The sequence below is a fragment of the Pezoporus occidentalis genome, unplaced genomic scaffold (assembly GCF_034315485.1).
Source record: "Pezoporus occidentalis ecotype Australia unplaced genomic scaffold, CSIRO_AGI_Poc_V1 ctg38, whole genome shotgun sequence".
Classification (NCBI taxonomy): domain Eukaryota; kingdom Metazoa; phylum Chordata; class Aves; order Psittaciformes; family Psittacidae; genus Pezoporus; species Pezoporus occidentalis.
The window spans coordinates 345270-486025 of record NW_026915702.1 but is presented as its reverse complement, the minus strand read 5'-3'; the positions used below and the strand labels follow the sequence as shown (position 1 = coordinate 486025).

At 45.1% G+C, this 140756-nt stretch overlaps 4 protein-coding genes and 5 long non-coding RNA genes across 18 annotated transcripts; 5 read left to right on the top strand and 4 right to left on the bottom strand.

Moving 5' to 3' along the window:
- The first annotated feature begins 1341 nt into the window (after nucleotides 1–1341).
- Nucleotides 1342–5473, top strand: LOC134170524 (uncharacterized). The gene is made up of 3 exons (XR_009967288.1): nucleotides 1342–1574; nucleotides 3082–3159; nucleotides 5250–5473. It is a non-coding gene; the product is annotated as an uncharacterized LOC134170524 (long non-coding RNA).
- Nucleotides 5474–8072: 2599 nt separating this feature from the next.
- On the top strand, nucleotides 8073–20456 carry PHYH (phytanoyl-CoA 2-hydroxylase). The gene is made up of 9 exons (XM_062631879.1): nucleotides 8073–8242; nucleotides 11119–11174; nucleotides 11706–11816; nucleotides 11935–12100; nucleotides 12752–12833; nucleotides 14584–14762; nucleotides 15483–15632; nucleotides 17273–17404; nucleotides 19473–20456. The coding sequence occupies exons 1-9, from the start codon at nucleotides 8156–8158 to the stop codon at nucleotides 19524–19526; spliced, it is 1017 nt and encodes a 338-aa protein (XP_062487863.1). The 5' UTR covers nucleotides 8073–8155; the 3' UTR covers nucleotides 19527–20456.
- A 4089-nt stretch (nucleotides 20457–24545) lies between these two features.
- Nucleotides 24546–27245, top strand: LOC134170522 (uncharacterized). The gene is made up of 2 exons (XR_009967286.1): nucleotides 24546–26205; nucleotides 26928–27245. It is a non-coding gene; the product is annotated as an uncharacterized LOC134170522 (long non-coding RNA).
- MCM10 (minichromosome maintenance 10 replication initiation factor) lies at nucleotides 26694–46592 on the bottom strand. The gene is made up of 20 exons (XM_062631906.1): nucleotides 46527–46592; nucleotides 44924–44976; nucleotides 43826–44149; nucleotides 42956–43060; nucleotides 42227–42352; nucleotides 41548–41719; nucleotides 40599–40764; nucleotides 39579–39746; nucleotides 38084–38200; nucleotides 36524–36723; nucleotides 35644–35744; nucleotides 34533–34634; nucleotides 34313–34430; nucleotides 33222–33441; nucleotides 31120–31279; nucleotides 30398–30516; nucleotides 29573–29686; nucleotides 28678–28823; nucleotides 28433–28475; nucleotides 26694–28080 (listed from the first exon to the last, which is right to left on the bottom strand). The coding sequence occupies exons 2-20, from the start codon at nucleotides 44928–44930 to the stop codon at nucleotides 27997–27999; spliced, it is 2592 nt and encodes an 863-aa protein (XP_062487890.1). The 5' UTR covers nucleotides 44931–44976; nucleotides 46527–46592; the 3' UTR covers nucleotides 26694–27996.
- Nucleotides 46593–51029: 4437 nt separating this feature from the next.
- On the bottom strand, nucleotides 51030–71918 carry OPTN (optineurin). 7 transcript variants are annotated; one of them, XM_062631915.1, is made up of 14 exons: nucleotides 71824–71918; nucleotides 70846–71025; nucleotides 68913–69115; nucleotides 66137–66295; nucleotides 64697–64773; nucleotides 61620–61754; nucleotides 60432–60513; nucleotides 56703–56818; nucleotides 55914–56063; nucleotides 54783–54876; nucleotides 54301–54474; nucleotides 53479–53609; nucleotides 52478–52557; nucleotides 51030–52239 (listed from the first exon to the last, which is right to left on the bottom strand). In XM_062631915.1, the coding sequence occupies exons 2-14, from the start codon at nucleotides 71009–71011 to the stop codon at nucleotides 52118–52120; spliced, it is 1689 nt and encodes a 562-aa protein (XP_062487899.1). In that variant the 5' UTR covers nucleotides 71012–71025; nucleotides 71824–71918; the 3' UTR covers nucleotides 51030–52117. The 7 variants fall into 7 exon arrangements, with proteins under 7 accessions (XP_062487899.1, XP_062487900.1, XP_062487894.1 ...); XM_062631916.1 differs by having other exon boundaries at nucleotides 70846–71022; nucleotides 71824–71876; XM_062631910.1 differs by lacking the exon at nucleotides 71824–71918 and adding an exon at nucleotides 71565–71763.
- Nucleotides 71919–72008: 90 nt separating this feature from the next.
- On the top strand, nucleotides 72009–77590 carry LOC134170499 (uncharacterized). The gene is made up of 3 exons (XR_009967278.1): nucleotides 72009–72054; nucleotides 76462–76615; nucleotides 76737–77590. It is a non-coding gene; the product is annotated as an uncharacterized LOC134170499 (long non-coding RNA).
- A 1893-nt stretch (nucleotides 77591–79483) lies between these two features.
- LOC134170500 (uncharacterized) lies at nucleotides 79484–84202 on the bottom strand. Its single transcript, XR_009967279.1, has 2 exons — nucleotides 81796–84202; nucleotides 79484–80842 (listed from the first exon to the last, which is right to left on the bottom strand). It is a non-coding gene; the product is annotated as an uncharacterized LOC134170500 (long non-coding RNA).
- A 66-nt stretch (nucleotides 84203–84268) lies between these two features.
- On the bottom strand, nucleotides 84269–99490 carry LOC134170521 (uncharacterized). Of its 4 annotated transcripts, XR_009967284.1 has the most exons (5): nucleotides 99061–99290; nucleotides 97029–97137; nucleotides 89915–90020; nucleotides 87633–87999; nucleotides 84269–84927 (listed from the first exon to the last, which is right to left on the bottom strand). It is a non-coding gene; the product is annotated as an uncharacterized LOC134170521 (long non-coding RNA). The 4 variants fall into 4 exon arrangements; XR_009967282.1 differs by having other exon boundaries at nucleotides 87633–90020; XR_009967283.1 differs by lacking the exon at nucleotides 87633–87999.
- A 28-nt stretch (nucleotides 99491–99518) lies between these two features.
- CCDC3 (coiled-coil domain containing 3) lies at nucleotides 99519–139084 on the top strand. The gene is made up of 3 exons (XM_062631932.1): nucleotides 99519–100312; nucleotides 101570–101744; nucleotides 136706–139084. The coding sequence occupies exons 1-3, from the start codon at nucleotides 99912–99914 to the stop codon at nucleotides 136979–136981; spliced, it is 852 nt and encodes a 283-aa protein (XP_062487916.1). The 5' UTR covers nucleotides 99519–99911; the 3' UTR covers nucleotides 136982–139084.
- The last annotated feature ends 1672 nt before the right edge of the window (nucleotides 139085–140756 follow it).

The following is a 140756-nucleotide window of genomic DNA, read 5'->3' as shown; positions in this document are numbered from 1 at the left end:
AGTTATAAGGGCTTCTGTCTGTGAAAAGTGAGTCACTAGAGATGAGCCAGTCCAGACATTGAGCAAGGTTCCCAGCTCCAGTCTTGCTCCTGTGACAACTGGCAAACATGGCTCATCTCTCTTCCACTAGTTGTGTTCTCAGCAGGTATCCCTTGCAAAACTAGATTTCATTTTATTCTTCCCCTACTTTGTGAGTAGCCTAAACCACACAGAGCCTCGTGCTCCTGAAGAAGACAACTGAGAGTTACGTATTCCCAAAACCTCAAAGCAGTAACTGAGTTTTTGGCTTTGCTTTGGAGAAAGTTTTTTCACAGTAGTTCTGAAAATAAAGCCTCACAAACCAGTTGTCTGTGCAAAAGATACTGATTTTAATACCTTTTTTCTCCCATTTTTTGAAGTGTGTTCTGTATCATGATACGAAATAGTGGAGCTGGCTTCTGTTTGTTTTCTTTGTGGTCAAGATTGCTAGTACACAGGTAATTTTATTAGATTAAAAAAGCAGAACAGTTGGGTACTTACGTGTGAAAGTGCTTGTTACAAACCTGTTGTATTTTAAACTGGTGCTAGCTGCAAGTTCACCCTCAGCAGAAAATCATACTAGTTGGTGGATATTGGTGTTTTTTCTCATGTATCTTGCTTAGTTTATCACCCAGGTGTGAAACCAACACTGCTCCTTCCCCAGATGGGCCTTGATTAGTGGAAGGTTCATCGCTGGGAGGAAGGAAGGCTGCTTTTTCAACAAGGTGAAATGAAATTCACAGCCTTGGCACCAACCTTTCTAGCAGGAGCTGTTTGGACTTCCAGAGGAACACTTCCATTTGCAGTGGCTGGAGTCAGCCATGAGCAAAACCCCTCTCAGGTGAGCGGATGGCGGAAGCCTCTCCTGATGTTTCCTGATGACTGGAATTTACATCCCAAAGTGCTTCCTGGCTTGGCAGGCTGGTGATAATTGAGTTGGGAAGCCCTGTTAGCATCACATCAGCTGTTCAGGAGTGTGGTCATTTGTATAAGCGATTTATGATTTTGCTAAGTAAGAGATGTAGATAAAGCATAAACTGTAGGAAGGCACAACTTGGGCTAGCAGGTATGAACATTTGTATGCATGTGGGAAACTTTCTGGAAAATGATGTAATATGCTCAGTGACCATATAAGGATGACCTGTATAGCAATTCAGGGGGACACGTTAGGAGGAGCTATCCCCCATGTCTCCCGGCGCTGCAATAAAGAATACCTGCTTGTCAACTTGAAACTCTGTTGGCGAGTTTGTCCCTGGAGTTTTCGCCGAATCAAAGTGCGGATCTTAAAGATCTCCTTTTAAACAGTTATTTAAGATTCTGGCATCAAAAAGCCATAAGAAAGCAGCAGTGAAGAGTTGTTTGACCTCTCTTCAGTCATTGACATAAATGTCATGTACTGTTGTTTGCTCACACAGGTACCTCTGCATGCATCAGCTTCTATCCCTCAGTATGAGGAGACTGCTTGCAAAACTGCATCGAAGTTGTGAGGAGAGTGGAGATTAAAGACTTGTAACAATTGGAATATCCACCAGCCTAATCAACAAGTTTAATAAGTAGTAGATGTTCTTGAAAAGCCGGTATCTGTTCTAATCTGATCTAGTTGAAGATGTCCCTGCCCACTGAACGGGGGGGGGGGGGGGGGTTGGACTTGAAGGTCTCTTCCAACCCAAACAATTCTATGATTCAAATATGGTGGTTTCCTCAGCCTTTTGCTTCTCCCCTTGCATCAGGAAGGAATAACACTTTATCTGTGGCAGTATATAAAGTCCAAGGAGTTTTAGCCTTTCCTTTTTAGATGTTATTTTGAGCTCATGTTTGGCTACAAATTCAGGACTGACCTTTTTCTTCTTAATGATACAAAAACTACTGTGAATGCTGCAATGAGAGGGCAACAAACCTGAGTGGGTGAGGGGGGGACAGATGGGCACCATGGCCAACCTGTGCTGTACTGATTTGTTACTGAATGTCTGGTAAACAGGCAGGAAGAGACCTTGGCGTGCATCTGCACGCTGACCACAGGATGTGATTGGGAACCTCTGTGGCTGGTGCTTGAAGAGGAAAAAGGTAACAAAACACCTTCTTACTTGGCTTTTGGACAGGAATTTTTCCAAGGCTGGTGGTCAGGAGGGGGAATACCTAAAGGGGGCCTATGAGAAACCTGGAGAGGGACTTTTTGCAAGGGCAGGTAGTGACAGGACAAGGGGGAATGGCTTTAAACTGAAAGAGAGGAGACTTAAATTAGATATTAAGAAGCAGCTCTTCCCTGTGAGGTTGGTGAGGGGCTGGCACAGGGTGCCCAGAGAAGCTGTGGCTGCCCCATCCCTGGCAGTGTTCAAGGCCAGGTTGGACACCGGGGCTGGGAGCAACCTGCTCTAGTGGAAGGTGTCCCTGCCCATGGCAGGGGGCTGCAACTGGATGAGCTTTAAGGTCCCTTCCAGTCCAAACCAGTCTGTGATTCTATGAGAAGGGAATCCCTTCTGGGAGCCTCAGGACCTCAACAAAGCAACATCTCTGTGAAGGAGACTTCCACACATTAGGTCTCTAAGCTGGCATTGCAAGACCAAACCACTAAGGAAAAACTTCGGTATTTTTAAGCTTTTGATGCTCAGAGCTGGCTATGATGGCTCCAGCCATCTCTGGCACTTGTGAAGCTGTCTGTCCATAGGAGTATGTTGGACCCACAGATCAGAGGTGAGGGACCACTGTAGCCCTAAGACCCCATTTCCCATGCTGGGGAGAGGGAAGCCAGGTTGCAGCATCTCAGGAGCTGCACAGGGGTTGCCCAAACCCTGAGATTTGGGAGAGGCCAGGAGCTAGAGGTAGGACTTCGCTTTCGTGAAAGGCAGTGCTGCTCGACTTGTCTCTTAACACATCACGTATCCTCTGCTTGCAATGTCTCAACTGGCTTTAATCAGGCTTGCTCTGCTTCCAGCATTTAGACTTCAGCACAGGCTTTGCTGCTCCAGACATATTTAAGCTAATGCTGATATTACAACCAGTGCTGTTTTGTGCCTTTGCTTGCAATGTTGACATATTTTCTGTTGTGTCTTTCTAAGGCACGAGAAAGCTGCTGCCCCACATCTCCAACCATCAGAGAAGGCAAAATCGTAACAACAGAAGAATGGTCTTGAGACTCCCAAGGTAAAAATAGATTTGTCTTCAGGTGCATGTTCCCTATGTAGTAGGTCACCTGGGGGATGCTCCTACCACCGTAACTGAACTCACAGAACAATTTGACTTAGAACTGATGTCTTGCAGTCTCCTGGTCCAAAGCAGGGACAATCCTGAAGTGAAATTAGGTTGCTCAGGCCTGTGTGCTGTCAGGCTTTGAATACCTCCAAAGACACGGATTTCAGTCTCTCTGAACCCCTTGTTTCAATGCTGGCCTTCCCATCCCTGCAGGATTTATATCTAACAGGGTATTTTCTTACTGCAGTTTGTGCCCATTGTCTCTCAATTTTGCTGTAAGCTTTCAAGAAGACTGTGGCTATCTTCTGTTTCTCCCCATCAGGTACTAGCAGGTAGCTGTAGGATCTCCCTGGAGCCTCCTCTTCAAGCTGAACTATTTTCTCAGCCTTTCCTTGAGTACCATGTGCTTCAGCCCCCTCATTTTAGTGGCTCTCCACTGAACTCACTCTAGGATGTCAGCGTCTGTGCTGGGGAGCCCCAGACTAGACCAGATGTAATTGCACAAACTGCCTTATAGGAGGGAAGAACCACTTCCCTTGACACTGTGGCCACACTCTTGTCCATGCAGCCCAACACACAGCCAGCCCTTTTCATCACAAGCACACACCACTTGCTCATTTTCAACTTGTCCATCGAGTACTTTCTTGCAAAACAGCTTTGGAGGCAGGCAAGACCCAGCTTGTCCTGCAGCATAGAGCTGTTCCACGCCAGGTAAAGCACTCTGCTGAACTTTCAGGGGGTTCTGCTGAGGTCCCTCCAGCCATCAGGATGGCTCCCCCAGCTTCCTGAGGATTCATTCTTGTCCAGGTCAGTAACAGAGATGTAAACCAGCATCAGTTCTGCTACTGAATGCTGAGAGATGCAACTAGTAACCAAGTGCACTTCATACTGCTCATCACAGCCCTTTCTGTCCCAAGAAGTCTTCCCAAGGTCAAGATGCAGGCTGCTTGTTGCTCTACTCTAATCCACAGTCATTCCATCACAGAAGGTGAGGAGACTGGCCAGGCCCAATTTGCTTTGGTAAATCTGTGCTGGCTGTTCCAAATCATGTTGTCCTTGGTAAACGTAGACACAGTAAATCCAGGAGGGTTTACTGGACTGTCTTCTAGGAGACAGGTTGAGAAAGATCCTTCTTTTAACCCCCTTGTGAAAACAGGTATGACATTTGCCTCTTCCCAGTCATTAGACACCTTTCCTGGTACCAGGGAAGACAGAGCAGCTTTGCAGTCACGTTGCCTCCTACAGATAAAGTCCACATGGTCCCATGGGCTTGAGAATGCCCAGCCTGCTTCAGTGGTCTCTAGCTTAGTCTGCTGTAGTGTGGGTGATGCTCTGTGGCCCCAAATCCTACTGCTCAGCACAGGGAAGCCAAATAACAGACCAGGCCAGCACAGCCCAAGGCAGAGAAGCCATGGAGACCATTGACCTTTTCCATGTCCTTTGTCCCGACATCCCCCTATTTTGTTCTTCATTGTGTCTGCACTTTCCTTTGCCTCTTCTTAGCTACTAATGTATCTGTAGAAGTCCTTCTTGAATCTTCTGGTGATGAGAAGTGAACCTGTGCATTGGTGGTGGATTTTGTTGTTATTGTCTCATCTACATCTGTTTTTACTGGCATCTGAGTTGAAAAAGCTAATTTTGCTGGGTTGGAGCAGCTGCCACTTCCCACCACAGTAAATTAAGCTTTCCAAAGGCCTCATCTTTGGAATTACAGTTCTGATCATAATGTGGGTTTTAACAGTCAATTGAGATGCTTATTAAATTATAACACTGTGCATTAGGACCATTCCTGTACTGCTGGAGAAATCTCAATCATTTAGGTTTTATTAGTTTTGTGATTTAATGAACAGAAAACATTAAAAGCCAAATGCAAAACAGCTGTACAAAAACGTTCCATAAAATTCAGGAAACCAACAGACATAGCTGTAAAAGTACTTTGCAGAGGCACAGCCCCTCTTCAATGCCATTAATTTTAATAAAAGGATGAATGCCACCATCAGTTTTCATAATGAAGAAAATCTCTCCCTTGTTTCTTTTCCTAGGTTCATGAGATTCAGTCTGTACTTGAGTGAAGCTTACCAATGGACTGGAAAAATTGCTCTGGACTGGTTTGGGTCCACATGCTTCTCTGTTTAGAGTACATGGCTACACCACGACCAGCCGTCGTGCTGCTGATGCTACTGTGTGGTTCTTAGCGCTGCAGCCTTGAGTGATGCCAGCAAGACCTGACATCAGTCTTTTATTGTATTGAAGTCTGATCATGGTCTTTACGCCAAGGTGGAGGAGGTATCCTGTATTATTTAGCAGTTTGATGTGACACGGTGGTCCAGTGACACTGCACAAGCCAGTATTACCAGGTCTTACCAGCAGTATTATCAAGATTACCAGAGCAGCAGTAAGTAAAAAGGAATAATTGTATTCAGTGCACAGAGAGATTAGCTTTTTGAGGCTGCTCTTGTTGGAAAATGTATATATATGTCTATGTAAATATGTATTATGTATGTATAAAAAGCATCTTAGTTCTCAAACTCCTAAATCAAGACAGCAGTCACTAAGCACTTCTTATTTATTTTTCCCAGGTATCAAAGACACCTTTGCATAAGATGCTGTCAAACATGTACCAGTGGAAGAAATATCTACATTGCAAACAGGTCGGTGTCAGAACTGGTGTGTGTAACATTGTTCTGCTTTATCTTTTGAATGGAAATCTCACCTGGCTTTTGAAACAGATGAAGATTTATTGAGGTTTCTCTTTTAGTTTGGATTGTGAAGCCAATTGCAGCATATATCTGAATTACAAAGAGACCTTTCAGTGCAGTTCTAATTAGGACTTTGGTAATAAAACTGTTGTTCTGGTTGCTCCCCCCCTCACTTGCATTTGACTTGACTTTTAATAACTTTGTTTACCTGTAACTAAGAGTTTTCCTATAGCTCTGGAGTCAAAGGTCTGATTTCGTTGGCAATAAAGGGCTGGTCCTGCCACTGCTGCTACTTCTGAGTACACAGAATGGTTTTGAGAGGTTTTTGTCTGGGTTCCTTACCTTGTTTGTCCCACTCTTGTGAACAGACCACGTTTTGTTGTAGCCCCCAAGGATGAGACTCCACTGAGCATGCATGGAACTGCTGCCTATGGGAGCCATAAATATCGATGTACCCCAGGTCCAGGCAGCTGCCACAAATAGAGTAGGTAAACGTGCTCTGGTACATCTTTACTTAAATCATTGGGAGCTTTGCCACTGAGTTTTAAAGGAAATCAACTTTTAAGATACAGGTTAAGTTCAGAAGCACTTCCTATCCATGCCTTGGCTTCTGTTTATCTGTAGCACCAACACAAAGCTTAGTATATTGACAGCTGACATCAACATGTCGCCTTGGGTTCCAGAAAAACCTGCTGCAAAATGCAGTTAAGCTTCCTGAAGTATCTGTGATGTAAAGATCTGGTGCACACCCTGTAATCATCAGACTGCCTGGAGCAACAGGGGATTTGCTCTTTGTGGTGCATCTTTGGGAGCAGGGCCTGGCTGGATCACTCAGGAGCAAGCAGTTTATGAATAAACCATGAGGATCTATGTGCATATAGTGGGTTGGCAAAATAATGCAGATTCTCAGCATAACTCACCTCCAGTCCTGATGCTGCTCTCCAGCTTATTATAGGGTATTTGTTACTGGGTTTGCTGCCCTCAGTTTACCACTACTCTCTCATCCAGATCCCCAACTTCTCCATCTCCTGGGAGAGCGCCTGCAAGGCTGGACGTGGAGCAGGCAGCACAATGTCTTCCTCCCATCTTCACCCTCCTCAGAGCTGTTACCTCTGTCCCCACCTCCGTGCTCATCCTCAGAGATGAATCCCCTTGGCCAGGACAGCAGATTCCATCAGGGAATACCTGATCTTCAGCAACATCTGCTTTGCACAGGGCTGGAGGGGATGAATTGACCATCACACCAATGGCACAAGCCAGTCTGAGCCATGACACAGGGGGCCTGAAGTCCACTTTGCAGAAGGTGTGAGGCTCTGTGGTGCAGCGGCAACAGGGACACATGCGGAGATGATGCAAACCATTTTCGTAACTGTGCTGCAGGCCCTGGACTGTGTTCAGTTCCTTAATATCCTTCTCTTCACGTGTCAGTCAATGCACTCATGGAGTTAATTAAAGCAGATGAGAGTGTGCTAAAGACAGTGTATGCTGAATATGGCACTTGTAAGTGTATTCCAGCTTCAGAGGAATACCAAGCCGCTATAAAGTTTGTTCTTTCCAATGCCTGTTTGTAGCTCCACATTTTTTATGCTGCTTCCCATTCTCCTTACACCAGGTTTTCCACCCCTGAGTGTTTTTTTTTTCTTCCTCCCCAGTGCACTGTGACTCCTGAGTCCTTTTGCTCCTTCTCTTCTCACTGGAAAGCACCAGAGCTGTCCCAGAAGGCTGGACAGAAATGCCACCCAGCACAACACCCTGTATGTGGATTTAATTCCAGATCTCCATCAATGCAAAACACACTCTGCCACCCTATCAGGGTGACAGCGGGGCCATAAAGAACGCCCCAAAGTGATTAATGGAGAGATGAGGCAAGCTCTGACAGTCTCCTTAGAGACAGGAGATAAAGAGATACGGGATGTGAGCCTCAGCCGTGCTCTGTGCTCATGGGAGCGCCTTCCCGCAGGGCTGATGGAAGTCCCCCACGACAGGCACTGCTGTCAGAGAGGGGGAACCCGCGGGCAGGGGCTGGGCGGTGCTAGGCCATGCGCTGAGCCTTCCCCACGTAGCCCCAGCCTCCGCCAGCCCTCCCGCCCGCAACCCCGCCAGCCCCTCCTGGCTTCCCGTGGCGCTCTGAGCATGCGCAGCTCCCGGCGCATGTGCAGCAGGGGCTAAAGGCGCCGACGGGGCTCTGCTGCTGCCCGGCTGCGCTCCTGAGGTGAGGCTGGGCCCCGAGCGGGGGCAGCCCCGGCGCGATGGAACAGGTCCGGAGGCGGTCGGCGGCTCGGCTGGATGCCATCCTCCGGCACCTCAACCCGCGGGTGGGAGCAGCCCCTGCTCCTGTATCCTTTATGATGTGGGAGCGGGGCGGGGGCATGGTGGGCCTGTGGCGGTCAGGGCTGTACGTCCACAGCCCCAGTGACTCCCAGCACCTTGCCTGTGTGTGCGGGGAGGGGTTCTGTGGTGGTGTGTCCTTCAAGGACAGCCTGCCCGGGAAGGAGGCGCCACTTATCCCTACGGTTATAGGGTGGTGACTTGCGGGGGGGGGCATGTCCCACACAGCCTCTCAGCAAGCAGGGATGCACTAGGGCAGCGCTTCCCCATCACCCCTGACAGGTGCTTTGGGTTCAGCACCCATCCCACCCCAAAAGCCTCCTCTTTCTCTCTGACCTTCAGCCCTGCAACCGGCTGGGTGCTGGGAATTGCATCTGATGAACCCCCCGTGGCACATATCTGCCAGCACGGAGCAGGGGGGTTTCCTGCAGAGGATTCTTCTGGAGGTTTGGGGGTGATAGACTCTGCAAGGCTTAGCAGCTGAACAGCAAGCCTCAGCCTCTGTTGGCAGGTACGGGCTCGACTGGTAGCCCAGCAGCAGGAGAAACATCAGGGTTTGCTTTGTGAGTGGGAAATGGGGTGGAAGTGTTGGAGACTGGCAGCTTTATGATAGACCACAGAAAGGAAACCAGGGCAGAAACAAGTTTTCATGTTGATCTGTCCCATGTGTCCACAAGTTAAATGAGGGCTGTGTGCGGGTGGTGTTTTTAAAGTTATTGCCTTAAATGTTGCTTTTTTAAAACATAAAAAATGTTTAAATGCTGCTGATTCTCAGTGAGAACTGGGTGCTGACAAGTTTCATGTGAATTACACTAAATTGGCAAAAAGGATGGGATCAAACAGAATGTAGGAGTCTTCAGATCTATTGAAAACTAAGATGGATGGCAGTGACTCACGCTGCTGTAAGGCAAAGGTGCAAGTGGGAGCATAACATTGGAAATAAATGAAGGAATATGTTATGGTTTAACCCCAGCTGGGAACTAAGTACCAGACAGCCTTGCTGTAAAGAAGGAGAAGCACTGCCCAAGGTGTTTTGGCTTTAAATCCAGCTGCAGTGGTCCTGATGTAAAGAGATTTGGACAAAAACAGAACTAAACTGGGCTGGAGCAAGAAAGGCATGTGGATAAAGTAAATGGCAGAATCTAATAATATGTTTATTTGATATAACTTAAACAGGGGAAGTTTAGATTGGATATAAGGAGGAAGCTCTTTACTGTGAGGGTGGTGAGGCACTGGAATGGGTTGCCTAATGAAGCTGTGAATGCTCCATGCCTGGTGGTGTTCAAGGCCAGGTTGGACAGAGCCTTGGGTGACATGGTTTAGTGTGAGGTGTCCCTGCCCATGGCAAGGGGGTTGGAACTGGATGATCTTAAGGTCCTTTCCAACCTTAACTATTCTATGATTCTGTGATACATGTTACATCAGGGCACTGGTTTTGTCTTTACCAAAATGAGCTACCAGAGATGGCAGCTCCTTCCCAGTCTGTGTACCTCTTGTTTTCAGTTGTCCAAGCAACCCAAACTTATCCTTTGAGTGTTGTAAGTTGGCAAGAGCAAAAACAGTGAGAGGAAGAGGTGCTGCAAAGCCCAGGAGGAAGGTGTTCAATGGAGCCCAGCCCTTCGTGGGATTGTCTGTTATATCCCTCTTTGAGGACATGGAAGTTGAACCACAGCTGGGGTTCAGCCAGTGCCTGTGTCTCCATCCGCTGCCTGTGGACGTTCAGGAGTCTGAATCCCATGAGTCCCAGGCCAGGCCAGAAGTTCCATCTGCACTGAAATTGGACCTGAAATATGGTGTGTGGAGCAGCAGTGCCCTCAGTTGGGGAATCCCTTGCTTTGAGACTTGCTGTGGTGGTTTCCACCTTGTCTCCCCATGTCCTCTTCCTTCCCACTCTCTTCCATCTAGTTGTCAGCAGTTTTTCCTCCCTCTAGCTCATCATTTTTGCTACACGTGTTGTGTTTCTTCTCACTGTGTGTGACTCCGGACCAGCCAACATTTAAGCTTCCTGGGGTAGGAACCACAGATGCAACTGTTGCGATGAAACCTATTCCAGAAGCATGCCTGATTTATGGCACGTTTAAAAGGTAGGGGTAAGCAGTAGAGGAAAGTCTTTGGTTTACATAAAACCCGAAGCACAGGGGTCTCCAAACGTGCATGCCTGAAGATGCTCTTTTTTGACCTCGTACCTGAGTGATGCTTCAACCCCATGCACAAACCTCTTGTGAGGCTCCATTAACAAGTGGGATTTAATTGCTCTGTCAAGGAGAACACCTCTCTTTGCATAGGAGAACACAATTGTGTGTATTTAAAACCTGTTGAAATTAATTGAGGGGGATGACAAGCCCATAGCTCTCCTCTTGGTGCTGTCCATGTCAAGTCTGGGAGGGACCTAATCTCTGCAGTAAGTGAATGTGAGGTTTTGTACCACCCCATAGGAATTTGAAGTTCCAAGTTCACCCCACGTGGCTTCTGGCTCTGATTTTAGGAGGGCAGAGGCAGGCAGTGCAGGTTTTGGGTAGGTCTGGCTGCTCTCTGGAGCATAGGGAGGGGAACTGGGCAAGTAAACATCTCCACTGAGCATCTCATTGGGTGTCTTGACATTCTGAGTGATGAGTCAAAGCATGTGGAGTACTCTGGAGTCTCAGGCATTTTATACTGACTTTTCTTTATGTGTGGACAAGACTTCTATGCTGTTACTTTATGCTTCTCTGCCAGACCTGCTACTCCAAAGGTGGGAAAGACTGTTAGAAGCAAAATAGACAAGAGCATGAATTTCATGTCCAGCACAGCACTCGTCTTAACACACTGCAGGATTCAGGATGCATGTGTAGCTGTTTTTCTGCTCTGTAGTGCTTGAATATATATTCCTTAATTTCCATCCCAGACAAGTGTTCCTACTTCAGCCCAAGTGAGTGCAGTTACTGAACCAGGGAGGTTTTGGTAAGCTGAATCTTTCTTTGTAGAGATTAAAAAGAAATATGACCTGCAGAACTCAGTCCTTTTTTCCATGCCAGCACATGTGTTGATCACCAGACATTGTGTAGTCTTTTGTATCTTGCAAGGGTATAATCTCCTTTGTTTAATAAAGAAGCTCAACCATTCGTCTTGAAAATGTCTGCATGGACAGTGTGTCTCCAGAGGCTGTTCCCATGTGCTTCAGAATCTCTGTTGAGAGTAAAGGCTGCTGAGGACTGAGCCCAGCTTTGGGACGGCGCACAGGGGATGCTTTGAATCCTGTCGCAGACATGGTGGGAGGCTTTGTGCAGAGGTGCTGCACAGCCATGGACACACCATGCTAGAGCATGGGGAATGCTGCAGGCCTGAAGAGCTGAGGTCGACATGGAGATGTGAAGAATTTCCCACTGATTCTCCCCAGCAGCTTCTAATCCCCCACGTCACCATCTTCCTGCCAGGTCTCACCAACGTTGCTCCTGTTCTGCGCTACTAATGTGTTTCTCCTCTGTGTCTCAGCTATACCCTGGACAATGATGTCCTCACCACAGAGCAGAGGCAGTTCTATGAAGACAGTGGGTATCTGCTCATTAAGAAGCTTGTTTCTGATGAAGACATTGAGCGCTTCAGGTATGGGGTACTCACTGAAGGCACTGCAGGTTCCTGAGTGCAGCAGCATCCGGAGGGAGCTCTGGGAATCTGAAAGAAGCTGGACTCTCCCATCATGGACATTCCCTCTGCTTTGCAGGAAGGAGTTCATGAGGATTTGTAGAAGGGAGGTGAATCCACCAGGAGCTATGATTATGAAAGATGAGTCCTTGAGATCCCAGTATGGTCAGTCTGAAAAAGTGGTTAATAAAGTGCAGGACTTCCAGGAGGATGAAGAGTTGTTCAGATACTGTACTCTGCCAGAGGTAAAACTAAGAAGTAACCACAAAAAGGGGGATGATGGTGGAAGAGCCTATATGGATGTATCTATGTTCTAATGCCTGTGTGAAGAAGCTGATTTTTGGTTCCGCTAAAGCTATATCCTTTATCCCTTAGAGCCCCTTTATGTCACTCCTGAGGAAGGAATATCATTCCATCTTTTAAGAGTGTTCTGCATGAGCATGGCATGGGTGGACTTTGGTCAGGGCATATGTAAAGCAGTGCTCCTCAGTTCATACATTGCAGAGACAGTCAGGAATGTGAGAGCCCAAACCATGCTGGTCTATGGACAGAACAGCAGTGCTTTCTGAATGTCTTTTATCCAGGCAGTTCACCGGCTCCCTGGGCAGGTCCAGCTTTGCAGCCAATGCTCATGTTGTGGCAGACAGCCACAGTAGCTTTGTGGAAGTATGACCCTCCCCGTCTCTTCAAGCCCCCACCCAGCAGCCTGCTGCACCATCTCCTACCACCATGCCCATTCATGTGCTATGCCTGATTCTGCCTCCTGTCCTGCATCCCCCTATCCCAACCTCCTCCTGTGCCCTAGTAAACATCCAGGTCCCAGTGCTTCCTGAGCAATCTTTCCTCTTGTCTTCATGCTTCTAATATCTATATTATTAATGTTTTCTTCCCTGTAGGTCCTCAAATATGTTGAGTGCTTCACAGGACCAAACATCATGGCAATGCACACCATGCTGATAAATAAACTTCCAGATTCTGGTAAGGAAAACTTGGATAAGAGGAAAATAGAGATACTACTGTGCTGTCTACCCGGCTAAGATTTAACTTAGTGGTTTAGAAAAGCTGTTTGAAAAAATAAATGAGACAAATCAAAACCAAGTAACTGAATATTTATGAAGCCACTTTGTTAACTGTTTTCTTTTGACCATGGCTAAATGCGATGAAGTGTCTTGTCTTTCAATGTTTAGTGGATGTTTGCAGAAGATGGTGGTTGTCTTGGATGTCTTTGAACACTCACATGTTCAAAGTGAGCAAGCAAGCTCTCTGTTGTTCTTTATGTAAGCACAGCTGGCTCAGGGTTTAAAACATGGCGTGGTTTTAAGCTTATGAACTTATTATCATTGACTTTTCATTAACATTTTCAAATGTGTTGAAAATGAGAGCTCCTGTGGACCTTGGTGAATAGAGATAACTACAGAGATCATCCGTTGCTTGGAGTTTGTATGCTCCTGATCTCACTGACAGTGGGTGCAAGCTCAGCACTTTGATAGGAAGATACCTGAATAGGTGCCAAACAAAGGAACTTGAAGCCAAGCTTGTGCTGCTGAAAACAGATCAACATTCGTGCAGGGGTGGTGGGCAGGGAGAGGAAGAGAACTGGACTGACCATGTTACAGTTCTTCAAACAAGCTTTGACTCTGCATAAGCTGCTTTGGTTTAGCAAAATTGAGACCTGAGCCTCAGGTTATTACTTTTAAGGTGTTTCTTCTCATGTGTGCAGCTTCTGAGCAGGTACATAACACTTGAGTTATTGAAACACTGACTTGTTCACGTCATCTCCACTTGGCATCTTAAATGCCTCACAGAAAGCTGTCATTCTGGCTTGGAAATTCAACAAAAGACTGTGGATTTTTAACGTAAATCCAAAAAATTAATGGACAAGAGAAGGGAGGCTGCTCTGTATTTGCAACGTCCCCATCCAGTATCTTTGAGGAGTACTTTAGGAGAGGTGCAGATCTCAGGAGAGTTTTTGAGGCAAGTAAGGCCAGTGGAAACATCCTCACTATATCTATTTGAGCAGCAAACTCAATGGCAAAATAAATAATAGCTATAAAAGGCTGTTTTGGTGTGGATGATGTTTCCATTTCCATAGAGGGAAAAGAAGTAACAGAAAGACTTTCACAAATATTTATGCTTGTTTAGACTTTAGGGAACAAAGCCTCTAGAGCAAAGGCTAATGGATTGCTGATAGACTGTCTGGGGAGGCTGCAGTCCATAAATTGAGATTTATTTTCTTAAATGAAGGCTAAATAAATATGTGTTGGGTGCAGCAAAGACTGGGCTGGTGCCGCTTGCAACACAGCCATAGATCAAGTGACTGCAGACAGCAACGGCTCTTTGGAAGTCCTTGTGCTGGAAAGGTTTGTGCAATGCTGTGCTGGTTAAAGTTCACATAGCTGGGGAGCAGCCAAAGGGAATGGTGAAAACTTGGCAGGGGATGGCAGTGATGGCCAGCAAAAGGAGTCTTCTGTGGGATCATGCAGCCTTCTGGTATTCACTGTGTCCTCATTGCTGTCCCAAGAGTTGCTACCATGCTCCTTGTCCTTAGGATAGGTTTAAGCTAACCCATTTGGCTTCCATGGTGTACTGGTGTAGACCCTGAGTACATAAAATCTCTCCAATGTGTCAAGCAGCAGCTTCTTAGGACACATTACAACAATGGTTTTAATGGGAAGGAAAAGGCTGTGTCATGTTTGATGAGGTTAAAGGTTTTGAACCTGTGTTGCAGATAAACAGACTTTTCTCCACCCTATGCATCAGGACTTGCACTACTTCCCCTTCCGGCCCGCGGCCCGCATCGTGTGCTCCTGGACCGCCATGGAGAGGGCAGACCAGAGCAATGGCTGCCTGGTCGTGCAGCCAGGGACACATAAGATGCCCCTGAAGCCTCATGGCTATCCAAAGCAGGTAGAGCAGCACAGGGGGCTTGGGGAAGGTGTGCATGAGGGGATGGGAGAGCTCACCATGGAGGGGTGATGGTCAAAGCTGGGGTTTTCAGTGATGGATCCTCTCTTTATGCAAACACTGACTTGAAGCTTTGGGTGTGAGTTGCTTGGCTGGCATCGCTCCATGTAACCTGGGTAGATTTGCATCTGCTCCCACCTTTGTGTGTATCACGGCATAATGGCATAGACACACAAGTCTGAGGACTCTGTCCTCCTGTGAACTGCTGCCTGGTAGCGTGTGCATGATCCTAAAGAGGAGAAATTGGGTAGTGAACAACTGGATGCAATTACATACAAGGCAGCATCTTGATTCTTTGCAGCTATTCTATGATTCTATGATCTTCCTCCTAAGAATGGGTGTTTCCTGAGCTGACCTGGTGTTGGTGATAATTATACTGGAAGCAGAAGGCTGGAGCCCAGCGGTGGCATCAGGTCACACTTAAGGGATTCTTCTCTGTTCTCTCCAGCCAAGAAATGCTCTTAGTTGCCTGAATCCAGCTTCAGAACATAGAGAAGTTGTTGCTGTAGCTCAGGCTTGAAGTAGGAAGACTTGTAAACAAGTTGGCAGGCTCTTAGGTGGGCACTGCCCTGAGGAAGGCAGAACAGTGGCTACCCCTTGCACTCAGAACTGGCACTCACTGTGATCTTAACTGAGTGATTTCAACTCAGCCTTCTTTTCTAGGGTGCAGGCAACAAACTTTTCCATGGGCTGCTTGATGAGGATGAGAAGATTCCCAGGGTTCACCTTGTCATGGAGAAGGGAGACACGGTGTTCTTCCACCCCCTGCTCATCCATGGCTCCGGGATAAACAAGACAACAGGTTTCCGAAAGGTAGGAAAACATCTCGATAGAACTCGGGATATTTCTGATTTTTAATAAGCTCATGAGTATGTGGATAATTTTCAGATGAGTTTTTATCTTACTGATACACTTTTACACACTCTATGTTTAAACATCTTTGTCTTTTGGGATAAGCACATGATGCGGTGCTGCTTGAGAAAAACAGGACAGGAGTAGAAATTGGATGTAGAATCTGTGTTTGAAGCCTGGCTGCCTATATTTGCTTTTCCAATAGTTCCCTTTTAGTTGTCCCAAATATCAGAACTTCTCTGACTTTATTCCCCCTGCCTGCTTGGTATCTCCTCTCTGGATAGGAGGATCCTCCATCATTCAATATATAATACTGATTTCTATGATAACACAATCCATTTTCCTATTTAAGATTTGATCCCGCACCATCTATTTATATTACATCATGATCATTTAACTGAAACAGGCAAAAGTGCCCTCCTTTGGAGGCCAGATCCTTCATCAGAAGTGGATTCATCCAGGCACGTTAGGGAAGTGTAGCCTCTACTGCAGCCACTAGTAACAATGCAGACATTTCCCCCCCAACCCCAGAACTGCAGCATGGGCTGCTCTATTTTTTGGTTTTGCCTGCATTGACTGCTTAGACGGCCCATTCCTTTAGCTCCTGTAGAAGTTTGCTGGTGTGGAATTCCTTCCTTCGGCAATACTGCAAGCAGAGAGAGCATCAGGTACAGAGTCTCATCTGCTGGCTCTTTCCCGGCCAGTGGAGCAATAGTCCTGTTTAATATCCTGCAGAAACACAAGAGCTTCCTTGTAACTGTGCCAGATCCCAGCATTTGTCTGTTTTTGGGGCAAATCAGTGACTATCCTGGAGCTCTCTGAGCCAGGTTATGGTCCAGCTCCCTCTGAGGTCTGGCATGATCTCACCTGCAGCTGGCACAGCTCATGTAATGAGAGCTTTTCCAGTGGGGCATTTCTGTTTATTTCCTCTGGACTCTGCTTAAGCAAGAGCTGATTGCAAAATGAAGTGGTTGATGTGATTGTCTGGGTGCAGAAAGTAAGCACTCTCACTGGGCACACACAGGTCTGTTCCGGCCCTGACTCTGGTTGCTGATAACTCGCAGAATCCCAGACTGCTTTGGGTTGGAAGGGACCTTAAAGCTCACCCAGTTCCAACCCCCTGCCATGGGCCGGGACACCTTCCACTAGAGCAGGTTGCTCCAAGCCCCGTCCAACCTGGCCTCGAACACTGCCAGGGATGGGGCAGCTGCAGCTTCTCTGGGCACCCTGTGCCAGTGCCTCAACACCCTCACAGGGAAAATCTTCTGCCTGATACCTAATCTCAATCTCCCCTTTGTCAATTTAAAGCCATTCCCCCATGTCCTATCAGTGCACACCCTTGGATCAAGTAGTGCAGTTCATGCTGGAGGAATGTTTGGGAGAGAAGGAAAGGAAGAAGAGCATGTCAGTAAGCGGGATTATTTCCCAACAAGAGTATTTCTCCAAGGGAAAACGCTCAGGAGAGTAGGAGTGCTCAGAAAGGAGGAATTCACTGACATGATAAGGGGTGAGGTGTCCATGACCTGGGATGCATGAGGTTTGCTTCCACCAGTCATTCACAACTGATGTGGTATTGAGTGATGCCCAGTTTTCTCACACAGAGCATAAGCTGCCACTTCGCCAGCTCCGAGTGCTACTACATTGATGTCAAGAACACAACCCAAGAGCACCTGGAGAAAGAACTGGCAGAAATGGTTCGCAAGAAGTACAACATGACTTCTGTGGAGCTCAGGGTAAGACTTGGCTTTATGTCCTTTGTTTTTTAGGTCCATTCCCTTTCCTAAGGGAGAATCCCTTGTGTGACAGATTTGTGCTTTTTACTATGCCCACTTTGCACATCAAGCTGTTTGATGCAGAGGGGGTTGGCAGAACTAAAGACCTGATGTTCACAGGATAACCACTAGGCTTTCTGGAGGCCTTTCTGCTCATAAGGCTGCTTCTCACTGTGATGGAGAAGTGGCCTTGCTCTCTGGGCAGCTCCTTCACATCCGTTGAGCTCTAGAAGTTCCTCCTCCAGCTCTGTTTGTCACAGTGGGGTTTATGAGCATGCCTGGATCCCTTCCAGTACTGGCTGAGCTGGTGGAGTTGAGATCAGCACTTTGTTATGTGGCTGAGACTGATGTTGCAGCATAAGCGAGGAGGAGCTGCAGACCGCTCTTGTGATGGCTCAGCTCTGATGCTCCTCAGGTGCCCTTCTTAGAGCATTGGAGGGGGTCTGGCTTTCTCCCTGTGCAATGGGGTGGGCTAAAATGGCAAGGCAGGAATAGGGTGAAGTCCATGCAAGCTTTGCCCTTCACGGCATCTCCTTGTTCACAGTTGTCTGAACCAGTGCTCCTTGCAATTGTATTTGGACTGCATGATGTAAATAGGAAGATGTGGTCATCTCTTGCCCTGAAATTTCAAGTATAAGAAGGTGCAATAAACTCAGTGCTCATCCACAGCTTCTATGGCCACTGTTCTTAGAGTTTCCCTTCCAAATGGCAGATTTTCCCTTTAAATCAAGTAGCCACACCTGACTGCAATAGCAGACGAGATTTGTTTGGTTAAACATCTCCCGTCAGTTTACACTGAAGTCTACAGCAGGTATGTTGGCAGCAGCATACATCTGCCTCAAAAGAAAACTAAATGTGGGGTAATGGACTTGTGGTGAAAAACTGAAACCACTGTGTGAAATGGAGAGCAAAGCTCAATTCTTCAGGGATTTGGCGACTGAAAGAACACTAAACTTTGTTACTGGAGGGGAAATGTGCTGAATTTCTTCATCCACAGCAGTTCCCAAACACAGGCACAGCTGGGGTCGAGGCAGTGAAGTCTGGAAGTGATAGGCAGTGATTTTCGTTTTGAATGTACATATTTTACAGCTATTCCAATATCAAGAGCATTCTGGAGGAGACTCTCCTTTGGGGATTATTGTGTTTTGTTTTCCCCATGCTGTGCCTGGGTCTGATGGGGTGTCCAGCTGTGTTTTGCAATCCTGTTCTTACACATTGTCTGCAGAGTTACAGCTTGCTTGGCTTTGGATTCCTGGAGCTATTTGGGTATGCAGTGAAACTCAAAGTGAACGCAGTGAGGCTCTTGCCTTCTCATGAGTAGAAATGCCATTGTGCCCATTCAAACCTCAGATGAGTCTGTGTTCATGTAGCTTTAACCTTTTCACCACAGGTGGAGCTTTTTCCCAGAGGATTGCTCCATAGCTCTTACATTTCACCTTCAAAAGGCTAATGATGAGAAGTAATCCTCACCCAGAGAAACTGAGGTAGCAGCTTGCCCAACATTTATCACCGTGAAGCAAATAGCAGTGGTTTCTGCTTTACAGCAGTGCCTGCCCAGCACCTGACTTCTAGCTGAGGACTTGCATTCATACCCATTACTTGGTTCCTGCTGCACAAGGACTATCACTTGCTCATGGGCAGCAGTATGCAAGGTGTAGTCAGTTGGGAGCTTTCCTGACCACCCAAAGGCACACAGGGAAGGCTCTGTGACTTCTGCAAGGGTGATGTTCTTTGTGCTGCTCATGTTTCCTCTTCTGACCCCCTCCAGCATTGAACCATGGGCATCTTGTCATCCAACAGCCTTGCAAACAAGCTGTCTCTTTGGAGTGGAGATTGCACCTCTTCCTTGCTGTGTTTTTGTTCTTGATATTTAGGATTTGGAATGCTATTCAGTGAACGTTCTGGTGTGTTTCTATGGATAGGCAGCTGTATCTATATGTATCTATTTCCATGTCTGTACACTGGAATCCTGGTCATTGTTTCTGCTGGCCCTTAAGGTTTTCTGCTTTGTCCCATTTTTGTTTTAAAGGATATTTGGAACATCCGAGCACGGCTTGTGCAAGGGGAAAGAATTAATCTGTAGAACAACCCCTGAAGAGCAGGATGGAAACCATGGGCCTGAGAATGAGCTTCTCTGATCGGAGGGTGCAGACCTTGCCTGTGCTTTGTTGACCTCTGGATTGGTAACTTAGCCAAAAGCTGCATCACGAAATCATTGTATGCTAATATGAAGTAATTGCACTGAGGTTGAAGAACTGATGTCAAGGGAAACTAACCTAGAAAACTGGATTGCTGTATCTTAGAAAATCAAAGAATTAAGGTCTTGAAATAGCACCTTGATTTCCTTGATGTGTTTATTCTTGTTTTTAGAAGTTTCTCACTGACACCCCTGTGTAATGATGCTAGATTAACATAAGATTTTATGCAAGAATTTCCAACTTCCTTTTCTATGCAAAAGAAAGAAAATGAATCAGTTTCATACAAGCCCTCAGTATGAGCTCACATGGGAAGGTATTGGTACAGCTGATGGACATGGGCATATTTGTACCAGCAGAATCAACCGTGTAAGGAACTGGATAAAAGGGAAGCAGCAACCACTCACATAGAAAAATGGGATTGATGGGCTGGAGCTTGGTTGCTGGTAGGGTTCCTCAAATGTGACCTGGTGTTGGCATTGCCAACTGCCAATTGCAGTGCTGGCACAAGTGAAGAATGTGACTGACAGGGTTGGGAGTTACTGGAAGAGCAAACCAGCCTCTTGTTAGCCTTACAATGGATCCCAAGCTGTGGAAATGAGGGGGGAGTCCTTTGAGCCTGGGAGGAGGTGCCTTTTGGTGCTGCCAGGTTGTGGAGGTGGTTGTATGCTGCTCAGGATGCACTGGATTTGGGGTGGGGTAATGCACACTGACGTGATCCTCTCACCTTTTACAATGTTTTTTCTTGCTTTCTGAAAGATTCTTTTGCTTTCAGAATCTGTTTTCTGAAATACAGATTAAATCAGAGCAAACCTTGATCCAGGGCTGTATTGTGTCGTTTCTGCTGCTCAGTGGGTATGTCATTGAATACCCCAGTGCAAAATGTAAGCCCTCATCTCTTTTACACTACCCCTCCTGCCTGAAGAAGGTGCCAAAACAGCACCAATGGCTGCACTGATGGGCTCTCAAGGCTCCTTCTGTTATCCTGTGTTGGTCCTAACCCCTTGGTGATTGGGTGAGGTGTCTGGGCTGTCGTCCCCACCTGGAAACAGACACAGCCTCTCAGTAGCCTCTGGTTTGACCCCAACACTGAGAAGTCTGATGAGGGGAAGACTTTAGGACAGGCCCCCCCCTCCCAGCCCTGCTCACTGAGTGATCTTGAGTATCCTGGTTCCTGCATCCCTTGCCACACACCCTCTATATAACTGTGGGATGTACTGTGGTGCCCCTCCAGACTCAGACCTTCTCATCCTGGTCTCTGCTTGCTGCATAGGCTTAAGTGAATGATTTGCAGTGAGTTGGAATCTCCTCTGCTGCCTTTGCTGAGCTCACAGCCTAGCTGGTGCTCTCCTTGGGAGTTCTGTGAGGACTGAAGAGTATCCTGTCTGGTCCACAACACGGGGTTTGTGGAGACTTCACTGCCTGATGTTACCGGTGCAGCCGAGTTGACTGCAGAGGGAGCTGTGACCACAGAGAAGAGCTGCATGTGTCGGTCAGATGCCCAGCTTCCAGAATGCATTATGGCTGGACTTCGTGATCTCAAAGGTCTTTTCCAACCTAGTTGATTCTATGATTCTGTGATTCTCTTACTATGGCTGGGAAAGGGAAGGAAAGGAAGAACTTTACCTTTGTTTTAGAAGTTTGTGCAGCTCCGCTTATGGATTTAGGCTTAAATTTCCTCTTTCAGAAGAACAAACCCATCAAAGACCTTACAGAGCATCTAAACTCAGCAGTTGTCCCACCTGATGAGAGGCTCAAGTCCTCACTCCCTCCTATAACAACAGGTCAAGGTACTCCAGAGCCTGGAGAGGATTAAGCTTGGGCAGGCTCTTCTCAACTGTGTGCAAGGCCAGATTGATGAATCCTAGCAATGCCAAGGAGCCTGATCCCTGCTCTCTGAGATGACTGTGGGCAGAGCCAGAGCCAGCAGCTTCTTGGCTGCTTCTCAGTAAAGCCACTTGCTCATTGGTGCAGAAGTGTGTCCCCGGAAGAGCAAGGATCTACAAGCACTTCTGCACAGGACATTAGAGTAAGGGATGGAGTCCAAAGGATGCTTCATCAGTCCATGTAAATGGACATGTAAAGGATCTACCTGGGAAGTGGCTTCTTGTCCCTGTTCCCAGCCATCCCAGCCAGCAGAGATCCTGCAGTCGCAGGTTTCCAAAGCACATGTCCCACCAGTGGGAATTCACAGCTAGAAACTCATCTCAGCCTCCAGCACTTGGCTTTGCAGGCAAAAACCCAAACCACAGCTGTGTATCTCTTAGGGTTTGGTTTGCTGCAGCTCAGTGCAGGTGAGAAGTGATAAATGCTCCAGTCGTGGCGTGTTCAAGGCCAGGTTGGACAGAGCCTTGGGTGACATGGTTTAGTGTGAGGTGTCCCTGCCCATGGCAGGGGGGTTGGAACTGGATGATCTCACGGTCCTTTCCAACCCAAACCAGTCTGTGATTCTATGTCAGGCAGGTGACTGCAGAGGGAGCTGTGGCCCCAGGAAAGCTGCAAGGTCACATCAGCCTTCAGGTTCAGACTCCCTCTTTGAATTACCACCATGGCAGCAGGCAGGGGAGGAGGGGAAAAGCAATGATTCACCAGGTCGCTTTATTGTTTCTCTGCGGGGAAACCTACCCAGCGCACTGCAGCCCCGTGGAGAGCAAGTGCAGGAACCCAAAACCACTGTCCATCCGTCAGTGATTATTGCAGTCCCAAAGTATCAAGCTGTTTCCATCAGACAAGGGACTCTGTGGTGAGCATCGCTCCTATGACAGCACCTGTAGGTGGTTTGCCTGTGCTTGGTTTTTACTCTGGTTAAAACTGCTGATAGTAGGTCCACCCTCATGAGCAAGCTCTTTTTACTTGCAATGTGTTGCATAAACCACATTTTCTTTCCTATTGCTTTTTTCCTCTGCAGATCCTCAAAGCTGTTGAATGCTTCGCAGGGCCAAGCATAGTGGTCATGTAGATGATGCGGATAAATAAACTTTCAGATCCTGGTAAGCAGAGCTCCAGGAATACAGACATACAGAAGTTGTTGGTATGCCCAAGTGCTGCACACTTAACTGAAGCAGCACTTACCCTTTTAGAAAAGTTGCTTGAATTGAATCGAATGCAAATCTGAACATATCTGAAGTCATTTTGGGCACAGTATGGTTTAGTTTAGCCTTGGCTTGATGGTACACATTTCTTACTGCTTGGTTTGCAAATAGATGTTCAGGCTCACACACAGGGAGGTGCGTGTGTGCCTCCTAAACTGAAGTGCTCTTATATCAAACCACATGTTACACCTAAAACTTTCTTTACAACTAATTTAACTGTAGAATCCCAGACTGGTTTGGGTTGGAAGGGACCTTAAAGTTCATCTAGTTCCTCCCCACTGCCATGGGCAGGGACATCTCACACCAGAGCAGGTTGCGCAGGTATGTTTCTCCAGTTTAGGTCTCTGCACCATGTTAGCTCTCCCTCAAGTATTTGCTTTTTAATAAGCAGCATGCAGGTTCCAAAAATACACATGACATCATCAGCCCCCAGATTCAGCTGCTTATTTAGCACCTGCACGTGCATGAAACCCCACTGTTTAAGACACATTCTTTAGGCTTGACACTTCACATGTGTTGAAAACAAGCACTTCCTGGAGCTTATGGTAAAAGACCATAAATACAGAGGAGGTCCTTTGTTTGGAGTTTTTGTGCTGTTTTCCGGACTGATACTTCAGAGATGTCAAATCCAGGCTGACTCCTGACCTTGCTGACAGTGGTTGCAAGCTCAGCGCTTTGATGGGAAGACACTTGAATAGGTGCCAAAGGAAGGATTTTGAATCCTGGCTTTGGCTTCTGGTGCTGCAGATCAAAGTCTTAACTTCATACAAGGGGAATGGGGGGGAGGAAGTTTAATTAACCACAGTTTTTACAGGGTTGATTTGACTCTTCATCACCTTCTGCAGTTCAGCAGAGCTCAGACCTGCGCTGTTCCTACTCTGAGGTGTCCAGCTTCTGTGCAGACACAGGGTACATTGAGTTCTCATTCAGTTTATTCATGCCATTCCCAACCACTCTATAGAGCAGCTGCGACCCAAGAACCATGTTTGGGGCCTCACTATGTCATACAGTGAGATTTAAACTCATTTGGTCTCAGAACTGAGTGCCAGCAAGGAGCATGCTTAGAGCCCGTGCTTCACCTGCAGCTTTGGAGCAGCTCATGGGACACATTAGCAAGGTGATGCTCCCCAGGACAGTGCTGTACCACATCTAAAGTGCATGAAGTCTTTTCAGTGCAGCCACCCACATTCCCTGTCCTCCAGATAACCTGAGTTCTCAACACCCCATGCATCAGAACTTGCACTGATCTCCTTCTAGCATGAGGACCATATTGTGTGCTCCTGGACCACAATAGAAAGGGACAACCTGGTTGTGCAGCCAGGGATGCACAAGTTGCACCTCACAGCTATCCGAAGAGGGAGGTAGAGCAGCACAGTCTTATCCTATGCGTGTATGATACGATTGTTCAGAGAAGCTGCGGCTGCCCCATCCTTGGCAGTGTTCAAGGCCCGGTTGGATGGGGCTTGGAGCAACCTGCTCTAGTGGAAGGTGTCCCTGCCCGTGGCAGGGGGTTGGAACTGGAAGAGCTTTAAGGTCCCTTCCAACCCAAACCATTCTCTGATGCTATGAGGTGCAACTGGGGAAGCTGAGCCTTCTGTGAGATGTGCAAAGATGATCCAGGAAGCAGAGTGGATGACTCTGGTTCTTTTTAAGTGAGTCTTTACAACTGATTAGCAAGACTTGCAGGCGAACAAGCAGACTCTTTATTGGGTATGCCGAGTGTACTACCTTCATGAAAGAAAATGGGTAACCTCCTTTGCATCTCTTCTACACTCAGAAACTTTCTAATTTTACTGACCTGTTTCCACTCTTGGTTTCTGGAGTCTGGCAATCAAATTTCTCCATGGGCTGCTGGATTATGATGAGAAGAGTCCCACGGTTCACATTGTCATGGAGAAGGGAGACACTGTGTTCTTCCACTCCCTGTTTATTCATGGCTCCAGAGCAAACAAGACATCAGGTTTCCAAAAGGTAGGAGACCAGCTGCAGATATTTCTTTAGCTGCTGAACACCATCAAAGTCTTAACTAGGAACTGATTACAGAATAAGTGGCTTGATTGGACTTGATGATCTTAAAGGTCTTTTCCAACCCAGCTGATTTTATGCTGTGACTGTGTGGGTGCAGAGTAAAAATCCTAATGAACACACGGATCTGCTCTGATTGCCACTCTGGTTGCTGGTAATGGGAGGTCAAGGAAGTATCGCTTTAGGTCACATGTGTCCACGATCTTGATGCATGAGCTTTTTCCTACCAGACAGTTGTAATCGATGTGGTAGTGAGTGATGCCCACACAGAGTATAAGCTGTCACCTCACCAAACAGGCTTTGCAACATGGTTTTGCATTGGAGATTAGAATAAAAGGAGAAAAGTTTGGCTTGCACTCTTGTCCCACATGTACTTTGTTTTTGGAGGGAAGAAAACCGGGCAGCAAGTGGGTTGGGGAAAATGAAATGATGTGAAATGGTTGGGTGAGTGCAGCTGACCAAGAGAGTGGCATGTGATGGCCCAAGAGACCACTGCACAGGCTCTGCCCTGAACAACTGGTGGTAGTGTGCTTATTGTGAAAGGGTGTTAAGTTTTCACGGAGCTGATTTTACTTGGGCATTAATAAACCCAAACTAGTGAGTGCAGAGGGAGAAAGTGCTGAAGGTCTAATTTTTCCTTAAAGTGGTTATAAAATCCAAGGAAAGCTCGTTTGTGGCAGTGGAGCAAGATGCTCTCAATTAACATTTCAGCAGTACCTAAGAAGGAAGATGCTTAATGTAGCTAAAAACCAAACCTGACTTCCTAGATTATTATGAGAGAAGCTGGGTATCTTCCGGCCCATTTTTGTACATACACAGGGAACTTTATAGCTGGAGAAACAACCCTGCAGCCAGACGAACATTTCCTGGCTGGGGAAAAGGGCTGATTTATCATCAGCTTACTCCTCAGTTTAATCTTAAAGATGGCTCTGAGAATGCATGTTCAGCATTATATTTCCAATGTGACTTTGCTTAACTCTTCAGCAACACCTTCTTGATTCACCATCAGTGCTAACTGTGGTGGTGGAGGTTTCTGTCATGTCAATCCCGTTTAATGACTTGCACCCACTGGTAGTGTTAGGGCACTCACATCTCTCTCTTCTGGCTGCTCCTCCCTAACACAGCCTGGCATGTGGTTGGGCTTCTTTGCAAGGCTGGAGGTCTTTCTATCACGGGACAGCTTCAGTGACAGCATAGAACCAGCTGGGCCTGTCAGGTCACTCTGCTGCAAGAAAAGTCTCTCTTAAAATAGGCTGAGGCCCCTAAAACGCCCAATACATTAATGTCCCCCACTCCTGGTTTGCCCCAGGGGTTAGGGCCTTTGTTTCTTTATCCTGTTTTTGCATATAGGGATGGAGAGTATCGCTTTCATTTCTTGGCTCCCAAGGAGGCGCATACCTTCTCTACATACCACACTCCTGTGGGCCTGTGTGAAGATGAGTTATCAAAGGTAGGGTACTGCTTAAAGCTCTGCAGAAATCTTTCCATTGGCCAGGGACATAACTGGAGAAAGCCAAAAGCCTTCAACGTGCCAGCTGAAAGCTGATCCTGATGTGGAATTTCAGAGGGGTTCTGTGGATGCCAGGTGACAATCTCCTGTGGGTGTGAATATAAGGAAGAAGTTCTTTACTGTGAGGGTGGTGAGGCACTGGAATGGATTGTGCAAAGATGTGGTGTTCGAGGCCCTGGTTGGACAGAGCCTTGGGGGGCATGGTTTAGTGTGAGGTGTCCCTGCCCATGGCAGGGGGGTTGGAACTGGATGATCTTAAGGTCCTTTCCAACCCTAACCATTCTATGAATGAGAATATTGTGTGGCAGCCAGAGACACCGACTAAAACCACTTCCTTTTGGTGATTCAGCACCAAGCTCTTGGGCAAATGAAGATGTTGAGCAACTCATCCTCTTCCTCAGAGAAATGACACCATACAAACCCAGGGAGCCTTTTATTGTGCGCTCTATTTATTCTGAATGAGGAATCAACTGGAGCCATTGCCAAGCAATGTCACCTACATGTTAAGTCACCTACCAGTGATGCCCCATTTACCAAATGGTAGTGACATGAATGCAATGCACTGAGCCAAGCTGCCCAGCTAAAGCACCAGAAGAACACTGCAGAACACTGAGGTAAACCTGTCCAGTTGCTTCAAATAAAGCAACTTATTTCTCTTCCAGCTCCTGTGGAAGCAAGCAGAAGAGGTACCAACAAGGCCACTGGGACATGCGAGACTGTTGGCAGTTTCACCAAACCACTGAGGTACTAGTGTTTTTAGGCTCTAAAAAATACCCTGTGATCCTATGGGGCATGAGCTAGGGGCAGCAGAAGGATCAGGTCCAGGACAAGCTGTGGCAGCAGCCGAGGTTAACATGGCCACGACTGGAAAGACTTCAGGACAATTTAAAATGCCAAACCCCAGGTAAAAGCTATTACATGTAATTGCTTTAAAACCACTCAAACCAGTGCCAGATTCATTAAAATGCTTCTCAAAGTGGGAGATGCAAGTTTTTAGCCATGAAGATGCTGTAGTGTGGATGGTGGTGGGGGCTCACTAAGGGCTGTTAATAGGGAAAGGGGTTCCCAAAGAGCTCCCACTAGTCTGCAGTGTAACCACCACTGGCTGGTAATGCCAAGGCCAGTGGAGGGGATTTTAACACATAAACCAAGGAGACCTTTTGGGAACTATTTGGCATCTGCTCTCAAGGGTTCAAAGAGAGTAATTCTGGAGCCAGTGAAGACTGCTCTGTACCTACGACCCTCTCACACCTCTTTTTGGCCAACAGTTGAACAACCATGACAGGCTGGCATTTACACACCACACAAGCGCTTATGGAACCTGCAGTCCTCCCAGTTCCTGATGATTTGTCACTTGAAATTCTAGTGAGGGCACTCTACACCAGCCATTCAGCATAACTTGTTGGATCCCTAAGGATTTCTTAGTACAAATTCCACCCTAGATGTCTATTTTCTAGGTTAAATCTTGTGAACAAGTTATTAGTAAGAAAGAACAGGCACGATGTGTGTTTCATATGGAGCCTGATTCAGTCTGTTCTAAAAACATCAAAGCTGAATATCCATGCAGTGGCCTGGTGGAGATTTTGTGGATCTCCTCATCAGGAATTGATTCCTCAGCTCATTCATCCCTGAAAACAGAATCCTCTGAGCATTCCAGTAAAGAAGTGTATGTCTTAGGCACAGAAATCCATCTTTGTGGTGTGGAAAAAACAAACAACTCCCAACTCCAGGTCATTTCAGGCTATTGAGGAATTTTGGATGTTCCTCCCCTCGTGGCAGAAGTGTTTCTCCACCAATCTTCGGACCTTTTCTCTCCTAGAAACATGAACCATGGAGAAAAGAAGTTAAATGTGTGGTGAAATGTCTCCCACCATTTCTGTGACAGAAAGTGGTGGTAGGGCTGTATTGTGTCATTGAAACTCTAGGAACCTTGACATTCTTACAACTTTGGTCAAAAGCAAATTCCCCACAGTTAAATAAAGCAAGCTTCAAAAAGAGGAAATCCACTAAAACACAGCCTGTGGTTACCTGTATGCACCTGACAAAACACAGACCTGTCTGGTTTTGCTGGGAGCTTGTAAGGGCCCTGAAGCAAAGCATGGGGCAAAAGTACCAAGAGAAGCTGGCAGAGTGCTGAGGTGCTCAGCAACTGCTGGCTCCCACTTACCTTTAGCATCCCGTCCCGCTCCCATTTGTAGAGGCCACAGGTACTGAAAGATGAAGAGGGCATGTGAGGACCACTGTCGTGGGTTTTTGCTGCACAATATTAGGAGGACCAAAAGTAGCCCCACATTGCTTAACACAAGGGCCGATGTTCCCATCTTAGAACATGGTTATGCGATTCCCAGCATGTTACTGGTGAATGGACAGTACAAAGGTCCCTGTCACTATTTCCCAAGGCTCATTCCTTACCTGCAGGGCTTTTTTGGGAGCCTGTGAAGGGAAATAGCTCGGCTTCCACAAGGACATTTGAAAAAGCGCTTGACAGCATCATGAAAGTGGTAGTCATGGTTATCCTGGACACACGTCTCCAGAGGCTTGAAGTAGGTGTAATTACACTGTCAGGGAGGAGAGAGAGAGCTGTGAGCTTCACCAGCATGTGAGACCTGTTCTGTGGGCTGGCAACAGCTTTGAACACTGAGGAAAGCATCTCTGTCTTCTCCCACCCTGCGGAGCCCACCAGTCTGAGATCATTGCCCAGGCTTGTCACTGCTCCTCCTAACATTTCCCTCTGCCACCATCCTGCTCCCAGCACCTCATGAGGCATACAATGGCCCTCTGTGCAGTCCCAACACAGGAAAGGCAGTGAGAGGGAAAGTCCAGCAGGGGCTGAAACTCTGGGAATGGGAGGTAACTCCTCACTTCCTCTCTATTTGGGATAGTAACAAAGCTCCACTCTTCTTCCTGATGGCAAAGTCCCTGGAAATGCAGCTAGATGAATCCCACTCAGTGTTATGTTCTCACTTCACTTTGTCTTGTAATACAAGAAACTGAGGGTCCCAGTACAAAGCACTTACTTCAGGGAAGAAACTGGTATTTTCAGGACACTAACACCCAGAAAACCCACTGGCATCAACACCAAGTTGAGGTGTTCAGCACAGCTCTAAAGGCTGCCTTGCCACTGTGTCCATGTCTCAGTCAAGCAGTGCATGGCTTGTTCTCAGCAACAGGTGTAAGGAGCAGAACTGTCTCCATTTGATCTCTGCACTGGACTACAGCCAAGAGAATAACAGATGGGTGTTTGCAGGATGGTCCAGCATCATTCTGTTCCCCTCCACTACTGTCACCCTGGCTCCCCTTCACTCACGGTTTTACACGTCACAACTCGACATTTCACTTCTTTAATACTCCTCATCTTCTCTTCTAGTTCTTCCTTTTTCACCAGTGGCTCAAAGTATTGCTCCTGCAGTTCAGCCTCACCCTGTGGGGCACACACAAAAGGTTGTGGGAAGACAAAGATGGGAGAAGCTACTCTATAAACAGCATTAGGGCAAATTACTACTGGGCCTGTTTGAAGTAGACAGCAGTCTGGGAGCCAGAAAAACACCAAATGTGTCTTGCTTCCAAAAGAAACCCATATAGTGCACATGTTGTGATCACCAACCCTGAAACGAGCCACCTCTGAGATGTATGAGTGGGAGGATTTAACAACAGCTAAGCACAAACCTACAAGGACAGCGCAGGGAGAGGTCAGGTAGGCAGATGTAATAAATGAAGTTGGTTCTTAGCCAAACTATTAACCCTCAGGAGACCTTAAACCAGCTGGGACTTCATACCAATGTAATGTGTCCACTCTTCCAAACACAGCAAAAAAACCTGATGGCAGCTTGACCTTCCCATGGCTATGGCAATAATGCTGATTTGCAGCCTGTGTGCTCAGAGATCCCTGACCCTACTCATAGAATCATTGAATGGTTTGGGTTGGAAAGGACCTTCTGGTTTCAACCCCCTGCCATGGGCAGGGATGCATCACACTAGACCATGCTGCCCAAGGCTCTGTCCAACCTGGCCTTGAAGCCATCAGATTTGGTGCCTGTTACACATTTGTGTGCCTGTTTCTTGCTGAAATGGTTAGGACTGCAGAGAGCTCCCTAGTTCTGAGCTCTCAGACATGGCTGGATTGAGGCCATACCTGTTTGAGGACATCTGTGTGCTTGGACTTGGCATTCAGGATTTTCTGGAACTCTTCTGACTCCAGATAGGCCAGCTGCTCACGCCGTTTCTTTTGGGCAGGCTCCAGTTCATTCATATCTAGGGAGACAAAAAGGCTCAGTCCTGCAGAGACTGAGTTCAAACCAAGCTTGTGATCTCTAAGCATAAGCACTGCAGGAGACTTTGGAAGTCTCAGGCCTGTCAGGCAGATGTTCAGGTCAAACAGCAGGAACATGAATAGGGTTGCAGAACAAAAAGCTTTTGTATTTAATAACATTGCATCTTCTCTCAGAGCTGTACCAGGAATTTCCACATTACTTCCAGGGAGTGAGCAGCGCTGCCTCCCTGACTGATGGAGAAGCATTACAGGGAATGAAGCTGTTTGTCCAAGATCACACAGTAAATCACCAGCAGGGACCTCAAGTTCCCAAAGAAAATTCAGATACCTTCCCAGGTGGGACTGTTTAGTTTTCTTTGGTTAAGTCAGCCATGCTCAAGTGCCAGGAGACCAGAGATGAGGACAGGGAGCTATCAGAGATTACATCTCACATTCTCTCCACAGGGGTAGAGATTGTTCAGCCTTTGCAACAAACCCTTGAGGTTCTAAATAGACTTAACTTGGCCTCTCTTTGGTTTTAACTCAGCAAGTGTTCAGCAGGACATAAGCATGATTTTTCTCTCCTAGAAGCTAACATTACATACCACTCTCTGCTTCTGTACCTTGTGGCTGAGCAACGTTCTTCTCAACTCTTTCAATAATTTCTAGGACATCAGCATCATCAGCTCGTTTCCTCTTGACATTGTTTGGGTCAGTTTTAGCAAGAACCTGCCCTTTTGCTCGTAGTCGGTGTATTGCAGCCAGCTAGAAGCAAGAGAATAGCAGTGAATGTGTTGGTGAGCAGTCTGGCTCCCGTGTTCCTACTTCCAGAAGTAGCACAGGAAGTCTGTCAAATGGAGGAGTCAAAGATCCACTGGCCTGAGCACAGAGCTGGCCAGAGAGGCCCAGCAAAGTCCCCAGCTCTGCTGTACATGTAATTCACCATATACCCAATCTCTTGTGACTTCCTAAGCCATAAAATCACTTCTACAGTGGTGTTACCAGGCTTGGTAATGCTGCAGCTGTGCTTTAACTGCTTCTCACATTACTACCTTTTTCAGAGGAAAGAAATCAGCTGAGATTTCCACATAAATTGGTAATAATTTGGAACTAAGAGAAACTTGTGTACAACTATTCCTTGCCATGCTCCCAGAACACTAAGACTCATTTTTCCTTATTGGAAGAGAGAAGTTTCTCTGACAAACATGAACACATTTGTGCCAAGGAAAAAAGCAGTCTGTTCTGGCTAGCGACCAAAATTATCCAAACTCATGGCACAACACATCTGAACTAGTTTTGTTCACTGTTCCTTACCTGGCAAACAGAAAACACGATACACTGCACTAGCAATGCCAAAGGACAAACATGCAGTTTAGCTTTCCAGGGATTTTCAGCACAAATCCCATGTCCCTTCCGAGCACTTAAGAGTTTTCATGCTTGTAAAACTATCAATGGCAGCAGGCTTTGCTCTCCTTTGCTCTGACACTGTGTCAGGTCATGAAGAATGGAGTCAGTTCTGCTCAGAGAAGCTGTCAGGATGCGTGAAAAAGTGTTTCTTCAGCAAAAAGCTTAGCATCAGGTTCGTGACTTAAATCATAGAATAGTTTGGGTTGGAAAGGACCTTAAGATCATCAAGTTCCAACCCTCTGCCATGGGCGGGGACACCTCACACTAAACCATGTTACCCAAGGCTCTGGCCAGCCTGGCCTTGAACATCGCCAGGGATGGAGCATTCACAACTTCCATGGGCAACCCATTCCAGTGCCTCACCACCCCCGCAGTGAAGAACTTCTTCCTTATATCCAATATAAACTTCCCTTGTTTCAGTTTGAACCCATTACCCCTTGTCCTATCACTACAGTCCCTAATGAAGAGTCCCTCCCCAGCATCCTTATAGGTCCCCTTATAGGCCTTCTCTTCTCCAGGCTGAACAGCCCCAACTTTCTCAGCCTGTCTTCATAGAGGAGGTGCTCCAGCCCCTGATCATCCTTGTGGCCCTCCTCTGGACTTGTTCCAACAGTTCCATGTCCTTTTTATGTTGAGGACACCAGAACTGCACACAATACTCCAGGTGAGGTCTCACAAGAGCAGAGTAGAGGGGCAGGATCAGCTCCTTCGACACGATGCTGTTGAGTAGAGTTTGCTCTTGGTAGCTTTTGCAGGAGGGCTCCAATTGCCCAGGTTGTTTCCATATGTGGCCAAATGAGATGCCCTATCTCCCCATCTCTTTTTCCCCAACCCAAGAGGCTGCTCTGTCCCACATTGGCATTTGCTGAGATTACCACTTGTGTCAGTGGCTTCAGTGATGCTTGCTTTTCAGGGAAGATCAAGAGTGAGCTCAGGAGCATCACACACATGAGACAGATCATAATAACTCATTTCTGACCAATTCAGGTGGAGTTTGAACAAGCAGGAGAACCCAGCTCCAGTGGCCAAACGTCACACACAGAAGCTCCTCTTTAGCTGCTGTTTCACTGATCTGGAGGTTGACTACAGGCAAGATGGTAGCATGGACCTTGGTACTAACAGCTGTCAGGAGCGTAGGTTTCTTGTGTACTGCAGTAGGCCAGTCTGATCCCACACATCAGAAACCACTAATGTCAGAGCTGAGCTGGCCTGTATCTGATCAAAGATTCCTCTACTACCACAAACCAAACTTCCCTTAACCTCCCCTTCTTAACACTTAGAAGATTCAAAGAGCTCTTACCTTTTTGGCTTCTGCCACGCTGTCTAGCTTTGATTTTGGAGGAGGAGAAGACCCATCAAAGAAGAGGATATCTTCTCCTTCTGAGAAGCCTGTGCCTAGCTTGGGCCTCTGAGGAGTTGACATTTTGGCAGCTTTGGGAAACTCTGCCCCAGGCATTGGGGACTGTCTGGAGGAGGACAGGGAAGCAGAGCTGCCAGCTTTACTTGTGCTCTGGAGAAACCTTGTAAGACAAGAATAGTCCATTAACATAGGGACACAAGTCAGAGACAGAAAGGTTTGAGAAACAGGAATGGAAGGGATGCAGACTGTGATTTTTCACTAAAATGTCTTCTATTGCTAGTACAACATGCATCAATTTAGGCATTTGGGGGTGTGAAATAAGACTGGTAAGGAACTCACTGAAATCAAGAGTGACATGAAGTCACCAAGAGCGAACAACCAATTGCTTTCAAAACTGAAATGAGAGAAGCATCAAGTGAAGCTGGGAAGTGGGAACCAAAAGCACTTTGAAAAATGGGCTTCTTTGCAGGAAAGGTAGTAAACAGGGAGACTCCTTGTCACAGAAGTCACATAAATGACAGGTTCATGGGGGTTGTGGGGGAAATCCTTTCAAAGATACTGTTAACAGACACCACCCTGGATTGGGAAGTCCCTGAAATACACACTGTTGTAGGCTGGGAGAGAATTTAGGGGAACTATCACCATGATTGTGCCTAGTCTTACTCTGCTTCAGGTTCTGTTTTGGCTCCTTCTGAGGTTACATCAATCTCAGTCTCACCCAGGGTGGCTCTTTCTGAGGTGGTTCTTAGGTTTCTTAACGAGATCTGCACAAAACCCTTGGCAAATCTTGAGGTGCAGAAGACCCTTGCAAGCTGGCAAGGAACAGAACCAGGACTCCTGAGCCCAGTTTCCTACTCTAATCAGCTTCTTCCCATCATGCTGGACATTATGCTGGAGCATTTGGTTCTCCACTGAATATTGGGGTATTTCTATTTCAATGAAGTTTTCCTTAAAACACCAAAACACCTCCCACAGTTATAGTAGGGCCACAGTAACAGAACCCTTCCTGTGCAGGTCAGTGTGCATTTTACCTCCTCTGAATCTCTTCAGACCGCTTCCTTCTGGCTTCTAGTAACTTCTGTTTCTGTTGCTTGAGCAGTGCAGAAGCAGAGACAGGCTGGATACTGGGCTCTTGCTTCTTTTCAACATCTGGGGAATAAACCAAACCAAAATAAAAAGCCACTAATGTTTGCTCTGAAGGAGGGTAAGTGATTTCAGGAGTCTGTTTTCCTTCAGGCAAAAGGACAATACCTGCTTTGGTCCAGTGTTTGCAGAGGTTTCGTGCTCCAAAAGTTGGCTGTGCCAGTAGTTCCTTGAATTCCTCAGAACACTGCATGGGTCTCTTTCCTGCACCTGGAGCAGAAGAGGCAGAAATACAATAGATCTGGAGCCAGGAAGGGAAGCAGGCATGGTTTTAGGTTGGAAGAAACCCCTGTAGGTCACCTGAGTAAGGACCCCCTCAAAGCAAGGCCAGCTTCTACATTATATTTGGTTACCCAAGCCCTTGTGCTCACAAAGCACATCATGAAGACATTTCCATTCCTTCAGCAAACCCATCAATAAACAGCTCCTCTGTAGCCTTGGCTATCTGTGGTACTCCAGCATTTCCATGTTTAGAATGCTTGAAAGCCCTGAAGCCATCACATCTTATCCCTGGAAAATTAAGAGCTAGAGACAGGGACACACTCCGTGTTGTCTGCAATGGAGGCAACTGAGGGAACTGAATGTGAACAAGATTTCTAAGTGGCACATAGAGCACATAGTTGAAATCATATGTTATCTGCTCTCCACTGGGCATAAGGAGGATGTAATATTAACTGCTTTACAGAAACGGAGGCAGTGAAGATCGGTGACATCCCAAAAACTATGGAAGGAATATGCTTTGAAGATCACAAAAGAAAAGCAATAGGAACAGGCTGGGTACTCCGGAGGTCCCCTGCATTGCAGACCTGACTGATTTATACTTAATATTCCTTGGAAGCTTTCAAGATTGACAGAAGTCATTTATTTTAATCAAAGAAAATAATTTCTCTGGTTCAAAGTTCTTAAAACTTCCAATTCCTCTTAATCTGTCAAAGAGCGTCTGTCACTGTCTAAAGACAGAACAGGAGACTTAATTCAGGGGTACTGATGAAAAACAGATCCATGGAGCTACCCAGTTGCTTAGTTACATTTGTCTTGCAGCTATGATTTCAAGATGGAAGATGGGTTTTGATCAATTGAGAAAGCAGCCTGCAAATGGCTATCTCTGTAGCAGAGCAATTGCCAGGTTTATCCAGTGAGTAACAAGGTCCTGGGACACATCTACGCATTCATCTGGGAATATCTGGAAGGTGAAGAGGCTACATGGGTAACTAGGTACCAATTTTCTGCTTGGTTTCCCGGACAATTGCATCAACTCCTCTCACGACCAGATTGGAGAGAGTGGTTTGAGTCTTCCTTTTTGGCACTGCAGCTGCTGCACTAGAAAGAGGAAACAAAACCAGAACATCAGTTTTCCCGTTCTGAAAGGAAGGAGAAGAGCTCAAATGTTAGCCCAGGAATTCAACAAAACTCCAGCCTCCTTCAAGGGTGCCTCTCTTCTGCCACCTGTCTGACTTTGGGAATGATGTGGAGCTAAGTCCAAATTCTAGCACAATGTTTAGGATCTTCCATTTCTGCCTGGGTTGAGATATGCACTTCCTATGCATTGAGAGAAAACTAAACATAATGGTTAAACTTTGCTCAGAGATAGTTTTGAGATACACACTGATCACTTAATAATAAGCAGGGTGTACTACTTCTCTTCATTACCACGCAGTAGTACTGTGTTATTTCAGTCAAGGAAGAGAGGAGGAAATACACTGAATATGGGATTAAATGCCATGAGCCATAACTAAATACAGTAAGAGACTGCCTCTGAAAAATACTCATCTTGGAGACTCAAATGCTTGTGATTTCATGATAAAGTTCATTTCACCTACTGAAACACAATGCTGTCTGGCTGCACACCACTGTACTGAGAGGTATAACCACCCCTTATCACATCTTCGTGTTGCCTGTTAACATTCTCCTATCAAACAGCAACTCTGTTATCCCATGGGACCAGGAGGATTACACCAAACATGGGGCATCTCCTCCTCTCTGGTGAATGTAGTTATGGCAAAGGGATCACTAACTAAATAGACCCCCTTAGAGCCTCAGGCTCACTTGTAAGGGAGGAAGTCTGTTGCAAAGCAAGGAAAATAAGTGGTTTATCTTACACTGAGGCTGCATATGCTGCTGAAGAGACTCCTCCATAGTAAAACCCATCCTGACACAGCCTCTCCTTCAAAGAAGGATTCCTCCGGCCAACTTTTCTGGGAACGCGGCCACCAGAGAAGGTGGACTGAAGATCTGCCCGCCGGGAGCTGAGCTTTTTGTACTGGGATTGGATGTGATACTGGCAATATTCACAGTCATTCTGAAAAGAAATGGGAGAAGCCTGTTGCAGAACACCAGCAAGTACAACGTACTTCATTCCTCTCACCCACATGCATCCTTCTATGGCTAAACTGAAGTAAGAGCCCTATTGTACTGCTGCAGCATTTGATCAACAAATTTATGCCCACACGCCAGCAATATAAAACAGAACTCAAATTATCCATACTAATCCCTGGAAATTGTCCATACTAATCACTGAAAAAAGACCTGTGTGTTAAGGAATTTTAAGGTTATTCCTTGGCTCAAGTCAGTTGATGTCCCAGGCCCTTTTCCCCAGATTCTGCACTCTTGACTCTAAAGCTGTATGTAATTTTCTTACTGGCATGAACACGAAGGAAAACTAATGGGTCAGTGTCAATCCAGGGAGTTTAGAACTGAAGATAATGAGTCTACCAGTGAGAGACAGCAGTGCCATAAACGCACTCATTCAGGGTGTTCTTAACTTTCTCCCAACATCTCCCTCCCAGTTCTCATTGATATTCATGTGCCCAGATCTGTGTAACTACAATTACCCCACAATCAAACATGTTTCGTCACCCATTAAACAGACAGCCAATTCCTTCATGAGGTTCTTCTGCCAGACAGCCTTCATCTACAGTTTGCTCCAGGTGGTACTGAACATCTCACTGACACCTAGAGCCTTGTGTGCAGCCACCTCCTGGAGTGGGTCTGCAATCATAGCCGTGTTTTGCCACAAGTATCTTCTGTATTTGTCTTCCTCCTTCTCCACACACTTTGAATTCCTCCCCTGTTCTTCATTCCTTCATTTTCTCTCCTCCTAAGTGCTACCCTACTACCTGTAACCCTTCCAATTTAGACAGTGTTCCTTTCAGGTATCATGACATCACCATAGCCATTAAGTGACATTGTCCACCAGTCCTTTAAACCAGTACAGATCAGTACTGTTCCTAAAAGAAGAATCTCAACACCTTTTTCCTCTCATCTCCAGTGCCCTCCATGTTTATGTATAAATATTCTGGCAGCCTGCAGGCACGCTGGACCAGGGAACTCACTGGGTTACAACCATCTCTGAAAAACACAACCATTCCCAAGAAAACCTCCTATTGTTTTACCTTGGATGAGTTCCCTAGTGCAGTGCATGGAAGTTTGCACTGGTGCAAAGGAGAGTGAAAGGGTATGGAGACTGTGGTGCTCATGGATCAAGACTCTTTTCAGTGCTTTGCATGTAGGGAACTACTGTGCCATCACAGAAGCAGCTTCTCTGAGTTTCATTTCTCAACTCCTCCACATACTTTAGTTACAAGTGAAAGAGCCAGAACGTCAGAACAAAATCAGCAGCCAGACATGAGGATGCCCTTCCAAACTCCTGAGATACAGACCAGGTTCACAATCTGTGCACAAGGATCACCGTTCTTCTTCCTGGCTTTGCAGGTGCCCATGTCCAGCGCTTCACCCATGAGAAGGATCTTCTGGGGGTGGTCAACAGACAAACACACCTAGAAATCAGTAAGAGCGTGTCTTGAGGAGGAACTGGATATGTTTCTCTCTAGATGGCACTGGTTTGGCTCTGATCCAGGTTGGTACCTCTGGTATTAACAATGCAGCTTTAAAATGCAGGCCCAGTTTAAGAAAACCACATATCCTGTTCAGACTGAGAAAAGGCTCAGTGAAAAAAAATGCATTTCCTTCTCACAAAGAGATAACGTGTATTTCTATGCTGAGCCTCAGGAAACCAAGGACCAGCAAAGGCAGTTGTGAATGAATGATGGTCCTGTCCAGCTCAGCTCTGACACCATCACAGCACCCACATTCAGCAGTGGATGGGAAGAGCAGATGTAATAGAGCTCTCTATCCCTCTCCGTATATTTAGATCAAATCAAAGCTGATGCTATGCAAGAAGAGTGTCTACTTCATACAACCAAAGATACTAGGAATTGTGTCTGTAGGTAAGAAAAACTTTGAGTAGTCAATTTTAATGTAGTTCTAAGTACGTACATTTTAGCTAAGAACAATTCTTCACAGTTAAATACAGCCCTGCACTAACTGCTGTGCCTTTCTATTCACCAATAGGATTTTTTACTGCTTATTCCTGTTAATTTAAGCAATTAGATGGCTTAATAGACAGTTAATGAGATTATTCATTTTTCCATTTGGAGAATTTAAGATGCAAAACAGTACATCACCAGCAACTATCCTGAAATTCTGCTTTACAGAAGCCAGTCAAATCGGTTTCCATTCCAGTGCAATTAAAAATATATTAAACAATAATTAATTTATTAGCAAAATGAAGCCACCTTAAATGTTTTGATACCTACAGGAAAGTAATTCATCATGTTCTGCATTTAGAAGTAACTGATTAAACAAGTCAGCTACTATTTATCAACTTACTATATATAACATATAGTTTGTTTAATAAATCAAATGTTACTCCATCTCAGTCATGATTTTGGAACCAGGAAACATTTTGCAATCACATCTGCTTAAATTAGAAGAGAGAAATGAGCTTCCCCACCTTTTTCAGCTTTGAGAGGCCTTTAGGCTGAAATAGACATTGCATTGAAGTAGCTGAATAAACTGAAATGAAAACACACTCTGTACATCAGTGTGTGAGACAACTGCAACTATGAGCACATTAAACACTTGAATAAACTCTACTTTTAGATACTTAACAGGACTTCTTTGAAGTTCAGTCTTCCAGAAGGCTGGGAATAAATACACACCATGCAAATACCTGAATACAATTAAAACTGTGCAGGCAAACTGCTGTAATTTCAGCCTAACTATGTGATATAGAGCTAATTCTCAAGCAGACATAAGAAAGTTCAGCTATGGGGTTTTATTGACGGCTGATGGACAAGTGAAAAATCCTCTCACCTCATCTGAGCCTTCTTTAGGTTTCATAGGATTGGCATTAAGCAGCCCAATTACTGTGCCTTGGTCTGTCTTCCAGTGCTCTTTGTGGACATCACCAAACAAGAAGAGTGAGACACACTGACTGAGATCCCGTAGGTCATTCAGCCGCCAGATACTGAAGGTTCTGCCCTGGAACAGACATTCACTTTCCTTTCAGCTCTCAATACAAGGACACTGACTGCAGCCCCTGTTGCTTTTAAAGAGTTATTCTGATTCCTACACCCTGCCCAGTGTTCCGATTTCATAGAATCATAGAATGGTTTGGGTTGGAAGGGACCTTAAAGCTCATCCAGTTCCAATCCGCTGCCATGATCAGGGACACCTTCCACCAGAGCAGGTTGCTTCAAGCCCCTGTGTCCAGCCTGGCCTTGAACACTGCCAGGGATGGTGCGTTCAGAAAAGCACAACTTGTAACATCAGTAAGAGATGGAACACCTCCAGCCATACCACGCAGCCAGTTCTGGGGTTCTTAAAGGCTAAAATATAAAATAGCACCAATATTCCTGATATTAAAGCTGGACAGCGCTCTTGCTTGCTGAATAAAGAGGGTTTTACTGCACTGAGCAAATAAGCCCAAGGCATATCTCTGTTTCATCAATGACTTCCTATAGGACATGTACACCATCTAGGACAGAATGACCTCTAGGAAATAATGGAAGCAGAATGTGTTGGCACATTTAAAACAAAGACTGAGGATCACAGTCTTTTTTTTTTTTTTTTTTTTATTTGCATTTAATGAACACTCAAAACAGCTTGATGCAATGGTTACATTAGCCAGTGCTACTGTCTGGGACAATTGGTAAGCTAAGGACTTATCCCAGGGACTAAAAACAGCATTAGTGCATGAAAGCACGTGAGCCAAGATCTTTAATACAGGAGCTTTTCATTAACTCCATGGTGCTGACTGATAAAGACCTAGTTTCTCAGGAAAGAAGACCAACATTTCACTTGAGCTGAGCAAGGGATACAACAGTTACTTACGTTATTTGTGCTCTGAGGAGTGACCTTTTTCACTATGACTCCAAATGTTACCCAATCTGTTTCTTCCAGGTTTTCTGTAGCAAGTTTGCTCTTCAGCTGAGACAGTCGGATGAGCTTCCTGTTAGCCATTTTCCTGTCCATTTCAGCTGAAGACACACGGGGTTTTCTGGATTGTATAAAAGAGAACACATTCAGTAGCATAAATGGACAATGAAAATCATCCAGCATGCTCCTGGGGAGACTGTGTCTTGCTGCAAAATGCCTTGTGCCTTACTTCACCCAGAGGTCACTTGAAACAACCCCCGTCTGTTCAGGACATTGTACAGACACCAGATAGGTATTGATCACACTGTTTATTGTTCAAATAGCCGCACTGCAACTTAGCCCCAAGCCTGCCCATTAACTCTGCTCGTTTCAGGAATGACTGAATACAACTGACTGAGCAGAGTTCTGAAATCCAGCATGGTATCGGACGAGGAAACACACCGTGAGTATTCAGAGACCTCTTGTGGCCACATTTAGTATGGAGATTGCGAGGCTGCTCAGTGTGGAAGAGAACGTGCTCAACTAGAGCACAGCTGGGCTTTGCACATGCCCACTGCTCCCCTCCACCACTGAGGACATCCAGAGGAAAGCAGCGCTAATAAAATGATGGGTTGTTTTTTTTGTTGTTAGAGAAGAGCAGAGAAATAGAAACATGGTATTAAGCTAAAAGTCAATGTTTCGTATTTACTGATTGCCCAGCCAGTGCTATGGCTTTGTGCTACATCCCCTAACGATAACTGACCGATGTGACATGGTTAAATGACGTCTATACAGCAAACCAGAAATCCAGTCCCCTGCACACCCCTTGTGTGACCAGCACCACAGGACATTAGACTGACTGCATTTTCACTGCCATTACTGGAGGATGGTGTTCCCAGGCAGAGGCTGGTGCTGGGCTGCTCACCTTAATCTCAGTCCCGAGAAGGTTTCCACAGACACTGGCTGAGTTGTTGCACTGGAGCTTGTAGGCATGTGAGGAGTCTTCTCTCTGGTCACCTTACTGGGTGTGTTCCCTGCAGACTGGAGAGGCTGGAATGCCAGACTGAGGATTTGCCGTGGAGCAGGAGCCTTGTTCTCTTCAGCAGGAAAAAAAGCACGGAAAAAACCCTTGATCACGAAAGAAAACTTCTAAATAAAATATCACTAACTTAAAATTGACCAGAGACTGGAGTCTAAATATAACACACTTTAAAAAATGGTGTGAAACTGTCTTATTTATACTGAACTGGTCTCACTGGGAATTAACTGACAGCTCCGAATCAGTCACATATAACTCAAGCAAATGTAACTGCCTGGTGAGGTGCTTCCCAGAGCAGCTCTCATTTTCCAGGCAAGCTAAACTGTCAGATATACAGTGTAGTGTCAGTGTCCAAGTTAACCATAGCAGTACAGAGCACAGAACCTACTGCAAAGAATATAATAACGAACTCTGTAATAAGCTCCGTTCTGCTCTACCAGACTGCTTTTAATGTACCAACTAGTGCAAAACTGTCCTGGATGCGTCTATACTGCTGCTGTGAACTAGATGAACTTCCAAAACCAGTCCAGTGTGTTCCAGTGAAAAGGCAGACTGGGAATGGTACCTGCTTTTGATTTCTGGGTTCCTCGCTTGGCTGGAGGTAAAGGATTGCCCAGCTGGGCTGAGAAACAGGGTGACTCTTGCAGCTTCTGAACATTCCTTTCCTTTAAGGGTGAACAGGGAGATTTACCTGGCCAAGGAAACAGAATAATGTAACATCTCAGAACCTGGACTCAAACATTAAGAATTGCTCCAAACTAAGTAATTCTTTGGATAAGCAATCCAAGTCAGGGTCCCACATGGAAGCCCTTCAGCTAAGTTGCCAGCATCTGAAACACAAGAGCTGGAAAAGGCCCAATGAGTCTTCCCCATGATGACCTAAAACTTTGGATGTCACTGAAACCATGAAGATGTGGAAAGCAGGAGCATCCCCTTGCTTTTCAATTTTCCCATGTAGTTTCATTACTACACCAAGCGTGCTACAGCAACAAACACAGCTGTATTTTCTCTGTGTTACAACATCTGCCAGTAAAACAGGACCCTTCCAAAAGACCCTGGAGCACTTCATGAAAGCTGCCCCATGTAGAATCAATCCATAATGCAGGTATCAAAACTGCAGCTCACTAATTTAGCCTGCAGCTGCAGGAAACAGTCTGGGTCAGAATACACCAGGGCACCATTCCTCCTTGCTGCTCAGTGGCCACTTTCGGATTATTTCCAAGACTCCATCTTGCCTATAAATTGCACATTGGTAAGACAACAAATTCTAAACCCATTTAATTAGTCTTATTACCAGGGGTTTTCTTCTCAAGGCTTGAACTGGATTGCTGCCCAATAGCAGCCTTTTGCAACTGCTCCTGTAAAGTCTTCATCTGTTCTTGCAGTTTTCTCAGCTCAGCTAGGAAAGAAAGAAGAAAAAGGATAATAATGAAGACAGCAGGAAGCCATTGCAAACAGGGATTTATGAGATCCCTGTAAGTCTGGCAGCTTTACTACATCATAGGAACTTACAAAACAAAGGCTCAAGCCACAGTACAGATTTATTTGGCTCTATGAAGCTCACACTGCAGGAACACTTTTCCATACAGTCTGGGGCTGACTTCTCTCATATTTTACTTGAACATGGTATGTTCCTTACCGTGTTGCATGTAACTTTCCTAATAAACATAAGACAATTTAAATGGCTGATTATCGCACTCCTTTGCATAAATAAATGCTTCTGATATAATCAAGTGTGTGGCTTGGACACAGGAAAGCTCAGTGGCCAGTTCTGCTTCCACGCTGACTGATACGGGAGATCCTCCTGCCAGTAAGTCCTGAGGGGGAAGGGATTGCTGTGATAGTGAAGGATGCTAGGATGCCAGCCCTGAGCATCAAAGCAACATTGTTCTTTATTTGATAAGGCTCAGGTACACAGGCACCTTCCCTGTCCTAGCTTAGACTCCCTGGCTTAAGTCCCCTGTCTTTCTCTTGTGAAAACAGGTTTGGTGAGTTTGGCCATTGAGCACCAAAAACTGGACTTCAAAACTTTCACAAGGACTTTCTGTATTCTCTTTCTGGCACCACCCTAAACTAAGAAGCAGCAGGCCCTGCCTTCCACCCATTAGCTCTCTAGAGACAAGATGTGTACAATAGAACAGATAAAATATGCTGTTACAGAAACCTTGTAGTTCTTGGTTGGTTTTCTCTTTTGCCTGACTGGGAGCTGAAGTGGAGGGAGTTTCATCTGCTGCCTCCTCCTCTTCCAGCAGGTCATCTACATCTCCAAACAGCATAGCCAGATTCTCCTTCTGCTCATCAATGGGGATGTCCTCAGCATCCACCTCCTCAGTGTAGGATGCATCATCTTCTGCATCAAAGAGCTCATCGTATTCATCTGGTTCTCCCCCCTCATCCTCTGGAGCATCTTCCTCCTCAGGAGAGTTCCTGTCCTCAGTTGCCTCACTTTCTTCCAGGAGGGAGGCCAACACATCCAAGTCATCATCAGCTAAGGTAAAAATGAAACTCAAGCATTAAATCTGCCATGGAATAAACCATCCAAGATACTCTAATTACAAGCTAATGAAAACCAAAATTAAAGCAGAGCAGCAATTACCATTTAGCTTTGGATAAAGGAAAATAGAGTGGCTTTCCGCTGTCTGGTTGGATGGAAATGTGGTTGCAGACACTCTCAGCTTGTGATTTAGGCTGGCTAGTCAGCAGAAAACTTGCAGACTGCTAGTACTGGCTTTTCTCTCCTATGCAGCTGCTTGTACAATTGCTGCTTGTACAAAGAAAAGCCTGGGGACCTGTAAAGGTGTAGCCAGGAGCTCTACAGAGACATGCGTGTGGCTTTTGCCAGTGGAAGATGAAAAGGAAGATGCAAAGCAGGCAAGAAAGCATGTTTTCAGGTATGGTTTGCTTAAGGAAGAGCATAGAGAACAAAGAAATATGGTCTAAAGGGAAAAAAATGGAAAAAAAAAGAACAAGTAGAGAGAGAGGAATGGGACAGACAGAGCATAACTGAAATTCAGAACAAAACAAGGAATTAGCTTTTGCTACTGAAGAAAACACAAAATCAAGGAAGGGTTAAAGCAGCCTCATAGAAAGGTGACAAGAATGAAGGCAAGAGGCAACCTCAGATACTCTGCAAGTGAAATCAGTGTAATATAATTTCCCTTGCTAGAAGGTTTATCAAGTTTTTTAACACTTGAACGTATTACCTAATATACTGATCAGAATGTACCTTTCCCACTGAAAGTAAGAGTACTTTCCCCCTTACCATCCATGATTTCACCAGGATTTCTTCAGAAGTCCCTCAAGGAAAAATATTGTCTGTTATGGGGAGAACAACAGTAATACTGTTAAAGTAGATACAGCTCATCTAGAAATACATATCATGTTCAGGCTCCTTATCTGACGAACCACAAACCACCAGCTTGTCTTAGTCACAGCTGCAGATGAGGACTCCACTAAATTTAAACCTCTCCTGTACATTTTCCACATCTAAAGTCTGACCTTTGCTGAACTCCCTGCAGCGTAAGGGCATCACTTTTAGGAAAAAAAGCCCCTATCAGATAAAGATTTTAAGAAATGCCAGCCACATCCCTACAGTAATAACCACTTCCACTTCACCATCCTGCACCATAATCATAATTAGCATTTAACTAATTATTAACATTTAACAGTTCATAGAATCCCAGACCAGTTTGGGTTGGAAAGGACCTTAAGATCATCCAGTTCCAACCCCCTGCCATGGGCAGGGAAACCTTCCACTAGAGCAGGTTGCTCCAAGCCCCTGTGTCCAACCTGGCCTTGAATGCTGCCAGGGATGGGGCAGCCACAGCTTCTCTGTGCACCCTCAGCGCCTTAGCACCCTCAGAGGGAAGCAATGAGTCTTAAAAGTGTACTTTCTGCATCTTTCACAGGTCCTCCACTTCATGGACACATGGCCATAAAAATTAAAGATCACAGGCTGATATAAATGGCCAAGGGAAGTCTGGATTAGAGGAAGGGAAATCCACTGAGGAAGAAGGGAGGTTGTAGTACAGTGGGGGTCGGCCTCTTCTCCCAAGTACCAAGCGATAGGACCAGAGGAAATGGCCTCAAGCTGCATAGGGGAGGTTTAGGTTGAATATTAGGAAAGATTTCTTCACCCGAGGGTGCTCAGGCTGCCCAGGGCTGTACTGGAGTCACTGTCCCTGCAAGTGTTCACACACTGCGTAGATAAGGCCCTCAGTGCCATGGGTTAGTGGTGGCCTTGGCAGTGCTGGGCTAAAGGTTGGACTGGATGGTCTTAAAGGTCTTTTCCAACCTAGCTGATTCTATGATCCTTATTATTATTAAACCCAAACTTTTAACTCTGTGCTTACAGATCTTCCTGCTGCAGAGGCTTTTGTTTTGCCCATAAACTCCACTTTTAATAGTTCTTTCTTCTCTTGCTCCAGGATATCAATTTTCAGCAAAGCACAAAACACAACCCAAGCGCATACACGAGCAGGACTGGCTTAGGGGCCACCAGAGCTCCGGCTGTCCGGCCGGCGGCACAGGCCCGGAGACCACCCAGCTCAGCAGGACGGGCCAGCCCGGCATCTCCCCCCGAATGGCGGCCAGCCCCGGAGTACCAAGGCCCGGCTGTGCCGTGCCCGCACTGCGGGATCGCCATCGCTGCCCCCAGTGCATCCCCCGTTATCCCACAGGGCCGCCCCCCCCCCCATCAGGAGCCTCCTTCCCCTCCTCGCTCGGCCGCCTCCCCACCAGGGGAACCCCGACCGGGGCTCTCGGACCCCTCACGCCAGCTCTGCTTTACTCCCCCCCTCCCCAGCGCCTCTCTGGACCCGCTCACCACCATGCCCGCGCTGTCCGGTACCCGCCAAAACTCCAACCTGGCTCCGCCCCGTCCCGCGCATGCGCGGCCTCCGTTGCGGGGCGCGCGCCAGCGCCGGTCCTGGCAGAGAGGGGGCAGCTCGGCGCCATCTTGGCTGTGGGGGTGGTGCTGGGGTTCGGGCCGTGGGGTAATGTGCTGTGCCGAGAGGGACACGGGAGTGAGGGTGACGGTGTCATGGCACTGTTAGACGCCTCGGTGGGGCGGTGTGAGATGTCATGGCCTGTCCTCTGGGGTAGCACCATGGCGCCACGGCTATGTCTGTATAGGGCTGTGGGCTCTGGTTAGACCCCTCTGGCTGTGGAGAACTGGCCGTGTCTGGTCAGGGGAGCCTCTAGTCAGAGTCGTCTGAATAGAATCATAGAATCACGGAACGGTTTGGGTTGGAAAGGACCTTAAAGCTCAGCTAATTCTCACCCCCCTGCCACAGACAGGGACACATTCCACTAGAGCAGGTTGCTCCAAGCCCCTGTGTCCAACCTGGCCTTGAACACTGCCAGGGATGGGGCAGCCACAGCTTCTCTGGGCACCCTGTGCCAGCGCCTCAGCAAGCCTCACAGGGAAGAATTTCCTATAGTAAAGAATAAGCTAAATAATCTCTGCACTTGTGTTAAGCCAGCAACTGCAAATCCAGGTATTGCCATAGGATTATCAACTAGGTTGGAAAAGACCTTTCTGATCAAGTCCAACCCAGGACTGCCAAGTCCATGAGCAACTGACAGGATTGTGTATTCCGGTTCAGTATTTCTTTGGTACAAGTGACTATGATTCTGTGAAAAATAGTATTCCTGAATACATACAAGCTCACTGCTCTAAATCCTTTTTGTGTGCATCAATTATATGCAGAAATTGCTCCCAAAACAGAAGGGTTTGAGCTCAGATCCCAAGGCTCTTGCACTAACCCCACCCTGCAAGACAGTACACAGAGAAAGATGGGATCTCTGGTGTCCAAAGGGCAGCAGTACCAGCTTGGGTCAGGAAAGAGAAATTAAGGACAGCGATTCTGTGGTAGCTGAAGGAATCAAGTTCCAGCAGATGGCAGGAAACAGCTGAGACATGAATGCTCTGCTGAGCAGTTGTCAACTGAGCTGTCCAGAGCATGTCATGTTGGACTATGTTGGTTTTTGGTTTTCACCCCAAAACCACATGCCTAGCTCAGGCATGCGGGACTAACTTAGTCTGGGAGCTCCTCTGTGTTGCTGCTCATCTGTGATGGAGGTGGGGAAACACCTTGTGTCCACCTTGACATGGGTGTAAAACTGTGGGCAGGCATGGGGATGCTGTGTTTTCCCCTCCCTCTGGCTGGTTATTGCCAGTGAGACCCAGGCGAATCACATAGCATCACCAAGTCCTCCTACTCTCCATCTAACTGGAGTAATGATGGCTTGTGTGCTCCTATGACTTGAAGTTTGCAAATCCAGTGATACTTTGCTGCTCACCAGTTTCAGGCTCACCCCACAGGGCTGTTCTGGCCCCTTCCCAGTCTAGATTTTAAAACTGAAGTGGAACAAAATGTTTCCGGCTCGTGTTCCACAGTGAGTCAGGATCGCGGGACATACTCCTACACCAAGAACCACAGAATCACAGAATGGTTAGGGTTGGAAAGGACCTTAAAGATGTCCTTTGTTAAAACAGAGATATGCAGACAGGTGCTATCTCATGGACATGTAGTTATTTAGTCACTTTAAAACACAAATACATTTTATCTTACCTTTCTTTAGCAAGTGCTAAAGGGCATCTGCTGGCCGTGGCCTCTGTCATGGTCTGACCTCTGGACTGCAGTTCATGATGACAACAGCAGGAAAATAATCCTCCCTATTGCATGAAGAGGTTTCTGTTTTTCTTTTTTGCAGCTCCCTGTCCCTCCTGATTTGTACTATCAGATGTACTGTTTTACCTTTCTGTGAAGACCTACTTCAGCTAATGCCCATTAGTATTCCTGTACTGAGATTCCCCCTCTTTCTGAAGCCTCTTAAAATGATTAATTTTGACTTGACAGATGCAGAAGGAATTCCTCCTTTGGCCTTTCACATTGATTTTCTGTGTTTTCATTAAGGTTAATGCTCCTCAGATGAAATCTGCTTTATTATCATTCTATTAGTTTGATTTTGGTCTAACGGTGTTTCCATCAGATTTTGATCATTGCAGTATCCATAACTATCACAAAGCTCCTGTAATAAAATTGGATTCAGGGGAAAAAAGCCCATAAATCCTACTGTTGCAGGGAACCAATTAAAAGCCAATAAGAGATTGCATCTGCTGGGAGTACTTGTGATTGATGAAGGTTGCAACCAAGCATGATGAATACCTCTTCACAACAGATTTCAGTAAGCTCTCTTTCAGTTAACTGAAATTATGGATGAGGCTGTGTGAGAACACAAGCTACAGCTTACAGAAAACAAGAATCCAGAGTCTACAAGAGATAACTGGAACAACAGTGATACCCAGCAAAATAAAACAACTCATTGCTTTAATTATAAGGGAAAGAATAGGGGGATTGGTATTGATAGCTGAGAATTCACTGACAGCATGACATGAAAGACACTGAAGGAAGATTCTCTTTGCCCTAAGAAACATCTACAGGTATTTTTCTTGTGTATATTTTAAGAATATTCATCTGCTGAGAGTGAAACATAAACCTGACACTGTTGATTTGTCTTAATTTTGAATTAATCAGTTCTTGAATATTTTCTGTGTCAGGTTTGAAGCAAAATCTTGACTAAAATACTGAATCACCCCAGTTATTTCCAATTCCACTACTGATCTGCTCAGTGTCTTTTTTCCTATGTGATTTGGATCTTCATCCACACTGCAAATCGGAGAAGCACTTACTTATGGAAGTAGGTTGACAGGAGAATTTGTCATGTACAAGTACAAAATACTTGCTGTAACTCTACCCATTCGGTTGTGGTATCCAACATCCCTAAGGCTTTCTCCTCCAAAGCTGTTCCATTGTCCTTAGGCTCAACATCACAAGATGACTTAAGCTATATATATGTATATATATGTATATAAGTAAATTTCACTGCACAAGCATCTCTCCCACAGATTGTATCATCCTTTAATGTTCAGAAGTTCAGAATACAAAAGGATGATCATCAGCCTGATCTTCACCTTCATTTGGAAGAAAAGCATTCATGCCCCTATACCTGGAGTGTCATGCTGCTCTGCATTAGCCATCATTACCAGCAGTAATGGTTGGGCCTTGTGCCACAGCTCGACTTCTTTTCCTTGAAAATGTTCTGCGTGACCTTGTCTGAAGCTGGGGCCCAGTGGAGTTTTCCATGTACCCTGTTATGCTAGAACAGCCACCCTCAAAGAGAACCCAGGTCCATGAATATGTCTTCTTCTCACAGGGTAAAGTACTAACTAAGGATCTACACAAATACCCTGTGAGCACAGTGGAGAAAGGACAAGCAATGACAAATCATACTTCTTTTAGCTAATCTCTCTTAAAATTGGAATCCAGCGTTTGTGGAAGTGAAAGGCCTCTGTGAAATAAGTCAGTAGTAAAGGCCATGGACCAGCTGCTGTTGGTTACACACTTTCACTCACGCTAGTTCTATGGGAAGCTCATGGTCTACACAGACCTTCAGTGGGATTTTAGGTGACCATCTCCACAGGAGACATTTCCCTCACCTTTTCCCTTCTGCTCAGTTCTTTCTGCATTAGGAATATACATTTGCCTAAAATCTAGACACACAAATTCCTGTTTGCTTGCTTTTATTCTGAACAACTTCTTAACCACTGAGTCCCTCCGATAAGCACACTCAATGGTTGGAGTAAGGTTTTTGGGATCAGAGCACCCCATCTTTTGTTAAAGCCATTACAACTGTAAAAGCAAAACTAATTAAAATTGCATTTTGTTATAGTTTTGCCCCTTACATAAACCTCCTCCAGTACAGGAGGTCTGGTATAAACACTGTTTCTCTTGCATTTTATCTTACAAGTGTTCCATTTTTACAGACCACGTTCCCTGTATATGAAGGAGGATTCAGGCAACCCAACACCTCTAAGACTTATGTGTAAAATGTCAACTCGGGAAACATTTAAGCTTATTATAATGTGAGCTTTGAAACAGAAGGGTGAGCCAAGAAGTAATAAACTGAACTTCCATATTGAGTTGGGGGATTATCCCACCCTGATGATGGATGATGCCATAAGGAGACAATATTTCGGCTGAAGGTTTTCCTGCATCTTTTACTTCCCCTCCCTGCCAGTTTCCAGCAGTGCAAACACTGGCTGTTCACAAGAGGTGAAACTTCTCATTTGCATTGATCCCAGCAGTTTGCTCCAGTTGTGTCCTACTGTTCATGCTGGTTAATATTTGTTAAGAGATGTGTACTTTCCTCCCTTACAAAATGACAAGTTAATTAACTGTTTTTTGGTATAAAGAAACATCAGGGATGGTAAAAACAGAACCAGCATACTACCATGTACACAAGCTTTCAGCTGTAGGTATCTGCAGTCCTGTTTCAGTCTCCAGAGTATTCACAGGCATAGATAATTTTATCCTTGCAATAGATTTATTTTGAGATGTGAAAATCCATCATACTTCTCTTATTAAATAAGGCTACATCCATTTCAGCGCTTTCTAGCACAGTACTGTACAGGTGCAAATCAACTGTCATTATAAGAAAGAAGAATCAAGACACCACCTTAATAATGAACAGTTCTATAAAACCAAGTGACCTGTGTACAAAAGGAGCTACATAAATCAGACACAAATGATCTGTTTTAAATCTTAACCACATCTGGCTAAAGCAAGAAGTTACACAAACCATCAGAAATTTAACACCAGATTAACATCAGCTGAAAGAGGGGAGATTTGGGCAAGATATTAGGAAAAAACTCTTCACTATGTGTTTGGTGAGACTCTGGCAGAGGTTGCCCAGAGAAGCTGTGGCTGCTCCATCCCTGGCAGTGTTCAAGGCCAGGTTGGACTGGGCTTGGAGCAACCTGCTCTAGTGGAAGGTGTCCCTGTCTGTGGCAGGGGTTGGAACTGGATGATCTTTTAAGATCCTTTCCAACCCAAACCAGTCTGGGATTCTATGATTAGCATGGTCACAAGGGCAGCAGTAAGGCTGCTATCTGGAGAAAGAGCAGGGTTCATTTCAAAGGCTCAATGAATGCAGCACTACTCCATTTTGCTAAAAGCTTCTCAAACAGCTTTTTAAATGTATTAGTTTCCTGATACATAGTATATGAGAGATGAAGTATTTACAGCCTCACAGTTCTTTTAATTGCTCAACAACTATCTCATCCCTCTTCCGACTTCAGTGATCTAGCTCCATTCTGCAGGATAGCCATGAGAGCAGAGCACATCAGGGGAATGTTCCTTAAAGATTTCATAGTAGCAGACACACTGGAACTGCTTTAACACATCCATGTTAACCTATAAAAATTCTTTTCCTAAAGCAGATTAAAACAAGATTAGTGAGTAAAGAGCAGGATAGGAATTTTACCCTTTCCCATTGGATTCATGAGAAAACCACTGAAAACCTCCTTCACGGGATGTAGAGTTGAGCTTTATTCAAGCAGGATGTATTTGGCAGGTCAAATTCCAGAAGATTAAGAACTGGAGGGCATCACTCAGTTAATGCAGTCCATGACATGAATCTGCAGTGTGTCCAGATCAGGTAGAATTTCTTCACATTTGGGACATGAATATATTGAGATATTCCGCTCCTCTGGCCAGTGTTGACTAGTAGTTCCTGCAAGCAGAGAAGATAAATGATTCCCTGTTACATTACTTGAGTTTTCCACTCTTTGTGGAGTGGTTGAAAGAGGACTGGCTTGCTCCTAGCAGCCAGACAATCATGCTCTTCCCAAGCTACCCAGTTGCCAGAATAGCCACAGGGGAGCTGGGGAGCTGCTTGCAGCCAAGCGAAGCTGTTTTAAACTGCACACAGCAGGCGCCTGGCCCCATGAGCTGGAGAATGCTTATGGTACCTCTTCGGACAAGGCAAGGTGAGTGCTCCCGACCCAGTGCCCTGGCTCCGTGCCGACTCTGCATCTCTGCCAAAGGGTTTCTGTGGAGAATCAAGAAGTCAAAGGCTCTGAAAAAAAACTCGGCAAAAGGTATCTTCCCTTTGTCCCCAGAAAAGGTGAGAGGATTCAAAATAAATCAAAGGATTTCTAAGTAAATCCTGTCAACTGGTCATGCACTTAGTTCACAACTGCTGCTTGGAAACAGGACCTACAAACACTGCTGCTTTGTGAGATCGTGCCTGGAGTTTCTGCTGAGATCAGGGTCATACAACTGATACCAGCAGGATTTGGGCAGCTACACACCCACCGATCTGGAGGAGGCTCCTCTGGAAAACTGTAAGGACTCAGCTGTTCAGGGCAAACTGCACATCTGATTAAAGTAGAAAGACAAGTTACACCAGAAAAAGGGTTGAGCGTACAATTTATGTGAAATGTAACTTGATTCTTTCAATTCTGGGCACTTTTGTACCCATGGCTTCCACAACATGAGTTGAGGACACATGGTTAATACTACTTTTGCCTCTTTTGCAGCTTAAGAGTGCTAAAATGGTGCAACTCCAGGATATCACAGTACTGTAAACTATGGGTACTTGCCACTGCCACCTGGAGAAGTGGCAGATATCCCTGGCACACATGCAGCAAGCTTAGCTGCAGATTCACCACTAAAACTGAGGCCAGAACCCAAAGAAACTCACATGAAACCAGCAGGGAGAATTTACCAAGCATGAATCATCCCAAGTGAAAACTTGCTAAGGCAACCAAGTAAGAACCAAGACACCTTATAGAGATTCTATCACAAAACTAAAATGAGAAATCAGGCAATTTTAAAATTCACGTTAACCAAGAAATAGAAGTCTGCAAAGTTGTTTGCCTTCTACTGAGCTGCTGGCAAGAACAGTCAAGACTCTTGTTTGGACTCAACAACACAGTCTAGAGGCAGCTCAGCCAAAGTCTGTTCTCACCGGCTAAGATCTTCCAGGTTTTGCTGCTCTTTCAGCAGGTGTGCTAGCTGGACAGCCAACTGCTCCTTCTCCTCATGGATCTTCTCTCTGGCTGCCCTCTCAGCATGGAAATCAGAACAATAAACCTCCATCTGATCAGAAAAATGAAATCCTGCTGAGAATTTGTAACTTAGATGAACTACAGTCATACATAGTAAATTTGTATCATAGCCTGCATCTACTCAAAACACTCCTACAGCATTTACACTCTGCAGAGCGAAGATCTGCACTACGTACAAGGTGAGGAAGACTCGGTGGATTCTGGGTAAGATACTTCAAGTGTCTTATTCTTATCTGGGATAGTGCTATTGCCCTCTGCTGTACAGAGGCAGAAATGCGGCACGGACAAGCAGTGAGGAGGTGACTTGTCCAACGACACGACAAATCTGTGGCACAGGCAGTGGAACTGGGCCAAGATGCCAGTTTTGTGCTTTAAAGGTTAGGCAGACCCTTTTTAGTCACTATTTACACACACTGGTTTGAGTAAAACCATCCCTAAAACATATGCAGTGATTCCTACGACTGTGGTTTTAAATACACATCTATTTGCAACTTTTGTTTGTTGTGCCAGACTCCAGCATACACAGTTCCTCCTACAGAACTGTAGGGTATGGTGGAACAGGCTCTGCAGGGATCTGCAAGGCAGGCTGAGTAAGGGAATCATGCTTCAGAACTGATGAAAAGTATTCAGTATTCCAGAGTGGGCCATTAAATACCTCCTTCTGGTCTCTGAATATTGGGTTGGGGGAACTAGCCAATTCCTAAAGAAGGGCTGATGGATACCTGAGCACGGAGCACAGCCATGGTTTCAAGGTCCTCCTCTTGCTTAGCAAGTATCTGCTTCATTTCATCTATCTGGAGCTGCTTTGCAGCAAGGGCTTGTTCTGCTAATTCCACCTTTGCGGTTAGTTGCTCCACCACCACTTTATCCACTCTGTCCAGCTGCAAGGAAGAACTCTGATAATCAGGCAAACTCAGAATACAGCCCTGCTTGAAGTGAAAGTTTGCTTCTTAATCCTCCTGCCCTTGGAAAAGCTTCCAACTTTGGACATCAAAGGAACTTGGACTAAGATAACAGTGGTTAACAATATTTCATTTTAAAGATTAGGCTTGACTTTTCAAACTATATTGTATCAAGTTAAAAGAACTCCCTAAAGGACACTGCAGAGGTTATTTCCCACTGCCCAAATTTGTTCCTAGATACATCCTCCCATCCTTACCCACTCCCCCCTAATTAATTCTGATTTCTTCTTGCGATGAATTACCTCTTTGAGTTTCATCTGATCGATTGTTTTCATTGCCTCAGTGAGTTGAGGAAGGACTTTGCTATAAGCATCCTGCAAGCTACTGTATCTTGCCCTGTTGAGAACAAGAAGAGAGGTGAAAGTTTGAAACACTTCAGAATTCTCTGAAATCTAAATAATCTATTAGAATTTAGGAAAAAAGCCACCACCAGCTCCTTGCAAATCATTCTGCATTTCTGATGAGAGAAAAATCATGCTCCATGTCTCAGCATCCCCTTCCTGCAAGTTGTGTGCTGCTCTATCCATGGACTAAGTCCAAAGAATCGTCCTTACTGATCATTTGCATTTCATATGGAAGAATCTATCACACCAGTATTTTTATCAAGCTCACAAATGCTGTTCAAAATGTAACACCTTTCTTAGGAAGATATCCAAGTCTTGACTCAGAGACTTCAAGTGAAGGAGAATTCATCACGAGAAGAACCAGACACAGACTGCAAAGATAATGAGCAGCTGAAGGCAGGTCCTTCAGGAAGTTCAGCCTCTCTGCAGCTTAGACAGATTTTCACACTCCTTAAACAGACTGCACATGAAAGGGAGCAGGAAGCCAGAGCAAACAGCGAGTCTTTTCACCTCAGTTCACTGCACCCTTACTTCTTCTAGTTGCAAACATATTGTAGGGGCTGCAGACCTCTTTATTAATGTCACCTCCCATCACTGTCACCACCTGACTTGTCGCTGCCCTCAAACATGTGGATGCATTTACCCCTGCGAGTCAGTGGGACAGCTTATGTCACTTTTCTGCTTCCTCTACTTTTATGTCATACCTGACCCTATTCCACCTTAGACTTTTATGACAAGAAGACAACAGAAGTCAGAGCTTACAACTCGAATTTTCGTAAGTGAGGGTTCAGTAGATGAAAGAATACAGTTGGGGCCTAATGTGGAGACTTGAGAGTCAAAGTGACATAGACACTGAGGTAAACGCAGGTTTCTAGTTCAGATTCTACAAATATAACATGGCTTTAAAGGGTGCAAACCACAAAACAAAACTAGTATTTCAGATTCAATTTCCCTTTGGCCAGTTTGCCTTGGACTTCCCCTTCCTCACTGACACCAGCTCCCTGGAATATAAAACCAAGCCATACTCACTTCTCCTCATGTGTCTTGGCTTGTTCCAGCTTGACCTCTGTCTGCATGCTCTCCACCTGAAGTTCTAGCTTCTTGACAGTGTATATTAGCTGCTGCTTCTCTTCCAGTTCAGCTGCAGCAGCCAAGCTCTTTCTTTCCAGTACTTGGCACCTGAAAAGGAAAAAAGGTTTCTCTCTCCTGCTCACCTTTTCCTGAGGGATTTGCCATGCCAGACATACTATAAGAATCTTTGTGTGGTTCACTTCAAAGGCTTAGTTTGATGAAGAACAAGGAAAGACAAAAATGAACCTATTTACTACCATCAGAAAACAAAGCTACTGAAAGTAACACTTTACTATTATGAATCTCAAAGAACTGGAATTTAACAGAAAACTAAGCAATGAAAGTGAGGGTTTTGTAACCACTTGTTATAACCTACACAACTGGTCTACAAAAGCATAGACAGTTCATGTAAGAAGGGTCACGAGGTCCCTCAGCTTCTTCCCCTAAGACTAGAAGAGGGATTCATTATGTGAAGCAGAAAATAGGAAAGATTTGCCTTTCTATCAGGAAGGTTTAAAACCCAAATCTTAACATTCAAGGCACTGGGGTTCTATTTGTAGAACTAGGTTGGCAGCTCAGACTTTCTGACAAATACTGTATTCCTTTCAACTCCATTTACAAAGAAGGAGCACCATTTCTATGAAACAGATATTTCAGTTGGTATTTGTATGGCTGGTGAGTTTCCGAAGCTGGGAGTTGTCATACAAATATGTACCAGGTGTCACAGCAGAACCTTCTGAACCTTACTTTTCTTGAAGCTTCTTCTGAATCAGTTCTGCTTCTTTTATCTTCTCATGTGCTTCCTGAAGCTCTTTAAACAGAGCACAGACTTGCAAATTCAGGGCTTCTACTTCACTGCCAACCTTTTAGAGGAAAAAATAAGGAAAATTACATATGGACAATTCAAGATAGCAGAGCTGCAGGCTAAGAGATCTAAGCAGGAATATCATTCTTTGTCAAGAGAAAACAGCAGAAGTCATTATGCACCATTACACTTGATAGTGACAAGTCCACAAAGCTTCACAATTACCTAAAAATGTCAGAAACCCATTTTTACTTAACAGTTTAATAAAATCCAGTTGATTCAAAGACAACACTAGTAACTGACTTTTTAACATTGGCTAGAATAAACCTCATGCAGGTGGGAAACACATAGAATCATAGAATGGTTTGGGTTGGAAAGGACCTTAAGATCATCCAGTTCCAACCCCGCTGCCATGGGCAGGGATGCCTCACACTAGACCATGTTGCCCAAGGCTCTGTCTAGCCTGGCCTTGAACACTGCCAGGGATGAAGCATTTACCACTTCTTTGGGCAACCTGTTCCAGTACCTCACCACCCTCGCAATAAAGAACTTCTTCCTTATAACTCACCTGAACTTCCTTTGTTCAAGCTTTCCCCTTGTCCTATTGCTACAGTCCCTGATGAAGAGTCCCTCTGTCATCATCTACATTCTCCTTCTCAAGAGCTGACAATATAAAACACATGAGAAAAGCAGACAGGCTTTATGATTACTGCCACTGCCCTGAGCAACAGTTGCAGTCTTTCAAAGAAACATAAAAGATCTATCCCTAGGTAGGCTGCTAGCATCAGTGTGCTCTTTAGAAAGAGCTGCGACAGCAGGTGTAGAGCAGAAGCAGCAATTTGGAAGTACAGAAGTAGATGAGGCAGACTCAAAGCTTAGACTTTCTCCTCTCAGTTATATCCTGCATTGGTATTATCCCTTCCATTCCAGTTTCCTCCATTCTTGTTTCAGGCAGAAAGCAGAGAACACAAAAGGTTTTACGCATTGTAATTTACTTAGATTACACGTGAAACCCCTCCAGCCAACTGGCACTCTTCCTACACATACAGCCTCTCCCACACCATACACATGGGAATCCTAGGTCTGGAAGACTTCAGTTCCTAACGTTTTGAAGGAGAAAATCCAACCCTAAATGGTAATTCTATTACCATGCATTCAAATTCAAGTTTGCAAACAAAAGGAGATGATTTCTAGTAAAATTGTAATCAGTTTTGTTGTGAGTTTCTGGCCTTTTCATTTGGCCTTCAGACCACAGGAATGTTACTGAAGGATCCTGAAGACAGGCAGAAAACAGGAGGAGGAAAGAAACAAAAGCTGGCGTGTCCTCCAACCCAAGGCTCAAAGGACACCTCACAGTTTCAATTCTTAAAATATAGCCCCACACTGCAGAAGGTGTAAAACCTTTGACTCCTGCTGGTTTGGAGCCTCTGGAGATATACCCCGGAGCTTTCCTAAAGGAACTTCTGACTCACAGCATCATGTTAGCATCACTTTAATTGTCCTTAGTACTGTAATTTTCATTGATACTGTCTTATCTCATCAAATGCATGGAAAGTCTCCAGCTTGGGAATAAGCTGGTTGGCTGTGGCTAAAAAGATCCCAGGTGTATCAAAGCATGCTGCTGTCCTATTTCCTTGAAGAAAAGCTCCAGTTTTCTAACATGGAAAGTCCACCACATCCCCAGCAACTAAAGCAATATTAGTCATTTATCCATGATGACCTCCAGCTTTCATCTCAGAGCTGAAGTCTGGATCACAGCCAGTGGGACTGAGTTGCAGACAGAACTGTCTACTGACAGATGTTGAGGATACCTTCCATAAACTGCCCAAGCTAATATCATTCACCAGTCACATCAAGCAGAAGGGACTGAACATAACTGTGTGAACACTCACAGAGTACATTGCACTAAGCTTCTTCTATGTCAGAAGCAAAAAGAGGTTGTTCTACCATCTTAGCTGCATGCAGCAATCCAACTCACCTAATCACACTCACAGATGAAAGCCCTGATTTTTGTAAGATGATGACATTTCAAGTTGCAGAAAACTAGACATCAGTAGAAATTGCCTTAACAGAAAACATCTCAACAAATGAAACCATGTATCACTGGCAAGAATCTTATTCTAATAAAGCTGGACTGTGAGTTCTTGGTCCCTGGTGAAATCCATCATAATTCAAGGTATTTTACTTTACTTGGAACGCAATCAATCCATGCTTTTGGGAAGCAAGTGTGGCAGCCTTGCTGAAAAGGCTAATCTGACTCAAAAAATTCCATCCGGCAGTATAGCCTGTCTCTCCCCAACACCCATTTCTTACCCTGCCCAGGAAAGGAGCAACACCTAAATCATAACCTCCTTGATCTCTCCTTCCAGGAAGCTCACAGGCAGCCTCAGGAAAGGCAGCGTAGTAGCTGCTTTAAGATGACTCCTCTTGGGAGAGCTGGCTCAGGTTAGTGTCCAGCTGCTTTCTGGCAGAGGTCAGTGCTCTAGCCTCTTTTCCCCCAGCCATTCCTCACTCTCCAAACAGAGCCAAAGCAGGTTTGTAGAATGTTTCCCTCTCTCCCAGGATGTCTTCTAATGCAGAGCCATCAAAAATGGTCCACACTGCACCCCTCACTGTTTCACTGAAGGTCTACATTTTACAATAGGGCCAGGTAACATGAGCCCCACTGACACAAGCCTTCTGAGGAAACCCAACAGCATATAAATGTAAGTAACTGTCATTGCAAGCATGTCACTACGCTGACCTCAGTATCAGTGCTTAGATGAGGAGCATCTGGCTCAGGCTGTAACTCAGGCAAAGTTGAGATAAAAATACTGGAAAGAATTAACTGAGATGTCATCTGCTTTCCCTAGAAAAGCTATCTCTTGGCCTGACTGCAAACTGGCCTTGTTAAACTAAGCCAGCCTTGTCCTAAATACTTGACCTGGACTTCAGAAAGGTAAAGATCTCCAGCAGATCCCACAATGTATCTACTGGCCCCATGCAGCACCTCAGAACATTCACACAACCTCATATGCAGGCATAAACCTTAATGATGTCCACTGCTATGGAAGCTTACATGCTTCCCTCACACAGACAGGCTTACAACAGTAGGCATGTAAATTCATCTATCTGGAGCTGAATCCCAACCCCAATATCCACCCAAGCCCTTAATTGAAGACATGAGGACTGAGTTTTCCTGGAACTGCATCTCAATCTAAGATAGTTATCCTCCACCTTTGTAATACATCCCACCAAAATCATGAAAAACCCCAAACCAAAACAGCTGCTATACAAGTTCCACATCTGAACTCTATTTTATAGTAGGCTGTCATTGGATTTTGATCCAAAAGCTGTCCTACACAGCAGTGAGGAATTTACCCAGACTAGAAGACTTTCTGGAGCCAGAAATAACAGCATCTCTCTCTGCTTAGGGGCAGTGAGGTATACCTACAGTTATGCCTTGCTTCCCCAATTCTTGGCCACAAATCTCACCTCTTTTTGGTGGCTGCTGTAGTCTGGAACCACCTCTAAGATTTGGATTGGAGACTTCAAAATGCAGTTCCATACCCTCTGCAGAATAACTGCCCCTTGCTCCCTGAGTGCAAGTAGAAATCTAGGCCCTAAGACTGTTGGCCTCAACAAGTAAGCTGTATGGTGTTACACCTCAGCTCAGGAGGACAGGTACTTACAGCCTCTGAACTCTCCTCTTCCTGTTCAGTTTGTGTCCCACTCTCCAGGCAGTTGCTGCTTTCCTTCTCCAGCTTTGACAGTCTGGAAAACAGAAGGAGCTGATAATCATGGATTTGGCTTTTATTTAAAGTGAGATTGCCAGCTATTTGGGGATTTCATGCAAATGAAACTCTCTTTATAACATCACAGCTACAAATGAGAGGCAGAACTGAATGCACAGACACGCAGGAAAGCATGCAAAATCATGGGGGTTCCTGAAGAACACAGGACACCAGCATGTATATTTAAGTGTAAGTCTGCAGGTGAGGTGAAGACCAGTGACATTCAGTCCACAGTGGTCCATCTTTGGTACATTCCAAACCCACTAACCCTTTGGAAATGGGTCAACCTGTTCACTAAATCCAGTGATTAATACTGCCTCTGTTTTCCTTAGGTATTTTCAGAGGGTGAGGTATCTATATTTGGCTATGGCTCATCTCCTCTTCTGGGAAGACCACGTAGAAACAATTATTGTGACACCAACCTTTCCTAGTAGGTAATGTCTACTATGAAGTCTTACTCCCTCTGCAAAGCTGCTGCTTAGGCAATTTACCACACCTGAACAGTCATAACAATTTATACCAATAAAACTAAGCTGAGACAGACCTTCATGCAGGTCTCACTGGAAAAACTCTCAGACAGGTTTGGAATTAAACTTTTTAGACACTTCCACGGAGCTTTTGGAAGCTCACACATTTCTAAATGTAGCCTGCCAGTATCACGAAGAGCACTGTAATCCCTGTTTTATACATAGTGACTTGCTTAAGGCTCCACACGCAGATGACTCATACAAACCCAAGTAACTATGGAGGAGTGAACGGGGAGAATGTCCTCAACTAGTCATCGTATCATTCTGACATAACCAGGGGAAAGTTTGAACCCACGAGGAACTGGTAATTTGTCTACATCTGTGGTGCTATTGGAAATAATAATAAACCATGGAAACTCTTTTGCCCATGGAAGAGAACCTGTGGTTTATCTCTGTAGGGACTAAAATAAAAATAAGCTATTACTACGGAGTACTCAGGGAGTTCCCCATTGAGGTCACACTGACATTTCACCTTGTCTCTGGATCAGCCACAGACTTGGTAACTGCAGTAGCCCTGAAAGAAAGCAGCTCCAAATGTTACAGTCCACCTGCTTCATACCTCTCCTTGTGCTCCTGCAGGTCCTTCTCAAGTTCTTCCCTCTTCTGAGTTTCATTTCTAAGGCAGCAGAGGAGCTGGCTCACAGTTAGCTCCTGAGACTCCAAATTCTTAGTTTCATCTGCAGGTTTGCTCCTGCTTTAAACCAAACCAGATGTAAATAACAGCAGGTATGATTTTACTAGAACACCCCCTTATCCCTAAATTCTGGGACCCAGTCTGAGGCCACCACTTCACACAGTGTTGAAAACCAATGTTCTAAGCAAATGGAGCATTCCCAAGAACCAAGACTGCAAGTCACAGTCCCTACGTGTGCAAGCGCAATCCTGGCTTTGTGCAGTGCTCAGACAGTCCCCTTCAAGCTGTGGGAACTATTTAGTACTTAAGCAAAAGCAAGCAAAACCAGTCAGATGCAAATACAAACCCCAGTGCATTTCTTCTGACCTACTCTGCAGCCTCTTTTGCAAAGTGCTCCTGTCTGTTCCCAAAATAACACTTTTTCCCCCAGTGAAACATGAAACGTTTCTTATCTCTGTCTCATTCCTTTCCAGGAAAAGAAAGCACGTTCTGCTAAAAATGCTGATCAGAAATTGCTTTCTTTCTCAGAAAAAATCCCTTCAGTGTTTCACCTCCCTCATATTCTAGAGCTCTTTTCAAAATTGCACCATGCTACTGTAGAAGTGAAACAAAAGAAACAGAAAACTAGCTGAAAAATAGGCAAGTTAATTTTCTGGTTGTAGAGTACTGCATTCCATTCCCTCCATTTTTATGTCCATGTAGACAGAAGGTCAAAATCCCCTAACTACATGGTAAGATAAGCATGTTATGTAAACTTTAGGAGCTCTGCTGTAAACCTGCATGTGTTTAAAACTTTGCTTTTGTAGTTGGGAACATAAAGTAAAACAGAGTCTTCTACATGCTCCTGACAGCTAGAAATCTTTGGTGGGGAAAAAGTCAACACCCCAAAGACAGTGTTCAGCCAGGATATTATAAGTAAATAACTTTTCTCAGGGGATTTTTAGTGCACAGTTCTACTCTTACAGAAATAAACCTGTCCTGAATGGATCACATTTCTTTGAACCTGTTAACAGCACCAGCGTAAAGTTTCAATGCTGGATAAAGACGTGGTGACACAGGAAATATTTTAAGAGGTACATACACCCCCTGTTCTTGTAGTTATGGCCCCAGATGCTCACCAGAAGTTAAGCAAGTTCCACAGAGAATGTCTTCACGTAATCAGAACGTTCTCACAAGCCACTGCTAAGGACAAGCTTAATACTTGGAGCCTGGTCTGTGGTCAGCAACTGTCTCAGTTTCAACCATGACACCCTCTCAGCTTCAACTTCTTATCTGCACCATGAGGGACAAGTTTTCTACGTCATCACATTAAAAGGCCATTAGTCCCTTGTGGGGACGTAGGGATAACCTGTACGTAAAGCACAGCAATCTGGCCTGCTATGCCCCGGCATTTTCTATATCCTTTCCTTGAAAAAGCAAAGGCCACAAACTAAAAGAGTTCAGCCACAACCATGTAGCTGCTAAATTGGGCAGTATCCAAAATGGAAAGTTAAATAGTATCAGCTGTCTGTGTCCATGAGAAGGACAAAGGTTCAGCCAGGGGAAGAAAGTCCCTGGTGCTGTGGAGGGGATGTAAAGATCAAAATCTGAGAAGTAACCTAACCAGAGGTTAGGAGGGAAGGAATGCCATCCAGAGGGACCCTGACACAGTTGTGAGGTGGGCTGATGCCAACCTCATGAAGTTTAACCATGCCAAGTGCAAGGTCCTACACCTGGGTCGGAGCAATCCCAGGCACAGCTACAGGTTGGGCAGAGAAGAGATTCAGAGCAGCCCTGTGGAGAAGGACTTGGGGGTGTTGGTCGATGAGAAAACGAACATGAGTTGGCTTCAGTGTGCGCTCACAGCCCAGAAAGCCAACTGTACCCTGGGCTGCATCAAAAGGAGTGTGAGCAGCAGGTTGAAGGAGGTGATCCTGCCCCTCTACTCTGCTCTTGTGAGACCTCACTTGGAGTATTGTGTGCAGTTCTGGTGTCCTCAACATCAAAAGGACATGGAACTGTTGGAACAAGTGCAGAGGAGGCCACAAGGATGATCGGGGGACTGGAGCACCTCCCGTATGAAGACAGGCTGAGAAAGTTGGGGCTGTTCAGCCTGGAGAAGGCTGCATGGAGACCTCATAGCAGCCTTCCAGTATCTGAAGGGGGGCTATAGGGATGCTGGGGAGGGACTATTCATTAGGGACTGTAGTGATAGGGCAAGGGGTAACAGGTTAAATCTTAAACAGGGGAAGTTCAGATTGAATATAAGGAAGAAATTCTTTACTGTAAGGGTGGTGAGGCACTGGAATGGGTTGCCCAGGGAAGCTTTGAATGCTCCAGTCCTGGCGGTGTTCAAGGCCAGGCTGGACAGAGCCTTGGGTGACATGGTTTAGTGTGAGGTGTCCCTGCCCATGGCAGGGGGGTTGGAACTAGATGATCTTAAGGTCCTTTCCAACCCTAACTATTCTGTGATTCTATGATTCAGAATGCTAGTATCTTAAGGCCAGCTGAAAAATAAAGACTATGTTCTTGCACTGTCTGTCCACCCTCCCGTGATACACTTTTATGCCAACCACGCAGAAACAGGACAGGTTTAGATCTGAAAAACAGTGATTCTTTCCAATATCATTATTACTGGACAGAGGACAGATACTCTATTAGAAGGTCTCCAATGACTAGAAGGAGAGTTCCTGAAGCCTCTATCTTTATCTTGTCTGTTTGTTCTCCTGTCTGGCTTTTAAAAGCCTGAGAAGTTGACAAGCCAACATGTACATAAAAGCCTGGCCAACTGGTCAGAATATACACTCCCTCTTGTCAGCAGGTGAAAACTGGAAGGAAAAATATCAGAGAGCTGAGGGGCTTCCTGACATGGTAGGGAGGTAGCGCTACTGCAATGGGGGATACAAGGGCACAGGGAAAAAGGATTTTCTAATGCATTCCTCATAGAAAAAAGTTCCCTCACACTGAAGACAAAGCACACTGCAGGAGTCTGAATCACACGCATCACACAAGAACCTACATACATGTAGACAGCAACATTACTGGTCATTTCACCACTATTCTCTTGATGTTCCTTTGCAGTTCTTTTCATTTCTCCTTCCTAGGAAAAAAAACAAACCTACTATTAGCTTGGTAATTGGACTAAGCAGGACACAGTTTTATTGAGTTAAGGAAGGAAGAAAAACTGGGGAAACTGCTATCATGGCAATAAGAAGAAATAAAACCACGAAACTCCTACACATCAGTTTCATGTTTGGAAATTCTTAAATAGTTTACATGCCTTTCCCTGTATCTCTTCAGACTGATCAGGGAAGAGGAACAATAATGAGATTTAGCTTTCTCCTTTTTTTAGCAACTTCTATGGCCACTCGCCCCTGTAAAGAAGCAGATGCCACAGAGCAACAACCAACATCACTGCAGGCGACTTTAAATATTAAGACTAAACCCCACTCTCCTGCCTCCAAAAGAACCACTCTTCTTTCCCACTACAAAATCCACTCCTTGATCTTTGTACACCTAAAGGGAATCTTTGTAGCAAAACCAGGAGAATGCATCCTTGAAGGTTTCCTGCAGGCTGAAGTTTTCTTTGACAACTCCAAACAAGATTTAATTAAATCTTACTTTCTTGTTGCACTTGTATTTCCTAGAGAGGGATCTGCTATTATGGGCACAGCAGAGACACACATTTTCACATTTCATGTTTTGCCTGTGAAGATTTTTCAGATACAAGAAGAGTAGAAAAAAAAAATAGATCTTGCATTTGGTTTTGTTTGCCTGTGTCTCTCCATATGTTATCAGCAGGAAGTGAGACCTGTTCTCAAAAGGGAACACCCCTCTCTATGCATAGGTGTTGCCTCTTAACAAAACATAGTACCAATGTTCTCAGGAATTCCAATTAGATAAATTCTTAACATTTTTAATTAGTTCAAAGTCACCTGCTGGACCAGGTTCACTTCTCCAGGGAATATTTTAGGCTATGAAATTAATTTACTTTAAGCATGAAAGTGGAAGGATAAAAAATAAACTCCAAGTCCTTTACCACTACATCTTGTAAGACGCAAGTGCGCCATGTCAGGTAATCTAAGAAACCATAAAATCATATAGGCTGGAAAAGACCTTTAAGATCATGGAGTCCAACCGTGCAACTCTTCTCTCAAATCCACCAGATCTGTATCTTGCACTACTGCTGTTGCTGGAAGTTTCCTGTTCCCCTTCAAAAAGGCATAAAGCCTCTTAATTGACACAGGTATAGATTCACTTTTTCCATTAAAGGAAGACAGGGTGCTAAATACCTCATTGTAGAATACCATTAAGTAAACCTTGTCAGTGTAATTAGACCTGACTTCCTCATCCTTTAGACTGGTATGAGAAGATTAAGTTTGCAAAAAAAGTAGGACCAAGCTGGAACCAAAGTTTCTATGTTCTGTTTCTCTCACTGTGTTCTTTTTCCTCCCTTCACTTACAGTCATTGCAATCTCCACAAAGGAATCCTCTGCTGAGGCCGTATTCAGCTTGATATGCAGTTCCGAAATGATAGCCAGCAGATCTGCCTTCTCAGCCTGGAGGCGCTGCAACTGGGACTTCAGCTGACTTGCTTCCTTCTCGAGAGCCATGCAGGTCTCCTGGGATAAACAAACCCTGCATTAGCCAACGGTAAGGAAACACCAGCCAAGGAGCATAGAGCCTGAACAGAACAAGGGTGTCCAGCATCCCTTCTCTGTTTAGATTTGCCTGAAAAAGCCCACAGTACAGATCCTTAAACTATGCTTTAGTCCACTCTAGACAGCAAGAAGTCTAAACTGTGAAACCAAGTTAATCAAATGATAGTACTTCTGGAAAACATGGGCCTGGTTCTCTGAATGCACAGAGAATTAGGATGTAAACCTTTGCTGAATCTATGCCTCTCACAACCACATAGGGTCTCAGCCAACCTACAGAATTATTGTCCAGAGTTATTGTATTTTTCCACCCATATTCTTATTCCTCTTTTCCCAAGTCTACCTAAGATTCTAGGGAGAAAAGGTCAGTGGGCGGAGAGCTTTTCCACACCCCCCACTTTCAGCCTTTCCCCACCATACAAATTCTCTGTACCCCACCTCCACATATAAATCTCTCCCTGTATCCATGGCCTTCCCACACAGCCTTATATTGCTTCCACAAAGCCTCTTTCACAAAGTCCCTCAGAAAGTCTCCCCAAACCTAATCTCTTCTTCCAGCCATGACTGTTTCCTTCACCTTCTGCCTCTTCCCTTTCCCCAGGATCCCCAAGACTTTCTCTTAAGCCTCTGCATAACCAGGAAGCCTCTTTTTTTTTTTCCTTCCTCTCTCTAAATACCACTCCCCATCATGAAACTTTCCTTGTGAGTTTATTTCTTCCTCGTTTTGTAACCTGAACCTTCCATTTCCTTGTAATGCCTTTATTACACCGCATATTACCAGTGTAAATTCTGGACAATTCCTGGAGTCTGAATTACATTCTAATCCATCATTCATGCCAAATCTCCAAACTCTTGCTCTGCTCTCAGTGTCTCTCATCCCGAAGTACCACCCTACCCACCTCATTTGCTGCTGTCTCTGATTTTGTGCTTATGCTGTAAAAGGATGCAAGGAGAGTCAGCTCCAATAAAGAAGAGAGAGCTTTGCAGTAACCTAGGCTAACAGAGGTACAGTTTTGAGAGAAAACCTTCTATGAATTACGGTTTTTCACTAAAAGAGGCAACACAACATATCTGTGATTTATTTTGAGTGAGATAGACATGTCACTGAATGGTAGCAATGGCCTATAGACTATCTCAGCTAACAATAAAACATGGAGGGAGAGAAATAGGACTAATTTTAAATGTCTTCCTGTAGGAGGATTTTTTCTATGCTCTTTCTAAACAATAAAAAGAGAAAGTAAAACTAAGGTATTAAGAAAGAAAGTAATCTTTGGCTTAAATGACACTGTCAGCCTGAAAATCACTATCAGAAATGAAAATGTTGCTGTTTAAATTACAGTTACTATTGGCTCGTAAAACTGCAAAGAATCATAGAAGAACCAAGGTTTGCCCTATGAAGCTCTTGGAATGAGATCATTACAAGAGATTTATTTTTACTTTTCTGGATATTGGATTACTCAAGCAGGTTGGATCACTATGTTAGTAACATGCTTTAAGCATTTAAAGTACAAAAAGTTCTAGAACAGGTAAAGGCAGAATAAATCCTCTATTTCCTCTTAAAAACTATTCCAGATTTATGAAATTCTGAGTTTCTTTGACAATCCTGAATCACAACTTTTAGCCTATGAAGTAAAGACTGTGTAATACTTACACAACCACACTATTAATACATGACTTTCTTCCTCCTCGTAACTTCAGAACTCATTGGCTGATTTTGATTTACACGCTGAAAACATTCTAACAGAGTTCCATAAAACAGACAGTCAGGAGAGGAAAGGTGAATCTACTAGTGCCTCCATTGAGAAAAAGGCTAATGTAGTCATCCTTCATCAGGCAACAGAGAAACCGTCAGTTTGGCTCTGCATGAAACTTCTTGTTTAACATCTCTTCACAAGACCATGTGAGACACAAAGCAGGTTTTGGTTTAATAGGCTTTGTCCATAGAAGTCTTCTGTACTACCAGAAAAATGTTGCCTGGCTACTAAGCAATTACCTGCAATATTAGAAATGACGTATTACAGAGCCAAAGGTAAGGCAGAGGGAGAAAGCTCAGAATCAAATAGGACAGCAGAAGTACAGATCCAACTTGACCTCAGCAAAAGAGCTTTCGTGAGAGTAGAATAATATAATAAAAATAGAAGGAAGGTCATTATTGTATTTTTTTTCTTAAATGGAAAGTTCTCCCTGGAAACACAAATACAAAAGTAATTAAACAGTCATGAGGCGCAGATAATCTAATGAGCAATAGGAGGGATAAAGTCAAGAGATACCAAAGAGAAGTCAAAATAAAGAATGAAAAGTCAGCAAGAAATGTTAGTTTCTTATTTCTTCTGTCAAGAATGTTAATTATTATTGTTAATTAAATGTTAATGGAAACGTAAATTGTCTCAGGTGTGGCACAATTTTCTGTTACTACACTGTGAGAAGCCTCACTTCTAAGTGAGGACAAGATCTCTTGTTAGAGCATCAGGATAAAAGTAGAGATGCTAACAAATCTCCAAACCTCCCAGTGTGATGCAGGACCTGAACACTCCAGACTTTCAATTCAAAAGCATGTCAATCCAACCAATTCCTTATTTACCCTTTCAGCTCCTTCTTCTTTTTCCTTTAAGCTCTGAAGCTGCTGCTGTAGCTGTTCATTTTCAGTGCACTTTGCTAGCAAGCACTGCTTAGCCTCCTTAAACTTCGACTCAAAAAATTCTCTTTCTTCTTTCTGCTTCTCTCGCCAGATGGAAAGCTCCTCATACCGGTCCTTCATAGCTTGGTTATGCAACTTCATGGCTTCTAAAAGATACCCAGAGACAAGACATGGATTCACATTAATCCTCTTGTCAATGAAACAGCAGATTTCCACTACACTCAGCTCAGCATTCCTCAGTATCAAATGGGTTAGCAATAATCGGGTATGAAATGCAAACCTCCTCGTGTACCTTAAATGCCAAACCAGAATTAAACATCTTATGCTATTAGCACTATAATAAATAGCATTAAATCCACTGCAGAAATCACAAGCCCACAATTCTTTCTCTTCTTGACTTATTCCTAAACCAAGAAGTATTCACAAGAGGCACTTGGTCGTTTGATCAACCCAAATGAAACTACTGAACTGAGATTCTGAAACTACTGAGACTTGGAAGGGATAACAGACATCCTAGACTGGTAAATGGAAACAGATGCTATCAAATCAAGTGTCTCAAATATGCCCAAGAATGCTCTACTTCAACATTTGGTTAAGGTAAAAAATATACCAAACAACTTACAGCAAAGTCAATTCTCCCTGGCTGGGAAAAAAGTCTGTATTGCAAAATGCTTACAAGAATCTTAGGAGGAGTCAATGCAAGTACTTCAGACTGGCTTTTTTTAGGGCAAGAAACTCAAAGCCAGTTATGTGAAAATCTTTTATACACCGTATTTTTCACTGACTTCCACTATGTCCCGATGTCATATTATACACTGCCAACAAAACCTTCAGGTTATGTAAATAAGCGTAGCTCAGGAGAATGATTCTGCAAAGCATGAGTTACAGCAGCTGTAAATATAGTCCCAAAACATTATCTCATACGATACAGGACCTTTTAGCAAAATACCAGAGATAGCTCTAGAAACAACTCTCCTGCCAGATACCCATGGGACTCTAAGGCAGAGAACATGGATGAGCTCCAAAGATAATTTAGGTGGAATTTAAACACTAGTGTAAAAACAAAATACACAAGATATGTGACTTCACAGCCATATAAACAGTGAGGTACCTCTGTCTTTTACACAGAAAATTCCCAGATCCCTTGGGCTCTATCCATTTAAAAAGGAAAAAATATTCACATGTGACATCTAAATTCCTGGGATCCAGAAACAAATCTATCTCACCTGCAAGACTCAAACCATCAGGCATTTTCAGGGAAACCTATCACTTTCTCCTAGATAGAGCCTGCCATGGACACCACTTCCTTTTGAAGTATAGAAGGCGCTGCCACATCTAAACATTCACAGTTGTTACTACACACAGTTCAGGGCCAGCTCCAATTGCCCTCTCTGCCCAAGGGGATGCAGCATCCTAACCCAGACTGTTCTGAGCATTGGACAGTACCCAGTCCTCCTGACACAGCTATGGCAAAATGTTAGTCTGTCTGCAATGGAGCTGCCCAACAGTCCTAAAATGCAAACCAAAAAAGCTTTTAGAGGTTGATGAGCAAAGAGCATATCGTAGCAGGAGATTTTTCTCCTCGCCTCCTAAAATAGACAGTGCTATACCGCTCATATATATAATTCTAAAGCAAGTCAGTCACCCATATATTGGGCTGTTCTCCTCCTAATCTTCCATACCAATTCAATTTGATGAGTCCTATCACTTAGCCTTGCCATTTACAGAGTTGTTTATACAGCAAATGCTACCCAGGTATAAAATGTTATCCAGCAAGGGCAAACAAGCACAGAATTCATACTCATAGGACAAAATAACACCCACAGAAGAAACTCAGGGCTTTTGCATTTCAAGACAAGTTCACATGAACCTTCACCTTTTAACTCATTGTTCTCAGTGATTAGTTCCTTCATCTGTTGTACCATCTCCTCTGGGGTGTAGGTACTAAGGGCAGGGGTAGCCACACTGTCTGTTCCATTCTCCATTTTTCTCTTGGGATGCTCTACATTTTCAGCAGGATGGCTCTTCAACTTGCTGGACATCTCTGAAGCATCTACTACAAGGTTTGCAGAGAAAACTCTTAATTTCTTGCCCACTGGACAGTGTCCCCACCTGTGGCAGGGGGATTGGAACTAGGTGAGCTTTAAAGTCCCTTCCAATTCAAGCCATTCTATGATTCCTTCATTTTATTAAGCAAGCCATACATCTTGTCATAATACAGTCACCCTCCAATGCCTCTGACCCCGCTACACCAGAGTATCTATGAGCCTCCATAACCCATTAAGGGCTGCATGACTAAAGCAACTGATCCCCGTGGTATCTCCAGTGATAACCTTCCTCGGGAGCCCTTTTCCCTGGGACTGAGGCACGGAGAAGCTCCCTCTCACCCACTGCCCCTCTCCCCTCAGCCGCCCTGGACGCGGCCTGGCAGTATGTCGGGAGCCGGCACTACCATCCCTGAGGAGACCGGTCTCCGCCCGGCCTTCACAGGGCCTGTGCCGCCGCCCCCCCGACGCAAAAAAAAAATACCATTTCCGCTCGTTTTTAACTTTCATTTTCGCTTTTTTGGCCCCTTTTCCCTTCTCCACCGCTCACCCGCCGCGGTACCGGCGGAGGCTGAGGCGCTCGTCCCTGCACATTCGCAACCCCTCCTCTTCCCCCGTGTAACCCCGGGAGCCGCAAACCCGCGTCTCCGCGCTCGCCCATCCGCAGGCCCACCCCAGATCCGCCGAGTCATGGGGCGAGCCCGCCCATAGAGACTGTAACGGGAACCAGAAGCCGCCCGCCATTCCCCCCCGCACCGGGCCCGCCTGAGGGGCTGCCCCCGCCGCCCACCGAGCGTCTCCCCTCTCACCCCCGTCACTGCACGCCCATGGCGCCGGCGGCCCGGCTCAGCTGACTGCCCGTCCCCGTCCCCGCCTCCTCCTCCTCCGCGGTGAGTTCCCCAGCTCCGCGCTCCCCGCCCACCGCGGTCAGGCTGCGGGCTCCCTCAGGTTGCGCTGTTTGCTCTCCGTTCCCTCACACCCACCCCAGTTCCCGGCCAGGGGAGCGGGAGAGGAGGCAGAACCCTCCAAGGAGGGGCAAGGTCTCTGTTGCTTGTGTAGTCCTTGGTACTGTGGGAAGCATGCTAGTGACAGGGGTAAAACCGTGTGCTTCCACAGGAGAAGATTAGAGGGTATGGTAGAGGAAAGCTGTGTCAAGAGGGATGACTGGGAAAGGCTTCTTGTTGCACAAGGCCTAGATGGGATCAGGTGGAGGGTTTGAGGCAAATGAAAGGTAACCCCTTCAAGGGCTCTAAGGCATAGTCATAGAGGCATGAGATGGTTTGGTTTGGAAGGGACCTTAGAGCTCACCCAGTTCCAACCCCCTGCCATGGGCAGGGACACCTTCCACTAGAGCAGGTTGCTCCAAGCCCCTGTGTCCAACCTGGCCTTGAACACTGCCAGGGATGGGGCAGGCACAGCTTCTTTGGGCACCCTGTGCCAGTGCCTCAGCACCCTCATGGTAAAGAATCTCTTCCTAATATCTAATCTAAATCTCCCCTCTGTCAGGTACATGACCTTAAAAGAAGCCCCTCGCCAGATTTCTTGTCAGCCTTTTTAGGCACTGGAAGCTGCTCTAAGGTCTCCCCAGAGCCTTCTCCAGGCTGAGCAATAATGATGTTTTAGTGATTATTGCCACAGGATCAAATCCATTAGGATGGCATTTGTCACACTATGAGGATGTAGCCCATTAATGCTTAGCAAACAACAGAGCTGGATGTGGTGTCTGGCCCAGGAAGTCTTTAAATGTTTGGTTCCCAGGGATGGGGTTAGTTGGGGCAGCTCATGCTGAACAGTTCCAGTGGCTGGTGACTGTGTTCAGCAGGATGCTGGGCTGGAAGTACCTCATTGTACCTGTTCTTAAGTAATAGGGCCAACTATGATATTTTTGTTCCTTTTCAGTGGAAAAAAATGCCAATTAGCCAAAATGTCAGCTTCCCATGTAGAAAATACCAATCTTTCATTAAACAACTACACAGCTTGAAGGTAAACGCTTTTGATTTGAAGATGCTGCTATGATATGAAACTGCTGTTTGATGAAATAGTACCTTTCTGAGGACTGGTGTTCCCAGCTGCCCTTCAAGCACTGCAGCCACAAGGGAGAGAAGAGAGGTGCACAGTGGATGCTAGCAGGGAGCAATCCTATCACAACTCACGAACTTCAGCATTCAAACTGAAGGTGCAGGTTACAAATCCCCCTAGAAATGAAACCACCTGTTTGGTAGGCAACAGGTCTGATAGCATATTTATGCATGCTGAGCCCATAATCCACGTGCTTTCTGCTTACACTGCCAGCAAATGGAATCTGGCTCCTTGTAGGTATGCTGAGAACTTTCCTTGAGGGAGTGTGATCTCTGAATTACTGTCGTGTCCCGTCACTGCATCTATGGCCAGTGTGTTAGGAGTATATGGGAGTTAGAAGGGCAATAAAAAGAGCTTCTCTGAGAGTGAGGAACAGAAATGCTAGCAGCTCATCATGGCTTTTTATTTGAGCTCTGAGCTCACTTCTTGCAAACTGCAGGACCTTACTGCATGTGCTGCACAGGCAAAAGCAACAAAGATCAACTGAGTTTTACTTGTCAGAGGAAGTTAAAGAAATATTTGCTATTTTATTACACTTCTGGTAGCTGTTTGCTCCCACTGTAATTCCAGATCTGCTTTAAGTACCCAGAATGAATTTTTGAGAACAGATCTTATTTAGACAGTAAATATCCAAGTTCTGGGGGAGCAGTTCAGCATTTTCATGTGTACCGCACTGCCAATAAGCTCTGTGTATCTCACAGTTCTTTAAAGAGATCCAAATGCAAAAACAGTCCTTAGTTGCAGTTGTAAAGTGGAGGGAATCAAAAGCGGTGTATCCGATTCTAATTGGAATGAAACAGTTTGCTTTTTAAAAGCCAAAGAAAAATCCTTGTAGCTCAGGGAAGTAGAGAAATAACCAAAAACTAAAAGGGACGAGTCAATTATTTTATGTAAAAGGAAAAATTGCTCCTGTCTAAGGAACATTAAAGTGTGCTCACTAAACTCTTGTTACACATGAGCCCTGTGGGAATACAACAGAGAAGACAATTGTTTGGACCCACCTAATTTATTCACATCATTTTTTTTCTCTCATGAGATGAATTTGGTTTGTCCAAGTAGGGGTGGAGTGTGTTGGCTTAGTGAAGGAAGGAGACTTCTGTTCTAACTCTCCTGGTGAGTGGTTTGAGCTGCTGAGCTATGAGTAGCTCATCTATCTATGCTGTACTGCACAGATGGTAAATATTTGGAGGTAAGTGGTATAAATGTTTCTAGCTTTCCCCATGCTGCTCCCTAACATTTGTTTGCAAAAATAGACTGAGGTCTGAGGGCTCAGATTCAGTGAAATTACTTAAGAAATTCCCTTGCAGCAGCTGAGCCATGAAAACAGTCCTTTGTGTACACCCTTACTCCCTAGTGAATATGAGATAATGCAGCTTAGCTTAGTCTGAAATGATGACGGGTTGCACTGAATTATCTTCACATCACTGTGGGCTAACAGCTTGGATCCTGTTTTTACAGTTGTCCAGCAGCTGAACCCTGAGAATCAAACAAAGCTGGGACAAAGGCTTGAACTTCAGAAAGCTTTGATATGAAGGACCTCTCTCTGTGTATATCTGTATGTACATACACACAGGTCTTATGTTTTATCCATCTGTCTATCTGTTTTATATTATGTGGAACTCATGCTGCCTTTGATTCTCTTATGTTGGCCCTGTTTGTCCTGTCTTTCTAGTCTCAGCGTTGCTTTCTTGTTTCTGCCTGTTGCTGTGGTAGCTGCTGGAAACTCCTGATTTTGGCCAGGATCCTGTAGATACCATACAGATATAGTCCAAAGACTGACTTCTCTCTCAGGACACTATGAATGCACACCACACCAGTCTGGATTGCTTCTTCTGAGCAGCTCAGGTTCCTAAACAGACTGTTCTGCCCACAGAGGTATCTACAGGTCTGAGGAAGGTCTACTACCCTTGATTAATACCCAGGCTTCTTGCCAACTGGATAGATACTGGAGTGTTTGCTGCGGTTTCAAATTTGCTGATGAAGCTTAATTTCCAGTTGATATGTAATTTGAAAACACCATGAAGATATGTTCTTTGCAGGCTTAAGTGGGGGAGAGGGGGTGTTATGAAGTGCATCCAACTTCTGCAGTCAGCAGTACTGTGTGATGAATGTCACCATAACCTAGAGAGAAGATAATGAAATGTATTAATTTCTTCCAACAGTTAAATGCTACCAATGGCCTGGAGAGCGCTCAGAGATAGTTGGTAAAATTTACATTAAGCAGTGTCAGGTCTTAGATTATCATCTACAGTAAAACAACTACAAAGAGCAGGAAAGTAGATGTATGTTCTGAATGTTTATCTGCCATTTACAGAGGGTGTGATATGTTAAATCTAGGACTGTCACGGATTTTTGATTATCAGTCTAGTATGGAACCTACTGCTATTGATACTGTTAGCTCAAAAGGGAGAATTTTCAGATGTGAAGTCCAGGAAGCCAAGAGATTACAGAAATAAAATAGCAGAAAATGTGTCCCAAGATCATGTTTTCAATCTGATAACCTTGTTGTGGGCATAATATGTGAAGCAAAGGTCGTGCCAAAGAATGTATCTAATTGGTTTTGGCCTATACTGCACAGTTTAATATGGTGTGTCATTATCCCTCCAATGTACAGCTGAATAGATAACTTATTTTACATCTGCAATTATGTAACTGCCTGTGCAATGACATGAAGAAGCTCTAGTGCAGCTTTTAGATGATCTAATTTGGAGCTTGCTTCTATGTAGAGAGATTGTAATGTAATGGTTTTCCTTTTCAAATTTTACCTTCCAAAAAAGAGTTGCAGTTTGATTGTGGTGAGTTGCTAGAATTCCTCACCAGGAGCTCTGATTTCTTTCTTGAAACAAATTCATTCCATCACCAGTCATCTATAATGTTTTATTTTCTAATAAACATAGTGATTGGAGTCAAACTGGCAAAAATGTCTCCACTTACTGTCAGTCTAGCAAGAGCAGCAGCCGTGAAAAGTACTCTATGCTATTTCCTCTAGGTACATGGCCCTGTGTTGGAAGCCCTGACGATTTAGATTAGATATTAGGCAGAAGTTCTTCCCTGTGAGGGTGCTGAAGCGCTGGCACAGGGTGCCCAGAGAAGCTGTGGCTGCCCCATCCCTGGCAGTGTTCAAGTCCAGGTTGGACAGGGCTTTGGAGCAACCTGCTCTAGCGGAAGGTGTCCCTGCCTGTGGCAGGGGATTGGAACTGGATGATCTTTAAGGTCCCTTCCAACTCAAACCATTCTGTGATTCTGTGATTCTATGACAAAGCGCTTTTGTGCCTGTCAGTGAGATGCTTTAGACTTTTCTCTGGGAAGAAGAGAAAAATATTAACCTAAAGTCTGGTGGTTTAGTGATTCTGTCTCTGGCAGTTCAGAAGAGATGACCCGACTTATGACTGCAGAATAGCTGCTACTGCTGGTACTGTAGGATTTTTGTTTGGGCTGTCTTCTCCTTTCTTGCCCACTCAAAGGATATTGGTGTCCACTCAGGAAGCAGTATGTTACACTCAAGAGTTGCCATGCCAGCAGGTGCTGCTTTTTCTGTATTTATACCTTTGATGACAAAGGGAAGGGAAAAATAAAATGGATAAGTGTGCAGAAAAGCTAGAAGCCAAAACTGACGACTGTCCTTGTTTTCTCTTTCCAACAGATGGCACCAATTCTCTTTCCAGATCTTCTCTGGTCAAACAGGTCGGGAGTTCCAGAATACCTCAAGCTGTTTAAAAACACTGGCATCTTTGCCCTTTTCTTTTGCTCTTTCTGAGTGTGAAATTTGGACCAAGAAGGCAGCAGACTGAGAAAATGTCTGAATCCCTTGGAATGTGGCACTGCTGCCAAGTACAGCCATGCCAGGAAAACACAGGCAGATCAACCAGCAAATGTGACCCAGGGCTAGGAGTTGAGGGAAAGGAGGTTTACTTTTGCCCAAGGATGGTCAAAAGTAAAAGTGGGACTATTTTAGGGACTTATTGAGAAGGAATTGGAGAACCATGGAGAGAGGAGAATGAAACATGGGGATTCCAGGGAAGATGGAGAAGTCTTGGGTAGCCAAAGAGCAATGACAGTCCACCTTGTTGAGGGAGAGCGGTGGTCTGTCCAGCTCAGCACACTCCCCTTGGAAGAAGGCACTCCTCAATGTTTCCTTGTAGGGGAGATCTGCAGTGCTTCTATAAAGTTGCAAGAGGAAATTAAGCCAGAACAGGGCCGAGGAAGCCTCTATTCTGAAATCACCATGGCAAAAATCTCTTGCAGATAATACAGTTTTCTTTATCCTCAAATGCACCCTTGTTCGTCATTAGAAGGGAACATATTCTGCAGCTCTGTGCCACCATATGGGCCATGGGGAGAGATGAGCCAGGCTCCCATCGTGCATTATAACATAAAGGAAACATTGCTTCCTGGCTGCAAAGGGATGGTCAAAACAAAAACACATGGGTAGAAGCGTAACACTATTTTAAAAGGCATAACTCTGAATAAAGCCTGGAGGCAAATGGATTCCTCATGTATTTTGCTACTTAAATTCTTTTGAAAATCCCCTTCTAATATTTTTAGTTTGACATGCCTCTTATTTTGTTTTTTACCTCAAATACCTTGCTATGATTTTTGGTTGAAGGGCTCTTTGACTCCACAAGCTGCTTTCCTACTAAGTATAGGAAATATCACTTCTGGTGGGTTGTGTAAGTGCGCTCAGCACTAGTTCCCTTTTTACACAATCTGGAGGAGGGAAGTACTGGATTCATCATGAATTGAGCTGCACTAGCCTTTTTGATAGGATGCAGCAAAGACCATGTCAAGTGTTACAAGCCACAAAGAGAACAATAACAGCAACATTATGGAGGTTGTGACAGTACAGAGTTTCCCAATGAAACACCCTCATGGTGTAGTCTGGGGCATCTTCTGGCTCTAGAAGCCATGAGCAGTCAACTGAACTCCAGAGGGCATGGGATCACATCCTCATCCTGCTTTTGAGATCCTGGGGCTGCTACTGAGTGGAAATGAGGCTTGCATGCACATCTCAAACTGAAGTATTTGTCTGATCACTTATCATGTGTTTCAGCCTTGGCTTATCTCTGTGAGGAGTGCAGGAATACCCCGGCATACTTGGGAATAGACTTCCTGCAAGGAAGCTTTAAGTGCAGTTTATATGGTATTTAAGCTTGTGTAAGATAATGCTGCCATTGAAAGGAATGCAGGTGAGGACATGCAGATCAGAGCAAACCAGAGCAGAAGTTTTACCTGTTTTTACCTAAATCAGTTTCCATTGTGCTGGCTCACCACATGCTCGCACAACTGGAAGACTATGAATGGCTTCTGGACTGGTTGGACTGGTCTAGAGGAGGGTCATGATATCAGAGGGCTGGAAGGCTGAGAGAGCTGGGTTTATTCAGCTTGGAGAAGAGAAAGTTCCGGGGAGACCTTAGAGCAGCTCCCAGTGCCTAAAGTGGGGGTTGTAAGAAGGATGGAGAGGTGCTTTTTACCAGGACCTGTAGTGATAGGACAAGGGGCAAGAGTTTCAAAGTGAAAGAGGGTAGGTTCAGGTTGGGTATAAGGAAGAAATTATTCACTATGAGGGTGGGGAGGCCCTGGAACAGTTTGTCTACAGAAGTGCAGCTACCCCATCCCGGGCAGTGTTGAAAGCCAGGTTGGATGGGGCTTGGAGCAACCTGGTGTAGTGGAAGGTGTCCCTGCCCGTGGCAGCATAAACTCTTCATGAAACTACAGTGTCTTTGAGAACCTCAAATCCCAAGGCAGAGAGAGCTCATGGGATCAAGAAAGGATGCTACCATCACAGAGACTTCTGTGAGAGGCCTTCAATGGACATCTGCTCTGCAGACCACAGAGAGGTACCCAGCTCTCAGTGATTCCTGGATCCCAGAGGGGTGCCAGCCCTGGCTGCTCAGTGCTTCTGCTCTGCCTCCCGGGCACAACGGGGGCAAAACAGCAGTCATCCTCTGCAAAACAGGCCAGAAATCCAGAGCCTGCCATTGCACTGGGAGAGTGGTGGATACTGGGAAGAATCTGGTTTGCAAGAAAAAGAAAAGATTTTTTTTTTTTCCGAGGCTATTCAAGGCAGTACGAACACAGACTTGACATTTTGGCGGAAAACAAACTGCTTTTCAGACAGCTGAGGGCGCTCAGCGCTTTTTGAGTGAAGTTGGTGTTTGTGCTGTCAGAAACAGCACTCGCGCACTGATGATTGCATCAAAAGTAGTGCTGCTCGTGAGCAAAGCCCGGACAGGGGCTTAGGCTCTAATATTGCCAACAACTAACAAATAAAAGGCCCAGAGCTGGTTAAATAGCTGCTTATGTGCTTCAGTGCAAGCATAAATTTAGTGCCTTAATGACACCTGAAAAGATCTCTTTGATCACAGATTTCCCCTTCTGAAGCAGCAGGGGTTTATTTATTCATTGCAATTTCAAGTACCTCCATAAAAGTAGAAAAATGGAGAAAGACAATAGCCTAATATACCTGGATGTTTGTGTCTTGACCATCTTCCTGCAGTTTTCTCTCTTCCTGGTTTTATCCGTATCTTTAGGATCTGCTTTTTGGTATCTTTGCCAGAATCGCCATCTATACCTATCCTGAATTTCCCGAGAAAAGGACCTCTGTTATGGTGGGTTCTGTTTTGTGGGCATGTCTGTTCAGTTATGGAAAGGAATACTTTGATCTCATTTCACCCAAACCATGTTACATTATTGTTTTTAGGGATTTTTGATAGAAAGCAGATTTCTCTGGGTTCCTACTTATCTTCCATTGATTTGTGTGGCTTATTCAAACTTCTTAAAATCCTTATGTGATTTGTGTTTATTCACCACTCTTTATTAACAAAACCTTTATTCCTTAGTGCTTCTAAAGCTACTTAGGACATGAAACAATGCTTCTGATTTGTTAACTGTTACTATTATCACCAGTGGTATGACTGAAAATCAGTGCATTTAGCTGAAATACACTTAATACATACAGTTAGTTTATTTAAGTCATGTAATTACTGCTACTAATATCTTGTTTAGTTGGGTACCTCATGTCCATGAAAAGAAAGATTAGTCTCGTTATCATGGCAATGATGTCTATATTTGTTTCAGCTCTAGAGGGACATCTTGGCTTAGAAAGTTAAGGATTTTTATGTCAGTCAATTGCCCTGTTTTTCATCCACAGAGACTTTGATTCGGGTTTTCAGGCGCTGATAACTGAATTAAAGTACCTGTTACTTGCAAGGCCAGTTGACATCAGGCATGTAGCTCATTTGTCTTAGGTACTTGTGTGCATGGTGAATTCCTCCATCTTAATTTAGGGTTCGTGTATGACAATGTGGCTGTAATAGTGCTTCCTAACTCCAGCTGTGCAGAGCCTCATACATAGCATGGGCTTCCTCAATTGCTTTGTTTAGGTGCCTTGGCACCTAAGACTATGTTGTGTCATGGAACAAATGTCTTCTCTTTGTCTTCCATGATGGCATGGGGCCTTTAGATGGGATTTCACTTTCACCCCTGAGGTTGGCTCCTGAGCTACCTGACTCCATGGTTTCCCCACTGAGGATTGAAGCACAGTGCTGCGGAGAAATGGCAAAGCATTCCTTTCTTGTCCTGATGCTCTCTTTGCTGAGAAAACATAATTTCCCAATACTTACAATCTGGAATTCCCAACACATGTCAGTATTTCCAATGAGATAAAAAATGGCTTTGGCAACATGTAAGTTCCTCATATCACAGCCAGGCAGCACAGCAACCATTTATTTTCTCCCCAGAAGGACGTACCTGTATATTGAAGGGAGAAACATTGGTGCATACAGAAAACAGGTCCAGCTTCCTGATGAGAGGCAGACTGAGACACACATGTGAGATTCTTTGTGGAATCCTGTTTCTGCATGTCAGCCCTACTGGGGGTGATCCAGACTGGGTTTCTCAAGGGATAGCCTGTGGATGCTACAGAAATCTCAGGTATCTCCTACTTAATATGTTGTCTGTCTTTGGCCTTCAGGTGCTGTAGGCACCAGAGAGCTGTTTGAAGGGCATCCACTTCTGTGCAGTTCAGCATCCCACAAGTGTGACCCATGAGGACTGTGAGATGCTAGAACACAAGACAGAGGCATTTTATCCCTTCTGCCAGCCTTTCTGTCTCCGTCCACAGCACTGATATTCTCTTTTCAGGCAGGACCAGATCCAGGTAGGGTTAATGGCTGGAGGCTCAGTAAGCAGACATCCTCAGCCACTCCACTGGAGCCAGACTGTGCTACCCTTGTTAATGGCAAGCTAGGGAGGGGATGGATGCCACAGACAGCCACCACTCTAAATCCCTGCTGCTTTCAAAAGTGAGAGCCAGCCCAAGGAACAAAGCAGATGAGGGAGCAGACTTTATAATCAGGTTTACAAGTTGATCAATTATTATCATAGCTGCAATGAGCTAGTTACAGAGATGAGAACAAGCTGATGTTATGGAAAGGCAGCTATAAAAACTGTGTTTCCAGACATGCTGAGTTCTGTGAGAACAGAGAACCTATTAAAAGATCTTGTTAACGCATAGGTTGGGTTAAAGCTGATGTTTGCTTTATTCTTCCCCTCTTCGTCATTTACTTGTTCCCTTGCTTTCTTGTCTAAAGAAATGTTGTTTTCTTTGGGTAGATTATTGGAGAACATAGTGTACAGGAGGTTTACTTCTGTTTGCTCAGCTCCCCTGAGGTGAACAGAGTTGTACAAGACATGATGCAGACCTGAATTGGACCCCAGGCAGCTTCTTTGTGGTCACTCCTGTGGTGCTCACTGTTTCACTTGCAGACATCTCTTTTATCTCTTTCCTTCCTCCCTCACTGCTCAATACTTCTGGCTGGCCATTGGGCAAGAGGGTACAAAGGAGAAAGGGGTACCTGGCCTCAACTGTGTGCCCTGCAGAGAAAGAAAAGTCAGGCTTATTTGATTGCATTACATCATAGTTTCTGTCTACTAAAAGGGGGTATTTATGCAGGAGACACTGAAGGGGGAAGGAAATGTCATGATTTTTAGGGACCTGGTCTTGCTGAAGGGTTTTGATACTCATTTAAGATACTGTTGGTTTGACATATTATTTTTACCTTATGCATTAATTAGCACGGCAATGTCAGAGTAGGGCTCAAATGACAAAGTTCATACCCAGGTCTCATTGCTTTGGCCTAGCCTGTTGCCCAGGGAAGGGACCTGTGACAAAACCTGAATCAAGCCCAAGGTCAAATATCACTAAGACCTGGCACCATTGCCAGCAGGGTTTCTGTTTAAGGGATTGCTTTTACTTGCAGTGTTTTCTGCAGTGCATCACTAGAGGATCTGGGTTCCCCTTGATAGCATGGTCAAACCCTATTGATCTGTACATGGCCACTTCCGCAAAGATTTTTCCTTCACCTGGTCACTTTTCGTTTATAGGCTGTGCTCTGGGTGGGGTTTTAGTACAAATCTCTTTAAAAGGCCTACCCAAGGCCAAAGCTGAGCTCTAACACAGCTGCTGCTGGAGTCCCACCTGGACATGGTGGGTTTGGGCAGTAGTAAGTGTATCCCAGAGCAGAGACACCATGTTGGAGGGTACTTTAGGGTCCTGGAGGATTTTGTGTGGAATATCTAAACTGTGGGGTGGTTTAGGGCTGGGGTGGGGAGACCTCATGAAGGTAAATGTCTTAAGAGGTATTTTCTTTGCTTAATTCTTTGGAAGCAAGTGGTCATCTAAGATTTTGGACTGCCTGAGACTGTAGCCAGTAAAGTAGATTTTGGGATTGAGGGGAGAAGACCATGTTTGAGAATGAGGGCTGGGCTAATGCATTACTTTGGTTTTGTAACTTGTTTTTCATGTAAGGATTTCAGTGCAATATCTATGTACCAAATCTCAAAGAGCTTCCTAGATTACAGGCAGCTCATGTAAAGGTACCATTTGCCCAAAGCCGTTACCCCAAAACACATAATCCTTGAACTGGGAAAGTAAAATTATGTTGAGTGAAAGTAACTAGAGGAATTTGAGAAGGGAAAAAGAACTTCTGTGGGAATGACTTTTCACAGGTTAACATTATTCATGGGCCACTTGGATTTTAGATGACTGAACCATGTTGGAAGCAGATGCTGTTTTCTTGTTCCTTTGCTTGCCACTTCCATTTTTCAGCACTTGTTTGTGACTAAGCTCAGGGAAGTGAAATCAATAGTGCTTCAACATTAGTAATTGAACAAAGCAGGTAACCAGCTGAGTAAACCCCATCTCACTTGAAATCAGAGTAGTTACTTCTTAGCTTGAGCTAACATAGCTGAGAATTAGGTGAAGACTGAGGTGGAAAATGGGATAAAACCACCCAAATAAATAAATAAGAAAAGCCAAACAGCCTGCTCCTCCTCTGTGCTAATCTGTCATTGCTCTTACCAAAAGAGCATCAGAAGTGAATAAGGATTCCTCTCTCGAATCATTCAGTATCGGGGTGCAATCAGGCAGAATGGTTTGAAAGCATTGTTTGTAGGAATGAACTCTCCAGGGGTCTGAGTGCTATTTCCAGGTTTCATCCTAAAGCTTAAATGATGCACTTATTGAGAGCTGATCATATAAAATACATGAAGAAGAAAACAGCCTGACAAAGAACAGCTTTTAACTTAGGGAATGAAAAAAAGAAAGGCAATAAACACACTACTGGAGGCATTTCTGAAGGGCATTTGGATGCTCTTGAAACTAGAATATGACATTCCAGAGCATCCCCTCGCTGAAATGCTGTTGTCTGTGGAAAAGACTGCAATAAACTTCTAACACCCTTGGTGAAATCACACAGTGGTTAAGGGAGAGGGTCTCTTACTCCCAGTTAACCTTTGAGAAGGGATGCAGTAGGATGGCATGCGAGATTGTCATACCACCCCAGTGGCTTTTGCTGTTTGCAGATGGAAGTTGGTGTATTCTTTGAAAGGGCAGGGTTTGGGAATCTCTAGATCAAATCCACTTATAAATATTGAGAACAGGGGGCTTCTCTGAGGGATAGTAATGTTTTAATGGGGTAAACTGCCTACTGATAGACTTGTCAGTAAAGGCATAAATCATATCTGAGACATCAGGATATAGCCAGCAAAGAAATCCAGTGAGGATTAATGCCAAGATGTCATAAATCCAGGAGATGCATGATAGCATCACTGTGGAGCCAACAGACACAAAATGCAGACCCTCTTTCCTTCATGGCGTCTCCAGGGATCCTTCTGCAGAGTGTTCAGGAAAAGTGCTCTGAATCCTAAGCAGTATGAAGAGGCAGACAGCCTCACTGAAAGGTGTTTAAATACTGCCAAGGGATGGGAGCATCCACCAGGATGGTGCTCTGGGATGATGCTGAACACTCACTGTATCAGCACTTTTGGGTACTATGTTGTGGACAAGCCGTGTAATGCACCAAGGATAATGATTCCATTAAGAATTGTGTGCCATTTCTATAAGGAAAAAGAATTACATGTAATTTCTACAGGAGAATAAAGAAAACCTCTGTAATGGAGTGTGCAGGAATCCCACCACTGTGTATCAAGGCTTTCTTTAAACGGAAAACACAAGCTGCAGTTGTAGACCCAGTTTGTAGTTTGGATGAAGACTGTAAGAGTCAGTTTCCAGCAGGTGCAGCTAATGCTGCATTTCAGCAGGGTGGAGTTTGCAGCCTTTCTCCCAAACAGCAGAGTAGGATCAAAGCCTTCATTTTCATGGCTTTCAATGGCCTGCAGCACAACAAGAGCTGCAACACGAAGAGATTGTGATGTTCAGAAGCCATCAAAAGCTTTGCTGCGCAGGGCCCATTTGTATCTCCTCTCCTAGCTCTGTCTTTCCTCACTGTCTCTCTATGCAGCAGCTGACAGCATGTGTGAATCCGGGAACAGCCCTGCAGAGCCAGGGGAAACCCAGGAGGCAATTAATTCATCTTGAAACAGCACAGCTTTAAACAGTCACCAGTGACCTGGAGTTTCTGTACAGAGAGTTTAAGTAATTGTGCTGCCAACTTGCCACCAGGGCTGGGATTTCATGAACAATTTTGGGTTTTTGCAATGAGGAGCAGTTTGCCAAATATTGCCTTTAAATATGTCAGTGAAGGAGCAATTGCATGGCTCTCCACTTCAGCAAGCACTTCTGGTCTCATGGGCTCTCTCCATCACCCTCTGAGACCCAAGTGACTCCAGCAGAGGGTGGGAAAGAAGCTCCAACAATGGACATGAGGGCCAGAGGAAAGAACAGAAGAGTAGAGGCTTTTTTGTCCCTGATATTCCACTCAGGTGTGTGCAGACTGGAGGTGTACGGCTGGGGTGAAAAATAAGACCATATAACATGATTCAGCTGATCCCAAACAAAAGTTAGGGAGGAGGAACTCCTACCTGAGTAGAGAATCTTCCCAGGGGATTTCCCCTGGCCACCTTTCAAAGCTCTGGCTGCTCTGTGACCTGTGAGGCATTTGTTAGGTTTGGATTTTCTTCCCCCCCCCCCTTTCTTTTCCTTTTTCAGTTCTTATCTGTTTTGTTTCTTAAAGAATGACATCCTGGCCCCTAGCATTTCTAGAGGCAACACTCACATTCCTTGCAGCTCTGTGTTAGCAAAAAGACATAAAATGTTCCTCGTAATTACACATGATTTGATCATTCCAGCATTTCCGCCTCTTCCCAGAGGTTTTATTATAATAATTAATTTCTGTGGCACCTCCTTGCAGCTCTAGGCATTTTCCTAAACCTTTAAACACACATTTAGCAGTTCTGAACACTTCACTGCTGTATTTCTTTCCCTCTATTTGCTAGTTATAAATTCTTTGTTCATAGTCTTTCCTACAACTTGAGCATTATTCATGTAGTCCCCATTATTGTAGTACTGTGATACTCCAGGATCTCTGCTTCACCATGCCACTGTGATCAAAGAAAATGCTGTTATCCCTAGTTACACATGGGAATCTGCGATACAGTGGGACTCATGTTTTTAAGGATTTTAAGCCCAGAGTGTCACAGGAGGTCAGTGGCAGAAAAAGGAATTACACTCTGGTGTCCTGATTCCAAGTCCCAACTGGACCAGCTTGGTTTTGTTGTCTTTGAGTGCATTTCTATTTCAACATTCTGCAATTTCCAATCCATGAAGGCCTCCTCACTTTCTCAAATGCCTTTAAGGAAAGGTGAACAAAGAGGAAAGTGATTTAAGAGCCAACAACTCCTCTCAGGAAATTGTCTTCTAGCAGTTCTGGATATTGGATAGAAAAAGATCTTTTGCTAAAGAGAGATCTGAACCCTGATCTGAACCGTGGAGTATTAATCATATCATGTATTCATCATATCTATGTATGATAGCACTTGTCCATAGTAAATTTCTTGGATCTCAGGGGCAGTGCCGCATTAAAAATATGGACTCAGTCAGAGATCAGTGTGATCAGACCAAAGTCATTTATTACATAGCATCAATCCTTTTTATACTGTTTCTCTGTATCTGCTTACAATAGCTTGCTGTGTTATAGTCGGGTATGTTTATTATAATCAGATACATTTTCTTGTAACACACAGCAACTACGGTTACATTTACAATAGCTCGCTGTATAATATTTGGATACATCTACAATTGCTCACTGTAGTATAATTAGATACATATTCAATAGTTTGTTGTATTATGATTGGAGACATATACAATAGCTTAGTATATTATACTTTGATACATATTCTTTCAGCACACAGCAACTAGTAACAATCAAATAAGCGTATGAGGACTTAGCCTTTCAAATTTGCTAACAGTCCACTATTTTGTATCTTAGCACAGTCCAGTTTCTTCTTATCTTGCTTGCACTGTTACTTTTGCTTCTTTACCCACATCCTCCTTCATTCGGTTCATGTTGAGTTCCACGTAGGCACTTGCTGACTTGGGAATGTGGCCATTCTTTGCTAAAAATCCATCCACAGGGCAGAATGTAAGAGAGGTGATCTCAAATAATGTTGGGTTTTAACAACTAACCCAACTCATTAAAAACCTCAGTTTCAGCCTCCTGCTGATTTCAGTGAGGGCTGGTAGATTATCCAAGCACAATCCAGCACAACTGTTGGTATGATTCAGTGTGATCCATCAATCATCACGCAACAGGCAGAGCTGTACATTAGCCTGAACTTCTGCATGTCCCCAGGCACAGCCATGCACTATGGTGGTGGAATTCATTCTAGCTCTGTCATTACCAGTTAATTGCATAGGCTGTAAAAATGTCATGAATTCTGACGTTTCATCTCTTTAAACCCAACCCCATGTAACCCTCCTGCCACAACTCACAAGACCCACAGGTATCCTCAATCTGGAGTCAAGCCACCCATGGCTTGTTTGCTGGAATCGGAATGGCAGCCCCAGAAGCAAAGCTGCTAAAATCTTGCCCTTTGTCAGACAGAAGCTGAGCCAAAAGTCATGTTTCAGCCTATGCAGAACTTGGCCAAGCCTTCTTATTAATTTGGCTTCCAACAAAAGCAGCACAGCACTGAAATGCAAAACTGCCCCGGTGGGTAAACTGGTTTCCCTGTACTGTCAGGTTATAGCTAAATAGATTAAAGCTGTTTTTCACCTGAACATGAGGAAGAGCTTACTTACCTTGAGGGCAGCTGGGCATTGGAATAGGTTGCCCAGAGAGGCTGTGGAGTCTCCTTTCCTGGAAATGTTTAAGAGCTGTCTGAACACAATCCTAAGCAATGCTGTAGGTGATCCTGCTTGAGCAGGCAGATTGGGTGACTTCCAGTTGTCCCTTCCAACCTCAACCATTATGTACTTCAGCGGTTCAGTGTTTCTGCCCTGGTGTGGGCAGGATGTCAGAGCAAGAGCTGGATCTCCAGGCTCAGCGCTGAGTCTTGGGGTGGTTCAGGATGAGAAAGTGGTGAGCAGTCCATTGAGTTTTCCTGTCCCATCAGGTTGTGCTCCCAAGACGGTCACAGGAGAGAAGTGGTCACCAAGGCCATCAAGCCTGGAAAGAGCAGCTTGCCAGGCTTAGACGCTGTGACTGGTGGTGCCCAACAGCATCCTAATGATTTCACTTTATTTACTGCAAATGTATTTTCTCCAATGAACTTAAACAAAGGCAGACTGAAAAAAAGAGGACTTCAAAGCATTTAACTTACACTACTGAAGATATATGTCTGCACCAGTCTGTGTCAGCGAAGATATATTCAGCAAACCTTATCTCTGCAGGGTAAAGCCTGATAAAGGTCTAATTGCCTGAGAAACGCACAGCCCTTGGGACTGCAGTTGCAAAAGCAATTTCCTTCTTTACAGTGGAGCCTTAACTAAAACCCCTCCTGCTTAATGAGAGCATGAATAATTAAGGGACAAGGGTAGGGGGATGGAGCTGCGGCCAGCCGGGGTCTGCATGGGGTGGCTGGGGGCAAGCAGGGGCCCAGGCAGGTCAGAGGCTTTCTGTGCTATATCCCTGCCTGTGTGGGGTGTCATGCATGCCCCTGATGTGGGTGGCTCACCTTCCTTACATCCATCTCAGGGCAGCCCTTGCCCCCAGGCTTCCCTGGTGCTGTCAGTCCTCCTGAGGTGTAACCAGGGCATCTCCAATGATGGGCCCCACCAAAGGTGATCACAGCCACCAGGACTGCCTAAGATCGTTGCAGCAATGTCTGGCCACTTGTCACCGAAGCGTTTGTGGGTGGAAGTGAATGGATTGAGAAGTGTTTGTAAGAACAGTGTTTCTTTGTTTCATGTAAAAGAGCCAAGTTTAATGCAGGATACAAAGCTGACCCAGGGGTGAAAGACATCACTGAGCATCCTCAGAGGCTGCCCTCCTGCCCCTGAGCCAAAGCCAGCAAACCTTCAATGCATTAGCAATTAAAAGTGAGAGGGACAGAGCAAAAAAATCCCCTCACAGATTGTTCTAGGAAGGGAATAAAGCAGCAGAAGCAGCAAAGGGTGGTTAATGTAGATTTTGCAGCAGATACTGATACAGGACAATTTTCCCTTTTCCTTTCTGGTTTAGAAATAAGACTTTATTGACACAGAGATAGTCCTGGAAAAGCTAATGAAGCACAAAGCTGAGTGAAAGAAATCATGTGCAGGGGGCTCTTCACAGCAACTTTTTTCTCCTTGTGTTTTTTACCCATTAAATAAAGAGGAATTAACACCTGTGCCTGCTTCACCAAGCCATTTTTCAAGTTTGCAGTTGTTCTCAGGGGAATCAAAGTGACAGATTTATGCAAAGCTGGAGTTCAGATCTTTTCTTGCCCTGGAGCAAGGCTTTTTATCCAATGCTTTTCTTCCCCCCTTCATGAGGGGATGGTGAAGAGGAGGAACGCTTCACACTTGAAAATAGCAAAGGGAAAAATACCTTTCACAGCTGTTCCTAGCAGCTGGGATGTATTTAATCCGAGCTAGAGATTAACATGCATCTCTGTGAAAGAGACGTTCTCCTTCCCACTGTGGGTGTGTTATCACGGGTAGATGCTCCTAAGTGTTTCAGACTCCTGCAAGACCTCAGGCTACGCCTGTGCCCAGCTCAAGCCTCTGCACAGCAGGGTGTTTAGCAGGGTGTCTGCAGAAGGCAACTCTTTTCTTACCATTGCATTGGAGATGGGAAGGGCAGAAAAGGTCTTTGCTGCTGTCTCCACAAGTGCTACATGCACAGAGGCACAAATGCGTAATAGTAAATCTTCAGTAGCACAAGAATGCCTGCTGTCTTCTAGGCCAGAGTGCTGAGCTCTGAGCAAGAGGACTTTGCCCTCCTGGAAAACAGTTATGTTTTATCATCGCTGCTTAGTGTGAAAACGTCCTGAAGTCCCCGGTCCTTGAGTCATTAAGGATTTGAGAGGCAGAACTTAAGTTAATGGATGTGAATTCCCAATCCCATTATGTAGTAAGAAGCTGGTACCTATGTGACCTACCGGCTTGTTTCTTTGGTCCTCGAATCTCATGCTTCCAGTCAATCTCCTTCTTCATCCCCACCTTTCAGCCATATATGAAGGTCTTGCCCTTACTCTTAGGAACAGTCTTCAACACACGCAAAACAAGACATTACTCTTTAGCTTTCCCGGGTGAAGAAACCATTGAAACCCTTTTCCATAGAAATCTACCTAAGATAAACATGCAAAATGTGATGTTTGAGCCCAAACACTTAATTCAATCCAAGGAGGACCCAGGCAATATAATTGAGCAAATCATTTGCTTTGGCTGCTGCTGCTGGATTTTATAGCCTTCGCTGGCTCCAGCACCACCTGCTTGATACATGTGTCCACCACCCTAAAGTGGTGGCCAGGGGACAGCTGTACAGTCCTTGACACATGGCCTTGTGCTAGGTGCTGTGTGTCAATGCACTGACCTACTGCACAGCAGCATAGCCATCAGCCTCTCCCAGTGACTTATCAGCAAGCTGCACAGATGCATTTCACTTAGCAAAGGCAGGTGCAGAGCTAGAGCTGTTTCCTCCTCGGCAATGCTGATGGTGTGTCTTTTTCAGCCTGAAGAGAGAGACCTCAGAACAGCTTCCAGTATCTGAAGGGGGCTACAAGGATGCTGGAGAGGGACTCTTCATCAGGGACTGTAGTTATAGGACAAGGGGTGATGGGTTCAAACTTAAACAGGGGAAGTTCAGGTTCAATATAAGGAAGAAATTCTTTACTGTGAGGGTGGTGAGGCACTGGAATGGGTTGCCCAAAGAAGTGGTAAATGCTCCATCCCTGGCAGTGTTCAAGGCCAGGTTGGACAGAGCCTTGGGTGGCATGGTCTAGTGTGAGGCGTTCCTGCCCATGGCAAGGGAGGGTTGGAACTTTCCAGCCCTAACCATTCTATGATTCTATGTGGGAGCACCTCATTGACAAGGAAGTCAGGAGCAGGACTAAATGACCAAGAGTTACCTGTCAGCAGCATGTCCCTCATCACCAGTGATGAAATCACTTGTGGCATTGCTAACCCAGCTCCTGGGGTAAGAAACTCCCCTGAGTGAGGAGGACAGTTTTCTCAGCAGCAAGCCAGCAGATTGCCATGAGAGCAGGGAGCAATCTCCAGTGAGGGAGCTGGAGCAGAGCCCATTTCACTACCTTGGCCACGTGCCTGGGTTAACTCACTGGGTTAAGTGTTGCTGAGGGCAGTTTCTAAATCCAAATAAACCTCCTGCACAATGGTAGGGGGAGACATGCTTTCATGTTTTCAGCTGCTCTGGGAATAGAGAGACTGTGTGAAAGAGCTGGAAAGCCCTACTAAAAAGGGATACCAGAGAAGAAGAAGACCTGCTCAAGGCAGAAACATACAGAGCCCATATGCTAACGGAGCAGGGCCTTTAGTGATTTAGTGAGGTTTGTCTAGATGGTTTGACACCATTTCAGTAGCAGCTAAAGAGAGAAACTTGCTGCCTGGTGGCAAAAGCTGGTTTTACAGAAGGGCTGGCAGCTCCTGTGGGGAAATGCAGGTGGCTCTGATGCTTTTTGTATTGAAAACATCCAGCCAGGGGCCACATAAAAAATAAGGCAGGATTCTAGTTGCTCCTTTTCCCCTTTCTGGTCCCTATTTCTACAGTTTTACCCTATGATCTTCAATGTTATCTTCTTAATTCCTTCATTCACTCCTTCTTTGCCTAAAATTTTCCTTGACCAGCTGCTTCCTTCACTGCCCCTTCCCTCCTGTCCTATGTATTTTCCTTTTTTTCCTTTCACTTCCTTTTCCTTTGCCCCACTGTTTCTAGCTTTCTTTTTGGGCTTTGCATCCTTATGTTTGTCTCAGCTCTCACGTTATTTCCTATTCCTTTCATCTGTGGGATTTCATGGGGTCCAGGGGCACTTCTCACCCCTGTATTAGTTTACAGTAATCTACCACTCAGTAATCTGTGCTGCCTTTCCCCTCTTTTCCACAAGTCTTCCCCTCCAGATGAGCTTGCACGTCTGTGTACAAGGTACACATACATCCTAAAGCCGGGAGGCTGGAGCCAAACCCAGTTCAGGGAACTGCCAGCTTCAGTGGGATTCCCTCCTCCAAATCCAAAGCTCCTTGGGTGTTGGATGAGTCATGGACGGCAGCAGTTGTGTTCCTTACCACAACCCTGGAAAAAAGTCACTCCACTGATTTGAAAGAATGTGCTGAAAATGAAGCATATGCTGTCCTACAATGGAAAACACTAAGTTAAAATGCTTTAAATTGCATAAAGGTGTTTTGTAAGAGAACTGTCATATACCATGAGACAATTTTACTGGAAAGAACATCCACAATGAAAAACAAATCACACTGGCCTTTGCTATAGGTCTTAAAAGCAGGTTTCTTTGGGGTTATGGAGACTCATTTGCCCTCCAGCAGTGGAAGAATTAAGATGTTATGTTTAACATAAACAAGAGAGGTTTAATCCCAAATCCTCATGTGAGAGCACTTTGTGTTCTCTTAAAACTCCAGTAATTCCCTAAGCAAGATGGACAGTTGGGTTATTTTAGACTCAGAAAGAGAAGGGGAGGGACAGAAGGGACATCAAAAGGAATTAACTCATCAAAGTAAGAGCCCAGTTGTGAAAACTGAGCAGAGTGTGAGTTCAATTGCATTAACTATACATGGCACCAAGATCACTCATTATAAAATGCCTTTCTTCTCTTTGCTTTTTAATCAGGCAGACTGCAAGAAGAAAGGTTGGTCTGATGGGACCACTGCAAGCCAGGGCTGTGCAACCTCCTGGACACACACACACATATTCCTGCTCAGTCAGTAATCATAGAATCATAGAATGGATTGCATTGGGAAGGACCTTAAGATCATTCGGTTCCAACCCCCTGCCATGGGCAGGGACACCTCACACTAGACCCTGTAATACTGTGAAAGTCATGATTCAAGTTACCATATGGGCTCTACACAAGATCCTTTGAGGTCAGATGCTGGTTTCTGAGGGATGAAGGAAAGAAAAGGTGGTTCCTGTGGACGGAAGGCTGCACAAGAATGTTGTCTCTGATGACCTGCCTCTGCTGGGTCTAGCTGCACATCATCTCTGCACTCAGCAAAGATAGAGCGGGCTTTGGTGTGGGAGCATCTTGGTCCTTTTGAAAGGCAACCTATTCCCCAGCTCAGGTTTCTCCTGCTGCTCTTCTGCCTGGGGCTCAGAGAGAAGGCAGCCCCGGCAATCTGTTATCATTCAGCAGCATTGAATTCACTTCAGAAGAAGACAGTATCTGAAGGGGGCCTATAGAGATGCTGGAGAGGGACTCTTCATTAGGGACTGTAGTGACAGGACAAGGGGTAATGGGTTAAAACTTAAACAGGGGAAGTTTAGGTTGGATATAAGAAGGAAGTTCTTTCCTGTTAGGGTGGTGAGGCACTGGAATAGGTTGCCCAGGGAAGTTGTGAATGCTCCATCCATGGCAGTGTTCAAGACCAGGTTGGACGAGGCCTTGGGTGGTATGATTTAGCATAAGGTGTCCCTGCCCATGGCAGGGGGGTTGGAACTGGATGATCTTAAGGTCCTTTCCAACCCTAACGATTCTATGATTCTATGTTACCTCCAGCTGTGATTCAAAAGTTAAAACAGATTCAACCCTTTTAAAACATAGGAAGGAGAGGGAAGAAATCCAGAGAACTTGAACTGCTGAAGCAAAGACAAGACATTTCACATATCCATCTTTTTATTTCTAGACAAGAAGCCAAAATCCTACAGTATCACTGCTGCATTAGGACTTGGACACGTACAACATCCCTGTCATCATTGCTCTCTTGTGATCCTGAAGCTGGAGAGACCCAGTGTGAGTGTATGGGTGCTGGAGAGATGATAGTTGTGGCCCAAAACTAGGCCAGAATTGCCTTCACTTGACTGAGCTATGATCGAAGTGTACTTTGCCAATACAATTCATCTTCAGAAGTGACCAGTGAAAACAGCTGCATACTTATGTAATGATGCTGGCCACCAGAATAAATGTGGTTCTTGGCTAAAGGAGCAGAAAACCAAATAGAAGTGGTGGTGCTGCCCTCTTCATGGCTTTTTGAAGACCAGGCTAAGCAATCTGGAGCTCATCTCTGCAGGAGAAAAGGATGTTGAAAATCTGGAGCAACCAAGCTACAGCAGTGAGTGATAGTGTGGTCATCTTGCCACCAAGAGAAAATGTATTCAATTTATTCAAGGGAGTGCTTGGTTGCTGGATTATAAATGCCAAAACTGGGTGAGAATTTCTAATAAGAGGGTTATTTTATTCTTCACATAGCAGTCTACAGCCCAAAGTGATCCTATGGCTGGCAGCTGAAGCCAGGCAAATCCAGAATGGGAAAAAACATCAGATTTTAGCATTGAAACAGCTCACCAAAGGATGAACTTGCTTCTCCCCCATCTGAGATTTTAAAGTGAGAGTTGGATGTCTTTCTTTCTCTTTCTTCTTCTAAATTCAGTTATGATCTTGAAGTCCCTGGGTGAAATTTTCTAGGCAGTGTAGTCAGATTAAACTTTCCTACTGATCCCTCTGCCTTTAAAACCTCATATTTATAAGAAGTGCCTTTACCTGGACCAGAGTTTACCCCACGGACAAGGGAATTAGATATCTTTATTCATTCCTCCACAGCTGTGGGAATGATGTGTTTAGCTATTTTTCCCATCGCCAGTTGTGTCAGTGGTATGTGTTATGCAGATGTTTGTCTAGTGGGAGCTATGCTCAGACAGCACATTTCACATTGATTTATGAACAGACTTCTGAGCACAGCAGCTTCTGGCCTCTGCTGACTTGGGCTGGAATCAGCTTGCACGTTTGTTGCTATTCTTGTTCTTGGACCTGCAGTCATGGCTCAAGAACCAGATGCTGCAGAAATGCAGAGCCAAGGAGGTCCTTTCCTCAGAGCTCTGCTGCAAGATCCTGGCATGAAGCAAGGGGTGAGTGTGGGTAGCCACAGGGAAAAGATGGGTGGTGAATGTGATCAGCAGTGATGAAACAGTGTGTAGCAACAAGTTGAGTATACAGTGGTGGGCTGAGGCTGGGTTTGCCCAGGAAAAGATGCTGTAGGACTCAAGACATGAGAGAGAAGAGCCTGCACAGCATCTTCATTGTGTGAATGGTAGGAAAGGCACATCTGGGAGTAGCTACATGGGAAGTGTCTACACAGAGGAAAGTCTATGGTGAGGATGACATCCAGGTTATAAGTCCAAGTGATGGATAAGAGGAGGTGATAGTACCAGTGATTGAGAAAGGGAAAAGGGTCATTTGGAGTGAGAGTAACATTGCCCCTTCAGCCAAGACGGGTCTGAGACGAGGGTCAGATGTCCTCAGGTGTCAGGGAGCCAGGCTGAGACAGGAGTTTTGGTAGGAGGACACAGTTAACAGGACATACATCCATATCCAAATAAAACTGCATTTACATGGATGAGATTTGTCAGAGAACAGGGCAGAGGCGGATGTGAGCAGGGCCCTGTGGGCACAGTGAGGGCAGGATGGGGAAGATGGACAGTGGGGATGGGTAAAGGCTGAAGGGACCAAGAAAGGGCAGAAAGATGCAATGAAGGTGTAGGAAAAGATCTCCATCCATACTAACTCTTTGATCTTTCTACTTACTTTTCCATTCAGATTCTAAATGATATTACAGAAAGTCTTTTTACTGCTATTCATCCAGTAAATCTTTGCAAACTCTTTGAGACAGCAGTGTACTCCCGGCTGATCCCCAAAGACAGATCCTGTTTCTTCATAGTCATAAGTACTCTTCAAAAGAACGAACCATGCAGAACTACAGGGAACTTTGGCCAGGGAATATGATTGTTTTAAAATAGGAATCACCCAGCCCAGATATTAATACAAAAATAGTTAAATATGATGGACCAAATGTCAAGCCATGAGAAGAGAGACTCACATTAGAGAAGCACAGACAGAAGGAGCTAATGAAAACATCTCTTCCTATGGGGACACTAACACAGCCGAATATTCATATTTGTAGGTCGCCCAGTTTAAACAGCAGTGAGAAAGAAATCTGGGTTTGATATTTTGTACCCTGGACTACAAAGGAATCACTGTGGATATATATAAAAGACAGCTGGGCCGAGGTTTCAGATCACCTACATGCATTAGAAAGGCAGCCAGCCAGAGCACAGTGCTCTCGTTTAATACCTGAACTAATGCTCAACTCTGTCAATGCTTTAAAGGCAAAGAGAGAGGCAGAACAGAGCTATGTTTTATTAAAAGGCTTAAATCACCTGTATCACCACAGAAACAGCAAAGAAATGACATGGCCTGGAGGGAGAAACCTTTGGTTTAAATATCTGTAAAGATGAGTGGAAGAGAAAGAAGAGCTCCTGCCTGGGAAAGCCACAGGCCTGTCTCAAAGTCTACAAGGCTATCTAAACTGAGGAAGTGAATGAATAACTGTGGCACATGCATGAGTGGCTGAAAGCGCAGCCTGAGCAGTAATTGGCTCTATTGGTGCTCCTCTGATTAGCTGGTTTTGGCTACAGCACTCATCAGGCCCACGCTGAGTTCACAGCACTGAAGTATTTATGCTGCACTAGAGAACATCTCAGATCAGCTGGTGGATCCCTGCTGAGAAACAGCAAATACAGTTCTGAAGGATGGGGTCTCCAGGGAGGGGTTTTAAATCTTTATTTTGTCTCAGTAATTCCTTGTTGTTCAAGGCTGGAAGAGAAAGGACTCCCAGAATGGATTCAGATGCTCCCACTACTTTTCACTACCGCAGAGATGAAGGAAGAGAGAAGAAAACTGATGGTGCTTCTGTGGAGAGAAATTTAGGAACAAAATTACGTTGATCACTGTGATCTGAATGTAGACAGCTCTAATTCTTTGCTAAAATACTGATCTGGAAGTTGTAATGAACTCAAATAGCCCAAGGGACCAGCTTGTCACAATGGAAAGGGAAGGTTCCACACCGATGAATCTCTGGAGAGCCTCCCAACAGGGAGAAGTTTCAGCTGGCAACATCTGGCAGAGGGCACAGGAGAAGAGGAGCCACCCCAAGCCCTTACAGTGACACTGGGCACAGCACCAGCAAACATGAATGGAAGAGAACAAAGGAACTGGGCACTTTCAAGTGAGAGGTATGTGGAGACGTGCTTACCTATAGCATCTGCTCCAGAGTTATGGCCAAGACCTCCTTGCAGCTCATTCAGCTCTGAAGTCAGTTCCATGGACGCCTGCTGTATCTTCAAAATGCCTACAAACCCACTCTGCAGAATGATAGAGAAATCCACAGAACATTAATTACTGCTTCCACACTCTGGTGATCACCACCAAAAAGTGAATTGGAGAGCATCAGCCAGTGCCAGCATGCACAATCTACTGTGTTTCCTGAGGTGCCTCGCTGATTCAAACACTCTTGTCAAATATAACCAGTATAATGTAGACTATTAGAGGTGGCATTAAGGAAAGACACATCCATATTTTGGGTTTGAGCTGCTAGTGTGTCTCCCTTTCTCACCCTGCTCTTCCCAGCTGTTATGTGGTGGAATCATCAAAATGTGAGAAATAGCAGAGCGGATCACATGAGGTATTTCCAAAGTGGTTTGAGAACAGTTGACCATTATTCATTTGCAACATGCAGTAAACAGAGATGAAGCTTAAATATGAGGCTCTTCTACCCAGAAGATATCAATCTTATATGTATACACAGAAGAAACAGTAATTGCTGTTTCACACAAGCTAAGAGTTTGGTTTTCAGGATAAAACCAACCAACCTATGGTTACAGACATCAGCTTCTTGGGCTCTATCTCCTCAGCAGCAGTGCTGGAGTAATAACACACCTGTATACTGCTGCCCACACCTAACACGAAATTCACCTTGCTGAAGCTGCCAGGCTTTGGCACCAGTCATTCCCCTTGGAGAGACCATAAAGGGACATGGAGAGACCACCTTGGGTGGGCTGAACATCTCTCCCATTACTTGCAGCACTTCCCTCTTTCTTCACATGACCCCCATGTGTTTTACAGCATCTCAAAGCACCATTTCCCAGCAGAAACCTGAGGTTCGTACCAAGGCTTCCATGTACACTGGGTTGCACAAAATACCTCCAGGATTGACCCAGTTTTGCCTGAAGTCAACATCAGCCTCAATTTTCAGTTTTCCTCCTTAGTTATTATGTATGTATTTCAAAACTACTGAATGAGGCACTGAAACCTCCTGTACTGCAGTTTAGTCCCTTCAGGTCCAAAGCAAAAGCAGTATTTCCTGGTTGTTAACATTAAACAAACATTGAGCTTGTTGGTCTGTTGGGATTTCTGGAGGATATTTGCTTTGAAAAATCCTTTTCAGGATTGTCTTTTAAGCTTTTTTTTCCTGGAATTTGGAAGCAATTTGTTGATCTTCAAGAAATAGATGGTACATATAAAACAAGTGAGAAAAGCTCTCTGGAGTTTTTGTTAGGGAGAAAAAAAAACCAAATCTGTTTCTGTTTTAGCAAGAACCAACTTGGCTGTTCTTGCATAAAGTTGTGATGAAATACACTGTAGGGCCATGCCATCATGAAATATGAATATTACCTTTGTTAAACTCTCTAGCACACAGCTGAATCTGATGAAACTACTCCAGAGGGAAACACTTGTCACAGCAGAAGTCTTGTCTCACTGTTATGAGGTTGGCTCAGCATTATTTAACTCATGATTCCTTATTTCACACATGATTTTGCACACCAGCCGTGCACGAGGAACCCCCTATACCAGACACAGCACAACTGTGGAACGAAAAGGCACCTCCTGCTCCCAGATGGAGATAGACAGAGGATGAGATTAAAGGAACCAAGCAGGCTGTGCTGTCAAGCTCTTAGTAACCATCACAGCTAGGGAGAGATTTAACTGTTACCATATCTCCATGATATTCCTATTCTAACAAAAGTTTTTAAGCATCCCATGCCCATTCCTGACTGTCTCATTCCCAGTGAGCTCACATGTGGGAAAAGGAGAATACTGAAACAGAAAGACGCTGTTTCAGGCTGTGAGTGGTGCGGGGCCCCTAGGGAGGCTCCACAGCAATTTTTATGCAGGGACAGGGTCAGTCTCAGAGCCATCTGCCAAAAACATGGAGAAGCCCAAAGCTGCCTCAGCCAGTTCTAGGAGGAAACAGCAAAGTATTTCGAGACCTGACTTTTCACTTTTACCTTGCTCACCAGATACATTTCGAGAAACAGTTGCAGGCTGCTGGGAAGAGCTGCTCTCCTCCGCTTGCAAGTTTTATCCATCCTCATTTCAAACGGGAGAAGTGGGTGATGAGGGTTACAAGCTTCCCAACACACACATGTATCTTCGTTTTCCCAGGCTCTTCGTTCCCAGCAAGAGCTGTGGGCACCGCACTGCTCCCCTGGGACCCTTGTACTGCCGTCACCCTACGAGCCACCCCTTGACCTCTCACAGCCCTGGGTGCCACCAGTGCCCACCCTGGGGCTGGGGGGTGCCCGGCAGTAGCTACCCTCACCCCGGAGTGTGCTTTGCCCTTCTCATCTCTTCTCTTTTCCATCTTGCCTCTTTGCACTCTCCGTCCCGTCCATCTCTTCCCTTCGCATTCCTCCTCTTTGCAACTCTGCTTTTGCATCCCTCCCCTTTTATCCCTCCCTTTTCACCTCCCCCTTTGCACCTCTCTCATTTACATCCCTCCCCTTTGCCTCTCTGCCCCCTTCGCATCTCTGCCTTTCCTCCACTCTACTCCTCGCGTCTCTGCCCCTGCACACCCCCTGCCCCCAGACCCTTCGCATCTCCGCGCCCTTGCCCGCTCGGATCTCAGCCCTTTGGGCATCCGAACTCCAGGCACCCTCCATTCTCCGCCCCCTTTCCTTTACCCCCCCCCCCCCCCCCCGCGCTTTCCCTTCTTTGCCCCTTCGCATCCCCGCCTCGCTCCCTCCCTGCCTCCTCCACTGCAGTCCTTCCTCACCTCTCCCCCACCTCCCATCGTGTGTCCCGTCCCCCCCTTCAATCCCTCTCCAACCCCTTTGCCCTCCTTTGCCCCCGTCCCGCGATGCCGCCGCGGCTGCTGCCGCTGCTGGCGCTGGGGCTGGCGCTGGGGGGCCGGGCAGGCGGCGGAGGGGGCTGCCAGTTACCGGCAGAGTGGCGGCCGCTCAGCGAGGGCTGCCGCGCCGAGCTGGCCGCGATCATCGTGTACGCGAAGGTGCTGGCGCTGCACCCAGACGCTTACGGAGCGTACAACTACCTGCCCTGGCAGCGGGACCCCCCCGGCGGCCCGCAGCAGGCAGCGGGCGGGTTATTCTATTCCGCCGAGATCGAGCTGCTGTGCGACCAGGCGTGGGGCAGCATGCTGGAGGTGCCCGCCGGCTCCCGCCTCAACCTCACCGGCCTCGGGTACTTCTCCTGCCACTCGCACACCGTCATGCAGGGCTACGCTTATTTCTTCTTCCTCCGGTGAGTCCTGTGGTACGGCTATCTGGAGGGGGGGTGTCGGTATCTCCGCACTAGGGACGGTTCACTTCAGACCACTCTCCCCACAGCACTTGGCGCTTCCACCCATAGTTTCATCGGGAGAGAAAGAGCCAATTCTCAATCTAATATTCCATCATTCAGGGAGCCGCTGTTGAGTAGCTCCTGGGTGCTGCTGCTTTTGTTTTTACGAGGGGACTGGAGAGAAACCAGTGCCTCTTTGCCGAAGTTTGGCGTGGAACTTTAAAACTCATTGCCAAGTACTCACCCGATAGCTTCCTCCTGGCTCTCCCAAGCCCCAGCCAAATCCCGACGTTGGGTTCATCGAAAGAATAAGAGAACAAACCACAGTATGGGAGCAGAGCCATCGCTGTGACCTTTCAATCCAAGAGTGTTTGCGAAATACTATTGAGTGGCTTGTTTTGAAAGATATTTGTATATTCTTGCACTGGGTGTGTAATGAAGCACAACTTGATGCTGCCTAATCCTTAGTCTCTAGCAATAGCTTTAAACATGTCTTACAGAAGTTATTTATTGACTTGACTTGTTATACAACTCTTGGTTCAGGAGAGACCTGGTTCATAACTGAGGTGCTCAGGACACTGTTAGTGTAAATAAGTATTAAAGGGCAGAAGTATTGGGCTCAAAAGTCTTCATAGGTTTGGGCTTACTAAGTCCTAGTTTTTTTTCAGCTATAGATAATTTCTGTAGTGTAGGGAGATGTTTGCTGTGCACCTCTTCAGGAGTCCCCATCCCTGGCAGTGTTCAAGGCCAGGTTGGACAGGGCTTGGAGTAGCCTGGTCTAGTGAAAGCTGTCCCTGCCCATGGCAGGGGGTTTGGAACTAGGTAAGCTTTAAGGTCACTTCCAACTCAAATCAGTCTGTGATTCTATGATACGATTCTATGACTGTTTGAAGGAGTACTTAAATTCTGGGATCAAGGGCAAAGTGATGGAAATTGAATAGGAACCATGGGCTACAGTATAGCCTCATGCGTGGTGGTTCACTGATGCCTGCAGGGTGGTATGAGCCTGTTTAAGTCCTTACTGCTGCTGCCTGATCCAGTCCCCTGTCTTGGCAACTAAGTACCCATGAGAACTGAGTACCACATGCCTGCTGAAAGTCCATCTTAGTGACTTTGGTGGCACTTGTTGAGCAAGGCTGAAGTACGAGGGGTGACTTCTGTGGGAGAGAAAGTGCTGCTCAGCCTCACTGCGCACTGCCCATGCAATTTGTGTTTCAGAATGGATGAGAACTACATCCTCCTGCCACACGGAGTCAACTTCCAGGAGGCGATTTTCCCGGACACCATGGAGAACAGAAGGATGTTTGCCAGCCTTTTCCAGTTTTCTAACTGCTCCCAGGCACAGCATGTGTTGAGCTTCTCCAGTGACTGGGAGATTCAAGAGGACAACCGGGTAAGTGATGTATTTGCTCTCCAGTAATTGCTTTCCAAGTGGGCACAGGCATTCCTGTGTTGTTTGCAAACATATATATGTATGAATGCAGAGCAGAGATCCCTGATTTTCCTGGTCCTTTGGTAATGCACTGGTGGGGAGATGCTAAACTCTGCTTTCAAAGCTGATCTCTGTGTTAGCTCTTTAGCTTCCCATGGACCCGAGCAAAGCTTGGCATCAACCTGTTCAAGAGCAATAGGCTGGAAACCAGTATTGTTTGTGGTCCTGTCCTACTCTACCCAGGTCATTCCTGGGTTTGCTATCTCTAGACCCCATACTTTAGCTTCAGCTGAATTGCTCAGGAGCAAAGCTTTGCTTTTGTACTTCTGTGTTCATCTCATGTAGTGATAGCAGTGCCTGGACCATGACAGACTGTAAGGGATTATTCTTGTCTAGCTCCACATAACATCTACTGAACTAATCACCCTAATCTGTCTTTGTAGTGGCTGGGGAAAAATAGATTCTTGAGGGCATGTTTCGTCTGCATGATGAGGGCAGGGTTTGTCTGACCAATGCCAGTGCTTACTTCTGAAGGAGCTGAATGAAATGCTTCTTTCTCCTCTCAAGGGAGGCCACAGCAAACACTCCAGGCGATCCTCCTTAACAAAGTACATTTCTAGTATGGAAAGTCCAATGATGCCCATTGTTAGTGGCTTCTGAGCCCCTTTATGGGGCTGTAGTGTGTGTGATAAATGCAGGATTTTAATAAATACTCCCTGGGCAGAGAGAAGCAACCTGCAATTATGTGTGTGCACGTTCTGGATGGGCATATACATTAGCAGCAGTGGAACTTGGTGAGCTGTTCTAGTGCCAAGCTTTGTTTTATGAGGCTGGTGATTTCTACTGGTAGCAGGGAACATTTTAAGCATCCCTGCAGGTTAGGATGGACAGGACATGTGTCATCACTTGAGTCTTCTGTGGCCCCATCCAAGGCACAATGTTTACATATGGTAGCAGATGCATTAGTGGCTTATTTCGGGGGATGGATGGAGGGAGGTCAGTAACTGACTGAGCACTTTCCTGCCACCAGCTGCCTGACCACCAGTATACAAAGTCTGAGCTGCTTCATGGCTATGTGGCCAGTGAGACAATCCACTCCTTAGAATGCCCCATGAGAGAGTGTTTTCCCACTGCTGATATTTTGGGGAGAGAGGAGGGAACCGTGATGTTTAAGTATGTATTTGGGGACAGCAGCAGGAATTGATGTTTAAGAGAAAATGAATCATCCTACAATTAGATCACAGAGCTATAATCCTCACTGGGCAAGGAGGGGGAGGCAGAGAGCCCTGGTCCCAGCCCTGCCTCCTCCCTGCCAGCCCGCAGGCTCTCCAGTGCCCCGACCAATATTTTTGGCAAGTAAAGGTGCTGCTGCTGCCAAATCCACTGATTTTGCTGTGGGGAAGCAAAGTGGATTTGTGGGGGATCACCAGCTCCAACTCCCAGTGTCTGCTTATGATGCCTCTGTGCTGTTTATTTAGCCAGATGTAGGGGATCCTGATGGGTTGCTGCTCACTTACGCCAGCAGTGACCCTCTCCAGTTGACTTTAATGGCAATCACCAGGCAGAAACCCCCAGGGTAAGTTGCAGCAACCAAATGCATGTGCATCAACGTGCATTTCAGCTGTTGTGCTCTTTGACCCCCCGCAGCTGTGAGCAGAACAGGGGGGATTAGAGCTGCTGCTCACACAGACCAGGGCTGGGGGCTTTACATATGTCAACACCCCACCATTGAGTGAATGAATTCAGCACAACTGATGGGCACTTTGTCTCCTCTTCAGAATGGAAAGTAAAAGCTTCCTCTGCACCAGTTAAAAATAGTTTAGGATGACTGTGCTCCCATTCAGCTCCTGCATCTGTGTTTGCACAGACAAGCGCCGGCTCCTGGCGCCTGTGTGCCCCAGCCTGGGAAGGAGATGGCATTTCTGGCTGCCGTGGTACTTGGAATTTGTTCCTCAGCTCTTCCCAGTGCAGATACCCATGTACAGGGTGCATTTTGCTTCACTCTTTGCCTTGTTGGTGACTTTCCCGATTGTCACTGCATCTGCTCACATCCCATCACAGGGCAAGCAGTTTCCATCTCCAAATGCACTTGGCTGAGCTGGCTCTAGAGCCAAAGCCTGTGACATGCTCCAGCTTTGTGGCACACAAAGTAAGCATTGCTTGGAGCATTATTCTTGAAGCTCTTTGGAAAAGGGGCTCTTTGGGAACCCAAGGGGGTCTTCTCAGATAGGGTCAAGTTGTGGAGAGCTTGGGTAGAGAGGCAGGGGCTTCAGATGAAGCTCATTCTGCTGTGTACCGATGTTAACTTGCTAGTTAAAACCCATCACAGATGTTTAGTGCAATCAGAGGGAAGAGATGGGGACACTGAGATCCTCAAAGCAGAAGGCAGCTGAGGCTAAAATCTGGTTCCAGGAGTTAGTAGGTAAGGTCCTTCCTCTAGGGCTTGGCACTGCTCTGTGCAGGGACATCTTACAGTGCGCCCAAGTAGGTCTGGAGTACAGGAATGATGAAATCTCCAGTTTACAGCTGTATCATGTACTCCAAAAGACTCTTTGCATCCCTGTCTTGCTTGTGGCCTTGTGCACTACTCGGTATATTTTTGGAGTGGACATTTCAAGGGAGAATTTGGTGCTGGAAGCATTTGCAATTGCAATGAATAATCTGTGTTTGTAGATCTGGGGTGCTCAGCCAGAAGGTGAGAGGGCCCCATCATGGGTAGATGTCTTTTGCCTCATGTAATGCTGCTCCCAGCAAGAGGTCCCTTCTGTAGGGTGTGCCTGAGCCATCCATGGAGTGGGAGATGCAAAGGTGACCACTGACACACTGTTTTCCTGCTTGCCCTCTTCTCTGTGCAATGCTCCTTGCATGCAGGCAGCCTTGTCTGGGCTGTCCCAATGGTTGAAATAAGGAAAAGCCTGGCAGCTCCTTCTCCTCTCAGCAGCTGTCTGGTGATGCTAAAGAGGCAAAGAGATGTGCAGGGACTTCTTGGATTCAAACTTAAACAGGGGAGGTTTAGGTTAGATATAAGGAAGTAATTCTTTACTGTGAGAGTGTTGAGAGACTGGAACAGGCTGCTCAGGCTGGACAGAGCCTTGGGTGATATGGTCTAGTGTGAGGCATCCCTGCCTGTGGCAGAGGAGGTGGAACTGAATGATCTTAAGGTCCTTTCCAACCCAAACCATTCTATGATTCTATGACATGCTGGGAAATGCTGTCTGCCTTTTCCATCATGGAAAAACCCTTTTAGTTTTCAAAAAGCCCCATGATGCATGGTGAACAGAGGCCAGACCCAAGGCACATCTCATTGGGGACATAAGTTCCTCATCCTGGACCTGCTGCTGCTGCTGGGATCTAGTATCAGCTGTGTTTTTAAACCCCTTCCAGTCTGGGCTGAGGGCCAGATGCTGCTTTCCATAGTTTCCCAATAACCCCCCAGTCTCATAAATCTGCTCAGTTGCTTGTTCTGGCCACTCTGGAGAGCAACAGGAGCTCCAGCAGCTCCAGCATTCATTTCTTTAGGCACTTGCATTTTGGTTTCCACATTTCCAGAACCAGTAATAAATTGGGCTCTGTCGTGGTGTTTCTCACATCCCCCTAGTGACATTTGCAGGCCCCCTGCTTTACTCCAGGTCACTGTCACAGCCGTTTCCACAAGGTTGTTGCTAAAGCCCCAAGTTCCCACCAGGCTTGGGATTGGAGCTGGGTTTGTAAAGTGCGAGGGGCCCCTTCTTGCAGCATACTGCAGGTGTCTGGGTCCCAGGTTTGGCCCAGTCCCAGAGCTGATGTTGGTAGCGATAACAACACAGGGACACTTCCTTTTCACTTTTGGAATTACAGCTTTAGGCAATTCTTCCCACCCTCTGACCCTGGGAGAAATGCAGTATTCACCTATTCAAGGAATCTTGCAGTCACAGCAGTTACTTTCAATAAGGTGCTTTTATTGATGAAAGGAACAATTAAGGAGCAATGAAAACCTTACTAAAATTCATAAAAGTTCCATGTTTTTATTCATGTCTCATGTTGACCTTTTCCTGCTCAGAAGGAGTCTGAGGGGTCAGACGTTTTGGAGATAGGGTTGAGCATTTGGTTATGCAGCCAGCATCCTCCTCTAGGGATGGAAAAATCCTGAAGGCCTGGAGAACATCTCTTTGTGCCAATACCTCTTTCTCATGGCAGCTTTTTCTTATGGCTAAGTAATAAATGCCACTATTTTACGCACAGGGGGTTGATTTATACTTGCTCAAACTGGGAAGTGGGAATTGTCCTTGCAGGTTCCCCCTCCCACAGTGCCTCCTGCTAAGCCTGGGGATGATGCAGTGGCTTGGTATTGAAATCTTGCTCCTCTGCAAAGTTTTGCCAAATTAGTTTAGTGCAAATCTAAAGGCTCCTCCTTGGCCTTCTGCAGAGTTGTGTGATCTCATAAAGAAGAGCTTGTTGCCTTGTTTGCACAGGAGAGATTACACTAAAGTGACTGAGGTTCGGTGCTAATAAGGTCTATAGAAGTGTCAAAGATTGCTGGTAGTTATTTATTATTCACAGAGGCTTTAACTCCTGGTTTTGTCAACAAGTTGATAGGGAAACATGGTGTTTTGGCCTCCCCTTTTATTCAGGTGGGAGATTTGCAGAGTGACCCCCTGTGAATGACAACAAAGGAATAACAGCATCATGTCAAACCGATCATAAGCAACCATGGGAGCACCAGCACTGTGATAAAGCCTGTGGAAATTAAGGAGTCAAATAACTTTAATAAAGCTCAGGGAGACTGCAGGGGAAAATTACATCTTATATTAAGTCTCTCTACTTGCATTGCCTTTTCTCTCAAGCATCAGTCACAACTATGCTGTTACTTCAATTGATTTGGATGAATGGACTTGCCTTCTGAGAGATCTCCAGAGATTTATCTGGGTAATAATAAAGATCTTATGAGAGTAATCAGTGTCCCAAATAAAAACCAAGGTAATTAGTGTGTTAGAAGGGCAGTCTACCAATACCTGCTTAGCATCTTTGGGCCTGGGTCCTCTTCTCCGGTGGTACTTTGGCTGCTGTAATAACCTGTTACCCTGATTAGGACACCTGCAAGGCTTTGAAGCAGCTGGGAAGGGAACCGGATAAGAAAAAGCAATGTAATTGTGCAAATGGCTTTGCCATTATTATGCCAAGCAAGAATTAGGTTAAATGGCATTCTTCCTCTGTGGAAGTAGAGGAAACAGTTTCAGAACTATTTGTATTTTAGCAGTGGCTGTGTGCATGACCTGGAAGCCAGTGGGGTGGATTGTTCCCTGAACCCATCCATGGGCAGCAGCACATTTGCTCAGCAATGGTCCTGTCTCTTCCCTGATGCTCTCAGCTGGGTAGATGTACCAGGTCTGAACACGTTCAGCAGCACTTCACAGGTACCTGAGGGCTTAAATCACAGAGAAATAACTGCTTCCACAAAAGCTTTTTGGGCTACCAGAGAACGGTTTGCTCACCTGATATTTGCTGTGGGGACCTGTTTTGATCCATTCCCCCAGCCAACATGCCCCTAGAGAGCGGAAAAAAAGAAGAAAATTGGGGAAGTTCCCATAATTTTCCTGACCATCCTGATTTTGAGTCTAGACAGTGATTAAATAGTATCCTGGCTAGATACCTGCCTGTGGCATCTCTGGAGAGATACCGAGCTGCCCTGGATGCAGGGACCAGAGCTCTTCCTGCTGTGGCTGAGACAGACATCTGATGATCCATCTGGTCATCTGGTGATGCTGAAGGTGACTCCACTATGTGAATGATGCAAAGCCTGGCCACTAGGAAAAAAAGCTGATGATTGATGGATTTCAGCTGAAATTTCATCCATGAAATTTCATCCACTGAGATAAAATGAAAAAGCGATTTGCTGTTTCTCTTTTAAAAGTTCAGAATTTACTGCTCTTGAGGAGTTCTCTCTCTGCTCCAAGTACTGGGAGATGAATTGCAGGACTGGAAAACATTGGAGTCCAGAAACAGCAATTTTAGGATAAAGACTGGTCAGGAAATGAGCAGGCAGCAGCCTGGCTTGGTTAAGACAGTTTTGTTTAATTCCCATATACTGGTCTTTTGTGTTTGCTTGTGGCATAAAGAATCCTCCCTTCTCTGGTCCTAAGTCACTAAGGAAATAGAAAATATCCTCAGTTCAAAACAGTGCTACGTGGCAAGGGCAGGGCAGAAAGACCTCAAAAAAGATGAAAGTAAGCTCTGATGTCTAAATGATTGAAAATTTTATTTTCCATTCATTTTTTGCCCTTTATTTGCCATTTATTAGAAGAGATGTTGGTCCATTAACAAAAGTGTGTCTCGCTTCTGGGTTGTTTTAACAGTGATTTACAGCGCTGTTGTTTTCCTCCCAGGAACCCACCCAGAGCGTACCCCCTCCCTATGGTCTGTGTTTTGTTTGAATACATGTAAGCAATATTAGATGAAATGGAGAACTGCTGACAAGTGTCTGGGGTGAGGGGAGACCACGAGACAGTTGATATGTTTGGGTAACATCCCCAAAAGTCTTTTGGCATGGAAATGGCATTGACTCATTTCTGAATCTTCCCACCCAGGCTGTGGTAGAGAACTCTTAGAGGTCTGATTGGCATCTCCCTATCAGTTTTCTGTCTTTCCACATGCACACAGGATGCTAAAATACAGAAGAAAAGATGACAAAGAAGTACATGATAGTCGTATCCACAGGATGTTTCCATTGCATATGGTCTGTATCACATTTATAACATGCAGAAGGTGTTCTGAGCACTTCCTAGGAGGAAAAATGAGGGAACTCCTCTGTTTTTAGGTGTGCCTCTTAGAGGCACCTTATTTCTGTACTGGGAGGCAGGTTGGCTGACTGCCATGTACCATACAGAGAGATGACCTGAGGTAGCATGGGTGCCTTGAATTTGGCATTGGTTGTGAACAGTCTGAATTTAGGGTTGAATAAGGACCTTTTCCACACCCATCTGAACTCTTTTCCCCGCTAGCAGCTGTGGCTGATGGGGAGCTGCTGAGGTGAGGCCCCCACTTAGCACCCTCCTGTTACCAACATGGGTGCAGGATGAAGTGAAGAGAGTCGCAGCTTCTGGTGAATGAGTCTGGACCGACTTGCTCCCTGTCAAGCAATGCAGATTACTCCAGAGCACAGCTCTCTCTATGTCTCAGGCACATCCAAGTACATTATATCCTTAAAAATATCCGGTTTTCAGCTTGCCGAGCAAGGGAATGCCTAGACAGCCATGGGTATGTGTGTGTATGTACACGGCTGCCTCCTCTGAAGGGCGAAGCAGGAATCCTTCCAGGAATTGGCAATGAATGAAGACCCACAGGGCTTTTAGCTGCTTTTAATTATCCAGAGCCACACTTTAAAGAAGTTCTGCCAAACGCACTAAGTAAGTCTGTATTTCATGGCATGAAGCTATCTGCTGCTGTACATGAACTTGACGGTGAGCAGGCATCTGACCCCAGCTCCACGACACCTTTTCAGCTCTCCATCTGGCTTCTTCCACTGCCACAGGCGTGGGAAACTGCTGGTGGCCACAGAGGCAGTTGTTGGTTGTGGGCTGAGCTCTGCACACACTGAGAGACACAAAGATGGGGTTGAAGGGATGCTGTTGTCCTTCCTGTGTTTCGAATCCAAGGCAGCCTGGAGGGGTGCTGGACCCTTGGGGTTTCCAGCCCAGAGATATTTGTAAGAGGTGGTGGTGCTGCCAAACACAGGTCCTGCTGCAGTGCTTGCTTAGCTGGACAAAGATTTATTTGGAAGTCCCAACCACTGACTCTTTGGCAAGGGCCAAGGCTCTGTGTTTCCCAGTCATGCTGGAAAGATGTATCTACATGGCTGGGGCTAACTCCATAGCGTGCAACACAGGTAGGATATTGCTGCTGTTGTCTCAGGGTAGGTAGGAGAGACAGAACTTTCATAGAGCTGGTTACATTCTGTCTGTGTTAGCCACAGAAGTGGCAAAGGTGGGAGATATATCCCTTTAGGGAGGAGTTTGAAGCTACCCCCAATAGCATCTGTATGTGAAGGTGGGCTGGGAATTGCAGCACTGTAATGAGATGTGACCTTCTCATCTCTACTATCTGGAAATGACACTGTCATGGGAAACATAGCAACAAGAAGACATGAGGAGGCCAACTTCAGTTCCTTGTCTCCTTCCCTGTGTGTGAGTGATTTGATGCACTGGAACAGGTTGCTCAAAGAAGTGATAAATGTTCCATCTCTGGCAGTGTTCAACTGATCTATGGCAGGGCACTTGGAACTCAATGATCTTAAGGTCCTTTCCAGCCCTAAATATCCTACGATTCTATGATTCCTCTGCTTTTCTGCCCTGCCTTCCCATTCATGGCCTTTCCAGTGTGGGAAGGGGAGAGAGTACATCCCACCACACACAGACCACAAAGGGTGAAAGCATTGGCTAGCAAGGGGAGGCAGCTGGCTGGAACCTGGGCAGTTACTGGAGCTGGGAAATGAAGTGGTGCAGGGCAAAATGTGCTTAAAACAGCTTGTGTCCACAGCCAAATCACCCTCCTTGAAACAGCTCCCTGTACTCAAGGTGCTCCCACAGGTAACTGGGACCTGGCCTCCAAGGAGGAGTTGAGGCTGGTGCTCTTGTAGAATATCATAGAATAGAATATTTAGGGCTGGAAAGGACCTTAAGATCATTGAGTTCCAAGTGCCCTGCCATAGATCAGTTGAACACTGCCGGAGATGGAACATATATCACTTCTTTGAGCAACCTGTTCCAGTGCATCAAATCACTCACACACAGGGAAGGAGACAAGGGACTGAAGTTGGCCTCCTCATGTCTTCTTGTTGCTATGTTTCCCATGACAGTGCCATTTCCAGATAGTATGGATGAGAAGTCCACCTCTCATTACAGTGCTACAACCCAAGGCAAAAAAATCTTGCAGCCCAAAGAAGCAGATCATGGGTGTTTTCTGATACATTCATTCTTGTCCCACCATTTTTCAACCTCAAGAGTAGAGGTACTGACTTAGCCTGAGAGCTGCAGAAAGATGCTCAAATATGACTCCTGGCACCACTCTGTAAATCTGTGAGTCTGTAGATGTATTAGGTGTGCAAATCCATGCTTTGTATTGATCAGCAGTTGCAAAGGATGATTCAAGTGGACCAGCAGTCCTGAGCCAAGATCTGTCATTGATGCACACACTGCTTCTATAGGAACTGTGAGCAGATCTGGTCTTTGGTTTCATTGCTGGCCCCAACCAAACTTGAATCAAGGGAAAAGTGTTTTCTTTCCACTTCTCTCTCTGTCCTGACCCACCTGTGAGATGGATACAGAAAAAGATGGAGCAAAGTGCTTATTAAAATCAACAGCCACCACAATCCATCTGGCAGCTGGCAGACAGGACACCTGTAATGCTGCTGTAACTGAATCAACACTGTGGCTTGACGGGAGATGAGATCTTTCAATCTGGGACATATTTTCTCCCAGCCCATGCATTTTGATGCTTATTTTTGCAAACAGCAAGCCAAGTTGGCTCTGAGGCAGTGGTAGTTCAAATCCCTAATGGAAGCTGCAGACAGAGCCTCTTAAAGCCCATCCTGCCTCTGCCAGCCAAGTGCCTTTCCAAATTTCCCTAGAGAAGCGTCCTTGCCCCATTGCACTTGGCCAGGAGTGACCATGCAGTGCCAGGCTTGGCTTTGCCGCCAGCCTGGAAGCATGCAGCCACTTCAGCAGCTAATGTGAAGTGACAAACCAGAGCGTCGGGTTTGGAGGAAGCTGGAGTGAATGGCTTTGATGTGACCAATTGCAGTTGGTTGCTGCTCAAGTCATTACAGGTGCCTCTGGCAGCTGAGGCAGAAATTGCCTCCTTTTGCTGCCCCACTTTGTGGGTTTATGTTGGAAGGATGCTGTTACAACTGTTAGTCCAGTTATCTGTAAAGTGAGTGATGGTGGGGGAAAAATATATTGAGGGAAAAGCAAGTTTCCATGACACTGTATAGTGCAAAGGGGAAATAATAGAGCAAGAAAGCCAGGTCTGAGTTTCTGCTCAAGAAACTTAAGAGCAAGCAAGCAAAAAAGTATCTCCTGAGACTTACATACTGTTGTCCTCAAACTGACTCATCTTTATTACCATGCAGGGGTAGCAGGAGAGCTATTCCCATTCTGCAGATGATGAAAGCAAGGCAGTGTGTTAGGCTCTGTATCCCAGTCAGTAGAGACCCAGGATTCAACCCCTCTAGGATTAAATCAACTCTCTGAGCACTTTTTTCTGCCTGTAAACTTATTTGTCTAAATCCTCTGCCCTTCCCTTTCTCCCTTTGTGACTTCCAGCCCCATTGCACAGGCACTGCTGTTCTTCGAGTGAGGAGATATGGTCAGATGGGTGACACATGAGCAGCTGGGGTTTGGTTGTTTATTCAAACCAAAGCATGTTGGTGGTATGAAGACTGGCTTCCTTCTTCAGATGTACGGTGACATATATCCTCCTTAAAATGAGTTTATCACCTCCATTTGTCTTCACTTTATACCCATTTCAGAGCACATTCGTTTGACTTGTTTTTTGTCTTTCCAGAGCTTTTAAACAGGGATTGAGCACAATTCTGTTCTCCTGGATGCTTTTGGTTATGTATTTTACTGTAGAAAAAAATCATTTAGTTGCTTAACTGGATGGTTCTTGGGGAGAGAAAGGAAGGAAAGTCAAAGTAGAGGAACAGCTTGTACTGATATTGGCAGAGAATAGGAATAGAAATTCAGATGCTCTAAGTCTCCATTTCATTACATGGGGAAAGAACTCTAATTTAGAGCCTTTGAAGCATGAACCCAGAAGCCACATCCACTTGAAATCCTCAATTTCATTGAAGAGCAGGAAAGCTCTTTTCCACCTTAAAAGTGTCATTTTCCGATATGGAAGAGGAAGGGTAATGAGGAAAGGGCTTAGCTGGGAGACCTCTGCCAAATGCCAGCCCATGCTTTAAAAGAGCTCGGAGGTCTCAGATGGATGGGAGAGAGTTTATTCATGGCCTATAAAAGATGCCCTAAAGTGAGAATCTCTGTGTATGTGGCTTATCTGTAGGAAAGAAACAGTTTATTCTTGGTCCATAAATACCTCTACTGGGGAGGTATCTGTAAGTAGAGACAAAGAAAAAATAACAGATTTAAATGAGAGAAAATTAAAAATCCCCATGGAAATAGGAAATAAGACAATAACCCACCAAAATGTGCTACCAGTTGATGTGATGAAATCGCTATCATTTACAAGCTGGAAGGTTGTGGTGTCAGAAGACATTCTCCTTTTGCTGCCTGCCTGTGGAGGAAGATCCATTGCACGGGTCGTGATATTGCTCTGGGCGGGACTGTGTAAGGTTTCAGAGCCCTCTATCCCTGTCCACTTCTTATTCCTCAGACTTGATGGCTGTGGTTACAGTAGTGATTTGCTCCCTCTGGAGAAGGTTTATATCCTCCATACTGTGGCTGAGCAGCTCCAGGAGGTACCAGACAGCATCCAAAGCCCACCTCCATCAGCTGGATTCAAAAGAACAACCTGGGGGGTGAATTCTTCTAAAGATCGCTTGCAAGTTCCCTGGGTGCTTCAGGCAGTTATAGCTATGCTGGACATGAATGCTGATGCTGGGAAAAGCGTGTGGATTGGAAATGAGCAGTTTTAAGAAGACCCCAGGGAAGGGTTGTTACTGCCCTCAGTGATTTGGTTTCTGCCCTTTTACATGTTTTAGGCTCAGGCTTGTTTTTTCTGAGCTCAGTGAACACTTCACAATCTGTCCCTTGAAATCCTAATTGAGCCTGTGTTTTCCTAAGTCTCTACTTCAAAAAGCAGGGTAACAAACGTGATTCTTGGTTCTTTTCCCAAAGGTGTGGAACTGTAGATTAAACGTGTCCTGGAAATAATATTTTATGCTCAAATATTTCCCTCTTCAATAAAAATGGCTCAAAACCACATCCAGTGACAAAACCCTCCTATATTTAACCCATGCCTAGAAGCAGCTGAAATACATATGGGAAATGTCCTGGCACTTCCATGTCAGTGGCACTTTGGAGCCGCTGGAACACATCTGGCTCCTTATGGATGGACGTTGCTGAAGAAAAAATTACAGATGTTGAGGATGTGAAAGAGCAGGTTCCTTCCATTGCAGCATCAGGACAGAGAAAGGCCAAAAACAAAATCCCAGGCTGGAGCCCCCCCTGAGGTATTTGTCTGCCTGTTCTGTGTCCAGACTTTAGGATTGACCTCTGGTTCCTGCTCATTGTCAGGAACATCTGCCTGCCATGTTCCCTGCTAACAAAGTGGTGTTTATCACTCTCTGGTAATTGCATTTGCTATGATATTTACAGCATTCCCTATGCTGAAAGGGTGGAGATCTCAGGCTTGCCCAGGGCTGTGTACTCCAATCTGCTCCTAAGCCCACGTGTATCTTTAAACATTAACATAGACATTGGCAGTGTCCAGGGCTGGTCTCAACCACACAAATACTGAGCTGGAAAAGTGACTGTTGCAGTGTTCATGTTTGCTCTCAGTGTTTATCAAGGGAAGTATCTTGTCTCTTCCTTTACAGGTCCAAAGGAATTGAATGTTCTTTCCTTCTTTCTTTTTATATCTTGGAAAGTTGCAGGCAGTCCTTGCAGGCAGCCGTGCAGGCAGACAAAGGATCAAGGGAGGGAAGGCAGGTTCTCAATCTAGCTAAACAGGATTCAGAGCAATTTAGGACCCCAAGAACAGAATAGACATTGCTGCAGACTTGTCTTGTGTTTTCAGGAGAGATTCATCTCTGCCTGCCCTAGGAAGTCACCAGCACCAAGCTGTTCAAGTGTGGTATTCTCCTATTCAGCATCTTAGAAATGTGCTTTCAGTTAGTGTGTGCCTACTGAAATGCTTTTTTTTCTGAGAAGAAAAACCACTATAAGAACAAAACTTAAGTAAGTTCTTTATTTTTTCACCTTCAAGCCCAGAAATTTCAGGGATGAGCTGACTGCATGTCACTGGTATTTCCACCCCAGGGTGGGAATCAGAATCACAGACTGGTTTGGGTTGGACAGGACCTTTAAAGCTCATGTAGGCCAAAGCCTGCAACAAGCAGGGACATCTTCAACTAGATCAGGTTGCTCAAACCCGGCTGCAACTTGACAGTGAATATTTCCAGGAATGTGGCATTTACCACCTCTCTGGGCATTTCACCACCCTCATCATAAAAGATATCCTTATATCTAGAATAAATCTACCCTTTTTTAGTTTAAAACCATTACCCCTTGCTCTGTTTTTACATGCGCTGCTAATTTTCCCCCATCTTTTTTATAAGCCCCTTTCCTCACAGTAGAGGAGTTCTATCCTTCTGAACATTTTTGTAGCCTCTGGACCCACTCCAACAGGTCCGCGTCTTTCCTGTACTCATGGTCCTGAATGGTTTTTGCTATTACACCTTGACCATGACTATGGCTCTGTCTCACTGTTTGCTTTTCCTGGATATAGAGGTTCTGGGCTTAGATTCAGTGGATTCTGGAAGAGTCCAGAGCTTGAAACAAGCACTGCAGTTTGCCTGGGGTCCTCCTTTCCTATCTATTGCTGTGTGGAGCAGGTGGCTTGAATTTGGCTGGAGCTTATGATGCATTTTGGAGTTTTATCTTCCAGCTTATAAAGCCTTTTGGATAGGATTTCCTGAATGCATGTTAGACATTGTATTTTATTTTGTGGATTTAAATCCAATATTCTAAATTGCTTTAAAGTAATTCATTGTGTTTTGAAATACCAAAACCCCGGCCGCCTTTTTATTACGTGCTTGTGGTCAATTAAAGACTGATTTAGGAAATGGTGAGAGATGTGTAAATGAAACTAAAAGCATTTTTCAAAATGGTGTGAAGGAAAGAAGAAAGAAAGACACATGTTATCAATACTTCATCAGAAGGGAACAATGTTTCTGACCATAGAAAGCCTTAGAACCAAAAGCTTGCAGTAATAATGGAATAAGCTTTCTAATCCACAGTACTGTTGGAACACATGTAAAAAGACCTTTTTACATAGTCCTTTTTGGATGACTTCAGCTTTGACTTCAGGGCTTTGTCTGTTTGGTCTCCAAGTATATACTCTAGATGGGACTCTGAACATAATTGTTCCATATGTTTTATGTATAGATATTCTGGGTTGAGATTGGATTCTTGGTTGGATTTTTTAAAGTAGTAGTTGAAAGGAGTTAGGGAGCTTGTCTACTTCAGCATTGCTTGCAAAGAGTGAGGAAATACTGCATTTAATTGCATACAAGTCTCTGAAGTGTTGCAGCCAACAGCAGAGTGGAGTATAGGAGTCCTTTTGACAGGTGCTTCAATATCAGAAGCCATGAACTGGTGCAAAATAGTGGTCTTCTGAGGAAAAAGTGGAGAATACAATTTGTGGGTACAAAAGAAGCGTAAGATACGTGCTGGTTTGCTTTTAGAAGTTTGAAATGGAAATCAAACTATATTCAAGTAAGCAATCAATTAAATAGCTTAATATATTGTGCTTTGTATTGTCTACTTAAAAGGAAGTCCGCTAAGTGCTTCCAACTCACCCCATTTCTGCTGAAACTCTTGGTGACTTTAAAGGAAAAGGAATCATGTGTTAAGAAATACAGTTCACTTTCCCCTCATCCTGAGTTTGTGTCTGTGATCTAAGAAGTGTGAAATCTGTGTAAATGGTGGAAGAAGTTCACTTGAGGAACTTTGGGCTGGAGGAAACTAAAGATGCCAGCCAAGCCAACCACAATGTTGCTTCTGTTTGGGGGTTTGCATAGGGAATTGCCCCATGCCAGACCGAGGAGATGTGCTTTTGTGGAGAGCTCTCCACTTCTGGAAAAGGAAAGAGGCAGGAAGCAGGGTTGCCTTCTAAAACTGGAAATAAACTATTTCCCATTGATGGCAAAGAAGAATGAAATAAGGAGGAAGGACACAAAGTCTGTGGATTGAGAAAAACAAGCGTGATGTGAAAATAAGGTTGCATTACATCTAGCATCTGCACTTGCTAGCTGGTGACCCAGGAGAGTACCAGGCAAGGGTGAGCTTCAGAGCTGAAATGTTCCTTGCCACCAGCTTGGCTATGAAAGAATTGAAATGAACCGGTAGCCCTTGCTATTTTTGCATACAGTAAGAGACTGTATTCTCCCCTCACCCTACAAGATCCACAGCAAACCAGCAGTATCTACATCAGGTACCCAGGAAAGAGTGTAAGAAGAAGGTAATGATGTATGTTGGTTCTTTGGATGCTCTCCCAGCCTCCAGTATTTTCAGATGAAGGATTGTTTGTGGTGAAGCAATTCCCATATATTGAGTTTTTCCTGTATATTCAGTGACTTTCAGTGGATTTATCTTCCATGAAGCTGTCCAGCCTCCTCTTGAGAATTAGAACTTTTTGATTGCCTTGAACCTGGTTCCAACTATACCATCAGATACCACCAGCTCTTCTGCTGGAAGATGCTGTCAGTCTCTATTTAACACCTCCATGGCACTTGTGGTTGTGTAGACCTCTATCCTACATCCTCTCCTAACACAGGACTCCAAGGTTAAAGACCGTGCTTGATGTCTGATCCTCAACGAAGGTTGTTTCTGTCCTATCCTGGATGGGAATCAACTACCACAAATGCTATGCAATGCAGGTCCATGAGAAAAGAGGAGTAAAAGCTCTTTCCTGACTGTCTGGGACCTCCCACTGCTATTGCCACAGGGAAATTTCAAGGTTTTGCCTAGACTGCTGGAAGTGCCAACAGGGAAAGCAAATATTTGTGTGTAATACTTAACCCCAAAAAGATTAAGTGCAGATGGATGTCAATAGTGCCAGCAACCTGTGAGAGAAAGTGAAACCTGAGAAGAACATAGAACCAGAACATGGTGCAGGGGTGGGGGGGAAAGAAAGAAAACTAAAATGCAAACCAGACTAGAAACAAATCAGGGGGAAGAAAATTGTCAGTGGGGCTTTCTGCTTTCCCACAGAAAGGCAGCATGAAGACCAGTAAAGAGGAGCAGCTTGGGAGGTTACAAAGATAAACGTGAAGTAGAGAGGGTGTAGGAATATCAGCATGAGGGATGCAGCTTGGTGGGATGCTACATGGACAGTGGATGTCTTTGGAAACTGGGAAGTTGTCCTGGAAGTGATGAGTATTTTGCACAGCCTTTATTTCCCACGTCTTCAGCTCTGGAAGTTAATTGCTAGCCAGGGAAATGGTGATCTATGGGAAGAGGTTTGGTTTTGTGAAGCTTGGCCCGGGTTCTGTGGGAGGAGAGCCATGCAGTTTGGAAAGTGTCCATCTCAGGAAAATCATAAGTGGTAGGGCTGTCTAGACTAGTCAGGAAAGCATGAACAAATAACCAGAGGAGAACAGAATATGAAGAAAAGAAAGTGTGATTCCTCACCTAGGATTAAATAAAGATATGAGTTAAAAAATGAATAAAAGCTTCAAAGGATGCAAACAGAAGGCGCTCTGAACTGACTTTATTCTAGTGCTGTGAACATAGTTAACAAGGAGGGGAAATTAGACATGCCTGGGTTTGGGCTTACATGCTGCTGCTGGAAATGGGTGGGGAGATGTGTGATAGGAATGTTACAATTAATTATTGTAAATCTCTTCCTAACAGCCATGTGGGCAGTGTGCAGGTGTGTGTGAGGCCCCTGGCAGCCTGACAAAAATGTAATGAGTGGTTATGAAGTCAGCAATAATATAGAAACAAACGCTCCTTGGCGCTTCGTCGATCAGCAAAGTGCTAATTAGCCATTGCTAGAGGCCACTGTGTTTCTCTGGAGGGGAAAGTAGGACCTCCTTGAACACCTGGATGTGGTGTGGGTGGGAGCATGACTTACCTGGCAGACTGCAGTTACAGTGAGGATTTCCTGACTTGGAAATCAGAGCAGAAATGTTTTGCCTTAAATCTTTGGGTTTTGACCTGCAACTGGAAACTGGTAGTAAAATACATCCATATAACCCTACTTAAATACAGGGTGTTTTTAAGCTGGAGTAGATCATTGATCTTTGGTTTGCCAGAGGTGACAATGGACTCCCCATCACTGAAAAAGAGTCTGGATCTTTTTTCTAGGAATTATAGGCACCTGCTGAAGTCATCTGGTGAGCATAAAGGGTGACTTCCAACAGTTTGATGAAAGAAGACGGATCTAACCTGGTTTAAACAGAAATGATTCTTGTTGCCCACATTGCCCCATACTGGTTCTGAACTTTCAATATTTTATTTTCTAGTTTGGCTAACATAAAACTCAGGGTTTGGGGTTTGGGACTATACACAAATAGCTCCAGTGTCCCTGCCCCAAAACCCATCCTTAGGGATTTTTGTCCCTGTAGGGCATAGGAAACATTGTAAAGCCATACTTACAAGTAAATCTCAACTCCAGGAGTGAACAAGAAGCAGCCCTGAGAGCAAGGTCAGAAACTGTCCAAGGCACCATTTTATCAAGCTTGACTACAGATGAAGAACCAGGGTGAGAAAAAGCATTGCCATGTCGAGGCTGTCTTCTAGAATCACTTCACAACAAGAGCCTTTTAAAACTCCCCATCAAATGCAATAAAACACCCTGTACAGCAGCTTTAAAAACAGGGTGAAAGCAAGGGCCTATACATCTACATCACAGCAGTGACAGCCAGGAGTTCTTGGTTTCCTTTAAAAATGTGCTCTGAGCCCTTTCTCACTCTTAGTGCTGTTTGCTGAAGTATTAAGGAAATGGGAAAGTGTCCAGAAAACTGGTTCAACTCAGCTGACACTGTGAAGCTATAAAAAAGGAGCAGGAAGCAGATTGAGATCTGCAGCACACCACTGACCTGCCATCAGCTGGGGATGTGGTGATGGATCACACTGGTCCTGCCAGTGCAGCCCCGCACTCGGAGGTGTCCAGCTGCTGTTGTAAGGGATTTGGAACAAAATCTGCTCACAGCTGCTATGGGGGATTCTTATGGGTGCTCTTGGAAATAGGGAGATGGATTTTTGAGTAGCCTTCAAGAAGCTTTTGACTCTGCTGGCTACAAGGAGCAGAAGTGCCTTGTAAAACCATATTGCTCTTGAAGACATGGAGTAACAGTGAATTGATTGTAATTTGTCAGAGCTGAGCAGAGTTGTGTCCTCTTCCTCTGAGCTTCTGCAAACCTCACAGATGCTGTGTAGGACCTGTTCGTGAGCTGTAATGACTACAGTGGCTTAATGAGTAACACATGCAGGATGAAGAGAACCCATCTGTGGTTGTCACAGACATGCGCTGTCATGGCCATAACTGTAACTTCATTGTTTCTTAACCAGGACTTTTAAAGCCCAGGCAATCCACATCTGCACCCAGTGTGTTACCATCTAAGATTCAAAACTCAGCTCAGAACTGATTAGATATAACTGCATATGACCCCTTCTTGCAAATTAACATCGAGGGGAATTGTTCCTAGAAGATCCTTACCACTGTCTGGCGTAGTCTTGGGTTTGGGATTGGCTAAAGATGCAAAAGGCTGTCGTCAAACACAAGGAGGAGCCTGAACTTTGGGGTTAAGCCCAGTGATTGAATCAACTGGTGTTCTTGTTGGATTACCGTATAATTTTCTTGTTTCTTGAGTATTGTTACATGTGCATCAGTTTTAGTCTAATTTTCTGAAGAGGTCTTTGAATAATTAAGCTTTGAAATACCTGAGAAATATTCCCTCAGCAATCAAAGGTGTACACAAGGATGTGACACACATTTTTGATAGTCTTCGCTAAATTTAAGTATTCAAATTAGTGATCTAAGACATGAGTTTACACCTACCCAGCAATGACACCACTGACTTCAAAGGAATGTGTAAGCTGACATGTGGCTGTTGGGCAAATGGCAGTTTCTTTAGGTGTTATCACATTACTTATGATCTACTTTTTGTCACCTTATCCAAATTGCTACCTGGTCATGTAAGCAACTAATTTCTTTGAGTCTATAGCAGAACATCTCCTCTGATCTGTCACTCTCCAGTGCCTCACATAAAGCAAAAGGTTGGGGCAAGCTCTTTTTTTTTTGGCATTTTTTTAGTAAATCTGAACATCTGTGGCTTTTACTAAATTCAGTTCACTTCCAACCTCATAACTGTACCCGAGGGACTCACTTCGGAACTCTAGTATCAAAACAATTTTTAGCTGGCTCTAAAGATGCGGACGGTCATCAGCAAAGCTGGGAGGTAATATGGAAATCCTTGTATCTACTTGACTTCTTGCTGCTAGATGTCCACTTTCCATCATATGCAACTCTGAACGATTATCCTGTCTCTTTGCCTGTATTTCACGTGTGGTATTCTGGGGAGAGCTCATTACAGCCAAGCTCAAGTGTAGCTGGTGCTTAGTTACAAGTGCAAACATACCATGAACGTCTGTCTAGCATTAGGATATTTCCATAAGGCATTAAAACACAGCCAAGGTGGCTTCACAGGCTCCGTGTTTTCCCAGCAGTTGTTGGTTTAAGTGTTCTTAAAAAATGGGGGAGTTTGGGAGAGTGTGGATGTCAGCACCAGTAAGGATTTGCAGTGTGTCAAGTAGAGGGAAATAGGAGGGCTGTTTTAGAGCCAAGCCAGCCCTCCTCTTTGCTTGAGCTTTCTAGTGAAACTTCAGGGAGATAAATATATTGAGCTCTGGTAGTAGATGGCTCTTTGGGGAGCTGCTATTTCTGAGCTGCAATTGTATTACACAGTCCTGGAGCAGCACAGCATGTTCATCACCAGCTTCTATCCTCAGCTGAGCTGCGAGGGGTCCCTACCAGCTCAATGCCGAGACTTCCAAGGGCTGGATCCAGCACATCAGGAAGGATGGGAGGCAAATGTGAAACCAGTTGTACTGCATGAAGTGCAATGGTTGTGAGGTCTACTGTTTGAAGGTTTCCCAAGCCATGGAGCTCAGGCAAAACACCTGTGGGAACAGCAGCCATCATAGGCTTGTCAACAAGAAGATGTGTCAGATCACTGCAATCTCCTTCATGACAGGGAATGAGCCTGGTGAGTAGGAGATATGCAGTTTAGCTTGGCAAATGTTGGTTCAATTCACAGAGAGGTTTTGGTGCCCACTGAGTAGATTCCCACTGGGGGAAACTCAGCCAGCTACTCCAGGTGCCTGTTTGTGTGCACCAACTCCTAATGGGAGCACACGGTATCCGTTGTTGGTCCTTCACACACCTTTTGATCCCTTTTCCCTGTATATGTGCTCACCCAAACACATCTAGAGCTTCATTGCACAGGTATGTTCCTCTTGCTCCAACTGATTTTCTGATGTGAATGTAGCCAAAGCCTCAGCCTTTTCATAGTGTCTCAACTGAGACTTTGAGTTTCAGGCACTCAAGTCTCACTGTGGGTTTCTGGCACATGTAGTTACTCATCTCTGCTGACTCTTTGCTATTCACTTTGATCCAGTCCACAAGCAGCTGCTCCAGCCACCTTACTGCCCAGGCATGGGTCAGGCCATCACTGTTGCTCTGGGTCTGGTATGGCAAAGGTGACAGAAGGGATGGAGCAGTACAACATTGCACATGCTTAGTGAGGGATTTCTATGACTTTTGCTGGAAGACATGAGCATAACACCTTCCAGCTTATCAACATCGAACTGAACAGGCTCATCAGACAAGGAGCATCTTTAAGGTACCACATCAAAGCATTTGCTCTTAAGTTTGCAAAAAGCCTGATGCCTCAAGCAAAACTTAGCTTTATTTTGTCCATGGACAAGTGCAACCTCTTCCTTGCTCTCAGTTTGCAACCAAAACATTTAAGAGACACAGGTTCATTAACGTGTTCACCAGCTTTTAGTAAGCAGGGGCTGAGTTTCTGCTTTCTGACAGCTTTGCTTAGACTGACATATGTTCCTGCCCTTCTGTGCAGAAACGGATCTCCTCATTTCCATTGAAGACTTCTGTGGTGTGGAGTCTCCTTCTATTTTACACTTATGAGGAATTGCTTCGTAAAAGTCACTGAGGATGGAGAGTTGGAATTATCTTCAGATCTTATAGCTCGGCTAAAAAAAAATCTGGCTGCAAGCTAAAACTTGACACATAAATCTCAGTGAGGAAATAAATTAGTTTCCCTCCTTCCGTCAAAACAGCAAACAACTCCTCCCCCTCCCAAACACTTGCAAAGTTCTCAATGGTAAAAGGTTATTTTAGGAAGGGATTAAATAAACATTTAGTAAGTGGCAGGATCTCTAAGGTGGGTAGAATATGGAAGGAAAAAAACTTGAAATGTGCAATGTTTTATGATTTTTTTTATGCTTCTTCACTTGAAATGTTTCACAAGTGTCCTAAGGGAGCAGTGTAGATCACCAGTTTGATTGTCTTGCAGTAACACCAGCTTCCACACGAAGCGTAGGTGCTGCATGTCAATACAGTGATGTACTTATTAACAGGATTAAACAGACTGAGGCTGAACTGAGAGATCAATCTGCATAGGAATCAGGTTAAACAAACTGGTCATCCAGTCTTTTCAGCTGAGTTTGTGTTGCAGTTGACATATATTAACCAGAAATCATATCTGGTTGATGGTGAGAGGCCTCAAATACCTGCAGGAAAAGGTCTTTACCAATCTCTCTAGATGCTTAGTGCCATGTTTTTGCTGTGCTCTTCCACATTATCTCAAACTCATGATAATTTCTATCTTAGATGATGAGTGAGAATAAATGTTGCCTTCCCTTCCTGTAAAAACTCCTTGTGTATTCTTCTGCTGCCTTCCCTGCTGGTTTACTGGCTCTTAGGTCCAGAAGAACAGGTGTGACCATTGGCATGTTGTTGCTCGCACCCAATTTGTCCCCATAGGTGAATGATGCCTTAAGAAGAGTTGGGTTTGTTTTCCATGTCCCAGTGAAGGCAGTTGCTGTAAGCTGTCCCTTTGCTCATATTTAAAACCATGAAAAGAACTTGAAAAGGTCTTTCCCAACCTAAATGATTATGACTGTATGAATGTGACACAGCACACACTGAAATCCCTTGGACACTGCTCATGTATCTAAGCTAACGATTTGCATAACCAGGATTTTCCCTATGGACTTCAATGCCTTGATCTGTGACAAAGAAAGATAGAGATAGAGAATTGAAGCACAGAGAAATACTTCTCACTGGGACTACTTTTCCCTTAACTGATTATTGCCCTGCCTGTAGTGGAAACATCCAGTTCCTTTCCTCTGATTAGGACAGTCATTTTACTGGCCCTCTTTGATTAGGTGTGAAGTACACATGCTGCTTAATGAGAACAAGCTGTGCAGATAACACAGCTCAAAATAATTGTGATTTTGCTTTTCCAACATAACCATTGCCAAAAGACAAGGCAAGTGCCCTAGTTAAGGGACTAGACTGGAGGCCAGGTCTTGGCTTCCTCACGGTGGCTTTTGGGGTTATTTTTGTCTTTATTGCAATGATTTTAGGCAATTCTTGTGGGGTTGCACGGATGGTGCGTGGTGTGGATCTGAAGGGGGCCTACAAGGTTGCTAGAGAACTAGGGACTGTAGTGATAGGACAAGGTATGATGGATTTAAACTTGAACAGGGGAAGTTCAGGTTAGATATAAGGAAGAAATTCTTTACTGTGAGGGTGGTGAGGCACTGGCACAGGGTGCCCAGAGAAATGGTAAATGCTCCATCCCTGGCAGTGTTCAAGGCCAGGTTGGACAGAGCCTTGGGAGACATGGTCTAGTGTGATGTGTCCCTGCTCATGGCAGCGGGTTGGAACTGGATGATCTTAAGGTCCTTTTAAACCCAAACCATTCTGTGATTCTATGATACTGTGATTGCTACTGCAGGAGCTCTGGGGCGATTCAGATCATCTGCTCTTCGGAGCTGTCCAGAGCTATTGCCCAGCTTGCTATTGCTCAAGTGATGCAATACAAAGCTGGTGAAAGCATAGATAACTTCTGTGTCAGGGAAATGTGAGAGAAGCAAAATGAGCATCCACAGAAGAACTTTGGACTGATAGAGCAAATTAATGTCCTAATCAGATTTAAAGCCCTTGTATGCACACACATATACAAACAGTAACGCAGACTTACAGGGGATCTGCTTGGTACCTTTACCTAAATATTTTGCAAGGAGCAATAGCAGATTTTACAGGTAAGTGCACATAACAGCAGGATTTTACAAGATTTTGCAAATCATGGGGCAGTTATTCAGAAAAGAGCCAAAAACCGAAGCAGTGCATGATTGTAATTGTAGCTCAGAGGTATTGCTATGTGCTCACTGTGTGGTGGTGTGGCGTTTGCTATGTAATTATCTTGCTCCAACACAACTGTTAACTAAGGATTTAACAGTTGAGAGCCACCATTGTAACATTAACCAGCAGTGGAGTGTGTGCTCTATAATTTAGATGCTTGCAGGGAAGAGTTTGCCACAGGACATCCGTCAGCCCCATGGGCATTTTATCCAGTGTAGCCATGGATGCAATCCTCCTTTCCCTGAAACTGGGCTGAAAAGAGGGCTCCAGCCTTGTGTCTATGGGGAGACCTGAGTTACCCTTACCTTAAGGCTTTATTTTCCATGGACATTGTAACCAGTCCTGTGTGTAAAGCTTTTCTCTGTATAATGCATTAAGTTGTGCAGGATGTGACAGGAGTTTCTGATGCTTCTGAGTCTATATGAAGCAGAGCAAAGCAGCAGAGAGAGACTTTGGCCATTAAATATGATGCTGTATTTCAAATATAACTGTATTTCACTGACCCCAAATTCCTACTGAGAATTGAAATCCTGGCTCAGGAACAGGACCCTACCTGAGGGATTGTACTTGAGTGAAACTACAGCTTTTGATTCTATGGAAACAGCCATTAATGCCCTGAATGCTTGGGGCCATTTAAGCACAGGCAAGCAGGAGGGTGGTCCTTAAATATCACATCTCTGCACCTTGAAGACTGGTTATTTGCCAAACTCTGCCATGCTCAGAGTAGCCTGTTGCCCATTTATTGCATCCAGGGTGGTCCAGGGCCCTTTAAGGATTTACAGCCTACGCAGTGGCTGGAGTTGTGGACAGGCTGCTCTGAGCTGCCTGGTGGGACAGGAATATCTTTGAGTAGCAGTGAGCTCCCATCAGCCAGATGTTAGTGCTTGGAGCTTGTTTTTCAGAGCTGCTGATTAGTCTCTTGGGCATTTTGCCTCTTTGGCTCCTGACATTAGCCAGAGAGCGCCTGCAGATCACAGATGTTTGTTGTTCTACCCCTTTTGTCTTTGGTTCTTCAACCTCACAAAGCTTTTCCACTTCACCGCTGTGGCAACCTGTGGCATTTCCGTGCTTGAATAAGGGCTGAACCTGGTCCTCTGCTGTGCTTATGCCTGTTTGTCACTGCTTGCTCACTGACCTCTCCTGAGGCTGCTTTTGCTGGGCACAGCGAACAGCTCCTTGCTGAGGTTTCCTCTTTGCTCTGGGCTTGCAGAGCAGCTCAGGCAGATGCCTGTCATCAAGCCCCTGTGCTTCATCCAGTCTGATTTCGATGCCACTGACATAGTTCAGAATCATAGAATGTTTGGTGTTGGAAGGGACCTTAAAGCTCATCAGGTTCCATCCCCCTGTTATGGGCAGGAACACTTTCCACTAGAGCAGGTTGCTCCAAGCCCCATCCAACCTGTCCTTGAACACTGCCACAGCTTCCTTGGCGAACTCATTCCAGTGCCTCACCACTCCACAGTAAAGAATTTTTTCTTTATATCCAACCTAAACTTCCCCTGTTTAAGTTTGAACCCGTTACCCCTTGTCCTATCACTACAGTCCCTAATGAAGAGTCCCTCCCCAGCGTCCTTGTAGCTGCCTTCAGACACTGGAAGGCTGCTCTGAGGTCTCCACGCAGCCTTCTCTTCTCCAGGCTGAACAGCCCCAACTTTCTCAGCCTGTCTTCATACAGGAGGTGCTCCAGCCCCTGATCATCCTCGTGGCCTCCCCTGGACTTGCTCCAACAGCTCCACGTCCTTATGCTGGGGACACCAGATCTATATGCAGTACTCCAGGTGGGGTCTCATAAGAGAGCAAGCCCTCAAGGTTTCACAGGTCCCTTATTGCTTTTAGGGAAAGCCTTAATTAGAACCTATTGTCCTGCTCCTGCCATAGCAGGGGCATCTCCAGCTGCGTGCCTAAGCATGGTGTTACAGTTGTTTCCACACAGCTCAGCTCTGAGTACCTGCTCCCTGCTCTAAATTAGTATCTCTGACTCACTCTTCAGAGGAATATCTGTCTCTCCATCGACCGTAGAAAGAGCCCAGAAAGCCAGTATTTCCCACCCAGGATCTAGGTTAGATGCGTTAAGCAGGGTGGTGTGAAGACAACCCCAAAGAACCCACCAAACACAAGTAGATGCAGGTCTGAGTATATCCTTTTCACACCCCCTGCTTTTCCGCAGCTGAGTGGACTTAACAAATTAGGTAAAATGGCTCCAGCAGTTTCTATGGATGCTGAGGAGAGCTATAGACACCTCAGCGGCTGAGGAGAGCAGGTTGCCCCAGGGCACCTTCATTTGCTCTTTGAACTCCAGAAGCTGTGCACAGCAGCAGTGCATGCCCAGTGCTTCCAGCCAAGCCTGCAGCCAAGGAAATCCTATCTGTTTGTAAAGGCAGCTGAGCTGCAGCAGCGTATGTGAAGTACAAAGCCAAGACATTCAGGGATTTATAGAGGAACATGACTTTTATAGATGTTGCGTTAACTTTAAACATTTGCCTTTCTCAGCATGGATTCTCCTCTTGTGCAGAAAACTTCCCCTAGGTATGATAAATTTTTTTCGGGGGGGGGAACATGGACTCCACTTACAGTGAATGTCCCTGTTTCTGTGTTTTCTTGAGAGGCAACTTTTAGTGCATTGCAGTCACACTGTGGCCATTTGCCAATGCCCCCCCCAGCCTGCTGCGATTTGCTCTGCTTCTCTCTTTCCTCATCTTGACTTAGAGATGACAGAGAAGCAAAGGCTTTTTCAAACCATATTTTATTTACATTTACTAATATGAGTCCCTCCCTTCTCCTCTTGGCAAGATGTGGGCACTGAGCATCTGTGCTCTGAACCTGTCAAGGAGTCAAGTCTGGCGTTGCCTTGCCCACAGGTGGTTTTGAATTCATTAAGCCCTTCATCAATATTGTTTCCCTTTTTCCATGTGCCTCCCATACTCCCATGCCTCAGCTCTCACACCTATTACTTTTTCACCCCTAACAGCTATGTTTAATCTCAACCTCAGCTCTCAGACATCCATATCACACCAAAACAACAACCACCTCTGTTCCACCCCCAGGGAACTCCTACAAATTGTCATACATTAGTCTGAAGTAAACCATACTTAAATCTCAAACCAGGTATAACCCTGGTTTAAACTAGTCTTATTCTCGCATAAATTACTATTGGTAAAGAAAAGTATGTTTCCTCACCAGCTGATGCTGTTTTTCAACTTCAGCTGAATCTAAGGATGGCATATTTGAATGTATTGTACTTCCTGCAGTGCTACCCTGCTATAGGGTGTATCCAGTTTATTAACCAGGACCATTAAATTAAATGAAGGTTCAGGGAGGTGTTATAATATAGAGTAGAGGTCAGCTCATTCAAAAGTCTACACTGACATTTCAATAAACAGCAGCAAAGCTTAAGATGCTGTTCTGATCAGCAGTTTCTCATTTCCCTGTGTTCCCATCAGTAAGAGGGTAGGACACAATGCACTGTTTCTGGGTCCTGCTGGTTTTATCCTTTTCTTGGTATTTAATTAATTTGCTGTGTGTATGTATGAGGGGAATAGTGACCTAATCCTATTGAAATACAAGCCAACTAAAACAAGTTTAGCTTGGAGACGCGGTCACACAGCAACTCTGCGTTGGAGTACAATACACTTGAGGTAAGCTATATTGGCAAAGTAATTGAAGGCATAGCAGACCTAATTAGTTTTATTGTGGTAATAATAACATGAGGTGGGGAAAAAGCTGAGGTGGAAATTAAAGTGGATAGCAAGATTTGGAAAGTTTGGTAGCTGTGGAAATGGAAACTTTTTGTACGTGTTATAGAAGAAAAGCCTCTTACTGAGACTTTTGAAGCCCAGCTGCAGCTGCATCCCTAGCTCTGAGCACCAAATAAAAAGGGGGGTAAAAAAAGGAAAAGCAAAAGCAATAACTGTGTAACTCAGTCATTTTCAGCATTCAGGCAGAGCAAAATGCAGAATCTAGGAAGCCTGTTTTGTCCGGTAGACTTAAACCTTCTTCTGTTCTCAGCACCCAAATTGCTTCTAGCTACAGAGGAAAGGCTTTGTTTTTCTTTATTAAAAATATTTTCCTTTAAGCTCAGCATAGTTGAGATGTGTAGTGCACTTTAAGTAAGTGTCATTTGCCTATAAGCAAGCAGCTTAATCTTAATCTGCCTGCACCATGCACTCTCCAGGAACAGGACAGAGGTGTATCAGGAATATCTACCACCCATGCATGGTACCTAGAAGGAAGTAGAGCAGATGCTGCAATTGTATTGTATTGTATTGATGCTTGGATTGTATTTGCAATCTATATCTTGCAGATAGATACGTTGCTAAATCCATGAGCTATCTGTCTTTGCAGTGAGCTCTCTATATCCCCTGTAACAGGGGTGGAGAGACAGAAACCGTGTCCTGGCTGCTATCCCTGCTTTTGCATGCTAAGGAGGCATGTGCTGCCACACAGTTCATTATTTCAATGGCCACCCTGAGTATTTCTGATGGAGGGAATCACAGTGGGGTGAGATGGGTCTCAGCAAAGAGGCTGGCAGGGTGGCACTGCCTGTCCCTGGGGGCTAGACCCCTGTGATGTCTATAGGACTCTCTGCTTCCCACCATCCCTGATCCATCTCAAAGGGTAAACACAGCCCTGCCTTAAGCCAGGAGTGGTGCAGAAGGCTGGGAAGCTCTTGAGAATGAAGAAAGCACAAGGTATGGAGCTGAGCACTGAGCCCAGTGCTCTGTGGATACAGCCAGGCGAGGAGGAGGACGGCTGCTCCTGCTAAACCACTTAGACACGAGACTTGACTGCTGCTCCCCTCCCAGATCCACCACCACATTCCTGTGGCATCTTGGGCGAATCGCTCGGAGGAACGTTTTCAAAGGAAACAAGGCGAGAGCAGAGCCCCTCCACCTCAGAGTGACGGGAAAAGCAGCTGGCTGGCTCTTGGTGTGCCTCCCTTGCTGCCTGCATGGTCAGCGAGGAGTGGAAAGGGACTTGGAGATGCCCCAGAGTGAAGTTCTGTCCTTTGATTTATTTTTCTCTTCCTGGAGACCTTCTGTCTCCCACTGACTGGGCAGGGAGTTTAGGGATTTACTGTCAGGACTGACTTATCTGCTCACTTGGCACAAGAGAGGTGACTGTGGTAGGCAGCCTGGCTCATATCCTACACCTTTTGTTTTTCCTCTTTCCTGCTTTCTTGATGAGTGTGGTTTCTATTCTTGTTAAAGCCTTTTTTGCTTTGCAAGTATAGAGAATAAGGTGTTGATCCCCTCCTGGGTACTGGCAGTGACGAGTCCGAAGACACATTTTCACTTCCATCCCCAGTCTTGGCAGAGAGGATTGTCTGTGACTGTCCCGTGGTGTCTTTGCATCCCCCCCTCCTCAGCAGCATTTCAAAGTGTCTGGGGAAACCAATGACACAGCACAAGCTACAGGCATGGTTTGGGGGCCATGAACCTCTCTCTAGGTACATCCATGGCTTCATTAGCCCTCAAGTGCCTCCTAATCCCCCTGTGTTCCATAAAACCACCCCAGCCTGGGAACAGAGGTGAAAGGTCTGGGAGTTCAAAGGCAAAGGGTAGGGTTTTGAAATGGGTGCCTGCAACACCCACTGCAGATGAGAGCCACCAACAATCCAGACACTTGCCAGAGAAGATCTGCAAAGCACTTAATCTCGGGGAAATATATTTTCCTTAGAAGATCTGTTGTTCAGTTTAAGATCATAATTTAAGAACAAGAATAGGTTGTGTTTTTCCTTGTGAGCAGCTCTCCTCCCTGTGAGTAAACCATCCTCTGTGCTGAGCTGGTGCCTTGATGGAGCCGCTGGCACTCAGACCTTATGTCACAGCTTGTAAACACCATTCACATCTTCCTGGTACGTGGGCCCTTCTCAGCTACTCATGGGGATGTCAGTGCCAAGTATCACCCAAGAGACCTGCCAAGAGGCTGTCCAAGAGCTGCCCCTGGCAAGCCCTCCAATGATTCTTGGGATGGTTTTCCTCCAAGCAGTGGTTTGATGTAGACTGGAACAAACAGGGCTGTTTTTAAAGACTCATGATTGCTCATGGACATGGATTTGGGTGTTTCCAGGGCAAGGTTCTCCAAACTCCAAGAACAGTATCTGCATGCTGCCCTTGCAACCTGCTCCAGGTAGATAGAGAAGCCAGCTGACATTTAGTGGGACTCGGGGTGGGATCCATCTCAGTCTGAGCTAGTGGGGCAATGGAGATGTGTCCCCAAAAGTGGTCCACCTGAGGCAGGTGTCTAAGGTAGGCAAGAAATCTCCTCTTGGATATGTCATTTCTCTCCAGTGATGATTGGGAAAGGTGAGATGGTTTGCCTTGACGGGCTGCATCTTAGGAGCCTAAAGTGAAAATCTGCTTTTAGAGAGCAGTGAAATGGGAAGAAAGGTGCTGAGACAACTCGAGGGGGGGGGAGGCCTGGCAAAGGCTCCCTGCAGGCAATGCTTCATGCTTCATACCCCAGTGAAGTCCCCATCTCTAGTATTTCAAATGAAGTGGAGGCCACAAGTCCTACACCTCCCATGGCAAATGCTGACCCAACATTCAGTAAGGTAAGATAAGAACAGCCGCAATCAATACTCTCTCTATTCTTACGTATCCTGGTGATGCATAGAAAGTCCCAGGGTGAAATCCCAGCTCATCTCCATTAATGCCAGTGATGATGGATCTGCCCTTGGGGCCCCAATTTGGTACCTCTGAAAGGTGCAGTCTTGCAGCAAGCAGAGGTGGTTTAACCCAGCACTACCATTCCCCCACCACTTGACCCAAGGGGATGGTTTAACAGTGCTGACAGGGGCTTTTCCACACTTCATCAGGAGTGTTAGTCTTATCTAAAATGCTCCCATAACTGGAGGTTAAGTCACTCCATTCCAAACCCAATGCCCTTTGCTGCCAGACCCTTCCTGCTATCCTTTGCCACACTGTCCATCTTTCTATCCAAATGCTCATGCCCATGTAGCCTGCTAAAAGGGGTTGAACAGAAGGAGGAAGTGATGCTCAGGATCTGAAATGTGGCTATGGCAAGGCAGGGCTCAAAGGGGACCACCCTGGCCAGGAGAGGTGAATATTCTGTATGTGCCCTTATGAGCTTCCCCAGCAGCTCAGAGCCCTTGGGAAAATGAGTCCTGATGGAGTTAAAGAAAAATAAAGAGCTATGTTTGGCTACTGAGCCCCTTGAGAGAGAGTTCATGAATTATTGCAGTGCGGAGACAAATAGAGCTGGAGGTACGCACTTCATGCTGCATAAGGTTTTGATTTAAGATGTTTTATATAACTTGAACAGCAGTAAAGCACAGAGCAGCAAGTCAACATACAGCAAATGCAGTGTTTGCCTTTGCTGCAGGGCAGATTTATAGCAGGGAAAGGCAAGAGGAGAGTGGTGTGGGGATGGGGTGAGGTTGCTGGGATGCAGTGCAAAGGAGGCTCAGCAGGACCTGTGCTTCCCAACCTGCAGTGTTTCCAGATTCATTTCTTCCACCAGATGTTCCCAATAGGTTGCACACGGGCAGTGCTCAGTCTAGAATGTTAAAGGAGCATCGTGGCTACGCACTGCTCCAGTGCAGGAGTCAGCAAGAAGATCTGAGGGCAAAAAAACAATGACCCCTGCCCAGGTCTTCTAAACCCATGTCATGTCCATGCAGAGATCAGTCTTATTGTCACGCATTCAAAGACATTCCTACAGTCATCTTGCCTGATGACACCCTATATCTAAATGTCTAAAAAGACTGTCTGTTGTGAAAGGTATTCTTAAGATACCTGAAGTGAAAGACTTTTAGGTGGTGGAGCTCCAGTGCTTTTTAGCAGTGCTGCCCCAAGGGAACATGCATGAGGAGCTAGCTAGAACTCAGCTCCTCTCACTTTAGTAGACGAAAGGCAAGACTTGGGTGCCACTGCTGGATTTTGAATTATTTGAGCTCTGTAACACTAACTTCAGCCATTTAAGGACAATTTGTGGTGGATGAACACTGCCATCATGCCTTTCCTATCCACTGTTCCGTTCAAATGAAGCTTCTAGAAGGCAGATGTATGTGTCTGTCAATCAGGCAATTGTATATATATATATGTCAGTTCAGGGTGTTTGGTAAAGGGTTCACATGCCTGTAACGTGATGCTCCAAAAATCAGTTTTATTTGTTACAGTGCTGATTTGTTTGGCAGATGGACAGATCTTGTAAATCATCTAGATGTGGTGAAACTCAAAACCGGGTATATTTGTGACAGGACGTTTCAGACAAATACTCAGATATATTTAATTTGTAGTTTCACAGCTGTAGGCTGTCCAGGATAAATCCTAAGGCTCTATATGTTTCTTGTGCTACCCTTCTTGTGACATCTCCTGATAATGCTCTGGACTCGAGTTAACTACTGCTGAGGAAGCCTTGCTGACATAACTGTGGAACTGAAACAAGCAGAGGTGCAGACAGAGATCTCCACAACAAACAACTCTTCTGAACTGTGGGGCATTAGAGAACATAGCTTAAAGGAAACCTAGAAAAAATAACCCATTAGTTTTTCTCAGGAGCTATTTCCTGGTCCTTCTCCTTGTTTCCCAGGTCTGGGGGCACGTATGCCATTGCTTAACTGCTGCTATTGATACCATGTGGGGATAAGAGTTGTGAGCTATCCACCCTTTCCTTCAGCGGCACTAATTGGAACTGGCTCCTCGGTGACCTACCTTGCTGGATAAAGATTTCATTGTCCCTTAAACATTGCATAAACTGCCCCATCACCACCACCTTTTAGTGTACCTGTTGTGTCAAGCTATGATGGGGAATAGCAGCACAGGCCAGTCCCAGAAATGCCTTTGGACTAAGGTTTGCTCTGGATGGTTGTCAGTGCAAACTGTGCACGTTTCTATGTGCATGATACCACCTAAAATGGGGTGTGAAATTCTTTTCTGTAGATAGGCTCCATAGGGAAGATTGCGTAATGCCGGGATATCTCATCTGGCTGTAAACAACAGGTATTCAAATATCAACACGGACCAAGGGTTGGTTAACTTCTCACCTATGTGTTCAGCAGCTGGATTAGTTAAACTGGCTGAGCTGTGCTCCTAGCTATTGCAGTTGCACAGTTCTCAGCACCTTGGCTGCACCCATGTGAGCCGCGGCCTTAGCAGTAAGAGCAAGGGTAGGATAGCATCCTTGTTTAAACATCACTCCCACTGCAGAGCCGTGTGACAATTGTTGTTTGTGACCAGTGTGTGAGAATGTGAGGACTCCACCTTGTTATTTTTCCCTATGTAGAAGGAGCAAAGAGTTGATTTTTCAGCTGGTAGTCCTGTGATTGCAGGCAGGTATCCAGCTATCAAGCTGTGCTCTTCCTATCACCTACCCTATTGGTAAACAAAGCTGTGCCTGTCCAACAGTACCCCAGTGTTTTATAACTGTGTTGCTTCAGTCATCTCTCTGGATATATCCGGACAATTTAAGATCTAAACGGTTGGTTTCAGAATGGAGAGGGAGTGCAAAAGCCAGTGAGCTGGTTAGCTTTTGATGGTGTTTGAGAACTTTCTGAATGACTCTGTAGAGCTGGATTACGATTACCTCTGCTGACAGATGACTAACCTCAGAAAGTTTGGGAGTGCCTGTGGGATGAGGCTAATGCCATCCCTGATGTCTGCCATCAGATATTACCATTCCCCTAGCAATCAGCTCAGACAGATGAGACGTAGTTGGGTTCACACAACCTCACACTCCAGCTGTGTGAATTGTTTGTTCCTCTGCATTGGACTATGTTATATGCCATGCCTATCACTACATCGATGGAAAAGGCAAGAAATCCCTCATGAAGTAGAGTTTCCACCTCCTGTCTTCCCAGCAAACGTCTTTTCCTAACTCAGTGCTCTCCTTTGCAGGGATTTAAATTCAAGAAGTGTTCTGCTTGAAGTTTTGCAAGGGTTTGGCAAACACAAAAGCCAAGATGTGCTGGCTGTTTTCAAACAGCACTTGAAATGAGTTGGCATCAAAACCAAACTCCCTCCTCTTCAGTGCAATTTCTGGCCCTCTATCTGTGAGCTCCCAGTCTCCCTTGTATGTATTTATAAAAGAACCCTTATGAGAGGATGGTCGGAGCAAGCATTTGCTTTTTAGCAGAGCACTGCAGTGCTTTTGCACCAGAAACAAGGGCTCATGGGGACTGGAAGCAGTTGCTGTGTTTGTGTTGACTGGCCAGGGCTTTCAGCTGCTGGGGGTTTCCAAAGCAAATGAAATGTTATTCATCAAAGCAGGCTCCCTCCCCTACTTTCAGTTGTTGAAAATACTACAAAGCAAGATGGAAAGAAACATGTAATCCTTCATCATCACAGTGAGGATTTACTTGTTTATTTAGATTCCCTGTCTGTTCCAAATGTTCTGCCAGAGAAAGCCCATCCAGGCTCCAGGAGTGCTTGACACACACACACAAAATAATCTAGATGTATATAGGAGATAAATGCAGCAGAAGACTCTGCCTCTCCTCACATTGTACCAGTGCAGGAATTAGCTGAAAGTCCCACTTGCACAATAAAATATCTCAGGATGCTTTTCGTAGGAAAAGAAGGAAGGAGGGACATCACCCCAGGCAGAAATAGATTTTGATGGTGGCTTCTCTTTTCCTGCTTGCAAAACGTGGCCCATGGAACTTGGTGCCTTCGTAGCCAGTGAAAAGAGAGAGTTGTGTTCAGTGATTCCTCCCACTTGATTCCACCCTCTTGAAGGGTGTCTCTCCCTGCAGACATTACGGGAGAAACCAAAAGAGAGGAGCCCAGACACAAGTCTCACTTTTAGCTGCTTAAGAGAAGGCAGCTGAATCCCATCCCAAGTGACACTGTCCATCAGGAACACAACTCCTTTGCATTGAAACGAGCCAGCAGCCTCTGTAGCTGGTGTTTCTCATCCCATTCCTATTACTGGACGTACAAATGGGAAGCAAGTCAGAAACAGGAGACTGTGAACATGGCAATCACATGTAGCTGAGATATAGACTCATCCTAGGATGAGTTAGTAGAGGAAGAACAGATGTTTTACACTTGGACCACAATGCAATGCAGTGAATTTGAAGATGCCCTGTGAGCTGCTCTTCTAGTGATGCCTTGGGTGCAGCAGCTTTGAAGCTGGCTTTTTTTCTTGCCTACCTAAGAGCCAAAGGCATGAGCGGACATCAAGAGCTGGATGTCCCTCCTGGGGGCAATATTGCAGTACGTTGGAAGGAGGCAGAATGCGAGGGGTAGTTTTCAGCCAATAACCCCCTCAAAAAATCTATTCTATTAAAGTTATGGGGTCTTAAATGCTTCTAGAGACAGATGAGAATTTACCCTTTAGGGTTTTTTGTGAAAGAAGCCCATATGATGAGGTGTTTAAGATAACTCAGTTCTTGAAAAAGCAAACCCAAGCAGTCTGTGTTTTGTGGGTGCTGTCCCCATTTCACATGTTGATGTAAAGAAGAAAGGGCACGCTTGCATCAAAATCTGGGGTTTCTGAAGGGCTGCTAAGCTGAATCAAACCTAGAGTTTTCCAAAACTGACACCCCTTGGCCTGAACTCGTTTCTTACCAGAAATGCAATGTAGTGGGCTGGACAGGTCTGTCAAAACAGCTCATAAAAGTAATTGTGGATCATTAGTGTCATTAAAATCAGCAATTTTTGGTCTTTTCTGAGTATAGAAGTGAAAGAGAGGATTTTACTAAAAAAGGTATGAAAATAGCATAGAACTTCCAAAAAAAGCATTCTGCTTTTGTAGAACTGTGGGGTGTTTCAAGGAACCCCTTGCTTTAATAAGCTTTTGAGTGAAGCTCACTTATTTTCGTGTTGTTTCTCCTGTTCCCTCAGCTCATGTGCTCCTCAGTGCAGAAAGCCCTGTTTGAGGAGGAGGACAGAGTGAAGAAGCTGCAGCAGAAAGTGGCAACGCTGGAGAAGAGGAACAAGCAGCTGCGAGATCGGGTGAAGAAAGTCAAGAGGTCTCTCCGGCAAGCCAGGAAAAACACCAGGCACATGGAGCAGATGAACCGAAAGCTCAGTGAGAAACTTTCCTCTGCCGGTGGTCAAATCCCCTATATTAACTCTTTGAAGCAGGAGAACTCTCATGCTACCTACCTTAAAGTATAATGCAAGAGTGAGTGCTCAGGCCAATGGTAATGGCGAACTTTGCCTGCATTAGGTCAGGATCTGGTCCTCACACCTTGTCTACACCTCTTCAAACCTTGCATGGGAAACAGATTTGAACTTGCTTTAGACACAGGGCTAGATTAAACAAGAATACAAACTGGATTTGGCTGTGTGTTGTTGGCACAGCCCAAACCCCTCATCCTCGCTGTCCTCAGTGGACCAGACAGTAATGTGTGCTTCTCCAACCTCACCCCCTTCCACCTCTGTCACCAGATTCAGGTTGTTTTTGATGAAGGTGGCATGGGCCCCATGCGCCATTGCAGGCACTCCATTTGCAGGAGCTCTTCTTGCCAACTCCTCACATGGGCTGGGTAAGCAAGGCCAGGGGATATATGGATATAGATGCTGTGGGAAGAATGCAGACATGAACGCTCTTTGCTGCGTCATCATGCCCAAGGTCTCAACCACGCTTAAGCTTGACTCAATTCTACACCCAGTGTCTGAGCAAAGGCCATGTCTGGGATACAGTCAGTTTGGGCCTCTCTCCAAAATGAAGTATAGATGTGCCCAAATTGTCTTAAGATGCTTATAGATGTCACTAGGCATTCTAAATAGAAATACCTAGTATTTTTTATTTTACCAGGAAGTGCCTCAAGGGTCTCAGTAACTCCGTCAGGTGCCTTTAGCATTGCCCAGCCAACAAGGGTTGGAAACACATCATTTTGAGATTGTGTCTAGGACCTAATCCAGCTCCAACAGTCAGGAGTGGACTTAGCCTGACTATTAGTGTGTGTGGGATCAGGACCAGCAGGCAGTTACAGATCCCATTTTCAAGCAGGTTTCATTTACAGTGTGGTCAAGGCTTCAAGTTTTGTAATCACTGTTTGAGGTATATTGGAGGTTGCTGGGCAGCCTCACTTAGTTACACTTAGATACTGTAGAGACCACATCAATATTGACAGGGCATTAAAAATTAAGGTAGTTTATATATGTATATATTTTAAAAACCTATAGAAAATATTTTTATTACACATTTGATATAGTCTAAGATCTTAAGATATGAAGCAAATCCCATTTCTTGGTTATCTCGTTAAAACAGAAGTTCATCACATCCTTTATTCAACATTTACAAATTGTCTTGTGCTCAAGTAGCATAGGTTAAGGAATCAGTATCTGTGGCTAACATTTTCAGCGGTGTTAATGTACCAGCGCGTGTCTTGGGTCTTGTTACTCAACCAACTTTCTTCGTAACAGGGCCCCATAAGGAGAGAAAGAAGAGTTTTTGTGGTTTTCTTCCTTTCTCAAAGTAGTTTTTCTTATTCCAAGCATGAGACACAAGTGCAGATATGCTTCAGGGGCTGCTTGCTCAGCCCTTGGCAACACTGGCAAAACACCAGAGCTAAACCTCATTCATACAAGGTGGACCAATGCAGATGATCTTCAACACACAGATGAGATCTTCAGCAATAACAGTGCGCAAACCAGCACTCTGATCCTAACTCTCCCCACTTCCCAGACCACTGCATGGTCTACCTGCTATGTCTCAGCACTCAAGATTAGAGTATATCCAGGCCACAGCCCTGCTAGACCACGCTTTAACTCTCCCTGCACTAGGAAAAGCCCGTATCAACTTTCAGCCATGAGATTCAGTCCAAGCTGGACTCAGAAGTTAAGCCTTGTGTTGGCTTCTAGGATGCTGCTGAGCTTAATTACCTTCCAGTTTCACTCCTTTTGGAAATAGAGCTTTCTCCACACCCTCCCTTGAAATAATATTGGCATTTCTTAAGATTCTGACTCCTCCACAAGCTCCCCTGGTTTCAAAGGCTTCACCTACCAAATCAGCACAATTTGAGTTGGTTTGTGCTGTAGTCAGCAATGCTGTTTCCTGACAATTACTACAGACCTAAGGCTTCCCTAGAAGCCATCAAGAGATTTTAACTCCAAAATCCAAATCCATAGGAAAGTAACTACTTTTTCGTTTGGTTGGTTCTGATTTCCAAACTGCTGTTTAAATAAATGGACTGTTTTTTTTCCTGATATTGGTATTAAAAGCTTGTGTTTGAATTCTTTTTTGTTAATAAAAATATTCTCCTCTGGTATTCATTCATGTTTTATAAATGCTTGTATAAAGCTGAGGAAGTATAGTTAATATAGCCTTACCTCTGCTATTCTTACAGATTTTCCACACACAGTGTTGAAAATCCTTTACTTCTGGATGTTTCTTCTGTCTCTTGATTAAAATATTGGGATTTTCTCCCTATTTCCCCCTTTCTCTAGCTTAAAAAAAGTAAACCAGCTTGTTCTCCTTGTCACTTCTGTGAGAGTTTTATTTGCAAAGGGAACAAAACAACCCAAAAGCAAAGTTCAAACTCAACCCAAAATGTTGCCTTTGGGTACAAACCCAAAAAATAGTTTCCTTGTGAGGTTTTTTTCCTTTCATTCCTTGGGTTTGGATCATTCCCAGAGATAAGGACTAGCAGTCAGACCAGATCACCAGTTAACCCTTTCAGCAAAGAACAGGGGATGATGCCAAGCCCAAATAAAAATGCTATTGAAGTGTCACCACTGACTGCCTCTCACTGGTAGTAGTAGCCACAGAGTGACCAGGGAGGCAGTATGGACAGGAAACAGGAATGGAAACTGGAATTTGGTTGCATCCATTCAGGTTGGTACATGCCACATAGGGCCTGACACATACTCTAATGTTTAGACTCACTCTGCATCAGCTTCAGGGACCAGCTAATCTGGAATCCCACTAAAAGGGCAAAATTTCATGCCATTTGCCAAATCAGTGTGAAAGGCATGATGGAATGTGTTCCTTTTGAAGAGCTACGTGGGAGAGACTGGGGTGCAGAAATGCAGAGGAGGTTGGCATAGCTGGATGGGATGGCATAGAAATCAAAAAAATCCTGGAAAAAATGAAAAACAACAACAACAAAAGAAATCAGAAGTGTATAGATGAGGAAAGCAATTGGTTAGAAGCAACACCAAATGTGGCAGCCTCCCATGAAAAGTTAAAGATGCTGTACAAATCAATAACATCTGCTCTGCAAACACACCAGGAGCCTGAAGACTGCCAGAATGTCTGCAGGGCCAGTGCTAGGGGTTCCCAGAGCAGATAAAGCCAGAACCAGAGGCAAGGAGAGGGGTTTCAGCAGCTGTGTTCACTTTGGAGGAATTCAGGGATGCTCCAATGGCTGAATCAGTTTTTCCTCATGGATCCACAGGATGACAAGGAGAAAGAGCAAAATGAATTGTGATAAATTGCAAGGACAGAGAGCAAAAAGGTATGAACAGTAACAAAGAGTAGACTTAGCTGTGTGATGCTGGGTGAGTGACTGACAACAAAAGTGAGATGCAATGTAGGTAATGTAAAAAGATATTAAAGGGAGAAAATAAAAACAGGCCTATCTTTTCACACAAAAGGAGATGCTCTGAGCTGGCACCAGCTAGCTATAATCATTGTATACAATTCGTGATAAATTAGTCAATAGATTGAATCGATCTAGTATCATGATGACAGAGAGGTTGCATCATATTCAATGAAAACATTACCTCAACACTTAGCTGCAATCAAAATGGAGCTTAAGCGGTAGAAATTGTTTGGAAAGGGCTAGAGACCATAATTACACTGCTAAGTACGAGGGATGCCTACTTCTGGGATGAAGGGTGCGTTATTTCATGTCTCAAAAACAGGTGCCTAATAGGAAAGGTATAGTGAGAGGCAACAAGAAAAATCCCAAAAACAAAGTAGCTTCATATGAGAAGCAACCAT

What these genes read in the sequence shown, in the direction of transcription:
- PHYH (XM_062631879.1), top strand. Translation starts at nt 8,156, where the DNA reads ATGGAACAGGTCCGGAGGCGGTCGGCGGCTCGGCTGGATGCCATCCTC. An exon ending in TGGGAGCAGCCCCTGCTCCT is followed by an intron (nt 8,243 to 11,118) that starts GTATCCTTTATG and finishes TTTCCATCCCAG; the next exon opens with ACAAGTGTTCCTACTTCAGC. An exon ending in AAATAAACTTCCAGATTCTG is followed by an intron (nt 12,834 to 14,583) that starts GTAAGGAAAACT and finishes CCTGTGTTGCAG; the next exon opens with ATAAACAGACTTTTCTCCAC.
- MCM10 (XM_062631906.1), bottom strand. An exon ending in CCTTGAGAAGAAAACCCCTG is followed by an intron (nt 42,353 to 42,955) that starts GTAATAAGACTA and finishes TTCCTTGGCCAG; the next exon opens with GTAAATCTCCCTGTTCACCC. An exon ending in AACCCAGAAATCAAAAGCAG is followed by an intron (nt 41,720 to 42,226) that starts GTACCATTCCCA and finishes TTCCTGCTGAAG; the next exon opens with AGAACAAGGCTCCTGCTCCA.
- OPTN (XM_062631910.1), bottom strand. Translation starts at nt 71,706, where the DNA reads ATGACTCGGCGGATCTGGGGTGGGCCTGCGGATGGGCGAGCGCGGAGA. An exon ending in AACCTGGAAGATCTTAGCCG is followed by an intron (nt 52,558 to 53,478) that starts GTGAGAACAGAC and finishes GATTCTCCACAG; the next exon opens with AAACCCTTTGGCAGAGATGC. An exon ending in ACCTTGCCTTGTCCGAAGAG is followed by an intron (nt 52,240 to 52,477) that starts GTACCATAAGCA and finishes CTCTGCTTGCAG; the next exon opens with GAACTACTAGTCAACACTGG.
- CCDC3 (XM_062631932.1), top strand. Translation starts at nt 99,912, where the DNA reads ATGCCGCCGCGGCTGCTGCCGCTGCTGGCGCTGGGGCTGGCGCTGGGG. An exon ending in GCTTATTTCTTCTTCCTCCG is followed by an intron (nt 100,313 to 101,569) that starts GTGAGTCCTGTG and finishes TTTGTGTTTCAG; the next exon opens with AATGGATGAGAACTACATCC. An exon ending in AGATTCAAGAGGACAACCGG is followed by an intron (nt 101,745 to 136,705) that starts GTAAGTGATGTA and finishes CTGTTCCCTCAG; the next exon opens with CTCATGTGCTCCTCAGTGCA.